General features: G+C 32.3%; 5 protein-coding genes across 5 annotated transcripts; 3 read left to right on the top strand and 2 right to left on the bottom strand.

Annotated features, from left to right (window-relative positions):
- The first annotated feature begins 29,530 nt into the window (after window positions 1–29,530).
- Window positions 29,531–45,205, top strand: LOC139489874 (low-density lipoprotein receptor-related protein 6-like). The gene is made up of 6 exons (XM_071276722.1): window positions 29,531–29,625; window positions 35,368–35,493; window positions 39,001–39,175; window positions 41,863–42,075; window positions 42,619–42,740; window positions 44,432–45,205. Exons 2-6 carry the CDS (start codon window positions 35,421–35,423, stop codon window positions 44,728–44,730), a joined length of 882 nt encoding a protein of 293 aa, XP_071132823.1. The 5' UTR covers window positions 29,531–29,625; window positions 35,368–35,420; the 3' UTR covers window positions 44,731–45,205.
- A 4,340-nt stretch (window positions 45,206–49,545) lies between these two features.
- LOC139489865 (uncharacterized) lies at window positions 49,546–66,236 on the bottom strand. The gene is made up of 6 exons (XM_071276712.1): window positions 65,952–66,236; window positions 61,718–61,965; window positions 58,922–59,486; window positions 57,488–57,657; window positions 56,139–56,356; window positions 49,546–50,431 (listed from the first exon to the last, which is right to left on the bottom strand). Exons 2-6 carry the CDS (start codon window positions 61,928–61,930, stop codon window positions 50,251–50,253), a joined length of 1,347 nt encoding a protein of 448 aa, XP_071132813.1. The 5' UTR covers window positions 61,931–61,965; window positions 65,952–66,236; the 3' UTR covers window positions 49,546–50,250.
- A 1,135-nt stretch (window positions 66,237–67,371) lies between these two features.
- Window positions 67,372–75,566, bottom strand: LOC139489857 (uncharacterized). The gene is made up of 5 exons (XM_071276705.1): window positions 75,318–75,566; window positions 73,666–74,230; window positions 71,442–71,611; window positions 69,519–69,736; window positions 67,372–67,928 (listed from the first exon to the last, which is right to left on the bottom strand). The coding sequence occupies exons 1-5, from the start codon at window positions 75,534–75,536 to the stop codon at window positions 67,748–67,750; spliced, it is 1,353 nt and encodes a 450-aa protein (XP_071132806.1). The 5' UTR covers window positions 75,537–75,566; the 3' UTR covers window positions 67,372–67,747.
- An 18,370-nt stretch (window positions 75,567–93,936) lies between these two features.
- Window positions 93,937–94,809, top strand: LOC139483026 (uncharacterized). The gene has a single exon (XM_071267082.1). It carries the CDS (start codon window positions 93,937–93,939, stop codon window positions 94,807–94,809), a length of 873 nt encoding a protein of 290 aa, XP_071123183.1.
- Window positions 94,810–102,497: 7,688 nt separating this feature from the next.
- LOC139489848 (polypeptide N-acetylgalactosaminyltransferase 5-like) lies at window positions 102,498–129,737 on the top strand. Its single transcript, XM_071276697.1, has 11 exons — window positions 102,498–102,841; window positions 107,327–107,483; window positions 107,986–108,152; window positions 108,535–108,699; window positions 111,958–112,180; window positions 118,076–118,193; window positions 121,569–121,751; window positions 122,491–122,625; window positions 125,476–125,559; window positions 126,255–126,380; window positions 127,330–129,737. Exons 1-11 carry the CDS (start codon window positions 102,565–102,567, stop codon window positions 127,447–127,449), a joined length of 1,755 nt encoding a protein of 584 aa, XP_071132798.1. The 5' UTR covers window positions 102,498–102,564; the 3' UTR covers window positions 127,450–129,737.
- Window positions 129,738–132,729: the final 2,992 nt, after the last annotated feature.

Raw genomic sequence — 132,729 nt, 5'->3', positions numbered from 1 at the left:
TTCGGAGCATGCTATTACCTTGTTTAATTCGTTCCATCACTCGCTTATAATTCGCTTATAATACGTGTACCATACGTTGCACCTTTTAAAACATGATTTTCAATTGTTTTGTTGTCTCTGGTGGTAGATTTGGGTTCTTAGAGGTGATATAACTCTATAAGCGCATATGTACCCGTTCCAGCGCTCGGATAATACCCTGTTAAATATTCGTTACTTATTCGCTTTTGATACGTTTGTTGTACGTTGCACCTTTCAGAAAAGGATTTTCATTTGTGTTCATATCTCTGGTGGTAATAATGTGTTCTTATAGATGAAATACCCCTATTAGCGCTTATGTACCCGTTCCAGCGCTCGGATAATACCCTGTTACTTCTACGTTCCTTATTCGCTTTTAATGCGCGGGGTAAGTATATGTTGCACCTTGAAATAAATCGTTTTTTAATTGTGTTCATGTCTCTGGTGGTAGCAATGTGTTCTTAAAGTTGAAATGACCATACTAGAGCGCATGTACCCGTTCCAGCGCTCGGTTAATACCCTGTTACCTATTCGTTACCTATTCACTTATAATACGTTTGTTGTACGTTGCACCTTTTAGAAAAGGATTTTCAATTGTGTCCATGTCTCTGGTGGTAACAATGTGTTCTTAGAGATTAAATGACCCTATTAGCATGCATGTACCCGTTCCAGCGCTCGGTTAATACCCTGTTACCTATTCGTTACCTATTCGTTACTTATTCGTTTTAAATATGTTTGTTGTATGTTGCACCTTTTAGAAAAGGATTTTCAATTGTGTTCATATCTCTGGTGGTAATAATGTGTTCTTATAGATGAAATACCCCTATTAGCGCATATGTACCCGTTCCAGCGCTCGGATAATAACCGGTTACTTATTCGTTCCTTATTCGCTTTTAATGCGCAGGGTATACGTTGCACCTTGAAATAGTGCTGAAATGACCCTATTAGTGCGCATGTACCCGTTCCAGCGCTCGATTAATACCCTGTTACATATTCGTTACCTATCCGTTTCCTATTCACTTATAATACGTTTGTTGTACGTTGCACCTTTTAGAAAAGGATTTCAATTGTGTCCATGTCTCTGGTGGTAACAATGTATTCTTAAAGATGAAATGACCCTATTAGCGCGCATGTACCCGTTCCAGCACTCGGTTAGTGCCCTGTTACCTATTCGTTACCTAATCGTTACCTATTCGATACCTATTCGTTACCTATTCACTTATAATACGTTTGTTGTACGTTGCACCTTTTAGTAAAGGATTTTCAATTGTGTTCATATATCTGGTGGTAATAATGTGTTCTTATAGATGAAACACCCCTATTAGCGCATATGTACTCTTTCCAGCGCTCGGATAATACCCTGTTACTTATTCGTTCCTTATTCGCTTTTAATGCGCGCGGTATACGTTGCACCTTAAAATAAATCGTTGTTTAATTGTGTTTATGTCTCTGGTGGTAACAATGTGTTCTTAGAGATGAAATTACCCTATTAGCGCGCATATAGCCATTCCAGCGCTCGGTTAATACCCTGTTACATATTCGTTACCTATTCGTTACCTATTCACTTATAATACGTTTGTTGTACGTTGCACCTTTTAGAAAAGGATTTTCAATTGTGTCCATGTCTCTGGTGGTAACAATGTATTCTTAAAGATGAAATGACCCTATTAGCGCGCATGTACCCGTTCCAGCACTCGGTTAGTGCCCTGTTACCTATTCATTACCTAATCGTTTCATATTCGATACCTATTCGTTACCTATTCACTTATAATACGTTTGTTGTACGTTGCACCTTTTAGTAAAGGATTTTCAATTGTGTTCATATATCTGGTGGTAATAATGTGTTCTTATAGATGAAACACCCCTATTAGCGCATATGTACTCTTTCCAGCGCTCGGATAATACCCTGTTACTTATTCGTTCCTTATTCGCTTTTAATGCGCGGGGTATACGTTGCACCTTAAAATAAATCGTTGTTTAATTGTGTTTATGTCTCTGGTGGTAACAATGTGTTCTTAGAGATGAAATGACCCTATTAGCGCGCATATACCCATTCCAGCGCTCGGTTAATACCCTGTTACCTATTCGTTACCTATTCACTTATGATACGTTTGTTGTACGTTGCACATTTTAGAAAAGGATTTTCAATTGTGTTCATGTCTCTGGTGGTAACAATGTGTTCTTAGAGATGAAATGACCCTATTAGTGCGCATGTACCCGTTCCAGCGCTAGGTTAATACCCTGCTACCTATTCGTTACCTATTCACTTATAATACGTTTTTTGTACGTTGCACCTTTTAGAAAAAGATTTTCAATTGTGTTCATGTCTCTGGTGGTAACAATGTGTTCTTAGAGATAAAATGACCCTATTAGCGCGAATGTACCCGTTCCAGCGCTCGGTTAATACCCTGTTACCTATTCGTTACCTATTCACTTATGATACGTTTGTTGTACGTTGCACCTTTTAGAAAAGGATTTTCAATTGTGTCCATGTCTCTGTTGGTAACAATGTGTTCTTAGAGATGAAATGACCCTATTAGCGTGCATGTACCCGTTTCAGCGCTTGGTTACTACCCTGTTACCTATTCGTTACCTATTCGTAACCTATTCGCTTTTAATATGTTTGTTGTACGTTGCACCTTTTAGAAAAAGATTTTCAATTGTGTTCATATCTCTGGTGGTAATAATGTGTTTTTAGAGATGAAATACCCCTATTAGCGCATATGTACCCGTTCCAGCGCTCGGATAATACCCGGTTACTTATTCGTTCCTTATTCGCTTTTAATGCGCAGGGTATACGTTGCACCTTGAAATACATCGTTTTTTAATTGTGTTCATGTCTCTGGTGGTAACTATGTATTCTTAGTGATGAAATGACCCTATTAGCGCGCATGTACCCGTTCCAGCGCTCGGTTAATACCCTGTCACCTATTCGTTACCTATTCGTTACTTATTGACTTATAAAACGTTTGTTCTACGTTGCACCTTTTAGAAAAGGATTTTCAATTGTGTCCATGTCTCTGGTGGTAACAATGTGTTCTTAGAGATGAAATGACCCTTTAAGCGCGCATGTACCCGTTCCAGCGCTCGGTAAATACCCTGTTACCTATTCGTTTCCTATTCACTTATAAAACGTTTGTTGTACGTTGCACCTTTTCGAAAAGGATTTTCAATTGTGTCCATGTCTCTGGTGGTAACAATGTGTTCTTAGAGATGAAATGACCCTATTAGCGTGCATGTACCCGTTTCAGCGCTCGGTTAATACCCTGTTACCTATTCGTTATCAATTCGTTACTTATTCGTTTTTAATACGTTTGTTGTACGTTGCACCATTAAGAAAAAGATTTTCATTTGTATTCATATCTCTGGTGGTAATAATGTTTTCTTATAGATGAAATACCCCTGTTAACGCGTTTGTACCCGTTCCAGCGCTCGGATAATACCCTGTTACTTATTCGTTCCTTATTCACTTTTAATGCACAGGCTATACGTTGCACCTTGAAATAAATCGTTTTTTAATTGTGTTCATGTCTCTGGTGGTAACAATGTGTTCTTAGAGATGAAATTACCCTTTTAGCGCGCATGTACCCGTTCCAGCACTCGGTTAATACCCTGATACCTATTCGTTACCTATTCGTTTCCTATTCACTTATACTACGTTTGCTGTACGTTGCACCTTTTAGAAAAGGATTTTAAATTGTGTCCATGTCTCTGGTGGTAACAATGTGTTCTTAGAGATGAAATGACCCTGTGAGCGTGCATGTACCCGTTCCAGCGCTCGGTTAATACCCTGTTACCTATTCGTTTCCAATTCGTTACCTATTCACTTATAAAACGTTTGTTGTACGTTGCACCTTTTAGAAAAGGATTTTCAATTGTGTTTATGTCTCTGGTGGTAACAATGTGTTCAGAGATAAAATGACCCTATTAGCGTGCATGTACCCGTTCCAGCGCTCGGTTAATACCCTGTTACTTATTTGTTACCTTTTAGTTACTTATTCCCTATTCCCTATGAGTTACCTATTCGATATTTATTCTTTATTCCCTATTCGTTACCTATTCGTTATTTATTCCTTATTCGTTACTTATTCGATTTTTGATATCCTCACCCTTTTTAATTTTTATCGAGCCTGCAACTTTTGTTGTAGAAAGCTTGACATAGGGATAGTGATCCGGCGGCGGCTACGGCGGCTACGGCGGCGTCAGCTAACTTTTTTAAAACTTTATATTTTAGAAGGTGAAAGAACTGGATGCTTCATACTTTGTATATGGATGCCTCATGTTACGAAGTTTCTGTCAGTCACATGTCAAATGTCCTTGACCTCATTTTCATGGTTCAGTGACCACTTAAAAAAAAAGTCAAGATTTTTTGTAATGTTGAATTCTCTCTTATTTTAAGTAATATGATAGTTATATTTGGTATGTGCGTACCTTGTAAGGTCGTCATGCCCGTCAGATAGTTTTCACTTAACCTCGACCTCATTTCATGGATCAGTGAACAAGGTTAAGTTTTGGTGGTCAAGTCCATATCTCAGATACATGTACTATAAGCAATAGGGCAAGTATATTCGGTGTATGGAAGGACTGTAAGGTGTCCATGTTCAACTTGCAGGTGTCATCTGACCTTGACCTCATTTTCATGGTTCAGTGGTTACAGTTAAGTTTTTGTGTTTTTGGTCTCTTTTTCTTATACTTTACACAATAGATCTACAATATTTGTTGTATGGAATGATTGTAAGGTGTACATGTCTAGCGTGCAGATGTCATCTGACCTTGACCTCATTTTCATGGTTGAGTGGTCAAAGTTAAGTTTTTGAGTTTTGGTCTTTTTATCTAATACTATATGCTATACGTCAACTATATTTGGTGTATGGAAATATTATATGATCTGTATGTCAGTCGCGCAGGTTTTATTTGACCTCGACCTCATTTTCACGGTTCATTGCTCAGTGTAAAGTTTTTGTGTTTTGGTCTATTTTTCTTAAACTATAAGTAAAAGGTCAACTATATTTGTTGTATGAAAGCATTGTTAGCTGTACATGTCTGCCTGGCATGTTTCATCTGACCTTGACCTCATTTTCATGGTTCATTGGTCTTTGTTATCTTGGTTAATGTTAAATTATGTGACAGTTGTTATAAAGCTTTATACTTAAGACTATCAACATAATATCAATGATTAGTAAAGAAGGCGAGACATTTCAGCGTGTACACTCTTGTTTATATTCTTATCTCTTGTTATAGATCTAAATTTGTTGAGGTAAAATGACCTTTTTATGACCTATTTATATGTGTTTGTACTCAACCGATCCTGTTGCTTTATGTTAGATACTTATTTGATTTTTATACGTTCTACCTTTTAAATGTTTTATATTCGTATGTTTGAAGATCTGGTTCTTGGTTCGAAGAGGTGAAATCACCTTTTAGCGCTTGTTTAAAAATGAACATTTTAGAAAATGATTTTCAATTGTGTTCTTGTCTCTGGCGGTACCTATGTGTTCTTAGAGATGAAATAACCCTATTACCGTGTATGTACCCGTTCCAGCGCTCGGTTTATACCCTGTAACTTTTTCGTTCCTTAATCGCTTTTAATACGCGTGGTATACGTTGCACCTTGAAATAAAACGGTTATCGACTGCTTTCATGTCTCTGGTGGTAATTATGTGTTCTCTGAGTTGAAAAAAACCTATTAGCACATATGTACCCATTTCACCGCTACACTGATACCCTGTTACTTATTCGTTCCTTATTCGCGTTTAAAACGTGTTTTATGCGTTGCACTTTTAAAAAGAAATATTTTTGTGTCTCTGGTGGTAACTGTCGGTTCTTAGAGGTGAAATAACCCTAATAGAACATATGTACCCGTTTCAGCGCTCGACTGATACCCTATTACTTATTCGTTCCTTATTCGCTTTTAATACGCGTGGTATACGTTGCACCTTTGAATAAATCGATTATCTATTGCTTTCATGTCTCATGCGGTAATTGTGTCTTCTCTGAAGTGAAAAAACCCTATTAGCGCATATGTACCCGTTTTAGTGCAACACTGATACCCTGTTACTTATTCGTTTCTTATTCGCTTATAAAACGTGTTGTAGTGGTTAGTGCATCGGACTTCTAACACAATGGTTCCTGGTTCAATTCCCGTTCGGGATGAAAATTTCAGGAACTCAATTTTCGGCTCTCCCTTGACACCATTTGCGAGTAAACGATGATAGTCCGTCGGAAGGGGACAATAAATGGCTGACCCGTGTTAAGAGAGAGCCATATCTCTTGCACGTTAAAGACATCCTTGTATATTTCGAAAAAGAGTAGGCTGATGCCATTACAAGGCAGCACTCGCACCCGCAAAGTGGAAAGGGATAAATATAAGTTGCAAAACTTGTTTCCCAATCCACTATAAATAAATATGTTTAAATTAAAAAATAAAACGTGTGTTATGCGTTGCACTTTAAAAAAAAAAATATGTTTGTGTCTCTGGTGGTTACCGTCGGTTTTTAGAAGTGAAATAACCCTAATAGAACATATGTAACCGTTTCAGCGCTCGACTGATACCCTGTTACTTATTCGTTTCTATTCGCTTTTAATACGCGTGGTATACGTTGCACCTTGAAATAAATCGATTATCGATTGCTTTCACGTCTCTGGTGGTAATTATATGTTCTCTGAGTTGAAAAAATCCTATTAGCGCATATGTACCCATTTCACCGCTACACTGATACCCTGTTACTTATTCGTTCCTTATTCGCTTTAAAACGTGTGTTATGCGTTGCACTTTAAAAAGAAATATTTTTGTGTCTCTGGTGGTAACTGTCAGTTCTTAGAGGTGAAATAACCTTAATCGAACATATGTACCCGTTTCAGCGCTCGACTGATACCCTGTTACTTATTCGTTCCTTATTCGCTTTAAATACGCGTGCTATGCGTTGCACCTTGAAATAAGAAGTAACAAATGAGTAACAAGGTATTAGCCGAGCGCTGGAACGGGTACATACGCGCTAAAAGGGTTATTTCATTTCTAAGAACACATTGTTACCACCAGAGACATGAACACAAATGAAAATCTTTTTCTGAAAGGTGCAACGTACAACAAACGTATTATAAGCGAATAAGTAACGAATAGGTAACGAATAGGTAACAGGGTATTAACCGAGAGCTGGAACGGGTACATGCGCGCTAATAGGGTCATTTCATCTCTAAGAACACATTGTTACCACCAGAGACATGAACACATTATAAAACAATTTATTTCAAGGTACAACGTATACCCTGCGCATTAAAAGCGAATAAGTAACGAATAGGTAACGATAGGGAATAGGGAATAAGTAACGAATAAGTAACGAATAGGGAATAAGTAACGAATAGGTAACGAATAGGGAATAGGGAATAGGTAACGAATAGGGAATATGGAATAGGTAACGAATAGGGAATATGGAATAGGTAACGAATAGGTAACGAATTGGGAATAGGGAATAGGTAACGAATAGGTAACGAATAGGGAATAGGGAATAGGTAACGAATAGGGAATAAGGAATAGGTAACGAATATGGAATAGGCAACGAATAGGTAACGAATAGGGAATAGGGAATAAGTAACCAACTTGACGTCCATAAAATCATACTAGTACAAATAATGTTGAAACCTTGATAAAACCATGAAGGTAATGTTAAAATCTTAATAAAACACAGTTCTAATATAAATCAACGTTAAAACCTTGTTAAAACACAGTTCTAATATAAATCAACGTTAAAACCTTGTTAAAACACAGTTCTGTTATATGCGCCAATGCAATTTGTCCGTATCTCTAATTGTGAATTGAAAGTTTTTCTTTACATGAATTTATAAATGACATTTCGTCATGGATCTAATCTGTTTCAAGCTTGTTATTCATTGCAGATTGTACACTACTAATATCTTTTTTGTATGTCTATTTCAGAGCTGTAGGTTTGATGAGGTGACATGCAGTTTTTTTAATTTTTTTTAAAGAAAAGCACGTATCCTCAGCTTTTGGATCGTCAGCGTTTTGTAGAGAAAATGAACGCAATTGTGTTTACCTATGTTAAAAAAAACCTGATAAAGATAAACTCTATTATCTCTATTTTACGAAATTTTCCATTGATCTTGCTGACTGATAATTTTCTTTCTCAGCGGAGTCGAGTGATATGACAAATTATCGCTGAGGGTGCACGTGTTCGTTGTCAATGACACTAACAATGTCGTCATAGGTAAAACAGCAATAAACAGATTATCAATCTATAATTCTCACATCTGAATGCTTCAGATATACATTTTTAAATAGCATTTGTTTACCATTTGCACGTCCATTGCTTGTCAACTCAACATTCTGCTAAAAGAGGGACGAAAGATACAAGAGGGACATTCAAACTCATAAATCGAAAATAAACTGAAAAAGTTATAGTTAATAAAGAAAAATAGAAACAGCCAACAAAAGTACAGAAAACACAACATAGAAAAATATAGACTAAGCAAAAGGAACCCCATAACAACACCTTGGGGTGGGTGTGTGGTCGCGGATGCTCCAGACGAGTAGGCAGATCCTGCTCCACATGTGGCAAGCTTTGCCATTTCGCCTGTATTCCTGCACTAGTAACGTTCATCAAGCGTCTTAGCGATCGTCATTGTGCAGGATAAACTAGAAATAGTTTTTGATTTGTAAGTACTTAATCACAATTCCCTAATGGCAGCAGTGCTGATTGTCAATTTTGAGAATTTAATTTACCGAATAATTCGTGCAAAGCAGCATTATAGTTTCCCAACCACTTGCTCAACATTGGAACGAAAATGACAATGCCCCTAAACGCACAAAAGATGTTCACTAAAACCAGAGTTTTTGACGGAAATACACCGAACTAGAAAGTTGTCTATCCTTTCCCCCTTTTACACTGTTTATTTAAATTATAATCCTGGTACCTTTGATAACTATTTAATGTGACATCACCGATTGGGACTTATGAAGGAATTGTACTAACCACCATCAGTAGGACATGCACTTACAATGGAGCAGGATCTGATAATGTTTCTGATTGTTGAGTGCGTTTTGCCAAATCTTTTGTGTTTTTTATAAAATGTTTTTTTGAATTGTTTGTATTTTTGTCGTCTATTACACTTTTGCCATGGTGTGGTCAATTCTTTTTCAACTTGGTATCATCCGCCTTTGTCCCCATATAGAAAACAATAAATGATTATTAAACATTGTTTTAGCTTAGAATTTGTTCGGTTTTATGCTAGTAATATCTGTTTCCGGTCTGTGCTTTCGTTCGAAGCGCCTAATGGTAAATTTTTGGTCATGCTATTTGATGAATTTGGAAGACAAATTAATTGTAATGCCAAATTAGAGCTTTGACGGTTTTTTCACGGTCCACTGAACGTAGAAAATGATAGTTGTTTTCCACTTATAGTTGATATGTTTACCTCAGTTTTAGTTTGTAACCCGGATTTGTTTTCTCTCAATCGACTTATGACTTACGAACAGCGATATACTACTGTTGTGTTTATTTATAGTGCGAATGGGACGTACCTTTACTATGGACACGTTCTTGTTTGTCTTTTTTTTTGTAGTTAACTCTTTGTTAGTATAACATATTCAAGCCATTTAATCTATAACTGCATGTTTAATATTATCATGATGTCGATTTTAAGTACGTGTAGGAAAAGCGTTGAACAATTATTTGTTCAGATTTAATCATTGTTTGCTCACTGACTTCGTACCTTATTTGACCTTTTTATCTATTTATTTTTCATTCGAGTGCCACTGTTGTGTCCCGGTATAACAATGGATTACTCCACGATTACAGAGAATTTAGTCAAATTTTAGATTCAAAGTGGTATATGATTAATCACTGCATATGCTTGTATTTATTTTTCGTGTAAAATGTTTTTAAAACGACTACCAGTTACTCGACTTTTTAAATAAATAAATGGAAGCGTCTAGTTTTCAACCTAGTATTTTCTTATTCTACTTTAACATTCAATATTTGTTATCTTTAATCACCACAACAAGTTTCTAAAGACCCGATGATACTCTCAAATGAAGTCAAAGAAGAGCCGAAATTACAGTCTCTGAAATGTTCTCCCCGGACAGTGATTCGAACCAGAAATCTTTGTGTTCGTAGTCGGAGAGTGAAAATCAAAATAATGTGTTCTCTCCTTCTAAAACTCAACTTCTTGCTAACCGAATACGCCTAGCCAGATAATATTAGTGTTGAGTTATCTCCAAGTTCATTTTTGTTTTGTTGAACGTATATGAGGATAATATTTAGAAATTAGAATGCTCTGCAATATTTATATTGTTCACAAAACATATACTGAGCCAAAAAAGTTTTGCAACAAAATTATAAAATTTTATATAATTACAATTAAAATCATAACAACTTATAATTTTGATAATAATGAAATGGAATTATGACATGTCAGAAGCAACATTCATGTTTGTCACTCACATTCACAAATAATTTATTTGTATGGTGAGCAGTAGGGTCAAAATGCTGAATTTAGTATAGTGTTATTAAAAAAAATCTCGTCCATGCTCAACGTGCATCAATGACGGATTGGCAAGCACTTTAGTAGCTGTCCTTAGTTACTGCACTACTCTTGTGACCAGAATGAACTTGACACGTGTTGACGTAAAGCACATTAAATCGAGCCGCGACGTCAGCAATTACTGACTCCTGCATCAACCATTCAAGAGCTTTTTGACAGTCATTTTCGGGGATGCCTGGTTGACGCCCCATGCACTATTTTCTAACGTTTATGTGTTTTTCGTACCAATGGTGTGTGTCCGGCTGAACGTAAGTCGGGTTGTTGTCTGTTTGACACATTCCACATTTCCATTCTCAATAATATTTATATTTAAAATTTTGATAACAACGATATATTCAATAAGCTGAATAGCTTTCATTACGGAAAGAGAAAGACTTGACTTTAGTCGGGTTGTTGTCTCTTTGACACATTCCACATTTCCATTCTCAATAATATTTATATTTTAAATTTTGATCATAACGATATATTCAATAAGCTGAATAGCTTTCATTACGGAAAGAGAAATACTTGGCCAAATTGTCTCACTGACGTGAGTTAAGTACAAGTTGAGTCCCGCATACTATTAAAACAAACAAGGACAATATATTTTTTTTGGCAATCTTTATTTACGTCACACATATCAATTTACAATAATAAATTATTTGTTTGAATATTTAAATAAAACGTAAATTTGTGACATGCAGGCATAACCACATCTCATCTAATGCATATAAAAGTCACTCAGGCTGCGTATGTATACACAATTATCTTTAACTTGTGTTTTTTTTATATATATATAAATCAACAAGTCACTTAATACAAGTAATACAAGTATAAATGAGAGACGTTGTTGAGGCTGCATGCAATCATAGTTACTTGAGATAAGTTCTGTCATAACCAAAAACTCTGTAATCATCAGAAAATAAATTAAAAATCAAATCCTGACTCTTTGTATTGTTGTAATATGTTAAGAGTTTATTTTTTGAGTTTGTAGCATGTGGTTGGTATATATGTTTACTTGACGTGATCCAATTCTCAACTTTTTCATTCCAAGCTCCAATCCTTTTTAAAAGTTTTTCTGTGAAAGAAGCTATGTCGCAGAATTTTCCAACCATCATTTGTTTATATAAATATTCCGGAGCTCTTAACTGCTTGCTCCAGTGTCCGTCATTACAATGCTTTATAATTTCTAGAAACTCATTAAATGACAATGAACGATTAATTTTACACACTTCGTTCATCACATCTCTGTGTTGACCTTTGTCTAAATATGACGATAATATTCGTTCTCTAGGCTCTCTCACAAAAGCAGCTTTCACCCATTGCTCGTTACTCATTATTTCCATTATTTTACAATTACTAAACATGTCTAAAGTCTTTAGTCCACTTCTGGGATCGTGCAATATTGTTCTGTTAATACCTTGGATGAATTGTAATATCCTTTTCCAATAAGTACACGCTGATTTTTCGCTCCAAAAAAATATCAATTTGTATTTTGAAACAACAATTGCGTACTTTCCGTTTTGTTTTAATTGTCTTGCAATATGTCTGTTTAGCTTATTCTCAATACAAGTATTGTCTGATAGTGTTAACTGATCTTTTAGTGTTTGATTTGTTGACCGAATATCGGACAGATGTCGCGTCTGTGGTAAGAAATTTCGATTGAATAACTCCTTCGTTGTTCGCATGACTGATTGACCCTGTGACCATTGTAACAATGTTCGGTTATAGCGCTCTTTGGAGAACTTTTCTATCACAAGATAAAGCCCTGTTATTGTCATGGCTATTGTTAACACCTTTCCAATTCTCCAACCCATTACTGTTATCCGGATTTGTTTTTACTGTGGTTCCAATACTAAAACCCTGATCTGAACAGATCTCATGGAATAGTTTTACCGTTTCTAACTTTTAATGGAGTCAGATGTTGATCAGTGGTTGCCAGGTTCTCAATGATTCCCTAGAAAAAGTTATAAAATATAGAATGAATATTTAATCAATTAAAACATTATATATAAACCACTCTTAAAAAAAAGGAAGTTTATTTTTTTATTTATACATATGCACCATGAATAAACAAGTTGTTTACATGCGTGAAAATGTGTAAATCTGTTGAACAAAATTAAAATTAAAATAATCAACATTTCATCCTCAGTTTTAGTGGGGTTCGTGTTGCTCAGTCTTTAGTTTTCTCTGTTGTGTGCTGTGTACTATTGTTTATCTGTTGGTCTTATTTTTTTTAATTTTTGTTGCAATAGTCAGTTTAATTTCAACTTATTAGTTTTTAGTTCCTTTGGTATCTTGGCCTCTCTTTTGTCTAGTCTTCTCGTTGAATTTATTTTTGGTGAGAACATTAAAATGATAAATTCATATATTGATAAAGTTTTCTGACAGAAATTTGAATTTGTTATGGCCAAATAGGATGATTTCGGGAACTCACTTTCGTAATAATCCTCAAGTGAGAACAACGACGTCATCCAGATAGTATTCATTTATAAACGTCCTTTCTAAAAGTTTTCTATTAGTAGCAAACAATATAAAAAAAATAAGATGTGGTATGAATATCATTGCCTATGTGACAACTCTCCACAAGAGACCAAGATGATACAGCAATTAACAACTATATGTCACCGTACGGCCTTCAACAATGTGCAAAGCCCATACCGCATAGTTAGCTATTAAAGGCCCCGAAATGACAATGCAAAACAATTCTAACGAGAAAAAATACGGCCTTATTTATGTACAAAAAATGAACAAAAAACAAATATGTAACACATAAACAAACGACAACCACTGCATTTTATTTAAATGATGTCAACATTTAAGAGAATTTATATTTTAAAAGTTAGATTAAGCTATATTTGCACGACATCAATAAAAATGACATTAAATATGTTTATTTTTACATTCATAGTGATTAGAGATAAAAATTATAACAGGTATTTCTGCTCTGAGCAAAATTCTTTCCAAGAAATTATTCTGTAGAACTTGTTTTCAACTGTAGTACTCCAAGAATTGTCTACCAGAAAGACACGAAGAACAAATAATTCCCTGGTCTCTACATGTACATAATTTAACATCAATTTAACTGAAGCTACTTTTTTCCTTTTAAGTCATGGTCATCATAAGAGTTGAACGTTTTTATGAAAATTTTAGTGTTTTCTTCCACTCTTTTCGCATGGTTCCTGTACTGACTCGTGGTAAACATTAGTGTGAAATAAGTTTTTAAGATTCATATGCAGGTTGAATTTCATTTGTGACCCCCAAAAAATGTATTTAGGGTTTCCTCCTTTTTGAAAAATAGGGTTCCCCATTTCCATTCTCAAATGTATTATGGTAGGTAAATAAGATTTTAACTTATTAAGAGGCAAATATAGGAAAGTGTTCTAATAGTGTATTCCTACCACCTGTGTATTTTGCCAGTTCCGAAAAAAAAATGCTACGCTAGGTTACTTTTTCAATGCTTAGTGAAAATCATCCTTTGTTCATTTGTGTGTCACCGGGGAAACTGGGTGACTTTTAGGTTATGTAAAGAAGAGCCTGACTGAATGGCCTCTCGTTACTGAAACTGTGATGCACCTGATCACACAACGAACGAATGCTCTGAATAGCAAGGATAACTCTTAGACTTAAACTACTGGTGGAAACTAGCTACTGAGACTCTGGAACTAGCGATTAATAAACCAATAATTCAGCATGGAATACTAATACTTTTATTAACTTGTATATCAAAGCATGTTGATATAAAGTCCTTGATATGAAATGTATATAGAAACGAAAGTATAAAGTAAATAAAAAACACTGAAAATGAAAGTCTTAATATCAAAATTGAGAATTTCATATCGAAGTACAAAATAATAAACTGAAGCTGCTTTTTCCCGGGTCACATTTGTATCCGAAACACTCGTCAAATATCTTTAAAGAGGGACTATAAAAATGGACATGAGTGTTTTGGGTTGTAAAAAAAAGTTTTAAAAAATATCAAAATCAGCATTTAAAAACAAATGTTCATGTACAAATTTTTTCACAATTGTAATTTATCTTGGTAAAATTATATACAAATAAAAAAGGATAATTTCTGTAATCTGCATTTGGCTTAAGTTATTTTCAAGGATAGAAAAGAATGACGTTTACCAAATGGGAAAAAAATACCCAGTGCTTAAAAAAAGTAATTTATAATAAACAAAATTTACCTCTTGTGTTCGATATGTTTCACTTCCATTTACATGATTTCTCTTAAGAAAATCTAAACGCCGGAATAAAGGTAAACTTTCACTTTCCTCCAATGAAATTGTACGATTTCGTGTGATTTAATTATAAGGAATGAATCTAGATAATTTTTTAAAATAATATAAACACTCATGTTCATTTTTTTATAGTCCCTCTTTAAAGATATTTGACGAGTGTTTCGGATACAAATGTGACCCGGGGAAAAGCAGCTTCAGTTTATTATTTTGGACTTCGATATGAAATTCTCAATTTTGATATTAAGACTTTAATTTTCAGTGTTTTTTATTTACTTTATACTTTCGTTTCTATATACATTTCATATCAAGGACTTTATATCAACATGCTTTGATATACAAGTTAATAAAAGTATTAGTATTCCATGCTGAATTATTGGTTTATTCATCGCTAGTTCCAGAGTATCAGTAGTTAGTTTCCACCAGTAGTTTAAGTCTAAGAGTTATCCTTGCTATTCAGAGCATTCGTTCGTTGTGTGATCAGGTGCATCCAGTTTCAGTAACGAGAGGCCATTCATTCAGGCTCTTCTTTACATAACCTAAAAGTCACCCAGTTTCCCCGGTGACATACAAATGAACAAAGGATGATTTTCACTAAGCATTGAAAAAGTAACCTAGCGTAGCATTTTTTTTCGGAACTGGCAAAATACACAGGTGGTAGGAATACACTATTAGAAGACTTTGCTATATTTGCCTCTTAATAAGGTAAAATCTTATTTACCTACCATAATACATTTGAGAATGGAAATGAGGAACCCTATTTTTCAAAAAGGAGGAAACCCTAAACACAATTTTGTTTGGTCACAAATGGAATTCAACCTGCATATGAATCCTAAAAACTTATTTCACAATAATGTTTACCACGAGTCAGTACAGGAACCATGCCAAAAGAGTGGAAGAAAACACTAAAATGTTCATAAAAACGTTCAACTCTTATGATGACCATGACTTAAAAGGAAAAAAGTAGCTTCACTTGAATTGATGTTAAATTATGTACATGTAGAGACCAGGGAATTATTTGTTCTTCATGTCTCTCTGGTAGAAAATACTTGGAGTATTTCAGTTGAAAACAAGTTCTACAGAATAATTTCTAGGAAAGAATTTTGCTCAGGGCATAAATACCTGTTTTTATCTCCAATCATCACTATGGATGTAAAAATAAATATATCTTAATGTCATTTTTATTGATGTCGTGCAAATATCATTGAAATAAAATGCAGTGGTTGTCGTTTGTTTATGTGTTACATATTTGTTTTTTGTTCATTTATTGTACATAGATAAGGCCGTATTTTTTCTCGTTAGAATTGTTTTGCATTGTCATTCCGGGGCCTTTTAGAGCTAACTATGCGGTATGGGCTTTGTACATTGTTGAAGGCCGTACGGTGACATATAGTTGTTAATTGCTGTGTCATTTTGGTCTCTTGTGGAGAGTTGTCACATCGGCAATGATAATTATACCACATCTTATTTTTTTTTATATTGTTTGCTACTAATAGAAAACTCTTAAAAGGATGTTTATAAATGAATACTATCTGGATGACGTCGTTGTTCTCACTTGAGGATTATGATGAAAGTGAGTTCCTGAAATCATCCTATTTGGCCATAGCAAATTCAAATTTCTGTCAGAAAACTTTATCAATATATAAATTTAACGTTTAAATGTTCCCACCAAAAAAAAAATTCAACGAGAAGACTAGACAAAAGAGAGGCCAAGATACCAAAGGAACTAAAAACTAATAAGTTGAAATTAAACTGACTATTGCAACAAAAATATAAAAAAAAATAAGACCAACAGATAAACAATAGTACACAGCACACCACAGAGAAAACTAAAGACTGAGCAACACGAACCCCACTAAAACTGAGGATGAAATTTTGATTATTTTAATTTTAATTTTAGTCAACAGTTAACACAGTTTAACGCATTTTAACAGTTTGTTTATTCCTGATGCATATGTATAAATAAAAAAATAAACTTCCTTTTATTTAAGAGTGTTTTATATATAATGTTTTATCATTCTATATTTTATAACTTTTTCTAGGGAATCATTGAGAAATTGGCAACCACTGATCAACATCTGACGCCATTAAAAGTTAGAAGCGGTAAAACTATTCCATGAGATCTGTTCAGATCAGGAACAGGGTTTTAGTATTGGAACTAAATTTTAAAAAAACGGATAAAGTAATGGGTTGGAGAACTGGAAAGGTGTTATGCCCGCGTCACACTGTCCCGATTTTTATATACGATGGACACCCGAATGCGAAAATTGTAAGTTCGTACGAAGTTGGTCCCGATCTAGTTAAAATACCAAAAAGTGACCGACGCAAGTACGATGAATAACGAAGTCTATACGATGGTGCCGAAATTCTATACGATAGCAAAAGATGGACATACGAAGGTTAACCGAAGACGGGTATTTAAGCTTCATATCTCAGCCGAAGCATACACGATGGATCACGAAGGCTACACGATGGATTACGAAGGCTACACGATGGATGACGATGATGGCGCGATGGCCATACGATGTCTAAAAGATACGAACAGAATTTCGACAACATATCGTTTCTGTACAAGTCTGCCATGCATGGCGGGAAATCGATCTTTTTGTCTAATTCTTATAAAACTTAGTTTGTTATCCCCTCGCCTACTACATGTAAGTTGCGTGTAGATAAAATTGTTATGGACACTCTAGAACCAAAATGCTCAAAACTTGGTTTGGTGTTGCTCGTTAAGAATATCTTAAGCGCTATTGACTTTTAAGTTCAAAGGTCAAGGTCACAGTGGCAGTTGTAATACAAGGCAATATCACCCTTGTGGACACTCTAAAACCAATATGCTTCAAAAGATTTTAACCACATTTGGTATATTGTTCCTCCTTGTAACGATCTGACATTTTTTACGTTCAAGGCCAAAAGTCAAGGTCATGCAGATGGACTTGTTTTTTCTCCTTGATATAGCATAATACACAGGAAATTGGTTGCTCATTTTTTTACCTGCTGGTTCAAAAGACAATATTAAAGGTATTTCCAGTTCCTGAATGTTTTGGTTGATTTCTAAAAAAAATAGTTTATGTATCAAATATCCATATTCAATTTACCATTTTCTGCTTGTGTCATATGTAAATATAGTGTCCATATTTGTCCCCAATATGTTACATACGAGGGGATGCCACGCTCGGCATTGCCTTGTTTGAACTGTAAAATGTGTGCACTAGTCTGAATAATCACCCATAATTATGCCCATGTTTACTGATCTATCTTAAAGGTAAGGTAATGGGTTCGTTGATCCCTTTTATTCAAAAAGAGCGTTTTCCAGGATAATATCATAATAATATAGACAAAAGTAAGGATGTGGGGAAAGCAACAAATGCGGCAAAATATGACATATAGAAAACAAAATGGTTATGGAGTAAACATTCGTGTGACAACAACTCAGACGATACATAAAAAATCAGAATAATGAAGAAAAAGTTGGTTTCCCTATATACATGTACCTGCAGTGTTGGTGTACGAGGCGCGTTTATGATTTTCATTATGTTACTTGATATAAAAAAAATTGACAAAAAATAATATTTTACTTGTAAAAGTAAATCCTGAGCCTGTAATAGCTGCTCTTTTTGTTCCATTTCAATTAATAGAAACAACGCTGTCGCCTTTCTTGTTCTCATATAATCATATGATATGAGCTCCATGTTTTGTGAACGTCTTTCTTAACTGTCGTATTAGACTGACCAGTGCATATTGTGCATGGCACTTTAAATGTATTTTAGCGCGAAAATTAACTTACATTTAGCTGGATTTATTGCCGTCGTAGTTCCATCTTGTCGCCTTCGTACTTTTATTCGATGGCAACACAACGGGATTACGAGGTCTTCACGAAGTCGTGTTGCCATCGTAAGACCTTCTGATATCTTCGTGATTTATTCGTGTAGACATCGTAATGTCAAAACTGCCCGATTGAAACGATGGAAACACGAATGCAATACGATGTGCAAAGATGCATTCCCGGTGACATTACGATGGTGAGGATGGTGATACAAACTCAATACGAACCCTCAACATCGGACGCACCTTCGGGGATTTTTTAACATGTTAAAAAATTTAGAACCCTTCCCGAAGTTGTCCCCGAAGGCTAGAAAAAGTGGCCGATGGTTCTACGATGGTTAAAGATGGCACTACGAATAGCCCGATCTGGATACAATCAGTCCCGATATTGAAAATTTCCATTATCGTGTTGCCATCGGCGTAAAAATCGGGACAGTGTGACGCGGGCATTATCAATAGCCATGACAATAACAGGGATTTATCTTGTGATAAAGAAGTTTCCCAAAGAGCGCTATAACCGAAAATTGTTACAATGGTCACAGGGTCAATCAATCATGCGAACAACGAAGGAGTCATTCAATCGAAATTGCTTACCACGGACTCGGCATCTGTCCGATATTCGGTCAACAAATCAAACACTAAAAGATCAGTTAACATTATCAGACAATACTTGTATTGAGAATAAACAGACATATTGCAAGACAATTAAAACAAAACGGAAAGTACACAATTGTTGTTTCAAATTACCAATTGATATTTTTTGGAGCGAAAAATCAGCGTGTACTTATTGGGAAAAGATATTACAATTCATCCAAGGTATTAACAGAACAATATTGCATGATCCAATAAATGGCTTAAAGACAGGCGGACAACTGAGCAAGCAGCTAAGAGCTCCGGAATATTTATATAAACAAATGATGGTTGGAAAATTGTCCGATATATCTTCTTTCACAGAACGACTTTTAAAAAGGATTTGAGCATGGAATGAAAAAGTTAAGAATTGGATCACATCTAGTAAACATATGCTGTTGTCTACTCTATGGTCGGGTTGTTGTCTCTTTGGCATATTCCCCATTTACATTCTCAATTTTATATATACCAACCACATGCTACGAACTAACAAAAACCCAAACTCTTAACATTTTACAATAATACAAAGAGCCAGGATTTGATTTTTAATTTATTTTTTAATGATGACAGAGTTTTTGGTTATGACAGAACTTATCTTAAGTAACTATGATTATGTGCAGCCTCAACAACGTCTCTGATTTATACTTTTATTACTTATATAAATGTATGTTAAAAGAAAGATACACAGCCTGAGTGACTTTAACATGCATTAGATGACAGGTGTGTCATCACTGCAAGTCACAAAATTTTGTTTTATTTGAATAATTTTTATAGGATTTACATATTAGGGAATACGTTGATATGTTTGGTCGAGAGGACTTCCGGTAGTTGATCTTGACGTCACGTTGGTTATTTTTCGATAGACGACGTTGACCGAACTTCTTTTCGTAACCAATATAAACCAGATGGTGGCGATAATAACAACGACGTTGAAATCTATATATATATATATACAACTCGTCTAAACATCAACCCAACAATGTGATTTCAAATATTTTGGCCACGAGCATCACTGAAGAGACATGTTTTGTCGAAATGCGCATCTGGTGCAACAAAATTGGTACCGTTGATTTTATTACTACCACTGGGTCGATGCCTCTGCTGGTGGACTATTAGTCCCCGAGGGTATCACCAGCCCAGTAGCCAGTACTTCGGTACTGGCATGAAAATACGGATTTTTTTGTGTTATTAAATTTGCTGTTACAAAATATTAGAAATTATTATAAATTAAGGAATGTATCTCCCTCATGCAAAGCTCTGATTCCTTTCTAGAATTTGACCATACTTTTTGGACCTTTTGGATTATAGCTCTTCATCCTTTATATAAGCTTTGGATTTCAAATATTTTGGCCACGAGCATCACTGAAGAGACATGTTTTGTCGAAATGCGCATCTGGTGCAACAAAATTGGTACCGTTGATTTTATTACTACCACTGGGTCGATGCCTCTGCTGGTGGACTATTAGTCCCCGAGGGTATCACCAGCCCAGTAGCCAGTACTTCGGTACTGGCATGAAAATACGGATTTTTTTGTGTTATTAAATTTGCTGTTACAAAATATTAGAAATTATTATAAATTAAGGAATGTATCTCCCTCATGCAAAGCTCTGATTCCTTTCTAGAATTTGACCATACTTTTTGGACCTTTTGGATTATAGCTCTTCATCCTTTATATAAGCTTTGGATTTCAAATATTTTGGCCACGAGCATCACTGAAGAGACATGTTTTGTCGAAATGCGCATCTGGTGCAACAAAATTGGTACCGTTGATTTTATTAGATCTGTAAATTTGCTTTCGCAAATTTTTGGTTCTTCCCTCGCCGGGATTCGAACCCATGCTACTGTGATATCGTGTCACCAAATCGCCTGCACTGCAGCCGTCCCGCTAGACCACACGACCACCTGGGCTCTCAAAAAAAGAGCTTTCGTTGGCCGTGTGTTACCTTTCCTCGTCAGTTTTAATCTAGCGGCGTACTACAGTACATGATATATAAGGCATGAAGATGTTATTGTTACAGATCAGCTAAATTATCTATAGTAAAGGATCCTACAAATTAATGTAATATACAGTCACAGAAAATAATTATATTTATAAGTACGTCTGAGTCAGTGACAACCCTACAACAGATGTATCCATCGGATCGCCATCAATGATGGTGATACATGGCTGTGTACATAATGTATATACAACTCGTCTAAACATCAACCCAACAATGTTAGATCTGTAAATTTGCTTTTGCAAATTTTTGGTTCTTCCCTCGCCGGGATTCGAACCCATGCTTCTGTGATATCGTGACACCAAATCGCCTGCACTGCAGCCGTCCCGCTAGACCACACGACCACCTGGGCTCTCAAAAAAAGAGCTTTCGCTGGCCGTGTGTTACCTTTCCACGTCAGTTTTAATCTAGCGGCGTACTGCAGTACATGATATATAAGGCATGAAGATGTTATTGTTACAGATCAGCTAAATTATCTATAGTAAAGGATCCTACAAATTAATGTAAGATACAGTCACAGGATATATATTTATATATCCCTGCAAGTTAATCGTTAAATAAAATAATACACAAAAACGTTCGTTTGAATGATAATAAGAGTTTTTGCAGTTTAATTTTTATCAGATAGCAAATTTCATTGAGTACATATTTTTGCGTTAATTAACAAATAGATTCATGCGCCAGTCATATTCAATGACATAAATATACAATTTACGTGTAATAGAGGTAACGAGTGTGAACAAATATATTCCCTCTATCCAATTTAAAAGAATTATAAGAATTAAAGGCCTTTTTAAAGGAATTTATTGCAACCTTTTTCAACATTTGATCCTCAGAGCTGTACAACTTTGTACCCTTTTTTTTACTTTCGGACTTTTATATCTGGTCGTCACTGGTAAGTCTTGTGTTGACGAGGCGCGGTTTTGACGTATTGAATTTTAAACCCTTGAACCCTTTTAAATGCCTTTTGTTATCTATAATTCATGTGTTTCTTTGCCTAATACGTTCTCCTATTTATTTGTATTGACGTCCTGTATTATTATGTTGTCATTTTAATGTTATATTTAACAATGTCATTAAAGTGCAAGTTTTGGCATGCCACAAAACCAGGTTCAACCCACCATTTTTTTCTTTAAAAATGTCCTGTACCAAGTCAGGAAAATGGCAATTGTTATATCATAGTTGGTTTCTGTGTGTGTAACATTTCAACGTTGTGTTTCCGTTGTGTCGTTTGTTTTCTCCTATATTTGAGTGTGAATTCACATTAGTATAAGACGTGTCACGGTACTTTTCTATCCCAAATTCATGTATTTGGTTTTGATGTTATATTGATTATTCTCATCGGATTTTTTCAAATGCTTAGTCCGTTGCTGTGTGTGTTACATTTTAATGTTGTGTCGTTGTTCTCCTCTTATATTTAATGCGTTTCCCTCAGTTTTAGTTTGTTACCCCGATTTTGTTTTTTGTCCATAGATTTACGAGTTTTGAACAGCGGTATACTACTGTTGTATTTATTTATTGGTGTATGGACTTTTATGATATGTTTGTGAGTGACTTAGTCCAGTTTATACACCAATAAATTCCTTTAAAAAGGCGTTTAATCCTATAATATTCAATCAACTAATTTATTATGGAAAGTACAACGAATTCCACTTTTGACGTTTAAACTTTTCCAAAAAATATAGTTTGTCAAACATTTTGTGAACATACCCCCCTAATGTTACCTTTAAAAGTATATATGTTTATTTGTGGGGCAGATTTTTTCCCCCACCTTTGCTATTCTTTGTCATTTATTCAATTGACATGATATAAGTTGATGTAATTTCGTATTAATTATGTATTATCATTTCTTATTAAATATGAACTTTGATGTCAAATGTTTTATTTGCAACATGTATTTTTTTGTATTTTATGATTTTTATATAAATGAACTTTTTTGTCATGTTGAATGTCTTAAAGTACATAACAGCTATGTTTGCCTATTCTCCAGGACCCAGCACATCGTGTTTCTGCAGTAGAGAATAGGACAAACTCTACAATATTCCGTGGCTCATATGAAAAAAGTGAAATCACAAAAATACTGAACTCAGAGGAAAATCAATTCGGAAAGTCCATAATCACATGGCAAAATCAAATAACAAAACGCATCAAAAACGAATGGACAAGAACTGTCATATTCCTGACTTGGTACAGGCATTTTCAAATGTAGAAAATGGTGGATTGAACCTGGTTTTATAGCTAGCTAAACCTCTCACTTGTATGACAGTCGCATCAAATTCCATTATATAGTTACCGATGCGTGAACAAAACAAACAGACATAATAGGTAAAAATGTCAAAAATAGGGGTACAGCAGTCAACATTGTGTTATCATCTTAATCACTATAGAAACAACAAATGTAACGAAGAAGCACAAAAAGGCATACATCAAATTAACATCCTCATTTTGATTATATTATACGATTATATTTGTCTATGTAAAATGCACCCATCAAGGAAGGAGGGTATGGGTACTGGTGTAAAATTGCGCGTTTGAAATTCGCACAGGTAGACATGAAATAATTTTGTCGTTCAAAGTATGACGGGATGCATAAATACAGTCACGCAAAATAGATATAACAAACACTGACTTAGCAGTTAAAGTAATAATAATAAATAAAATAATAGTGTGGTTCAAAGTATGACGTGATACATAAGTACAGAGTCACGTAAAATGTATATCACAAAAAAAGTTGGTTAACAGTAAAAGTAATATTAATGAATAAAATAATTTTGTCATTCAAAGTATGACAAGATACATAGGTACAGAGTCACATCATAAAATAATTTTGTCATTCAAAGTATGACAAGATACATAGGTACAGAGTCATATCATAAAATAATTTTGTCGTTCAAAGTATGATGGGATACATAAGCACAGAGTTACGTCAAAAGGATATCTCTAAAAACAGACAACAGTAAAAGTAATATTAATAAAGACAAATAAAAGAATAATATAACACGTAATTAAGATTAATTAGATGAAGGGCGGGTGCTTCTTCAGGAGTCCTGACCTAATCCTTCATGTTGCACTAAGTTTTGACTACCTAACTAGTTAGTATATCTTTTAAGTTCAGATGTCTACTATACGTAACTATTGGTGATTTGGGAATTAGCTCCCTACATTTCGCATTGCGAAGTATTTTTTTTATAATGTTAACGCAAAACTTTATTTATATTTCCTAACATAAAGTGATATTTAGTTACAAATAATAGTGGTATCTGTTTGTTGGATTCGTGTTTAAAGCGGAGTAACTCTGACCATTCAATATTGAGAGCCGATTCACAGTTTCGATGTATTTCATGCTCCTTATATCCCCTTTGCTTAAGAAGGCCTTTGCATTTACAGATTGTATCTTTTAAATTCTCCGTGTTGTTGTTGTTTCGGTGGTGGCTGATAGCTCTCATTTTTATAAACCCAGAGAAGACTGTTAGGTTATGCATAGACATCCTATCTTAATATTGAACTGTATTTTTCGATTTGATGTAGCTCTTTATATCAATCATACTGGCGCATATCTTCTTTACAAAGTATCGGTCATTAAATCCAAAATAATTGTTTTTCAACACGGTGGCTACTAACGATTTAATTGTTCCACAGCTAGGTAATTTTATCGGATAATCTTCTTTTACTGCACTGCAATAAGCCCGTCCAACAAAATGAATGAATGCATTGAACTCCATGTTGGTATACATCCTGGTGCAGTCAAAAGAGATTAAAAGGCAATTCCTATCAGGCATTCCCACTATCTTTAATGTAACAGGTCTGTCTTTTAACTATATGTATCAATAAGTAATCAATTAATTTGCTAACCCTTTCGGTGACATCGAGAAACATTGAGAAATAATTGGTCTGCAAGGGGACAATTCATTTACTGCCATCGTTTGTATTTATATCCATTGAATAACTTAGTTGGTAAAGTTTAGGAAGGAGAAAAGACGACCCAATCTTGGTCCCTCTTTCGATGGATGAGCTACGGAGAAAATTAAGAGTTATCCAATCAATCTCACCATTGTCAAACATACTGCTAATTTGTGTTTGTATATTATTTCTAATCAGTAATATATATGTTCTTGTATCTCCGTGAAATGGATAGAGTTTAACTGCATTAACACTTCTTTAATGCGATACTAGAATCTTTAAAGTATATGTTGTGGCAAATGAAACAAAAACACGGATGAATTCTGAAGCAGCACGCATCACAAACATAAGCACCAGTGATATCCCTTCATTTGAATTTGTTGTTTTAAAAGTAAGGTGCTTCTTTTAAGTGATTAAGTAAAGGACGTTAATACTGCTATGGACGATTTTTAGACAAAAGTTAATTCTATCTACTCAGTATTGTAGCAGATGATGAACATCTGATACCTCATCCAGAATTTTGGTCCCAAGGTATTTACATATAGTAGTAACCAAAGTTACCATTAGAACAACTTGCCAGTGAATATTCTATAAACTCAACTTATGATCTTGATTTGATTGATTATTTCTTATGCAGCAAAAATACTGCAATCTGATTGGTTAATAACCCCGGTGTAAATAACACCCCACCCTTGTTCAGCCCGGGATAAATAAAATTTTGCCAAAAAAATTCAAAAAATAAAGTTTTGCCCAAAAAAAAAAAAAAATTCAAAAAAAAAAAAAATATAATATTAAATGTCGAACAAAAAAAAAGAAAAATTTGAGCACAAAAATAGGGATTTATTTTTTCCCCCCGAAAATTCAAAAGAACACAAAATTTTTCTGAATTTTCCCAAAAATAAAGAAAAAAAGCATTCGACAATGCGCAGCAACATTTACATTGAAAAAATGTTACACTGGAACTTTTTCATTATCATTTTTCAATTTTACATCCTGGTTTAAAAATGAGTAAGGGAAAATAAATTCGTTATCTTGGTGTAATCAGGGGTGTACGGAATTTTACACCGGCTGCGCCTCAGGGTGTATGAATTTTCAACAACGGTGTAAAATTCTGTACTCCGCTGAATACTCCAAGAAACTTATATTATGATTATTTCTCCATTGCAAAAGGAACTGTTGAGCATAATCCTGGATAACTTAACTGGAATACCATTTATCATATCCAAAGACATTAAGCCGTCTACATCTTTAATTAAGAATAAAAGCGACAGAATTACCGGTATTGAAGTAAATATACCAAACAGTTAAAAATAGCATGTGTTCTCTCTATACTTACCTGCAGTAACTCAACCGTACAAGTATTTCATTGAAGAAGTAGATATGCTGTTCAAATTGTCGTCCGTCTAAGTAGAATTTGGTTCTGTATTTTAAATGAAAGACTTCAATTCGATAACTGACGGTCCGAGGTGAAAAATATGTGGTCATTTTTATAAATTTCCTGTTTACAAAACTTTGAATTATTCGAAAAACTAAGGATTTTCTTGTCCCAGGCATAGATTACCTTAGCCGTATTTGGCACAACTTTTTGGAATTTTGGATCCTCAATGCTCTTCAACTTTGTACTTGTTTGGCTTTATAACTATTTTGATATGAGCGACACTTATGAGTCTTATGTAGACGAAACGTGCGTCTGGCGTACTAAAGTATAATCCTGGTACCTTTGATAACTCTGGAGACCGCTTACTATCTGTATTACATGCAAGGTTGCGAAACCATTGTAGCACTCTTCAATCTGATTTGTTTAATGCAAACTTAGTACAAGATGCCAATTGTTTATGTGGCTTCATCAATGAAGATGCTAAACATTATTTATTATATTGTAACAATTTTTCATCACAAAGGATTTTAATGATAAATGAAATCAATGTTTTTGCTGTCAATATTACAGTTGAGTTATTGCTCGCTGGTGATGAGTCTTTGGGTTATGAAGAAAATGATATTGTTTTTCTATCTGTACAAAAGTATATAAAAAGTACCAAGCGTTTTTCTCACATTTGACAACCTTATTCTGTAACAGATCTTACTAGAACATGATCAATGTATGTATGCTCTTTTGGGTACGATAATCGAATGATCTTTATGATTGACTTTTGTATTCTGAAACGTTTCAATGGATTTAAGTAAAAAACAAAATTGATACTTACAATTACGTGTATATTTATTCCGTTTTTCTGTTAATCCGTAACTATAAACTATGAGTGTGTAATTTACATTTAAACAAATTCATACACACATGACTTACGTCACTTGTCATGTACACTAACATATTTAATTTACACAGTTCGGTGTGTTTGCATTTGTTTGTTCTGAAAATAGGCGCATTCGATTGGTTATATTAAATGGTAAATGTCCATTGATTCGATTCTTAAACTTTATATGTAATTTATTTTTATATCTTCATGCTTAAATAATAATTGGTTAAAGTCATTTTTATGTAATGTTCATTCATGTGTATATTTATGTATATATTGGAGAAGACGTTACTAAGTTGAAAAACTTGTGTCTAATCCATTTGTCTCTTTTTGGAACAATAAAATATGTTTAAACTAAACTTTGATAACTATTTGTTATGTTTTGATAATCTATCAATATGATATTGCGTGTACTTTCAGAGATTATCTTTTTTAGCTAGCTTTAAAAATTATAATGCATGTGTTGCCGGATAATTATCTTTTTTTCGGACGTTATAAGGATTTATCAATTGCGGTGCCGAATTATGTCATCTTTTTAACTCTTATCTGGTCTGAAATTCTATTTTTGAAAGAATGCATGATCAACCTCCAAAAGTTGTACAAAATCAAAACATATGATATAGACAAAACATACTTCTGCTCTGTCTTTTTCGTACTTGCAAGTTATTGGATAGTAAAAAAGGTATTTGAATCAAACCTTCTGAAATTTGCATTTACGTTATTTCATACATACACAAAATGTATAATTTGGTGTATATAGGAAACTTGAAATATTCTGTTCACTACTATACTTGTGAAAAACTTTTGGCAAAAGAAATCTTCAAGAGTTGTCTCTTTGGCAATCATACCACTTCTTTTTTTTATATCAAATTATTTAAATCGAGCCAACTTACATAGTTATGGACGACTTCGTATATTTTATGATCGCCAAAAAAATGCCCAAAATTCATTCTTCAAAAAAAAAGAATAAATCGCAAGAATATATATATATGGAAACACTTATTTTGTTATTATTTAATGATATCAGCTATAAACAATATTTACCTAAAAATGAAACTGTTGTATGTGATGGTATACAAATTATTTAAAACAAATTCCTTAAAAGCTTTGTGAACAGACATTTTAATTTTATGTATCGAAATGTTTAACAAGTGATTATTTAAATCCCCACTTGAAGGTCTCCGATAAACTGAGTGAGCATAAATTCATTGCCAATGACAAACAAGTTATAGGTAAAATTTTCAGTTCAATTAAACAAACGTTCTACCGTCGACCACACTGTTATGAATTTGATTCTATTATTATTCTTTCTTTATTTCATTCTTTGTACCAATGTGTATAAAGTGGTTTTAAAGAATAAAATAGTCTTGTCTTGTCTGCCAAGTTATATCTTATCTTTATTTACAATTTGATAAATGAACTTGAATCTAGCAACACAGGAGTATTATTATTGAAAACCTTAGTATTTTAAAAATTCAAAGTGTTGTTAATAGTTAATATTTTATTATGAACATATTAATGATAACTCAAGTCAACACAAAAGTGCTGACTACTGGGCTGTTTATACAACAGATGTTTAAATTTTTAGTTATATCTAACTTTCATTTACTTAAGATCGACGTAACCCTGTGAGCATGACTGTTTCCAACTATTTAAGAATAAAAAAAAATCACAATATGAAATTCTCTGTATGAAATTCCGTTAATTTATAATCTAAACGTTAAATCGACATTTGTTTTCTGGATGTTTTATGTTTACCAGTAATGGGTTTAGCATGCAAATTTATAAGAATAGTGGATTCGGAAACGGTATAAGTAATCAACATGAGTCTAACGTCGTTCGTTGATTATTGTTGAAAAATTCGCTACTTCTTAAATACATCATGTAAAACACTTACGTCTCATGAAACACAAAGGAAAATTACAAGTCTTACTAACATACTGAGATTAACTTTCCTGTCGAATAAACACAACATGAAATAAAAGTTAAAAACAAAACAACTAAACATTTAAACATGAATATGTTGTGTAACTTATGTAGATATTTATGCAGGCCAAAATGACAGTTTCAGGTCTATTAAAACTGTGCAAAAAGAAAATCCATGGCAAATTACTGAAGTGGATCATTGTTTGTCATATAATACATCCTGTCAATACCTAGTTTTAAAACCTATTATTATCAATAGTGAAATATTTCACGTGATGAGTACTTAAGTTGCATAAAGTCTCGGTAAGTAATATACATATAAAGATACATTTTGGTTAGAGTTAACCCAGTTATTTTTTTGTTTGTCATTTATTCCATATCAAGCACTGTCAATATCATTTTCTTTATCTGTCTTTAAATGGTATATTTCAGTTAAAATGTTGAATAAGAGGAATGGGAAACATTTTTAACGTACTGATGGTTTCACCTGTTGAAAAATTGATACATTTTTTTCTCTATCGATTTTGATTAAGGAAACTAACTTAAAGCATAATGGTTTCATTCTTTATATATGTCATTTAGTATAAATGAAGGGAATCAGTATGGCACCTCCCTCTAACTCCACGCTTAACGACATGCAGAATCCATGTTTTATTATCAGAAATAACATTTGTTGATTTAGTTTGCAAAATGTAGATCAACCCATTGTTTGACTTTTGAACCTAGATCCACCATGAAAGGAATTCATTAAGCATTCTTCATTGTCTAGTATCCTGGTTATTTCGTTTGGTGTTCTTGTTCGTTGATGAATTTGAAACACATATATTACACATAATATGGTATAAACAGTTAAACCTGGTATTTATCACATCAAATTTTGACGATAACCATATTACATGGTAATGCAATCATATGAATTGAATTTAATAAACTTTTTGTCTTATTTGTGCCTTTTTCCCAAATCTCCGCTTTTGGTTCAAATAAGAAAAAATATTAATTATGATAAATTTAGATACTCGTTGTAATCAGAGTCAAATATTATACATTCCAAGTATTGTCACTTAGTTTAACATTTACATCAACTACAACATGTACAATGAACCAATGTAATTATCATGTCTCTAGACAGTCAATTCATTCATACATTCGTATTAAGGTCACGGTGGGTATGGTTGTCCTGCGAGAGAACGTTCTGTGCTGGTGATTTGGTCCTGTCAGGTGCTGGTGGGTCCTGATTCTGTGCTGGTGGGGTTGTTTACATTGTATCAGAACTGCAATGAAAAACGACTGTTTTGTTGCTTAATTTTTCTCTGATGCGTCATAAGTACCATGCAAAGTATATTACAACAATATTATATTGCAAAAGTCGTGCAAGTTCGTTAAACGGAATTGTCCTGACGTTGTGCTGGTGATAAGAAAAACGGTCCTGGTTCTGTGCTCATATGTCCTGGTTCTGTGCCTTTATATTTTAGTTAAAAGTGACATATATTCAAGATCATTGATGCTGTACTGTTATTGACTAATTAACTGTTGTCTGCTTTCTTGAAATTGACATTGTTGTGAATCTGTTTACTGTTATTATGAGAGAAAAAATACCCCTATTTTTTAATAATTTTTTTTAAATTAACTGTAATCTTATTTATTGCCCTGTTAATGGAACCCTTCTTGCCCCCTTTTAAGATAAGAAAATATGTTTACGATTTTCGGGATTACAATTATTTTGCAAGATCACCAAAATACGTTGTAATTTATACAATACTTATATAAAGTAGATGATGTGGTATGTTTGTTGTCAGTGGACAAATTTCCATAAGAAACCAAAGGAAATATGTGTTAACAACCACAACCATACGTCATCGTACGACCTTCAACAATAACCCATAAAATAAAAATGTAAAAGGTTTTGCATAAAAATGGAGAGCAAAAATATAGAACAAAGGACTTTCTGAGCGTTTGAATCATATGTCTTTCTTTAGCAGCTTAAAACACATTTTTTGGTGAACAATTTAGTGCTGACTATAAGAATGACAATAGTATTGCGGGTTTGTTTGTTTGGGTTTTTTTTTGGGGGGGGGGATAAGTTAGAGCGAGGTTACAGTGAAAGTTTTAAGCTTGGAATAGTTTCCCGTAAGATTTAAAAGTTGTATTTTAAAAGAAAAATGTATCTTATAGCTATTAAGAATCACTTGCTGTATCTGTAAGATTTTTTCAACATATTTTTTTTGTCTGAACGGTTATCAGGTATTTTTTTTTTCGAAAGTTCGATAGAACACTAAAAAAAAATTCACTATTTTATGAAAGGGCAGACTAGAATATGTCAATTTCAAAATTTAAAATATCTCGTAGCTTCATACTACCAATTGAGTATAAAACAAGTATATAAGTTTAAAAAAGAATTTCTTGGATTAAACACCTACATTTAACTTTAAAAGGTCATAACAGTTTAAAACAAAACAATACAAATCTACACACACAAAAAACTGGCATAATTTTAACTGGTTATCAACCCGAATCGCTATAAGATCATATTATTTATATAAGCTCACCTGTGTCAATGGGTCGTGTGAGGTTCATGTATTGTCTTGGCGTCCGCAATTACAAAAAGATCTTTTCTGAAATTACTTCACCAAATGTTACCAAATGATTTTTCAAGAGTGAATCTAGGAAAAACAATATTCATCAACAAACACGACCACTGTCTGTTAAAATGTATTCGAGTTTTTAGTTACAGCCGATTCCATTGTAGGCAAATGTAATATCTTTGGTTAGCTTGCTTGTTAGCTAAACCGAGAAGTCATTGTTAGGTAAGGTATACTACCCTCCTTTCGAAGTAACCTAGTCCTACAGACAGAAAGATGTGTCATTTGTCGGACTAGTCTACTCTTAAAGTAGGGTAGTTAACAATGACTTTTCTGTTCAGCAAGCAAGATAACCAAAGATATTCCCTTTGTCTACACACTAATTGAAATCGGCTTTAATATTGCAAAAGTGCAAGCAATTAGGGCAAAACTTACCGAGTAAAAAAAAATCAAAAGGCCAATGTCTATCTACCTTGCACATTTCAGAAAATTCAGATCAGATAACGAAACTGGGTCCAGCAACATTTATAAGCAATTTAAGATTTTGACCCTCACAGTTTCCATTCACCACAAATATTCTCGTTACAACGAATCATGTTAAATACAAAAATACCAGTTGCAGCCTTTTGTTTATCTATTAATATATGTATACGGATAAAGTTATGAAAGGCAGCAGGGTCACCAGGGTGAGGAGTCCATGTCATTTGAAATAAATGCTAAGCATAGATCTAGAAAGCGACAGATAATCATGACATTAAAAAAACTCTATTCTTTTCGACTTTTTTCGAACACATTGACACATAAAATGAATTAGTATGAAATTCAAAACAGTGTAGCTGTGGCCATTGATTGACCCATCAAAATCATCCATTGACTGGGACAATTTACGTGAACGTTTGTCTGTAACAACCACTGTTCATGACGTACCTACGATAGACATTTAAACTGTGGGGTCAACAAAGGTTTCTTAACGCCTTTAATTATAAAATAATTCGAAAAATTAATCAGGAATAACCTTTGTGTTTTGATTTATATTATTGATATAAATCAAAATATCGTGTTATTTCTGATTAATTTTTCGAATTACTTTATTTAGGTGTTGAGAACCTTTGGTGACCCCATAGTTTAAGTGTCTTTAAAAAGTACATAGTGAGCATTGGTCGTTACATACAAACGTTCACCTAAATTGTCCCAGTCAATGAATGATTTTAATGTGTCAATCAATGGCCACAGCTACACTGTTTTGAATTTCATACTATATAGTATTGTGGAATTTTTAACTTGTGTTCAATTCATTGGTTACACCTTTTACTAGGATAACAATCCTGTCATGTATGAGCTGGGTAAAATATTTCAGAAAAGAAGATGGAAATGTGAAAGTTTCCGTGCGTCAGGTGCAACAGCATACGAAAAGCTAACATTCCTCGTCAGGGTGGAAGCTAAAAGGTCCACGAAAATTTAACTTAAAACCTTTATTCGTTCCAACAAAGTTATTGAGATTTTGTTGAGGATTTAACCATCTACGACAACAAGAATTTTTTTTTAGAATTTACAGCTCTTCTATAAATATATGCAAAGCAAACCATTGATCAAATTGCTTGCTATGATTGTTTGGATGTTTGTAAACGACAGGTAAGTAGTCTGTTTACTATATACTAGAATTTGTTTGGACAATAAACATTAACTTCAATTCCTGTCAGTTTGTATTTGTCCAATCAAATCCCAGTATGTATTGAAACTCCGCCTACCTATTGTTTGAAAACATCCAAGCAACACAGCAAGCAAGTCAATCAAAGTTTTTTTTGCATGCTTTTATAGAAGAGCTGTACTATATAATGCAAAGAAGCGTTTAAGTCTTTCGCCAAAAAATACTATCAATTTCTTTTTGTCCTGTGTAAGCTTCCATACCATTTCCTTCCATTCATGATCATTAAATTGAACTGTAAAATATTTCTTGGTACCTTCTTAATTCCTTAAGTCTTATGTAAACATAATTATGACAATAACTGCTGTGAGCACAAGATTCACTGCACACTTTTAAAGTTCTGCTTCATCAAACATTAAAATGTGAACTTAAGTTTTGAACCTTTTTTAATCGACACGATTGGGATTTTTGTATATGAGAACATGGTTTATCTATTATAGTTGAAAATGCGTCTTTGAACTAGCTTTCAGTACCTGCGCGCATTCGTTGTTCAATAATGTGTGTCTTTGTGTTCTTATTTTATGTGATAAATTGTTGTGTTGGTACACCACTGTAACAATGAAAGAGGAAATGAGGAGGGTTGGCTGGGTGGAAGTGGGGAGGGGTATGCGGAGCGCTAACAAACATGTCTATGCGGCATGGGCTTTGATCATTGTTGAAGCATCAATGTAAGGGGCATTTGATATCTTAACAAAACTATTCTTATTTTAGATACTATATATTGTTATCTGATATTGGACGAAAGATGTTGCCCTTTTATGTAATTATGTAATACAAGTTACGATCATTTGAAAACACATATTAAACAGCCAAATGGATGCACAAGAGCTAAAATAGGAGTCATAGATCCTATTGACAACAATTATCTGCCCAATTTTATTGATTTTGTAACATTTGTTTCAAATATGACCAACTTCTTATCCAAAATCACCAGCACCGTATCAGGACCCACCAGCACAATGACAGGACCCACCAGCACAGTATCAGGACATGAATAAATTGAGAAAATACTAAATTTTAATAAATTGCAATGTTTTTTTCACAAAATAGTTTTGTCGTGTGCATTGCGGTATAGAAAGCGGACTCTGTGAGCATTTTAGTTTTATTTTTTCAGTTCTAGATTTTCTGAAAATGAGCATTTTTGTGTTACGCTTACTGAAACAGTTTAGAGGGTCAACTTTTTAATGGTTTACATATGAACCCATAAGAAACAAAATTGAAAAATCTCAACTGTTTTCTTCCATTTTTTATGAGTGAAAACGTCAAAAATCATCATTTTCGTCTTTGTTTACATTTTTTCATTGATCACCAGCACCCGTCAGGACCGAATCACCAGCACAGAACGTTCTCTCGCAGGACAACCATACCCACCGTGAAGGTGATGGTTTAAAATATACAAAGGCATGCGTAAAAAGTTCATTGTAAATCATAGAATTCAATTTCATATTGACAAAAATGAAGGTGAAACTTCTTTTTAAAAGTTATTTGATACAGAATACAAGTTTCAAACAATGATACACATTTTTTATCTGTTTGCAAAGAAACATTGTCCAATAAAATTTGAATGGTAAAGTCTCAAGGTGTAATAAATTTTGTGTTTTGATTAGGGACTCTTCGTTTTGAGTTTTCTGCCGAGTTTGGTGTTATATGATGATTACTTTTTATTGTAGTGTTACTTTTAACATATATTTGATATAAATGCAGTTCGCTTATATCAACAAAATAAAGACAAATAATGTACATGTTTTTATTATATTCCAGATGTTTTCACTTCACAGAAAGATAGGTTAATTTGGCGAGTAAATGCATTTCCAATGATCACCAACATGAAATGGTATAAGTTAATTTTGAATGCATTGATGATTATTGTCTGCCTTATAAATGAAGGTGAGATATGTACATTACAATTTAATAAATCACTAGTTACGCGTTTAATAGAGATTTTCAATAAAATGACATGCGTACGTAACTCGAAGTACGGACGTAATGGGACGGGTTATTGCCAACTATCAAATTTGATTGAATACGTCGCTGAAGTTTTAAAAAAGTATTTCAAGACTTTTAAAATCACACACTGGAATGTTCGTCCATATAAAATAATTTTTTCATTAGGAAAAATGATAGAAATATTGCATTTTTAGTTATCACGTGGTTTTCCAGATTCCTGCCTTTTTTACTGACATTATATCACTTATTAACAAACGTATCCCATACCTGTCATATATACCATTCAAATTATCTTTCGTGGTTTTGATCATGACAATTATATTTTTTAAATACTTTGCAGATGAACGCCTCATTATACATTTTTTCTGTCTTTCTTTATATTTTATCTATCTTTTTATTATATATGTTGCGGGGAAAGTATTAGGACAATTTCAGAAATATCAACAGCAGAATTTGTCAAAATCTCTCTTTATAAAGGTTTAAAATTCAGATATAACTATTGCTAACATTTAATTTATAAATAAAAATATTTTTCATTTATTTTAAAAATGTATTGATAAAGAAATCCCTACATGTATATATGTTAGTATTTTTTTTAATTAAGGTGTGTTCGATTAGGGATTGTTCTGTATTAATTTTTTTAACTAGAATGCTATCGGAGTTCAAATATAAAGATATTTCAAGGGAATATATTTAATATACCTTGATTTGAACCTACTTAGAGTATTTTATCCATTTTATTGATAACAAACTAAAAGTGGGTCACCAAATTCATTTTAATGAGTAAATAATTAACGAAAATGTGTAAGGTAAGTAACATTAAACAAATAGCATAATATTGTGTTGCCTGATTCAGACCCAAAATGCATCATAAAATGTAAAAGGTAGATACAGATATCTTTTTAAGTAACAGACAAAGAAACATGCAGATCCGAAAAAGAGGTCATAACTGAAACTGTAGTACTCTTCTACCTTGTTTAATATAAGCAAGACTTAGTAGTTCTCCAAGTTATCATCATCCATATATGTTGACAAAAGTTAAACGTAAAAAGTTTAGAGACATAGTGGATTTTAAACTTAGTATTACCAAATCTGTAAAAAAAAAAAAAGCATTGTACAGGAGGTCATACATACTTTTTTTTTTATCAGGAACCTATATGAATTCTAATACCTTACCGAATATTGAGAATAAAGCCTTTAACCAGAAATTTCATTGAAATATATTGATTAAATGCGCACTAGAAATATTTTTTCATTATAGAATTCCTCAAATTTTTTCATAGACAATATCTTTTTTGCCATTGTGTGACCTATTAAGCGTATGATTACCGACACTAATTTTTCGATTCATATTTTCATTTAACCGTCCACTCCCTACTAGCTTTGACGTCTTTAAACCAAGGTGAGGCTTTAACTGCCAGAATTCAAATCATTTGCCTCACCAGAAATACAAAGTTACGCTACTGTCGATTGATTGACAGTTGGTTGCTTAACGTCCAGTGGCAAATTTTTCAACATAATTAACGTGTAGAGAGCGTGAAATTATATCTAAAAGAGGCATCTGACTTAAAGTCCCCATTCTGACCGGACGGGACTGCGTTCTTGTACATCCCACACATCTAAACGGGTTCCCCACTTTGGCAATTGTTTAACTGCTGATCGGAAAAATACCAATAGTGACCATATTTCTATTCCCTTGTTAACCTTTGATAGGTTACTGTCGAGACGTGGCGACCAAAGAGACAGTTATGAATCTGGAAGATATACATATACATGAATAAATAAAGGCAACAGTAGTATACCGCTGTTCAAAACTCATAAATCCATGGACAAAAAACAAAATCGGGATAACAAACTAAAACCGAGGGAAACGCATTAAATATAAGAGGAGAACAACGACATAACACTAAAATGTAACGCATATAGACAAAATCCCACGAGAATAACAAATATGAACGCTTATTAATCAGAACATTTGCAACACGAATGTGTGGCCTTGAGACACCTTGCCCCTTCACATAACAATATTTCAAATTTCAGTGTCAAACTCATAGTTGGTATATAATTTTAAAGGTAATATATTTTAAACAAAATGGAAGAACGGACGGATGCACACACCAGTAAATATAATATTCCCATGCTATCATCAGTTGGTCATACAACTAAAAAGATCATCTTACTTAACAAAAATTCAATTAAAAAGTCCATACATGTCCGTTTTGCATACGTATTTGTATAATTAAACGCAAAATATTTTAGAAAAAACAATTTAAGAACATTGACGTTATATTACTCCTACGTTTCTACGGGCTATTGCTAAAATCCATGCATCACAATAATCAAAGACAAGATATAAACAAATTTACTGATTCGGTAAAGTGTAATCATATTTTTTCCTGCAAAAGTACCTTGAAATAAATTAGAGAAGTATGATAAAAAAAGGACGAAGAGGCAAGTCGTGTACACCTTTTACATTCCGGTGTGTTTGAAATTCTTTTCTTAATCTTATAATTTAAAAATGCGAATATGCATAATGTTACGCTTCAGATTCAATTATTTTTATTTGTTCAATCTTAATTTTGATTTATAAGCTTTAAGAACTCATCGTTTGACAGATAAATATATGGTTCAAGTGAAATGACGAAGTAATGATCGGTGTATTTTATTACCGGTAACTGAACTAATTGATCCCTTTAAGGTTGTTGTCAATGAAATCACCCAAAATTTAATAACAAAATACATTTAGAATTAAAATAGACGTTTTTGCTAATTTTTAAATAACATATATTCCAACAAAGTATGTATTCAACTAGCCAAGACTTCATGCAAATCTATGCTTCCCTCCGTCGCCCTTTACTCCAATAGGCCGAGATACGGTCAGATAGGTCGGTTATGTCGAGTAATGTTATTTTATTGGAAATTTCTACTACTACAACCTCTACAGTAACTATCAAAATAAGTGTGAACAATTTATAGAAAACTTGAAGTCTAGTTTAAATTTTGATGTGACAATCATAGTAATTATCGTAACGCATTGCATACACCTAGAATATGTGATTGTTCAGCAGCGATGTACTCAGTTTCTTAAAAAAGAAAATTTTATGTATAATCAGAGACGTATATATGTCTTTGGTATAACACATGCAGTGACACGGCCAGTTGATAATGTGAATGATTAAATATCAACGTTTATAGTTGTATTAATGTTAAAAAAGATAACCATATATTTTGTACATGTGTTAATTTATATCTAGGGTATGTGGTAAATATTTGTAGTTGAATAATAAAGTAATGAGCTATCGTAAAGAAAAAACTTTGACAAAATCTGCCATTATTTTTATTGCGTAAAATAGAAACAGTTTGTTAATAAAAAAAAAAAAAAAAACTAAGAGTGAAGACCACTTGAAAATCAATATCTTGAATCTTTCAATTTATTTTACATTCCAGGATTCCCAAACAAGCTTATATTTTCGATCACGAGTGCAATCAAGGAAATAAACCTTGACACTGAAGAAATATCAGATATTTTGACTGATATAGAGAGTAACGTGCATTCTATGGATTACGATTATACAAATAAATATATGTATTTTGCTAGAGAAGATAAAGATGACATATCAAGGTATGTCTACAGATTTAAGATTTTGTCATTGAAATCAGTTGGGTTCGTGTTGCTCAGTCTTTAGTTATCCATAATGTATTTTGTATATACTATTGTTTGTCTTTGGGTCTTTTCCCTCTTTCGTTGTCGTGTCGTTGTCAGTCTATGTTCGACTGCTGGGTTTGAATGACCTTCTGGTATCTTTCGCCTCCCTTAAACTATTCCGAATAATTTGAGGTCGCTGATATGAATTCGGAAAAAAACTCAACCAATCTTTGGATACATAAATAACACCGACCTTTTAAGACCCAAATGTTGCTAAGAAGCATGTCCTACCTCACTGATATGTTGATATGTACGCAGATAAAGCCAAAACAACATCGTGTGTGTGTAGCTATAGGTCATATTACATCATCTGCTTGATAAAGGAATAATTAGATATAAGTAATTCATTTGGAACAAAATATACCCCATGTATTTGTATAGTATATTCTTTCCAAAACGTAAGAAGAAAAAGAAGAAACCACTATCATTATCAAAGATGCTTGATTGACAATAAATGCCTTACGATTGGAGAGCATGTTTTTCAACGAACAAATGGCATTCCGAAAGGAATCCACTGTGCTCTTCTTTTTCCCGACTTGTGTCGTTAATCATATAATGCAAACTTCGTACAGGGACTTCATATGAAGAATGAAAAAATATCACATAATCATTTTAACGAAACTCTTTCCAGATAAATGATATCGTCTCACTAAGAATTTTACGGACGCCATCATGAGTTGACTGACCGTTATATAGTGTATCTATCACATGTAACGAAGGACTATTCCAATTCACAATCTCGAGGTTTTTCTTCGAATATGACAACAACAAATAAGACTTATTATTTGTACTCACACGAGTAATACGAAGGGACCACAGTGGGAGCATGATCTGCCAACCTGCCAGACCACCTGTAATTGATCTTATTTTATTGTAGGATTTATGTTGCTCTGACATTAGTTTTCTATGTTGTATTTAAATAGTTATCAAAAGTACCAGGATTATAATTTAGTACGCCAGACGCGCGTTTCGTCTACATAAGATTCATCAGTGACGCTCATATCAAAATAGTTATAAAGCCAAACAATACAAAGTTGAAGAGCATAAAGGATCCAAAATTCCAAAAAGTTGTGCCAAATACGGCAAGGTAATCTTTTCCTGGGACAAGAAAATCCTTAGTTTTTTTCGAAAATTTCAAAGTTTTGTATCAGGAAATTTATAAAAACGATCACATTATTGATATTCATGTCAACACCGAAGTGCTGACTACTGGGCTGGTGATACCCTCGGGGACGAAACGTCCACCAACAGTGGCATCGACCCAGTGGTGGAAATAGTTATCAAAAGTACCAGGATTATAATTTAGTACGCCAGACGCGCGTTTCGTCTACATAAGACTCATCAGTGACACTCATATCAAAATAGTTAAACACTGTCGTTTATCTTTTTTGTAGTCTTCAGCTTATAGTCATGGATTTACAATCGCTTTCAATTTCCATCTTCCTTATAATAAATTCTTATTTTACATTTATAAATTTATCAAATTACCCAGACCTTAAATTGTTCCAAAACATAAAATAAAAATAATAGTTTGTTCTTACTATATTCCAGGTTGATTATTTGAAAAAGTATATTTTTGTAATAAAAAATGGTAGAATTCAACGTGTTTTTTCCCTACCAATGGTGTGGTAAACAATAAATGAAACTCTTGTAAAAAGATATTCATTTTTTCGAATTGAAAATAATTCGTCTCTTATTATTTCAATTTTCTTTGTGTACGATTCATTTACATTGAAAGAATCAACATTATATCCAATAAAATGCGTATAATCATTCTCGATTTCATACACCATGCATCATACACCTTCACCGAACTTCATTAGACAATTACACCATACATTATAAGGCCATTCACTTTTTAATTGGAAGTTTTCACCATCCAAGGACTGTAAACATAATAACATACAAAATTGTATGAAATGTTGCTAAATAGTGTTGAATCGAATGCAAGGCAAGTAGTACTGAATTAACAACGCGAAATATCTAAAAAAAAAAATAGAGTTACAGTCTTAGCATATCTTTTACTCTTCCGGGGCACCTGATGTCATCCCCAGTTTTTAGTGGGGTTCGTGTTGATTAGTCTTTAGTTGTCTATGTTGTGTCTTCTGTACTATTATTTGTTTTTTTGTCTTTTTATTTTGAGCCAGGGCGTTGTCAGTATATTTTCAAGCTATGAGTTTAAAGGTACTCTCTGGGACCTTTAGTCCTTCTTTTAAAGTTATCATGTTTAAGATTCATTTTTTTTTCAGATAAAATGAACTGTTTAAATGTAAAATAAAAGTCATTTACAAATTTAACTTTATCATTGAAATCGAAGGTTGGCGTTTGATTCAAGTAAATAAAATGTGGTATTACTATTCTCCGCTTTCTAAGGGGCGTAGTTATTATTAAATCATCACCACGTAGATCTTATCAAGGTATTTGATTTTTTTTTGCTATATCTGGAAGCCAGGGTACATATATCTATGACTTTTCCCTCTAAGTTCTTACCCTGTATGCTAGAAACTTAACTATTCTTTATTTTCAGACATTTTATTCTTTACTAAATATCTTAATTCCTATAGAAATGTTTTCGATAAATCAATACTAAATTTTATTTGAAGATTTCGTTATCCAGAAAATCCAGGTAACAGCTACACAAAAGTGACCGATGCAGATAACCCGATAAGTGTGGCCATTGATCCTGTCTACAATCATGTTTATTGGACAGAACGGAATACGGGGAAAATACATCGTTGTGATTTTGATGGTACAAATAAAAGAGAAATACTGAATGATGGTAAAGTGTATGCACTCGCATTAGATCATAGGAAAAGGTTTGTACTTGTTTGGCTTTATAGACGAAACGCGAGTCTGGCGTAATAAATTATAATCCTGGTACCTTTGATAACTATTGTATCTATTAAGAAGCAGATTGTGTACCCCTACACGACATTATCTTAAAAAATATATTAAACTGAATCGAAAAGTTATGCAGAGAAAAAAAAGAATATTACTGTTTGATAATATATGTAGACAGTGGACATTCAGTAAAAACATTAGATTGCAAAAGAACGTGACGTTAATGGCACTGTTTTCACGTAATTATGCTGTGTAATTCATACCTTATTCATACGTAAAAGGAGCCAGCTGAACGACGCCTCCGGGTGCGGGAATTTCTCGCTGCGTTGAAGACCTATTGGTGACATTCTGCTGTTGTCTGTTCTATGGTCGGGTTGTTGTCTCTTTGACTCATTCCCAATTTCCATTCTCAATTTTATAAAAACTTTTAAAAATTATCCAATATGGATAATTCATACCACATACTATTTTATGATTATGCGCTCAAGTTCTATTTATTGTGTTATTTTCGAATTCAGGTGGCTGTATTACAGTACAAATGATATCATTAATAAATCAATTAAACGATCAAGATTAGATGGTTCTGACAATCAAACATTAGCGAATGTTCATCCACAACTTGTTACTGGTTTAAGTATAGGTATGTTATCCCAATTATGTCAATATAAATGAATGTTTCGCAACTGTCTTACAAGTAGCAGGTTAAACTAGCTTTACAACTAGATCAAATCCACCATTGTTTACATAAGGAAATGCCTGTACCAAGTCAGGACTATGAAAGTTGATTCATATGTTTTATGTGTTTGAGCTTTTAATAATACTATTTGATAATAATAAAAACGAAATAATGAGGTTCGGTTGAGAACAAAACTTTGTGACAAAAGGGTTGATTTTAGTCTCTAAATTGTACAATTTACATTAAAATTAAATTAAAGACAATGCTCAATTTCTATGGTTTGTCCTGGGACATTTTTCATAGACTCTCACAATAGAAGATACATTTTGCTTCACTTCTATTATTTTAGTAATAACTGTAACGTTACTATGTGCAGGTTCAAATTAATATCCAAAAAATAAAAGAAAATAAGGATTGAAATTGATCAACACAAAGCTGAGAGGTGAGAGGCAGGATAGAGAAGATTAAAACATCTCGAGAGAATATTATCAAGCTCAGCTTTTCCTTAGTTGACAATAATTTCTCGGGTAATAATATCACCCTCTTATATTTGTGTTATTTATATTTAATGCTAGCAGTTTCCCCAGAAAACACAATCGAAAGTGTCGCAGCTTCTCCCCGTCCCCTTTTACTGCAATATACCTTTTTTTAATAAGGTATTGCTGGGATAAACAAACTTTATTGTATTATCATTCAAAGTTGAATTACAGTCTAAATCAAATCAATTTAGAAGGTTAAATTTAAATAATCCAGGCTTGACCTGTCATTATATTTATGAGATCAAAGAGAATTATCCTCTTCACACGACTGTCCGTTCAAAATGTGAACTATTTGTAAATGATGGACTATGTTTAGAAGCAGCCATATAGTATGTCATGTATTTTCGATAGAATATATGTTCTTGAATTTTTATAAATAAGTCCGTCAGTTTAACTTTTTTTTAGATGTATCAAATGTATCATATCGGGTCCTCTATTACCAACTATACGGTATGCTCTTGTCTCATTATGAAAGGTGGCCTTTAATTGCATAAATCTATTGCGTTTGAAATATTGAAAAATTTGTTATTTACAACATTTTGGAAGCCCAACGACGGTATGTTTTTAAATTAAAATCCTACAACTATTAAAAAATATAGTTTTTATTTGAAAGACCTTCGATAGAACTATATGCATTTCAATCTATGTAGTGTCTAGGACCGGTTTATATACACATCTCTTTGAAACTGAAACTAACAGATTAATGTGTCGTAAACCTGTTCTAAACTATTAGAATAATATGCCGTAAATCTGTTCTAAACTATCAAAATTATTTCGAGGTTAGCAACCTCAAAATCTGGCCTACAGTTAATATATTCAAATGTATTCTAGGGTACAAATGTCTGAATATGGTCTAGAGAAGAGCAGCTCTAAATGACCGCCAAATGTTAAGTGAGGTTGAAGTTTATCTAATCCATATTAGAAATGGAAAGATCATTGAAAGAAGTTTTTCGAAAACAACATTAAAGAAATACTTAACCCCAAGATTTCTTTACAGTCAATTATTTGTTATATTAGAGATACATAAGATACCCAGAACGTTCGTTTAATCTTGTCTAAAAATGTCTTCAAAGATCTAAGCAAGGATATCGTTTTCCATACAAATTTGTATTTAAGATTTCAAAGAAGACAGACTTGTTTGGATGGAACATGGCAACGGTGATTTAAAATCTTCCAATTTTGACGGAATAGATGTAATCAAAATATTCAGCACGAATACGATAAAGGCAAATGGAGAAATTTCTGTACATGGTAGCACGACATACTGTGCAAATGATCGTAACATATTAAGCGTCGAAGTATTAGCAAAAACAACAGCAAAAGTAATTCATACAGATTCAGGAAGAGTTTTGGGTGTATTTTATTATAAAGAAAAAGGTAAGGTAATACACGACGAATCTTTGTGTATTCAATAAAAAATACAAACTGGATCACAATAAATCTACCATGGATACCAGAAATGAAATTTGAACACCAAACGTGCGTTTCGTGTTCAAAATATTCATCAGTGACGCCCGAATAAAAAAAATTTACAGGCCAAAATATAAGAAGAGTATTGAAAATTGGATGGACAAAGTACTTAATTTTAATTTTGCATCGAAAAAATAACACAATTAGATTATATGATATAAAAACTGGTAAGGTGTGGTATGATTTTAAAAAGTGGAAGCAAACAGTCATGACCACTCTAGGACTTTCAACAGAGTAATCTTCATACCATATAATCGGCTATAAACGGCCCCGACATCAAACATGTGAAACAATGTACACTGTCTATTCGAATACTTCACAAAAGTTTATAACTTTGCATTAACCAAGTGATTTGAAACACAAGAAATAAAACTATTAGATGGTTGATGTTTTCTTATTTGAATATAGGCGTTTATTAGACATAGTCTTGTAATATAATTTTTGTCTCCCTTTTGTTAAATGTATTTGTACTGCTGTTTCTTTCTGGTTTTCGATAACTAAAACTAACCAAAGTTGTTGAGGTTTTACATGTTTGACCAGAAACTGAAACTCGTTACCTAATGATTTAAAGTTGTAATTCATTATATATAATCGTGACGATGTTTTATTTTTTCAAATTTGGGTGGTTAAGGTTTTACAGACATACAGACATACTAAGTATATGTCAAACGGTAAACATGTACCATTCTCAACAATTTGTATTACAACACACACTATTAATCAAACTAACCGTATGCTAATGTATCTCATAGTGACGGTAACTAATCAATGAATTCGGTAATGGCTATTCTTTATATATATTTTTCTTTTATATCATAAACGTATATATTTTACTGTAATAAATGGATGCTTTATGAAATTTGTATTTTTATCTAGTGAGATAAATACAGAATACATTTTTAAACGAATTTTAAAATTCATTTAAAGCTATCATTCTAATAATACATTAGAATAACTATAGGTCAAAGTACGGCCTTTAACACGGAGCGTTGGTTCACACCGAACTGGAAGCTATAGAGAGACTCAAATAACTAATGTAAAATCATTCAAATTCAAACATCTAATCTATATTATAAACGAGAAACGAGAAAAAATCATGAGCCACAACAACAAATGACAAACACTGAACAACATGATCCTGAATTAGGACAGGTGCATAAAAGTTCAGTAGGTTAAAACGTTTTACAAGCGCCAACCTTCCCTCTAACCTGAGCGAGAAGTGTAATAATTTAACATAAAACACACATTCAACACATTGATTGTAATAGTTGACTTTCCTAGCAACATTTGACTTAAGACATCATGTTAATGTGTATGTAGTTGTTTTCAGTTCTCTTCTGTTTCCTCCTATTTACTCTGAGTAGCTATATAATTTACATAATCGATGGGAAATCACACGGCGAATAACTTTTTTTAAATTTAATGGTGAGTAAAATTATTTTAAGCAATTTATACAAAGGAGAATGATAAGAGTTAAAAGTAAATAAATATCAAATGAATTGATAAATTGTCATTATTTGATGTTTATTCAGGAAAAGAATAATCAACAATTATCTAAAAAAATATGCTATTCAAGGTATGTCAGATCTTTTAAATGGGAGCATTTTTGTAACGGACAAAAAAAAAACTCATGGAGTCCTAAGCCAGTTAATAAAAGTCACTAAGTGCGAGGAAGAAGTTCAGGGATAGCATTATCCCTATATCCCTATCTTTCCTTCAGGTTGTACAAATATAAGGAGATGTTTTATATCACGTGAAGATATTTTCAACGTAGACGTAGCTATAAAAGTCGACGTCACGTAAACAAATAAAATAGTTGGAGAGACGTAGCTATAACATTCGACGTCAAGTAAACGAGTAAAATAGTTTGAGATGCGTTCCGATCCTATAATCGATATGTAAAAGAGTAAACTAGTTACTTGTATAGATATAAGAAGATGTGGTATGAGTGCAAATGAGACAACTCTCAATCCAACTCACAATTTATAAAAGCAGTTATTTCTTTATTTTAACTGTTTGGGAATTGTTCGATGCAATTGTACCGTCCTACACGTTTATTACAGTTACATCAGTTTTGAGTTGATCTCATTTTACAATTTTACATGTATATGAAAACATAAACGTGACCCTGTATCAGTCTAGTTTAGCTTACTTGTAATACATTGTTGTAAAACATTTATGTATTTTCGCATTTATTTTTTCATTTGATTTGTTATCTTTTCAGATATTGAAATTCTTATGATATTGTCTGTGAGTGGAGTAGAGCTTCTTTAAGATAATCTCTTTTCTTATTTATAAAAGAATGGCGAAAGATACCAAATGGATGTTCAAACTCTTTAAGTCGAAAACAAACTAACAATGCCCTTGCAGGGCAAACAACGAGAAACGTCTAAAATACATACAGCGGTAAACAAAACACAAGTTAGAAGACTAAGGCCGTGTTCACACCAAACGATGTGTACAGTAAACATGTTTACATTTGGTTTAATGTAATATACACCAGTTTCACATTAAATTTGTTCACATCTATACACCTTGTTTAGCTACCTGTACATAAGTTTTGTTCACACTTGTAAACTATATGTCATTTAAATGTTTATTACGTAGAACAGACTTCAAATTTTCGAACAAGTTTTCTAACAGTTAGGGAACGAACATTTGACTTTAAAAAAAAGGGGGGTTGATTTTTCCACAATTTGATAAAAAAAAAATCGGGTCATACAGATGATTAGAATGAACAAATATCCTGAATCCATGTTTCCCCATACATTATAGTGTCAAATATTGAATTAATACCATCGAAAAAAAAGAAGATATAAACCTTCGCACGAGAACTCAGACTCAGAACCCTCCCCCCCCCTTTTTGGAGTAAAGTGGTTGGTCCTTTAAGAAAGTCATTTTGTATGATTTGCAGTAGTTTAAAGATGTCTCGATTACGCAGTAAAAACGTAGGCTGTATCAGCGTGCTTACAGATGTAGAACAATTGGGTTTTTTTTATTATTATTTCTAACTGTATTTTAACGAATCTGAGATACTACACACACAAACAATTAACCTCGCCCTTTTTCAGTAATGCATTTATGAGTAAATCGTTGTAAAGACCAGTGGCAAATATTTCTGTCAGTGTGTACGTTCAGTCGATTCGGGAAGACCTTTTCAAATGAATTATGTGTTCGGCAATGATGATGGATGAGTCTTGTCTGTCTTGATAATTGGGCTAATAAGGCTGCGTAAAGTGTTTTTATAACAAATAAATATATCAAGTTTAGACAAATATTTCTGTAAAGAACTTTATTAATAAGTGTTATAAGTATCAATTTTATATAAAAATCGTTTCTTTTTTAAATATACATGGGAAAATTGAAGTTCTGAATGCCTAGTTTTGTGTACACTTAACCTACACAAGGCCTGCATCGACTATCGACTGCATGTAGACAAAACATGATTTAAACTACATGTAAACATTGAGTTTTATCGATGGGAACGTAATTATGTTTAGTTTACGTGTGAGTTACACTAACACAACACTGAGTTTAGGTCAATGAGAACACGGCCTAAGTCATATTCTAAATCTACACTAGTGGAATCTCCAGTGCCCAGGTTAGCAATTCGTATTTCACATGTGGCACCCGTCGTTTTAACCATGCTAAAACAAACCCGGTGATAAAGAACAAATAACATAACTGCCATATACAGAAATCATGTTCATCCTTTTGTTATTATGAAAATAATAAAGAACGTGTAAAAAAATAACCTACTTTAAAATCTAGTTGTTTCTTGATTATTATTTATAACTGTTGATGTAAATGTTCTTTGGTTTTGTGAGTCTTTGGCAGTGTTCACACCAAACGCCGTGTACAGTGAACATGTTTACATTTGGTTTAATGGAATGTACACTAGTTTCACATTAAATTTGTCCACATCTATACATCTTGTTTAGCTACCTGTACATTAGATTTGTTCACACTTGTAAACTATATGTCATTTGAATGTTCATTACGTTGAACCGAATTCAAATTTTCGAACAACTTTTCTAACAGTTAGGGAACGACCATTCGACTTTTAAAAAAAAAGGGGGGATGGATTTTTTCACAATTTGATTGAAAAAAAATCGGGTCATACAGATGATTAGAATGAACAAAAAACGTTTCTGCATACATTATAGTGTTAAATATTGAATTGGTACCATCGAACAAAAAACTAAATATAAACTTTCGCACGAGAAAAAATTCTGACTAAGAACCCCACTCCCCCCTTTTTTTTTAAGTAAAGTAGTTGCTCCCTTAATAAAGTCAATTTGGATGATTTGCAGTAGTTTAAAGATGTCTCGATTACGCAGTAAAACGTAGGCTGCATCAGCGTGCTTACAGACGAAGAGAAAGAATTGCGATGTTAACGATCACTACATGTCTATCTTTTCTGTTTATTTCAAATGGTATTTTTTCTCCAAGGAGTATTTGGCAAAGGGAAGGGTAATGTTTTTTATTTTTTATTTCTAATTGTATTTTAACGGATCTGATATACTACACACACAAACAATTAACCTCACCCTTTTTCAGTAATGCATTTATGAGTGAATCGTTGTTTGAGTAAAGACCAATGGCAAATATTTCTGTCAGTGTGTACGTCCAGTCGATTCGGGGAGACCTTTTCAAATGAATTATGTGTTCGGCAATAATGATGGATGAGTCTTGATAAGGGTTTAATAAAGCTTCGTATAGTATTTTTATAACAAATAAATATATCAAGTTAAGGCAACTATCTCTGTAAAGAACTTTATTAATAAGTGTCATGAGTATCAATTTTATATAAAAATCGTTTCTTTTTTAAATATACATGGAAAAATTAAAGTTCTGAATGCCTAGTTTTGTGACCACTTAACCTACACAAGACCTACATCGACTATCGACTGCATGTAGACAAAACATGATTTAAACTACATGTAAACATTGAGTTTTATCAATGGGGACGTAATTATGTTTAGTTTAAGTGTGAGTTACACTAACACAACACCGAGTTTAGGTCAATGTGAACACGGCCTAAGTTTACTCCTTGGTTTTGATTGTTATTGTCTAGTAATAATTTATAAATCAACCAGGAAAAATCCAGCCCGAGATTGTTTCCTTATTTAAAAACGGAAACGATATCATGTGTTTTTAAATACATATTATTATTTTTTTTTATCGTATTCATTACCTCCTGACATTCAGTTGTGATTTTTTTATTTCTATTGCCATACATGTAACATCATTACAGAAGGGAATTAATCGCAAATGTACTTTGAATCACATTGCTCGCATAGTCTGTTATCTCTGTGCTTTTTTTCGATCTGTCAAATTCAATTCAAAATTATTGAATTTTGATATAACGATGGTAAATAAAAAAGAATATTTTCCACATTATGTTCATATATTGTTTTTTGATATCAAAACAGTTTCAGTTCAATTCATAAAAATGTTATTAATCAAGCTGATATTCCACATCTTCTTTTAACGGCAACTACTTTGTCATATAATTCAAACATTATATTCATCATTTTAGTATCACCATGTTTGGCAAATGTCATACATACATCCGTAGTATTTCCTGAGTTCTTACATTTTCTGTAGTGATACAGTATGACATTGTGTGATCGAAGCATAATCCTGTAACAGAAAAAAAATTCTTACAATTTAGAGAAATGAGAATGAATAATTGTAATGGAAATTGTATTTTCAATTTTAATTTTAAGGGCAACAAAACGACACAAAGACAATGAAAACTAGATGTGATATACGATTTTTTTCTACAATATGTATAGGCTTATTGACAATAGATATAATAAACAAGTCATTTCATTTTGTATTTTGATAATTAACATTCCATATAAAATATCAAATCGTTCGGATTTGTTGTGTTTTTGTCTGTTTGATAGTCATGCTATTCTCAGACTCCCTGAAACCATCTATAATACTAAAATTACGAGGTCCAATTTGTCAGCCGTCATCACGTAAAAACGACGAATCACAGAATTCAACTTTATATATAACTAATATAGTACAAAGGTGTAGATTAAAAATTACACCACTACAGGCTCTTTTGTTTTCCACGTAATTGATATTGCCAATAATGAAAAAGTTCCGGGTCGAGTCCGCTACCGATACCAATAGTATATTCACCTGTTACCTATTACCTTATCTGTACGTTCCGCATCTGACAGGCGCACCACCAAACGTTGTATTCAGGATTAATATGCTATATACACGGGTCATAACGACAGGGTTGACACTACTAAATTGTCAAATTGTTACCTATTGTAGTATTTTAATCAGTTAGACTTTCTAAGATAACAATACGAATACTAAAAATCTGGACAAAAATAAGGCGTATAGGTACAGTTTTCAATTTGTTAGAGGGCATGACGTAAAACAGCGAGGCAAAGATTCAACTTTACTTATAACTTATATAGGACAATGCTGTTGATTAAAAAATACTCCATTCCAGGACCTTTTGTTTTCTAAATAATTAATATTACCAATAATTGATAAGTTCCAGTTCGACGGGTTCAAACAGAAAGACTTGAAAGCAGAGAAAAACTGTGTATCTTATAATCGGCAAGACTTTATCAGATGACAATACTAATACTAAAATAAGGCTTGCGCATAGTTATATACTTTAATTCAATCACGGGTGTGTTCTAGTCCCTTTGAAAATTTAAGGACGCCATCACGATTTGTCGCCCGTAACATAATATATCTTTCAAAGATGACGATGGATGTGGTTATATATGAAAGCCAGAGTGCAATTTAATCCTTTTTAAAATAGCTAAAGACTAAAAAGCCTTCAAAGTTGGTTTTTGTTTTTAAAAAAGCACCACAATTGGGTAATGTATGTTTTGTGGACTGATTTCTGTTTCACAGTCCGAATATTAATAGTCACACCAGAAATTATCATAGGTTTTTTTTCAACCTCTTTATCGAAATAACTCTGTGATTCAATTTAACTAACAAGTTACATAAATGTCAATAGTTTCAAAAAAGACACCGCTGAAAGTCCAGTTTAAACCAAGTTTTAGTGGGAATAGGAACATTGTCATGCCCCGGTTTGTAATATTTTATGGTAGACATGGATACAAAAAAAATAATGTTTCACCGTTTTAACCGTTGAAATTCAAAACATTATACGATACTGACTACATGCATATGGACATGTATGACATAAACAATTATCTATGAAAGGTATGAAAAGCAGATGATTGAACCCTTTTAAACATATTTTCTACCTGTGATACCTTTATGTTTCTATGATGTGATTGCAATGCGGTAGTCAGTTTATATTTATGTATGATTTTTAATGTCCCTTAAGCATCTATTGCCTCTCTTTTACCTCTTCCCGCCATATTGAGAGTCTGATCAGACCAAAAAAGACTGAGAAGTGACGCTCGAATAAATAAAGGCCAAATCTTAAAACCATTAAGTACATGGAGCAGACATTTTGATTTCGGAAATATTCTTCACTTCAAATTAATGGCACAAAGAAGAACAACAAGACAGAAAATGGTGGTTTTTGAGTGAGGACGTCATTTATCTTAATGGGAAATCATCTTTCTGAAATATTTTCTTTTGTTTTTCATTATTTATGGTTCTATAAAAATTCTGTCTTATATGAGTCCAATAACGGATTGGTCAGCAGTAAGAATTTACAATTGGTTACAAATTGAATACCAGCAATCTGTTAAACAGTCAACCCACCAAACTCAACAAATTTGTTGTAAAACATATGTCCATCATTTTGATGAAATTATCGTTGATGGGAGGGTATTTATATCATGCTTTACGTTTGAGGGTATTTCTTTTTCGAACAAGAAGTAATTGTAACAGGATGCTGTTACGAAGTCTCCCAAACAAAGCTCCCATATTCATTTGATTTGTTTAATTGTCCAATACAAGAATAAATATGGTTAAGGGGTGGGGATCTTGACCGTTTACAAGTTTTCAAACAAGAGGGGGTGGGGTGACCCCCTAAGGACTTCCTTTTTTTCCATTTAATTTGTTTTATTATCCCCTACAAGTATATATATGGTTTAGGAGTTGGGATCTGGACAGTTTACAAGTAAATAGCACATTCTCAAATTTAATGGGGTGGGGTGACCCCCAGGGACTTCCCTTAAATTTCATTTGATTTGTTTTATTGTCCCCTACAAGAATTTATATGGTTTTGGGGTGGGGATCTGGAACGTTTACAAGATAATAGCACATTCTCAAATTGAACGGGGTGGGGGTGACCCCCAGGGACTTCCCTTTTACAACATTAAATTTGTTTTATCGTCCCATTCAATAATATATATGGTTTAGGGGTGGGGATTTGGACCATTTACAAGATAATAGTATATTCTCAAATTTAAGGGGGTGGGATGACCCCCAGGGATTCCCCCTTTATTTCATGTGATTTGTTTTATTGTCCTATGATCATTTCTGAAGACTGTGTGTGTTTATCACTTAAAGTTTTCAAGTTATATTCATTTGAAAATTTTCGAAAATAAAATCCCATAGGGTTCTATAGTAAACCCCTCCCTTCTTTCGGCCCCCCAAAATACCCCTTAATAGACCCCAATGCACAAACGAACGACTGATGGCTCCCCTAGACATATTAGTCTAACATTTTATGAAACCCTAAGTAAATCTGACAAGTGGTTTTTGAGAAACGCTGCGGACAAGTTCATTTTTTTTAAAGTGGCGGAAGAAAAAGAAAAAGAAAAAGAAGAAGAATAATAAAAATTAAAAACCAATTGTTCAGAGAACAATTGAAGGTCTTTCCATCAAAACAATGTATTTTGATATGAAAAGTTGTGAAACTAAGTTTAAAATGTCATTTCAATCGTCAAATGATAGCTCCTAGTAAGCTGATTCCAAAAATATATTGTTTTTATACATTTTTTTTTAAATAAGGGAGATAATTTGTTACTTCCGGTTTGAAAAATGTTACTTACGATTATATTTGAATATTTACTTGACACTGATTCCAAAAATATCTGGTTCTATATACTTTTATATTAATAAAGTACAAGAAATAGCTACTTCCGGTTTACAAAAGGTCACTTCCGGTGTTTTTTTTTCAAGGTTTAATGGTTTGATACCTTTTTCTAAAAGTTTTAAAGCTTTATCATGTATACATATAGAATAAAATCAAAGGTCAAAATCTAGAACGTCAAATTAAGCTATGACCTTGAGATCAATTTCAAGGTCATAAACCAAGGACCTCAAATCAAAAGACCATAGGTCTTAATTATATTTAGTTAATGAGTTATATCACCAAACGCGTATTTTTAAATACAAGAGGGGATAAAACTCCCTTTTACGTTCAACGTACCCTTGCAATCAAAATTTACGTGTAACGACATGTCGCAACAAACAATTTAGGTAAAATAATTTGTCATTATCTTATACAGTTTCTGGAAATAAGAGAGAATAAGCCAAATTCAAAAATTAGAATATGACCTTGACCTTTGACCTTGACCTAATTTTTTTTTTTTTGGACCAAGGACCTCATATCAAAAGATCCTAGGTCTCTAGCACTTATGGTTTACAAGATAGAAATGCATATCACTTATAACAAATGCATAAGGGGAAATAACTCTCATATGGAGCGTTCATATTGCTTCGTTCAAAATAGGACAAATCATGCTGAGGATATAACGAGCAATTTTGTAAAATAAATTTGTCATAATATTTTACGGTTGCGAAGGAGTTGCGATAACAAGGAAAACAGTGTTTGGGAAGATAACTCCTACAAAGAAAAGTATTCGTTTACGCAGGGTAAATTTCAAAAGCGCATAAACTGTTGGATATCATATACCAAATATCTGTGCGACATATTGCCAAACAAATGTTTATCGCAAGAACAAAATTAGGCGGAAGAAAAAAAAAAAATAATCAGAAGAAAAACAATAGGTCTTTCCACAGAAAAGTGGAAAGACCTAATAATAAGAACTGAGCAAAAACAATAAGTCTCCAAACTTTGTTAGGGAGACTCAAAAACTTTGTTTGGGAGACTTAATTACTTACGTTGACTTGTTGTTTACATACTTTGTTATATTGTTTTTATTGGATATGTTCCGGACCATATGAGTATTTGGACCATACGCGTATGGTCGGACCGTATATGTATAAAACTCGTTTGGGTATTAACGGCCCGGACCATATGAATATTTGAACCATATAGGTATATTTTTCTTAAATTACATTATAAAAGTTTAAAAAATACAAAAACATTAACATTATCAATAATAAAACAATCATGGTTACATGACAATGTATTATTTTTATCGCTAATTACATTCTTGCATGTAGGCTTGGGGTGACATTTACTTCCACACGGTAGCATAGCATTTGCATTTGCAAGTTTTCGTTGGGCACGATCCTTTTCATTTACACCTTTTGTTTGCGAGCTAGCCTTTTTGCAGTTGCGTACAGTAATATCGAGGTCTTGAGCCATTCCGATATGTCTTAAGTGTTTTTCAGAAGCTCTAGATCTCAAATATCGTTATATGACTGCAAAACACCATATTCACATTACAACTGAACTATGTTCCAGTGACTTCTTGTGTAACAGTTCATTAAGAAATTTTTGGAAATTTTTTAAGTCGACATATTGCCATTCACTCGTAATAACAAATCGGTTATGACCATCGGTAATGGCCATCGGTCTAAAATGTGTTTATCATAGTTCTGACAAGTAAGTAAAATTAACTTTGTGAAACTTCTAATTTTTATTTATCTAATCTTTTTTATTATAATATCATAATAGAATTACCTATATGATAGCGTCTTTTTGATGAACGGTCATTTCCTATGAAGAGTTTAGAAGTATTAAAAGTAAATTGTAACAGAGTGTAAATTACCCCGACAAAATGAGTATAATTATATCCATTTGGTCATGACCATACGCGTATGGTCCAATTACTCATATGGTCCGGAACAGATCTATTTCTCATACAACATCTCTACGTTTTTCCCATTCACTGCATTTATCATATGAGTTTCAATAAAACACCTATTTAAGATGTAGAACTATTATATATTAAACAGTGCACTTATATACCAAACAAACTAAATGAAAAGCAAATACAATTTAACAAATACAAACTCATCAAATATATCAGAATTTTTAATTTAAAACACCAGATGCCCTTTATCTACAGTGCTCCGTTCAAATCAGTTGAAAGGTAAACTTTATCCGAAATTCCGAATTCGTGCCAAATACAGAAAAAGCAATACATGCCTGTGGAAAAGAAAAACCTTAGTGTATCGAGTAATTTAGAAACAGAAGATATACAGACCATGAACATATCAATGAAAGTTTAATCATAGATACCTTCGATATCCTTTAATTGGCCACACCACATGGGTATCCACGGTTGCAGTTCTATTAGGCATATAAATAGTCTTGAATCGATTGAAAATTGGCTTTGATCCTCGAATATATTTACTTGTTAGTAGAGGTTCGACTCCTGAAACTCCCCAATCTGTTATGAAGAATGAAACTCTCAGGGTGAAAGCAGCAGCATCTGGAAAAGCTGGTAACAACTCTGACTAAAGACAAATATATATTAAATTTAAAAAATCACAATTAGTTCCAATATCGCTTGAAATGAATAGTCTTTTCGTTGTCGATGTTATTCATATTTTCATTTTCAAAAATTGAATCAAATATCCATGAAAATATTAACAAGTGTAGCGCATCAACCATTTCCGGGTCGTATTATTTCAACAATTAATTGATGGATTTATTTTCAGGGTAAGACATTTGTGTATCTTACTACAATAATCATTTTAAATGCGAATCAACCATACTAGCTCTACGTCTAAATGTCTCAAATATCAGTATTTGCTAATAATATAGTTGTTATCCATTCATTTTCTGTGTTTGACCTTTTGATTTTGTCATTTGATTCAGGTCTTTCCGTTTTGAATTTTCCTAGGAGCTCAGTATTTTTGTGATTTTACTTTTTATTTCATCCGGCCACTGATCAAATCCACAACCCTTTACACTAGAGATGGGTGTTACTGCAATATCAAGGAAGCATTACGGGTACCACTTGTAGATCAGTTACTGCTTTACCTTCTTAAAAATATATTTCATCCACAGCTTTTTGGGGAATTCATATGTTGAAATCTGTGTTTCTGTGTAGTTATTTTGGAGTGATCATTTCTTTTCCGATTCATATTTATTTTATCATGGTTTTCCTTATCTATTTTGATTTTCAAAATATCCTTAAAATTATTTTTTTTGTCCTACTTTTTGTTCAAGTCATACCCTTTTAAAATTGTGTAAAAATTAAATCTAAAAACAACATGACTTACCACTGGATATTTTGCTTGTCAGGAGCAACATGTATACGTAGTGGAACACGAAAAACTCCAAAAAATTAGAACATACATCCATTTCAATAATATTTGAGAAAAATAACAATACACAACATAAAGGCACTTGTATTCAAAGTCTCTGAATATCAAATGTTAAAAGCTAAAGGTAACATATGTACACTTATATACCGTCGGAGTACATGCTGGGAATAAAATAAAAGGTTCAGGCATCAGAACAGAAGAAACGAAAGCCATTTAAACAGAGTAGGAAAACTACAGCCTATACAAGGCTATGTCTTTTTAAACGCCTTATGTATGGTATTTTGCATATATCTATACCAATTTGAAATTCTTTACCTTAAACATTTCTGTGTATCTTGAGAAGTTTTTATGGACAATGTACTCGTCTAAATCTACAACAGCCACAAAACCGAATCCTTTTAAAATTTCTTTGCATGAATACACTGCGACCTGTTCATCGTGGGTACTTTGATGGTAATTCCATTTATGTGGTTCAAAATTGCGATCTAAAAAAGATTGAAACCTTATCTTTTTACACGCTAGACATATATGTCAAACACATTGTGTTTGAATGATAACGATATCATATTACGCATACCAGCACTATCATTCAATTGTCGGAAATGAAAAGTACTCATAAGCTTGATATTTCCCTGACAATTAGATATTATTAGTGTGATTATCATGATATTATCAGTGCAGTCAGTACTCCCCTTAATTAGTTCTATTTGTATTGAAAATCAACATTTATCAAATGAAATCTAAATGGAGAAAAGAATTCCTTCTAACGAGAGGGATTGTTAGTATTCCTAAGCGTATTGCATGTATTGCTCGGTGTTTGTCTTTATTACATTGGCTACAGGTATAGGGGTATATTTAGTCTGTCCCAAGTCAGGAGCCTCTTGTATTTGTGAGTCTTTTTATGATTTTTTAGTTTTAGTTCTTTTATATGTTTAGGAGTTTAGTATGGCGTCCATTTTCACTGAGGTAGTACACATTTTTGTTAAGGGGCCAGCTGATGATCCCCTCCGGAGATTTCTAGGGTTTTCTCGATGTTTGAAAAAGACATAAAATACAATTTTGAAGTGCTCGAAGTAAATGGAATTTAATTTTAAAAGATACTAGACTTATAATGAGATACGCAATACGTGCGTTTCGTCTACATAAGACTCATCAGTGACATTTAGATCAAAAGATTTAGAAAGCCAAAACAAGTACAAAGTGCAAAACTATTAGCGAACGCATTGGTATATATCAATACCGTAAGATGGGGACATATGCACTTCTTCTAATAAAAAAACCCAGCAATGATTGGTTAAAAAGAATCATCGCTTTGGTCGTAAAGGTTGAGCTTTCTCAAACTGAAATGCCTAAAGGAAAGTTTTGATAAATATTTGATACTTTTTTCATGTAAAACTTAAACTAAATATTGAAAGTACTTTTTTTTAAATGAAATAATGATAAATAATGTTTTCCATTTTGTACTTTAAGGATGTTATGATCTGCTATATTCCAAAGCACTCTTGATCACCATTGCTTATATGATGTCCATATTGCACAGTATTTAGGTTTCTGTGTTGGTTTTGTTGCTAATGGATTGTCTTTTAAGAGTGTTTTAGTCATCGTGTTTGGCTTTAACCTATGCTGATTGTATTTTTGACATCTCCCGCACTTGTTTAGGTATGAAGTTAGACATAGATAGTTTTTTTTCTTTACCTCTTTTGAACTTGATCTGTGATTAAATTATATACGTTACTTTAGGATACATACCAATATTACCAGGCAATTTACATGGAAATGAAATAAGTATGGCAATGCCTTCTCTCTCATAATATTTAAATACTGCATATGCATCTTCATTTACTTGTTGTAGCGCTATCAGTACTGTATCTACACCCATCATTTTTTGATATTCGAACCATTCAATAAGATGCAGTGGATTTAAATAGTTATAAGCTATTTTAGCACATATTGCAAATTTGTTTTCTTTGACCGGTGCGTATAATACCGGCTGACGAATATGAGAAGAATTACAAAATTCCTTTTTTCCTACCAATTGAATATGTTTCATCGGGGAACTTATATTATGTACAAAACATTGATACTGTCTTGCTTTAAGACTGACAACCCTTCTCTTTTGAGGGTACGTTTCTTTCACAACAGCCTTTACACGATGAAATGACAATTTCGCATCTCCGTAAATACAACAGTCGAAATTGGAACGCACAGAACCGTCGAGAACATTTAGAACTACAAATTCTATCAGATCCGAATCTCTTTTCCCTTGTGTTACAGCAGAAATGATATGCACAGCTTCAGAACAAGAATCGATATTCTGAAAAGAAATGAGAAGGCTTTTACAAAAACAAATATTATAGTACATAATTTATAGAAATATGATAAAACAGCTCTAATTTACCAATTAAAAACACCTGACTGCATATTTTTGCTATTACTTTTACTAATATTTTTCCTGGATACATCGATTCAAAAGTCTCTTTCTGAATGCTTACAGACAACCAAATAATAATTAGAATAACGCTACGTTCTTATTCTATAGGTAAATAAGAGTTATATAATTACGCAAATAAATCAATGCGATGTTTTTTTATTCTCAATTCACAATTATTTTACCTGACGACCATCGTTGGCAAAGAGCTGTTCTTGACGGTTTTGAAGTTTTTTTCACGTAGTTTTTAGATATGCAAATTGTCAACAAGAAAAGATACTCAACCAGCCTTACTAACCTATTTTCTACTTACACGGTATTATTAAATGATATGAGCAAATAAGCCCTAATACGGATAAATCGGCATGTGCAATACTGAAAACGTTCCACTGTGCATATAAATCAAGTTTTAATATCTCTCTTTGAACAGGGCCAATACGGGGAAAAACAGGGCCAATACAGAAAAAAGCGGGAAAAAAGCCGTATTAGCCCTAGGGCTAATACAGGACGTTCACTTCCGGTTTTCAATTTTCTTACGGTATTACTTAACTTTGGAAGTATCGTTATGCATAAAAACATTTGTATAATATTTTTAAATTAAAATCATAAAATAAACAGGTTTAATGATGTGCAATGTTTTGTAACGTTTTAAAGTTTTGAAACGAAAAAAACAGGGCCAAAACAGAAAAAAGCGAGGAAAAAGCCGTATTGGCCCATGGGCTAATACGGGACGTTCACTTCCGGTTTTTAATTTTCTTATAATCATTTAATAAAAGTGTTATGAACTGGCTGTTTCTGTATTGGCACTGGTATAGATTCTCGGTCAGCTGTATTTGCCCTTGACCCTACGGGTCTCGAGGCCAATACAGCAAACCTTGAATCTTTACCAGTGCCAATACAGAAATAGCCAGTTAATAATATAGTATTAATGAATGGGTGTTTTTATAATGGCCCTGTTATATGTCCAAGGTCTGTAATAATGGTCGAGGAAGTCTGTAATGGCCCGAGGCAACGACGAGGGCTATTACAGACATCCGAGGCCATTATTACTGACCGAGGACATATAACAGGGCCATTATAAAAACACCCATTTCTTAATACATGTATTAACCAACTGAACAAAAGTGTATGTGTTGCTGCTAACTTGATGTACTGTCTTACTCTTTTAATGACAGTTTAGTTTGAACAAAATAAGTTGTACTTCACCATTATAAAGCTTTAAATATACAAAATATTCAAGATATTAAGTTGAAAAAGATATGTGTTAAAAAACAGGATGAACAGTGATCCCTTTGTATGGTTCTTTAATGTTGGTTGCTGATTACCTAATTAAATAAAATACAAAAAGGTATTATACTCTTTACAACTTAGGTTTTTTTAACTTTATCAAAAACCCTAACAGGGCTTAATACAGACAAACTGGGCATTAATACAGGGCCATTACAGAAAAACAGAGCCATTACAGAAAAAACAGGGCCATTACAGAAAAACAGGGCCATTACAGAAAAAACAGGGCCATTACAGAAAAAAACAGGGCTAATACAGAAAATAAAAGGACAACATTACATGACAGAAAAACAGGACAAAATAAAAGCAAGAACATGCAGGACAGAGATATACACAAATAGACAATACAATAATACATTTCGACATGTTAATAGTTATCAAAGGTACCAGACTTATAATATAAAACGCCAGACGTGCGTTTACTCGTCATAAGACTCATCATCGACGCTCAGATCAAAATAGTCCGAAAGCCAAACAAGTATGAAGTTAAAAAGCATGAAATTCCAAAAAGTCGTGCCAAAAACTAAGGTTTTCTATGCCTGGAATAAGAAAATTCTTAGTATTAAGAATAATTCATACTTTTGTAAACAGTAACCTGTACTAACAATCGGGTTTTTTATTTGGTTATACCTTATTTTATAGATATGAATGATTGAGAACATATTTCATAAAAGAGATGAGCGAAAGATACCAGAGGGACAGTCATTAAATCCTACTTTTCCGCCCAAAGTAAAATCTTTTGTTTGAAATTTTGAGTATACTTCAGGAAGTCTTCGGTATCGAGTGTGAATAATCAACGTATTCGTTAAAGATAATGTCTTGTAATATACCTTTGGTGGTTTTTGAAAAAATAGTCCTGGATGTCCAACACGTGAAGTCTTGCAGAGCTCACCACACATAGTTTGTACCCTTTCTATTTCGTTTATAGGATTCAGTTTTTGTTTAGTTTTGTTCATCAATGTGTTCGTTTTTAGGATAAAAAGAAGAGATATAAACATCAATAGAAAAATCACTTTTCTATATTTTGAATATCTGGTCTTCATTTGGTTCTAGTTATATTTGAATAGCAGCTTGTTCTCTGAAAATAAATATAGATAATTTACTGTGCGTATTGCTATTATTTAAACCTTTCCAAGGCAGAATAGTCAACTCAATCACGCACGAACAAACTAAGGTGCAGTCGACTTTCTGTTTTCTATGAAATTATTGGCCATTTTTATGTTTTTTTGTCTCCCCGGATCAGCCGTTCAAATTGATTGTTTTAAAATTTCAAATTTTTATCTTTCTGTGGATTGTTTTTGGCGGAACTTATACGTATGCACTTAAAACATCCACTTGTATTTGTATCCACCATAGTCGACTGTTTTATGAATATTTGTGTATTATTTAATAGTTTTGAAATATCTCGAATATATTGCTATAACCTAATTTTTGTCATTTTTACCTATTGTGTCTGTTTGTTTTGCTCACCCATGGTTGCCATTGCAATTTATAATGGAATTCTATGCAACTGTCTTACTAGTGAGAGGTTTCTCTAGCTATTAAACCAGGGTCAATCCACCATGTTCTACATAAGGAAATGCATGTCCGAAGTTAGTAATATAACAGCTGTTTCACAATTCGTTCGATGTATTTGTACATGTGTATATTACTGTTGCCTTTATTTGAGCTTTTGGTTTTGCCATTTAATAAGGGACTTTCTGTTTTAAATTTTTCTTGGAGTTCCTTTTTGTTTTGTTATTCTACTCCTCCAAATTGATTGTTTTCGATCCGGTTGCATGTTGAAAAAACGTGTATAGTTATAATCAAACTTGACCGAGTGGTCTAAGTAGTTACTACTGTAATCACTAGCCAGTCAACACTGAGGTTGTGAGTTCGAACCCCGTTTGTGCGGGTGCATTCGACTCCAATCTTAATTGACTAGGATTGTCAGTTGGTTTTCGCCGGGCACTCCGGCCTCCTCCACCAATAAAAACTGACCGCCACGAAATAGCCTAAATGCGGTGCTTATAAGTGTCTTTGAAACACCAAAAATCAAATCAAATCAAATCATATGACATAATCAAAATTTGATTTTTTTCCTGAATCGCCATTTTGGAGAAGTAAAAGGTTGATTTTGTTATTTGACTTACCAGGCATACCGCAACGCCAAGTCTTTATTGTATCGTAGTGACGTATTTAACCAAAAATAACAAAATTAAGTTGTTCGTAAATCAGAATTTAAAAAGCAAAGTGTGCACACAAACTTTTAAAATGGCGGTAAAATGGGAAGTAAATCTTGCTCAAATGTTGCCAAGCATAACATTACTTCTAGTATATGAGAAAATGCTCATTCCATGATCAATTATGCTGTTGCATTGAAACAGCTCATGCCTCTTTGTACTTTCTTGTCGATCTAGTAACTACCACTGATTATTCATCAGCAGTTTTTGTTCTCTTTAATTATGTTGATTGTTTAAGTCCATCTTCTTTTCTTACAAAATTGCAAGCAGAAAAAATAAACTTAGTTTTAAAATGGCATATCTACTTAAATGCATATATAAATATTTAAAAATATCAACCACAAGTATGCATATATATGAATATATAGATAATTATGAGTTAATTACTAGTAACATATTACAACGGATTGATAATTTGGGATAAAAGAATTGAAACAGTATAATATATACCTTTTGATTTTCGAAGCTAAACGCACCTTTTTTTATACCTTGAGATTATACTATTTAAATGTTATGTATTTCTTTGAGAAAAAAAACACAATCTTTATGTCCTTATTTGTGAGTTTCATATCAAATTACATTTAAATGGAAATGTCATCATCAATGTTGTCAAGATGAAAATATCTAATTCAACGATTCACAATGAACCATTTACGAAAGTCTTTGTGTTTTAAAACCCACGAATGTTTGAATGAATTGAATATTTACCTAATAATTGAATATTTACCTAATAATTGAATGTGTACTCTAAGTGATAATATGTGGAATGTCTAATTACAGTCTAAGTAGAGCTTTCTTACAAATTGACGAAAGGTACGTATGCTTGACGAATCATACGTAAGACTCGTTTTAGGGATCCTTTATTTTTACATATTTAAATAATAGTCGTGGAACTTCGGACAATTATCGTGCAACGACACTTATTAAATTGGATTTTTCTTGAGATATATTTAGAATTTCGGGACGTACGGTAGGTTAGAATCTGATTATTGATACCACCAGGTCGGAGGAGATAACATTACAAAATATTCTAAATATAGAGTAGTCAGACAAAAAAAAAATGACTAAACCACCCCACTCTTAAATATTACAATGTTGCACTCACAGGCACTTGTTTCTGTCAATATGGGGTTTACTATCCATACCCAGTACAAAAAAAAACACAAGGTAGCTAACGGAAATTTTCAATGTGTTCGCTTCAACCAATATTTTTTTAATTTCCCTTGATTTTTTCACAAATAAAAGTACACCAGTCTGTCGGTAATTGATGTATCTTTACAATGAAACAACTTTCACGTACCTTGAGAATACCCCTCAAACAGTATAACACACTTGAGATGACAATTATTGACCTTTTTCCAGACCATTGAATTTGTAAGGACTTAACTTCCGGTAAACTTAGGAAGTTAATATAACTGTGCAATCCCATTGGTTTAATTCATCTGGTTACCTGTTTATTTATACTAGTTACCAGTAGCCAGAAAAATGTGACCAATGGGATTCAAAAAATTTCAAAATGCTCCAAAATTGATGAAACTTTACAACAATGTTATACAACTTATAAGATGGCACTCAAAAGTATGAATTATTCTAAATGATAAGGATGTCCTTATCCCAGGCAGAAAATCCTAGCCGTATTGGGCACAACTTTTTTAAACTTTAGGTCCTCGGTGCTCTTCAACTTTGTACTTGTTTTGGCTTTCGAACTTTTTTCATCCTGTCACTGGTTGGTCTTGTGTGGACGAAACGCACGTCTTGCGTATTAAATTTTAAACCTGGTACCTTTTTTTAGCTATTATTCGTGTGTTTTTCTGTTATATAGGTTCTCTCATTTATTTGTATTGTAGCCTTGTCATGTTATGTTGTCATTTTAATGTTATATTTAACATTGCCATAAAAGCGGGAGGTTTGGTATGCCACAAAACCAGGTTCAACCCACCATTTTTTTCTTAAAATGTCCTGTACCAAGTCAGGAAAATGGCCATTGTTATATAATAGTTCGTTTCTGTGTGTCTTACATTTTAATTTTGTGTTTCTGTTGTGTCGTTGTTCTCCTCTTATATTTGATGCGGTTCCCTAAATTTTAGTTTGTAACCCGGATTTTTTTTATCGATTTATGAGTTTCGAACAGCGGTATACTACTGTTGCCTTTATTTAAGGTAGATAGGGTGTCTTCCTCCATTTGGATTTGGAAATACCAGAAAACAAGGTCTAGATCTTTAATAAAATGTGCAAATATTTAGAGTAGTAGGTAACTCATGTGTAAGAACTTCCACTTCGATATAGAAAATGACATGTTTTATCATATTTATGGTTGTATTTTACAAAAAACAGAAAACTTATGTTTGATAATTTTTTTCCAACTTTACCAAATAAGGGGAGGCAACTCAAATGCAAGGGCAGATAATTCAGATAAGGTACTTTTACACTGGATTGTGTTAGGAATTTACCTATTTTAAAATGTAGCAACAAAACGGGTCCGGTGACCCCATTGTTTCTTTTTCTTAATGAAATACTTTTAAAGCCACATTCTCATATGTTATTTCAAAATTCTATGGTGTAGATTATGCTTTATTGCAGAAAATTGGGTTTTCCATGCATAATCTAATCAAAATTTGTCAATTTTGAACACCGTGTAGCGTGAAAATAAGCCCGGTGACCCATTCTTTTTTTTATTATTTTTTTAAAAGCACGATATAAACTACATTTTGGCAAATTATTAAAAAATTCTATGGATTATAATTTAGACACCCCTTAATCCTGACTGGTTAATTAGTTAACACATGTTAATCTAATATTAATTTCTGTACTAGTAATCAACCATACTGTATAAACCACTTACCCAGTTTACGATTATATGATGTCTATAATCTTTATATAAATACTCCCCACTAACGGCAAATTCATATGATTTAATTATTTTAAAGTTTGGAATTCGCACTCGTTCAATCCTTGTGTCCTTGAATATTTGTACCTAATCCATCTTTTTAGAATTAATCATATTAGAGAGAAAGAACAAAAAAGAAAACAAATGATACACGTGCTAGTAATCCATTAAACAGCGTGCTTTTTTATACTGATCTGGTATGATTTACGTTTGAGTTATTAAGTGTAGATGGGTGCATTTAAATTGAATGAATTGATCATGTATCTATTTCAACTGTATTTAAATAAGATGTTATCATTGAAATATGCCATTTGATACTGTTTGAAATGTAGAATATAATCGGGGCCCCAAAAGACTGCTTTCCTCGGTTGCTTTTTGATATTGTATAAACAGAGGAATTTGAATACTAGTAAAGTGATTTATCAATTTAATGGGGGAAAAATAAATTGCAACAGATTCGCATTAATATTTTGCAATAAATATGATGTTGTAAGGTAAATAAGATTTAGATGACAAACCGAAACTGTATTCTGTCTTCGTACTATTGTCAGCAGATTGTCAATTCCAAAGGATTGCTGCAGATGTACGGTTTTTGCTTTCAATTCACGCGAGTACTTTTTGGTTTGTTTATACTTCGACATGTGAAATCCGGGTAACAAATATCTACCAAAGAAGTATAAAAAAAAACCGGAATATACAATCTGGTATACTGTATATCATTTCCCATTTTAAAGTAACCTTTTCTTAGATTCTACTAGTTTTTTGCTCATTGTTGAAGGCCGTATGGTAACTTACAGTTGTTAATTTCTGTGTTATTTGGTCGCATTTGAAGAGTTGTCTCAATTATTCAACGTAAATGAATCAGTAAAATTAATTAAAACATGTGAAAGTTGTACTCGAAAAGGCTGTGAAAGATTTCCTTTTCTAGAAGTTTCAAAACGCTGAACATCATTTAAAATTTTCATAATATTAAGTAAAAAATAAGATACAAATGTATTGTATGCATAACGATATGTCCAAAATTATGTTAGCTTATTCGTCCAACAATTAAAACTGAATGTGAACCATGGGCTAATATGATTTTTTTCGGGATTGGGCAATGGCCCTGTCCGAAAAGCAATATAAACTCCTGATTTATATAGACAGTGCAACGTCATCAGTATTGCACATGATTTTATATCACAAAATAATCTTAAAGAGTAAGTCCTCTAAGAAAATGAAGAGACGTTTTGACTCAGATTTAGTTTTCAAAGTATTTTATCTACATACCTTTGCAAGGAGTCATACTGCTTTAGTGGCAGTGTCATGCATGCATAAAATTACTTTCAATTCTTATTATTACGTGTCAAATATGGAAATAAATAGCTGAAATCCATGGATTAATATTCATAGCGGTTTTATTAATACAATATCTATATTTTTCAAACGAAAAAACTTCACTCTTCAAGGTTTTTGGGGTACGCACAACCCGGTCAATAGATAAATCCTCAAAAAACGATATCAAAATTAAAGATTCATGAAGTCGTATATTCCACTTCCTTCAATGTTTTCAGTCCTGCGAATTTAGTAAACCACAACCTGCTTATCATCCTTATATAAGTTTCATAATAAGTTGTTGTTTTAGAACACATGCAGCATAAACTTTAATCTCCAATTCTTTTCTTGTCTACATTGCAGTTTTTCATAAAATCTTTATTTTTGTTTGACCTCAAATACTTGTAATTCAGTTCAATTCACGAATATGCTATTTATCAAGCAGATATTCCACATCTTCTTTTAACGGCAACTACTTTATCATATAATTCAAACATTATCTTCATCATTTTAGTATCACTATGTTTGGAAAATGACATACATACATCCGTAGTATTGCCTGAGCTCTTACATTTTCTGTAGTGATACAGTATGACATTGTGTGATCGAAGCATAATCCTGTAACAGAAAAAAAATTGTTCTAAATTACAAAAAAAAATTTAAAGAAAAGTTGTAATGGAAATTGTATGATTTTTTATAATGTACGCCAGAAGCATAAAGTGTGTGGGTAAACAGCACAAAGACAAATAGTACAGTAAAAAAAACTACACAAAAACCTTCAAAACTAGAGGTTTATATACCACCAGAGAAAATTCTGCATAATTTAGGTATATTCCATATTGTAATGAACGTGTAGCAATGCAATTATTCAGCAAGAGTTATAAATATCATTAAATTCGTCAAATTTCATTTCAAGTAAATCTAAAATATATTGTAGAATTGGTTTGATTGTCAATGAAACAACCATCCACCAATTGAAAGTAAATATAGACAACTGTACGCACTTGACTGTACGGGCTTCAAGATAAGATAAATATGCTCATCATAGATATATAGTTTCCACAACTGCAACAAATGTATTACGATATTTTTCCACTCGAGTCAGTTAAATTTTACTTTTTAAATAATTAAAATTTAACTGTCGAGAGTGGAGATATCGAAATGCACGAGTTACAGTGGTAGAATCTGTTTCTCTAATGATTTTTATCCTTCCTTTTCAAGGAAAGTTGTGTACTTTTGATGTGACGTCATCAGACATGGTCGCCTTTTTTCATGATAAGAAAATTAAGAAGAAAACAACAAAATTTAACGTCACAATTAAATTATAACCAATCATTTGCTGAGAACAGATTTTTCATATTGGTATTAATCTTAGTATTCATCGTTGAAATCATTCGAAAATAAACATTAAAGAGCATTTCAGTAGTTGTGATAACATATTGATATAAAACTCAGAAAGTTACCCTTCAATTTATATTCACAAATTAAAATAATAATTATATACTGAATACTACGCTAACCACTTTAAAACAAAATAAACTTAATGATTTGTTTAAGTTTTGATCAGTCTTTTGTTCTCTTTGTTGTGTTTTGTGTACTGTGTCTTTCTGTTGGTCCTATTCTGTTTTAGCCATGGAGTTCGACTTATGAGTTTGAATGTCCCTTTGAAATCTTTCACCTCTCATTTAATGAAATGCAAATCCAGTTTAACCTTCCGCATTTACGAATACAAACTCATCAACTATTCCAGGGTTTTAATCTAAAGCAATTGATGTGCGTTTATCTACGTAAAAACTATCAATGGCACTCGAATCAAATCAGTTGTAATGCAAAATCAAATACGTATTACTATATTATTGAAAAAGAATTTAATAATAAATTTGAAAATGTTGTGCTAAATACATCGTATGCCATATATGCCTGGGGAAATAAAAACCTAATTGTATCGAGTAATTAGCAACTAGAAATGTACAAAAAAAATGCATATATCACTGAGATGTAGTTTCGATACAAATGTCCTGACATATATAATAGTGCTACCCATATGTACACAACATTCGTGATATGTGATAAATTGCCATGGACATAACTAGCTATCACAAACCAACAATACAAGGACATAAACACTTTAGTATCTCTCACAGCTCTCAACAATGCGTTTAAGTTTTATACTAAAAAAACAAACCTTTACTGTAAAATGATAAATACCTTCGATATCCTTTCATTGGCCACACCTGATGTGTATCCATGGTAGCACTTCTGTTAGGCAAATATATATTTTTATATCGACTGAAAATTGGCTTTGATCTTCTTATGTATTTACTGGTCATAAGAGGTTCGACTCCTGAAACTCCCCAATCTGTTATGAAGAATGATACTCTCAGGGTAAAAGCAGCAGCATTTGGAAAAGCTGGTAACAACTCTGACTAAAGACAATTATATATTGAGATAACAAGAATGACAATAAATTACTCACAGAGGTCGAAATTAAGAATCTTGCTATTCTTGCTTTGTTTTCAGAAATTACATCAAATATCTATAGAAATGTGAACATGTTTTGTGTGGCGCATCGAACATATTCGGTGTTAACGTCAAATCGTCGTTTAAATAAATGTACCGTCATAGACATTATAGAATGTGTTTACTTCTTCTAAATAACTTGATCGGTATACTTTGTAGAGTAAGACATTCATCTATCTTACAGTGATTTATCTTGTTTAATGCGATTCTAGATGTCGCAACTTAACGACAAAACAGCAAATATTAGTATTTTGTTTAAATATAAGTATGTTTTAAGCGACCGCAGCTTACCACAATATTTTACGCTAGAGATCGGTATTTACCGCGATATTAATACTTTATTTGGTCTTTTTATTTACTAGCGTCACTGATGAGTCTATTGTAGACGAAACGCGCGTCTGGCGCAGATACAAAATTTTAATCCTGGTATCTATGATGAGTTTTTTTTAGATGGTTAAATTCGGAAATTCAACTATAAAACACTTTCTATGGATAAAGATAGCCGCAGGACTATTTCTTTTCTAGTAAATGAAATGTTCTTCCTGTTATTTCTATCAATATCCTTCTTTCTTGTCCCCGATTTTGACATCACCGAGTCACGTGATTTTCAGGATTCACCTCCATCCGGTCCGTCCATTTAAAAAGCAAAGATGAAGACAATTAAAGATGAGAAGCCATTTTTCAGATAGGGATTAAACAAGAAAAATCAAATTTCGGTACGGTCAACTTTTCTGTCAGCTTTGAAATCTTAGTTTCTTTATAATTTCTTAATGTTTTAAGAGGGATTATAGAAGAAAAAACCGTGATTAAACCACACGCTGCGTACTGTTAACTGGTTTTTTTTTAATTATTTTTATCAAATGAACACTGCACGACTTTCCATGTACTGTGTTCTCATTAATGTATTTGTAATAATTATATTTTATCGTTTGATTTTATTGAAAATGAAAGGCGGGATGATTTAACATGGAGTTTTACCTTTTGAACGGTAAGTATAAGAGTTCTTACCTACAGCGTGTGTGGAATTAAAAATTAGGCCACACCAATTTAATTTCTTGTTCTACTGATTTTTTGACTCCAAAATTTTGAGCGAGCTTGAAAAGTAAAGGCGAGCGATTATAATTTTTTTTTGTAAACATAAAATAGTAGGTTTTGACAATATTAAAGCTTGATTTATCACTTGTACTTTGACATTTCTTTAATTTCTGAAGTATTTTTTCCCTGTTCACCAAGAAATAATTAAATCTGGTCTATGTATTTTATTATTATTATGAAAGTAGGTATTTCCGCTGTTATAAATTTATATCAGAGCAATCCCGCTTTGGATAAATAGGTTTCATGCTGAAACAAATATTCTCACAGATATTTACAAAGTGTGGTGGGGTGCTTTTATGTTTAAAATCGTTATATACAGGTTAGACTGATTTTAAAAACAAATGTTGGTATCTTTTTATAATATTTACAAAACAAACGGTGCGGGAAATGGACATGATTACATTTCCGGATGCGGGAAGCGGGAATATAAAAAAAATAAAAAAATTCTGTTTTGAAAAAAATAGGTGCGGGCGGGTCCGTCGAACAAGGAATCAAATTGGTGTGGTCTAAAATTACCTTAAGAATGTCTGTGTATTTTGAGAAATTTCCATTGACAATGTACTCGTCTAAATCTACAACAGCCACAAAACCGAATCCTTGTAAAATTTCTTTGCATGAATACACTGCGACCTGTTCATCGTGAGTACTTTGATGGTAATGCCATTTATCTGGTGCGAAACTGCGGTCTAAAAAAGATTGAAACCTCGTCGAATTGATGGCCATAATATTTGTTAAACATATTGTGTTTGAATGGTAATTATTTTATAACACGTACATCAACAATATACGTCAACTGTCATAAATGTAGGTCATATTGAGACCATGCAATCATAAACCTGATTCCCCACACGACAATTTGATAATATCAGTGTAAATATTGCCGATACTGTAGTCAGTACTTCCCTTCCGCTCTGTTTGTATTTAAAATCAACAGTTACCATACATAAATGGCGAAAAAGACACTTAAAACTTTTGATTAAAACACTAATACTATACAATCATTCAGATATTCTGATACATGGTATCTTATTATTATCATTTGAAAAGAAAAGTCTTATATACATCGCTTATTATGCCATTGAATTCATCCAAAGTTTTACTGTACTAGAAAAACAAAGGATATATGGTATCAAGTCATGACACAAAACCAGTTTATGCTCAGCACAAAAAAAAACCAAAAAGCAAAGGAATAGCACTTTAGTTGCTGTTCATTTTCTGAAAGTTACAGTGGGGTCTTCAACATGAAGCACAAAAAAAATACAATTTTACCTCACTGCAAATTTAAGAAAGCCCCTAACGAGTGGAATTGTGTACACGTGTATTTGTAGATAAAAAGACTAACTATATAATTTTATTCTTTGCAAGCTATACAAGTAGCAAAATATAAAAAAAAAATAGATCATTAGTATGAACGCGAATTTATTGCAGCATTAATTAAATACGTTTTAGTTCATGAATATTTTGTAATCTTATTTTTGATTTGTTATCAACTGCTTGAAATATTCAACCTTTGATTAATAAAGTGTCTTTGTAAACATGCAAGAATGAATGTTGTTAAAGTGTGACTTCCTGCGTGATAAATGCGTAGCTTTAACTACTTATTATGACAATTTAAAAGAAAAATCTGCATTACTCAAAATAACTTTTTTCAACCACTACATTATTGGCAGCTCTGTCGATCGGTATCACGTAAACCACAAGTCCTCTACGTCGATTTTCCTTGACATGGGCGTTTAAGCGTCATTTTATAATTGCGATTGTGTTCAAAATAAAATTACAATATAAATACCTGTTTGCAATTAGAGTCAGATTTTTTTCATCAGCTTTTAACTGTTAACATCATTTTGTACAAAAGGTCAAAAGAGTGGTTTTATTAACATGACGACATGCATGTACATGTGAAATAGACCCGTTTGGAATTGATCTTGAAATATGTTGGAGTATACGTTATGTTATGACCATAGGGATCATAAGAAACTTCACAGGCTAATGTTTAAGCAGCCTTATTGTCTATACTATTGATTAATGTAACGACTGAAACTAGTTGGTACAAGATTTTGTATTTGTATACGAAGCCATAAGGGTTGTTGTTTATCAAAATAGGGATGTATACATTTAAAAAAACAGAATCGTTAAATGTACAATTACAAAAACTGTTGTATTTCCGTCTTGGATGTGTTGAATTTATTTGCATGTTTGTTTAAATTGTTTGATAATTTTTTTTGTATGTGATATATAGATTCAAACTATTGTCATATTAACCTGTTATGTCTGTTTGGGTTTTTAACTCAGTTTTGTCAATATAGTTAAACTATAAACAATAGTCATTCAATTGGGAGCTAGCTTTTTAACAAGGTCCAGTTCAACATCTGCTTCGGAAAATATCTGTGGCATGTCATAAAGATTTATAATTTTTTTTTTTTTAATGAAATAATGTTTGCAAAAGCGTATTAAGGATCTGTTTAACATTCTGAAGCACTAATAATCTCCGTCGCTTATTTGACGGTTATATCACTCAGTAGTTTAAAGTTTCTTTGTAGTTGTCATTACATCATTGATTGTGTTTTATATAATTTAGATATTTTGTTTGTCCTTATAGAGGGTTATTTTTGTGATCTTGTTTCGCTTCGGACTATGAATTTTGATTGTCTCTTTGGAATCTCCCTTTTTACGAGTAAGGTTTTTGATCAGTGATTTATATGTGACTAATGTGTATAATTTTTCAATCTTAAATACATACCAATATTGCCAGGCAATTTACATGGAAATGAAATTAGTATGGCTATGCCTTCTCTCTCATAATATTTAAATACTGCATATGCATCTTCATTTATTTGTTGTAGCGCTATCAGTACTGTATCTACACCCATCATTTTCTGATATTCGAACCATTCAATAAGATACAATGGATTCAGATAGTTATAAGCTACTTTCGCACATATTGCAAATTTGTTTTCCTTCACTGGTGCGTATGACACCGGCTGACGAATATGAGAAGAATTACATAATTCCTTTTTTCCTACCAATTGAATATACTTCATCTGGAATTTTATGTTGTGTACAAAACATTGATACTGCCTTGCTTTCAGATCGGCAAATTTTCTGTTTTCACGGTATGTTTCTTTCACAACAGCTTTAACGCGATAAACTGATAATTTCTCATCTCCGTAAATACAGCAGTCGAAATTAGTACGTTTGGAACCATCGAGAACATTTAGAACTACAAATTCTATCTGACTCAAATGTCTTTTTGCTTGTGCTACAGCAGAAACGATATGCACATTTTCCGAGCAAGATTCAATATTCTGAAAAGAAACAATAAGATTATTACAAAGATATATATTTTAATAAATAATTATGAAAAGGGTTATGATACTGGTGCAGTTAACCAATTATAAACTTCCAAAATTATTATCTTGTCTATTGACTGTTACAATATACCTCTCATGTAAATCTATATGTACCGTAACCTATCTGCAATCACTATTTCGTTTTCACTGTGTTAAAATTGCAATGAAAAACATCCTCCAGAGCCTTTATTTCTATTCTGATGCATACCAAACGAATTAATACATTTCAAAGTCAAAATAGAATGAATTGAAATTCAACGAAAAATGCTGTTGGTGCATTAAGGTCATTCCAAACATGACGTCAACGAAAGAAAACACTAAAGGTGCAGGTTATTCGGTAATGCCAACCCTGTGAATTCGGATAAAATTGCATTGACAATGAGTTCTTAGGTAGGTGTTGTTTATTTTTTTTATTCTAATGTATTATTCGCACATTTACTGAATTCAGCAAGACAAAATTGTGGCTCCTTAGCAATGAAATGTCGACTGTGGATTAGAAGATGACATGTGAGAACAAATATAAATTAAAAATGTTGAACATGTTTTAGTAATTACTTGCTTTTTTACTTTTTAATTTGATCTACATGGACGCAACAAATAATGTTTAAACATTTGCTTATAAAGAAACACAATCGTTTATTGCACATAATTCATTAGGATATAAAGTACGAAAGTATTGGTATAAATAAGTGTAAAATGTTACATAACCATCTATTCAGTGTACAAGTTGAAGCAGATATCCGAAACATGTGATATACGTATATGTATTTGCCCGAAAGTCAGAGGTTCTCTCTTGCACTTTTGGCTTCCTTTGTTAATTGAACAAAGTGTTGAAAATATGATAAATTCGAACATTCAATCCATACTTGTTTTGGGTTTTGCCATATTTCCTAGCTAGACATGACTTATTCAAAAATATTTCAGTGAATCCTACTGTTTCCGTAATAAATCTTTAATTCAAATTTTGAGCATATTTCTAGGAGCATGTGAGGTCCATGGTTCGAATCAACATACTCGTTCTGAATAATAACTTGCAATTTACCTTTCCTGTTGTTTTGTGAAAAAATAGTCCTGAATGTCCAACACGTGATGTCTTGCAGAGCTCGCCACACATAATTTGGATCTTTTCTATTTCGTTCATATGATTCACTTGTTGTTTATTATCGTTCATTATTGTTGTTTGTTTTATTATAAAGAAAAGAAATATAAACATCGACAGCAATAGAACTTTTCTATATTTTGAATATCTGGGACTCATCATTTGGTTCACAATTGAATTATAAAAGCAGTCTGGTCTCTGAAAATATAAAATTATTCAAGAATTGAATGCTTCTTTTTGTAAATTTATTGGGGTGTAAAAGCGTTGACCGAAGTACATTTTGTATGAAGCGCGGAAGCGCTTCATTCTAAAAATGTACGCACGGTCAACGCTTTTACAACCCTATAAAGTTACAAAAAGAAGCTTTCAATTCTTATAATTACATTTTTTAGCTATGATCATGAAAACACGAATTTTATATATTTTATTATTTAATTCACCTGTGCACTTTATTGTTGGAGCACGTGTTATCATGAATGAAAAGTTGTATTGAGCAATGCAACTGCTTACGGAATAACACGTGATGTGCAGTTAGCCAATCAGAATAAAATATTATAATGAAACATACATATAATGTAATTATAAAGAAATACAAGAATGAGTAACAAAAAAATGAGTTAATATTATATAAATAACATTATGTAAACTTATTCGACTACGAATGTGTACTACCATATGTGAAAAGACAACGTACAGAAGGTGAACATATTCTTTATTAAATTCATATGTAAAGCCAACACAATAATTAAGATAAAGCCCACATAATTATAAAATAAAAGTAAAATATGGCGACAAACTATCAGGTAGTACTTTGTATGAAAATGAATTTACAATGTAAAAACACATCTACCAAAATAATGCATGTGCCAGAAATTTAGACAGTTTTAACCAAATTATGAAGATGAAAAGGTTCTTTGTTATCTATCTATCATGGATTAAAGGGTTTACCAAGTAAAATATTTGTACCAATTATTCTACAAAAACAAACTTGTTTTATGGACGGAACACAATTATCTTTCATACTAAAATCTTAACAAAGTGATAAGCATTCAAAACATATAGCATTCGGCGAAAAAGAACACTACCAAAAGATATGTAAACTCAGCACGTAAACAAAAAATTTTCCAACAAGAACCCAATCCCAAAACCGTTGATGATCTCATGTGTTCCGGAAGGGTTAGAAAATTGATTTTAAAATTTGTCGCTCATCATATCAGAGGCGAATTTAGGGGGCAGAGGTCGCAGACCCCTACCCTATGGAGTTTCATATATGGTAAATGCATTGTCTATTTACCTGACCCATCCCAAACGTATCATAGTATGGCTCTCATTTTTATCAAAATCCTGGAATCATGTCTGACTGTTCCAATACAAATTGATTCATAAAATCATAGAGAGCATTACAAATAATATATTTGAGACAGTTACTTACACTTTTTTCGTATAGTTTTTGGACATTTTAATAGTATGTTGCAAAAACTCATCACACATTACAAGATATTGAGAATTGTTCTGTGTGAATTGTCTAGTTTTGTTTTTCTCAAGGAAAATATAAGCGATTTTGACGCTTTTCATTTATCATGTTTACGCTTGGTATTGCAATGTGTTGTTTAAAAGTTATAACGCGTCGCATTTGTTAAAATATTTCCTTTGTTTTCAAATCAATTTTTTTACATGCATAGTTTGTCATCACACAAAATTCTCCCTAATTTTTATTCAAGGGATTACTTTTTATATATATATTCATTTAGTGTTCAATGTCTCGATGTAATAGAATTAGCCGTTTCCTTAATGTTTATAATAAAGTTGAGTTGTTTTTATAGAAGGGATTTCTATTTTATCTATTTCTGCACAATTATTTTGTCTGTTGATATAAAAATATAAAGAATCATTCGTAAAAAGTAGTTTAACATAAGCATACTTTTGTGTTTCTTTACAAGTTTAGGAACTCCGTAAGTAGATACCCGTGTCTTCACTTTTAGGTGTTAGTTCTGTAGTTGGTTGCAGTATTCATGTATTATATGATGTTCTGTCTTCTGAATTGAAGTAATAATGTTCTCTTTTGTATTTATATTTATATATTATTAGCTCGCGTCTTATATAACAAATTTCTAAAATTCGAAAGTAATCATACCACTTCTCATCATTCACTCTATTACATCATTCCAACTCTCACTCTAGCTCAAATACTCGATGACATCCTCGATTTAGCTCAAACTTTAGCTCATCACAGTCTCTCAACTCTCACACACATCGTTCTTACTCCCTCACATACTGCCTCTCAATCTCACAGCATCGCTCTAGCTCAAACACAACCTCTCTTTCGCTCAAAATCCCACTTACTCAAAACAGTCTCTCACATTCACACTCTCACAGTCTTACACTCTTACAGTCTCTCTCTCACACACTATCACAAACAGTAAACAATCGTACAATACTCGGCTTTCATCATCGGACAATTTTATTGTCCCTAAATCAAATACAGAATTATACAAATCAAGTTTTTCTTTTAGTGGTCCAAAAGTGTGGAATTCACTGTCCAGTGAAATTAAAAAATCAAAAAGTATATCTGCATTCAAAAACTCTTACAAGTCATTTTATTTTTAAAAGTGTTGAATTTATAAGTTAAGCCACAATGTATACCATAGTTGTTTTTGTTGTTGTTGTTATATTACTTTATATACGTCTATTGTTTACATGTGTGTAATAGTAGATTATTTATTTTTTTATTCATATTGTTAACATTGTATATGTAGAGAGCCTTATTGAAAATTGGTTTAATCCAAATGAGCTACTCTCTTTAAATAAAGATATTATTATTATTATTATTATTATTATCTTTCTCACTCTCGCTCATACACTCCCTTTCTCGCTCTCCCTCTCCTGCACTATCTCTCTCGCTCTCACACAGTATCTATCTCACACTATCTCTCTCACTCGCTATCACTCTCACTCTCTCTCTCTTCCTCACTCTCTCTCTCTCTTCTTCGCTCGCACTCTCATTCTCTCTCTCTTCCTCACTCTCACTCTCTTCTTCGCTCGCACTCTCATTCTCTCACTTTCTCGCTCTTCTCTTTCTCACTCTCTCTCGCTCTCATTCTCACTCTTACTCTCACTTTCACTCTCACTCACGCTCTCACTCTCTTTCTCGCTCACACTTTCACTGTCACTCTCTTTCTCGCTCACACTTTCACTGTCACTCTCACTCTCGTTCTCACACTCTCTCTCGCTACCACAGGGAAGGAAAGGAGTAGGAAGAAGTTAAAAAAGGAAGGAAAGGTGACAGTGAAAGAAAGAGACTTGGAGAGAGTGAGGGTTAGGAAAAAAATGTTAGTAGTAATGACCGAAATATAGGAGAGAAAGAGAAAGAGAGAAAGTCCCTTTTCAGATATATTTCTCTGGTTGGCTCTGTAAAGTAAAGCCAACATAGAAAATACACCATTTCTTAAGTGCATGGCTACAGCAATGACTTCTACAACGTCAGGGCTATGTAAATCACAATCCAACGAAGAGGACACCACGCCTACCAACATCTGGAAAAGGCGGCACTCAATCCTTCAGTATACTTCATTAGGATTGAGCACAACACAAATATCATTCATTGCAGTCAAACATTTTTATTTCAAAAGAAGTAATATACCATGTGGTATCTAAAAAAATTATTCCTTGCATTTAAAATTTTAAAAAGGATGGCATTGTTATTTTTTTATTTTTTTTATTTTGGTATTTGATCCTTCTATTCAATTTTTCTGTTTAATTAAATATAAAATGCTTTATTTTTGGAGAATTTCTAAATTTTATGAATGAGCATATTCAAGGGTAGTAACTTCGATGATTTTATATTTATAACTCAAATGAACAAAACACGTGTTTACCAAAATGTTCACGTGTAGTCAGCGAAGTAAAAATTAAGACACACACTTATATATCGGAAAAAATAAATACATAAGAATTTTTCATACCATAATGCACTACATGGAGAAATAATTTAAATCAAAATTACATAGAATTTAAAAGAAAATACATTTGTACATGTATCAATAAATAATCTAAGAAAAAGCATGTTATAAATCATGTCAGTATAGAAGCACTTTTTACTGGTGAATTGAATATTGTCTCTATTATCAGGAATATAACAATTGTTTTTCCCTCCATCAGTTGATTGATTACGTTTGATTTTTTCAGTTGTCATGTATCCTTTCAAAATTAACCTTTATTAGAACTCGGTTTTGGAATCCCGCTAACATGTATAACCCCGCCCCATTTTGTATGTATGTGCCTGTCGCAATTCAGGAGCCTGTAATTCAGTGGTTTTCGTTTGTTGATTTGTTACATATTTGTTTTCCGGGTTTTTTTTTTTACATAATCCTCTGAGGTCTCTAGCTTGCTTGAATGCTACCACCGTAATGGATCTCACACTAATATCAAGGCATATAACCAAAACGAATTAGACTGTTAGTTTTCTCGTTTGAATTGTTTAACATTTATCATTTCGGGACCTTTTATAGCTAATTATGCGGTATGGGTTTCGCTCATAGTTGAAGGCCGTACGGTGGCCTATAGCTGTTTAGTTCATTGTCGTTTGGTCTATTGTGGAAGTTGTCTTATTGGCAATCATACTACATCTTTCTTTTTATATTAGTAGCGTATGCTATTTAGAAATAGTCAGTACTGAAAAACGACTGAAAAGTAAAATCACAAAAATACTGAACTCCGAGAAAAATTCAAAACGAAAAGTCCCTAATCAAATAGCAAAATCAAATGATAAAACACATCAAACGAATCGACAACATTTGTCATACTCTTGACTTGGAACAGGCATTTTCAAATGTAGAAAATGGTGGATTGAACCTGGTTTTATAGCGCTAAACCTTGTATGACAGTCGCGTCAAATTCCGTTATATTTACAACGATGAGTGAACAAAACATACATATTAGGTAAAATAGCAAACATATGGGTACAGTAGTCATCATTGTGTCACAATCTCAAAACAAACAAATATTCAGAACGAAAAACGACTGAAATTTCAATACGGAAAACTTTTTTCTCTCCATTACTGAAAACATACATATACCGCCTGTCCCAAGTCAGGAGCCTCTGGCCTTTGTTAGTCTTGTATGATTTTTTATTTTTGTTTCTTGTGTATAATTCGGAGTTGAGTATGATGTCCATTATCACTGTACTAGTATACATATTTTTTAAGGGGCCAGCTGAAGGACGCCTACGGGTGCGGGAGTTTTTCGATACATTGAAGACCCATTAATGACCTTCGGCTGTTGTCTGTTCTATGGTCGGGTTTTTGTCGCTTTGACACATTCCCCATTTCCTTTCTCAATTTTATACAATTACTGAATACATATGAGTAAGAAATGAACTGATTGATAACTTTTTATACAGTGCTGTATTTGTAATAGCATTTAAAGTACATGTGAACCCTGTATAAATTCCTTTAACATACTTGACAAAAAAAATAAACTTGATTACAGATAATCCTTGTAATATTAAATAAATAAGATAATCCTTGTACAAGTAATATTAAATAAAACAATCCATGTTTGTTTCGGTTAACATATGCACCTTAAGGTTGTATCACAATCATGTGTTATCCAAGTAAAAAATTCAAAATGAGGTCGTTGGAACAGTTATTAAGCAAGAAATAGTAAACGTGTTGTTCTCATTTTTTATAATAGTTTTTTTTTTTTTTTTTTCATTATCCAAGTAAAACGTCGTTAACTATTTGAAGGACGGCTATTTGTATTTGGTTAAAAGTGTTCATTGTTTAAATCTAAAGGGATGTTTTAAGTAGTAAACAGTTTCGTCTTATTGACAAAACTAAAAATTACACATACTTCTTATGTAATATATCTGTTCCCACAGATATACAATTATCTATGTTTTGTTCAATGAGAACAATGAAGACACACGTCAATAACCCAGTCCCTGATAAGAATAATTGTAAAAATGAGAAATATACCAAACAAATTCGCTAAATATATATCTTGGGAAAAATATTACGAAAGAGAAACATGCGAAATATATGGATTATTTTCTGTTTGTCTGTGAAACGGAAATGTTAGTTAACATCAATAAAAATCTAAACAATAAACACATTTAAGGTTCAATTGAAAACACCTTTATTGTTTAGGGCGCTGAATAATTCCCAATTCTTTTCTTACCCAAAAAAACTAGACATCCCTATAACGTTGTGTTTGTTTTGATTGATTGATTGATTGATTGATGTTAAATGTCACTCTCAACACAATTGTGCCATTTCGTGGCGGACAGTTTTTATTGGTAGAGGAAGACGAAGAGGCCGGAGAGAACCACTGATATTTGGTATAAAAAAAATGCAATCCTAGTCAATACAGTTTGTGCAGAGTGCACTTGCCCAGTGCAGTATTCTAACACACAACTCCAGTGTTGATTTGCTAGTGATACAGTAGTTGGGGACTTAAACACCTCGGACACCGTTTTTATTTTGACACTGCCAATTATTGTATTAACCTTTTCAGAAAATGTAAAGCATAATTTGAAACCACGCTCTTTTTCTGAAAAGAATTGTTCACGATATAGTGTACAATGTCGGACGGGATATCTGTTTACTCTTAATTTGGAAATCTAGCTCGTAGAAGCACTTTATCATTTTGCCGATTAGGGCAATGAATTCACGATTTCACCTCTAACTTCCGATTATAATTAAGAATTGAATGCTCTTTTTTGTAAATTTATTGGGGTGTAAAAGCGTTGACCGAAGTACATTTTGTATGAAGCGCGGAAGCGCTTCATACTTAAAATGTGCGCACGGTCAACGCTTTTACAACCCTATAAAGTTACAAAAAAAAGCATTCAATACTTATAATTACATTTTTACCTATAAGATCATGAAAACACGCCTTTTGTCAAGTTTTTATTTCATTTACCTGTGCACTTTATTGTGGGACTTCGTGTCACCATGAATGAGAAGTTTTAATGAGTGATACAACTGCTTAAGGAATAACACATGATGTGCCGTTAGCCAATCAGAATAACGTATAGTAATGAAAGATACATCTAATGTAATTATATTGGTATAAAATTTAACAGTAATGATGCGCTTTTTAACTTGTAAATTAAAGATACCTTTTCATAAACACGCAGCTAGGTATTTCAGTCAATGCAACCTTGACAATTACCAGTGTATAACATCAACAATACAATATTCTCAATAGACAAGTTTCTAATTTTGCATGTCATGGCCTATTATAACCGACTATACGGTATGGGTTGTTTCTCGTTGTTGAAGGCCGTACGGATGCCTTTAGCTGCCGAAATCCACTTCAATTGAACTTTAGTAGATATTTTCTCATTGACAATTATACCACATCTCCTTGTTGATGCCATTATTTAATATTCCTAGTCAATTTGTACAACTAGTACATTTCTTTTTTCTCCCTTTTTCTTTAATAAGTTTTCTATAAATATAATTAAATGATATTAGAGTATAAACAAAACAGTTTAATACCGTTAAGATATCTCCAATACAACTCTACAAGCTTTTAAATAATAACCTTTTAATTCACATTTTGTTCCAAATTTTAAGGGGGTCATGTGTGTGTGTGAACAATACCACTTTATAATAATATTATTGAAATTGTTAAATGATATTTTGCCCACTCTCTCTTAACATTTATTGTCCCCTTCCGAAGGACAATCACCATACTCGCAAATGGTGTCAAGGGAAAGACGAAATTTCAGTCCTAGAAATTTTCTCCCCGGAACGGTGATCGAATCAGGAAATTTTGTGTCAGAAATCCGATGCGCTAAACACTACACTACGACTCTCCACATTCTACTGAACTATTTTGGTAATGTTTCACAAAGTTTTTGAGTCGTTAATATACCGCAGTCCCACTTGGCCACGATCGCACTACGATCTGTGAAAAACATGTAAAATTTGACGATCGTAGTGCGATCATGTAGATCGCAGTAAGGTCGTATCACGGTCGTGTGCTGAGGTCTTCAACATCGTGATGAGCGAGGCCAACTTTGAACATGTTTAAAACAATCGTGATGTGGTCATGGCGAAATCAGGTCGTAGTAGAAGCGTAGTGAGAGCACACTAAGGTCGTGGTAAGATCGCAAATGTTGCTATATCATGGGTGCGAGAGCGTAGCGAAAGCGTGATTCTATTCAGAGAAACTGTGCTACGTATACGATCTCATAGCGATGTTATTAAGACCTTCACGTTATCACCGCGACCCTAACATGCTTACATTACGACTATACCACGTTTCCACCACGCTGTTTAAGACCATAGTACGATTCTAGCACGCCCAAGTAGTCCTCATCACGCTCTTCTTACGACCTGAAAACGTTCATACTACGACCATCATTCTCAATGTCATTTTCACATAAAATATATTAAATCTCTCAAGGTTTTGTTTTATTTTAGATCGCGGTGAGCGTGGCGCAATCGTGGTCTAGTGGGACTGGGACTTTAAAATGATAAATAACAATATTTTCATTTCATTTTACATGTAACATTCATATGACATTATACAATTTATACAAAATCAGGAGATGTGGTATGAGGGCCAATTAGATTACTATCCACCAAAGTTCCTTCCGACATGACAAATTGTTAGATATTTCAAACGAGAAAATTACGACATGAAAAATGACAAACATATGAAACTGAAATACAGGCTCCGGATTTTGGGATAGGGATTTAAAGAATGTGGCGGGTTAAACATTATTTGTGGATGTGAACGTGATGGTATTAAAAGCACACAAAAAAAGAATAAATTGTGGAAATATGTTACAATTGGTTAAACTCAAAGAACGGTACATTGCACGAAAAACAACAAATATGAAAAAAAATATAAACAAAGAACCTATATAAGAGTAGCATCTATAAAAACATGTCTTAAATAAAACAACTGATAAAGGAAATAGGAAATACCCAAATTTAACAAAGTGTTCTTCTGATTGCACAATGGTTAATAAAATATATAGTAAAAGAATTAAAAATTATAAATTTAACTTACAACAAATAGTAGTATCCGTGATAAAGATAGAGATGTTATTTGATAATCTTTTATTAAGTTTTGTAAAGACCAGGTTTTACCTGTATTTCAGAAATCACATATTTTGCATAGTTAATCAATTATCGCTTTGTTAGAAAATATATTTGTTTGTGGAGGAAGTTAATGGAATTACGATACGGAATGAGATTGTTAAAATGTACAACTGCTAGCAACTCTGATCATGCAAGCATGTTTTAATTAAGAAATAATTGATGCAAGCCATGCTTTATTGTAGTTTTAACATGGGACGGCATTATATTCGTGATTATTTTTGCCCGAGCGATAATGAGGTCTAAGATAACACGAATATAATGCCTACTCATGTTAAAACTACAATAAAGTAGTAGCTTGCATCAATTATTTCGATTCTGATTAGGGCTATTAAGGTTATTTCTATATCTGATGTGTATAGGTGTAGCCCGTTTGTAAAGGCTCTTCCATGAACCTCCCTTTTTCGTTGATAAACAAGCAAACGACTGGCAATGTGATTTTTCAGAGGGAGGAGTTTGAACAGCCAACATGAAAGGTTGTCGTATCTCGGTCAAATATGTCAATTTCCAAATGCAACACATTACAGTCATAATAAATGAATAAGTAACAACATGTGCATCATTTAAGAGTTTTAAATTAATGATATATAAAATGCATGACAATTTGATAAAACTCATTATTCTGCAGTAGTCAATATACGCATGTGCAAACACATTTTATTGGATTTAGAGCATGGGTTTAGCGAAAGAAGTACGTCATATTAGAATTTTCTGTAGAAAAAATGCAAATGTAAATATTATTTTTACTAAAAATATGCACATCCGGATGACAAACAGCTGCTTGAGATAAAAACAGGTGAAAAGGTACCATTAGCAGAAACCCCACTTAGTGTAATCGTTCGAGGTTTATTTAACTTTATAAAAAAGTCAGATAGAAAGAATGATTTATTAATATAATTAGTAGTCATATTTCGTTTCATTTTTAAAAAAAATCACGTTCAACATAGATCCACATATTTTCTTTTATGGAGGGATAAAGCATACTTTGTTAAAAAAAAACACCAATATGTGTCCAAAATATTCTCTGAAGTATTTGCCTTATTGACAATTTCTTTGTAACGGTTGAGAACGTGCATATAATAAAGAATCGGCATTTTATACTATGGATACCAACTGTGTTCCAATTCTAGTCGACATTATTTATACAAAGAATACTTCACACATGAGCGTATGGCCTATATATAAAATTTAGTCCTGGTATCTATGATGAGTTTACTTACAACCACTGGGTCGATGCCACTGCTGGTGGAGATTTATTTCCCCAAGGGTATCACAAGCCCAGTAGTCAGCACTTTTTGTGCTGACATGAATTATCATTGATATTGTTATATTTATAAATTAACTGTTTACAAAATTTTGAATTTTTTGAAATACTAAGGCTTTTCTACCTCAGGCATAGATTACCTTAGCTGTATTTGGCAACACTTTTAGGAATTTTGGATCTCAATGCTCTTCAACTTTGTACTTTATTTGGTTGTGAAAATTTCCATTTCTATGCAGCAGCTTTGCAGCACCATCTTCATATGGAGAATATATCTCCCAAAATATATGTCAAAATCAGTACTAAAACAGTACTGTCAAAATCAGTACTGAATTTATAGAATTAGTAAATGTACCGTTTTTGTATAATAATAAACAGTACTGAATAAACAGAAAGTATAACATTGCCAGTTTTTTGTCTTGCCGAACAGTACTGATATATACGAGGATAGAAATGTATCAAAAAAACGTGAGTCAATTCTCACAACATTCAAGAGCAAGATGATTTCATTAATAGAGGATTGCTGCTCAGCAGTAAGCTACCGAACCAAATGTTCCAAGTGGAAGAATCGAAAGGTATACGGACGAATTGTTAACAATTATGATATATCTGTGTCACTATGGATCAAGGATATGTTTCAATTGTAGTAACTACAATCCCCTTCTCTATTCCTTGATGTAATATATCGGAATGACAGAATGAGTCTCATTACCGAAATGTTCTTATCGTGAATAACAAGACAGGATACCACTAATTCTTAAGGTTGTGCTTACCTTTCCGGACCACCTTAGGTCATCCCGTTTTGTTGCTGTGTCGGTGTTGCCCATTTCTATGTGTTCTATCTATTGATATATATATTTTTTTTCGATTTTTCATTTATCTTTTCTTTTCATATTTTTGTCAATTTCTTTAATGAACTTACGAACTGTTACAGTTACACAACTTTCCTAGTTTAGGGCAGATGAAGGGTTTGGCACAATAAGATATGTTTAAAACCGACATATTCTGTATGTGCCTCTCCCAAAGACAGAAGCCTCTAATCAATTGTTGTTATATGTTGCTGTATATAAATCAAGCCGTCACTTTCCTCGTTTGAATTGCTTTACATTTGTTTTTTCTGTGCTTTTAACAATTTACTTTGCGGTACTAGATTTACGTATGGTGGTCTATATAATTGTTTATTTTAACGTCTTTTTGTTTCTTATAGAGAGTTGTCCCATTGGTTATTATAACACATTTTATTTTTATATGATATATATAAAAGTCAGTTGATCTTTAGATTAGTTATATAAAAGAATAATTTAATTTTGGATGTAACGCGTCTTCTGATTGGCTGACGTTATTTTGTTATGGGCCCATAGACATAATTTAGTCATGTGACCGTGACGTCATCAACGTTTTTTATGGTTTTCTACGGTTTAAAATGGAATTTAGAATTAAATTATAAGAAATGACTGTAATATTTTTTCTGTCTATTCGAAATAACATAAAAAATGTGGTGCACACTGTTAAATAACCCGCTACGCGCGTTATTCAGTGTGCACTAAATTTTTTATGTTATTTCTTCATAGACAGAAAAAATATTACAGTCATTCCTTAAATATATATGTTTGAATAACCCTTTTGACACAATTACTCTCAAGTAACTTGACAGACCTGAAGGAACGCACATGTAAAGGTTTTTTTTATTTCATGTCCCAAGTCAGGAGCCTGTAATGCAGTGGTTGTCGTTTGTTTATGTGTTACATATTTGTTTTTCGTTCATTTTTTTTTATATAAATAAGGCTGTTAGTTTTCTCGTTTGCATTGTTTTACATTGTCATTTCGGGACCTTTTGAGCTTTGCTCATTGTTGAAGGCCGTAAGGTGTTCTATAGTTGTTAATTTCTGTGTCATTTTCGTCTCTTGCAAACAGTTGTCTTATTTTCAATCTACCACAACTTCTTTTTTATATGTAGCCCACGTACAAAAATAGTTTTTGTTTTTCGCTGAAGAGCAAATATTGACCAGATGAGATTAAAAACAAAATATCGGGATCATTGTTTTAGAGTATATTTTGTTTGTCATTAATAAGGATCGTTGTTTAGCTGCATGTTTCAAAAGACAAAAGTAAAAAAGAAAAATGATTTATTCGTTATTACAAAATAAAAATAAAAAATAGATAAAACTCATTGCTAAATTATACAAACAAAAGACATTCATTATGCCACAAATATGTAAATATAAAAACTAATACTCAATCGAATAGTTCACTATCCTAGATAATTTGCGACAAAGAAGGCATCATTGCGAAACATTAAAAAAAAACCTAAAACATTTCAAAATAAGGAGTATTTTGTATATAAACAATAACTACTTGAAATCTTATTAATACAACCTATACAATTTTTCTCTCTAGAAAACCGAAATCAAATAAACAAAATCTCTCATTTAATATAAGCTTGAATGCTCGAAAATTTCTTAGGAACACCGTCAATATCCTTCTATCATAGGGAACATCGTATTACGTGCGCAAGTAAAAACATCGTACGTAAAGTCAAACTATTGGCATAAATTGAGCCAAAGGGACCTAAGTAATTGCATTACGTTTGGCACTGGTGTTTTTCTTTTTATATTCCCTAATTTTACTCTTTGAATTAATATGGGATAAAATATCACGAATTAACTTTATTTTAGAAAAGTTCTAAGTTAGAATTAAACAAAATAATAGATAGTTTGGGATTCAAAACGTCAATTACTTTATCCATGTCCGACAACTTTTTATTTATCGGTGCATGATCATAACTACTGATATAATTTTTGTAAGCGTGTTACGACTTCTAACTGTAGAGAAATGTGAAATTACATATCACCACTTCTTTATTTAATTTTAATAAAAGATAAAGTACATATGCACGGGACAATGGAGAGATAATAAAAACAGATACTATAGAAACTTTAAGTTTCATAAACGATAAATACAACCCCATTCATCATGTGCATACTGAACTTGCATATGTCGCAACAAAGTAAAACTATATAAACTATACGTATAAAAACCAGTGGTTTTATAAAAAAAAATAGATGTTGCTTCTGCTGTATGCTTACATTCTTTCTCAGAGGATGTAAGCGGCAAGCCGATAAGTTGTAAAGAGTTTGTTGTGATGAAAAAACATTAATATGTAACACTATGAATAGCAAGAGCAGTAAAAGGAAAGCAAATGCAAGTAACGGAAATGTGTCTAGTGAAACTGAACTTAAAAAGCCGTCAAAAAAACAACAAAAGAAGTCTAAAATCATAAATAAAGAAACTATCGGTCTTGTACTGAACGAGTCGAGTGCACCTAAAACAATGACAAATGTAAACAATTCAAATACAAGTGCAAGTGGTCTATCGCATCAAAATATATTGCAATACAATCCAGACTCCAGTTATTTATCAATTGTGAACCAATCATTACCATATGCACAACAAATGCAATCGTTTCAGCCGTTTCAACAAACACCACATCAACAAATGGTTCAACCCCCTTTTGTTCTACTCCAAATATGGTGCATCCTCCGCCAAATTCTTCTCCTTCCATGATGTCACAGAGACCAGTGTGGGTTGATGAATTATTCACAAATATGCGTCATATCGAAACAAGGTTAGATAAACTTGATCAAATCGGTATATTGGTGATCTCAATGAATATGAAAGTTATACAAGTAGAGCAAGAAACAAAATCACTTAGTGAAAGACTTGCAGCTGTTGAAATCTCAACATAATATGTGACCAATATGAAGACCAGAAAACCAAATGTAACGAACTAAAATCAAGTGTCATCAACATAGAAAAAACTATAAATACCCAACATTCAGATGTCTCGAGCGTTGAAAAACAAATGTCAGCACAGAAAAAAGAAATTGAACAATCATTTGAAAAAATGAAAAACTTAAATGAAAAAATGAGAGAAGATCTCTTAGATACACAAATAAAATCAAATATTGAGAACTTAGTTTTTTATAACATTCCTGAAAAAGATGATGAAGATTGTCTAGAAGAATCCTTGATATTCTGTGAAAAAAACTTAAAAATGCCAAATATGCGCGAATCCATCCAGAGACTGAAAACCAATAGAATGGGTAACAAAGGTGAGAGAATCCGTCCAATTCTGGTCAAATTTGGTAGTTTGAAACAGCGTGAGGAAGTGAGAAAATGGTAAAAACCTAAAAGACACCAATTTTGGAATTTCAGAACAATTGCCAAGTGAAATACAAAAACGAAGAAAAACTCTACTACCCGAACTTAAAAAACTGCGCGATGAAGGTCATAAAGCTTATTTTGTGAGAGACAAGATACATGTTGGTGGCAAAGAATACAAAAAATAGCAGCACACTAGAGGGCAATTTAATAACATTAGATGTCTCAGTTGGAACGTTCGTGGTTTATATTCATGTTTTGATGATAACGACTTCCTAAATATGATCAATGAATATGATTTAATTTTTTTATGTGAAACTTGGTTGAGTGATAGCGAAAGGCTTGATATCTCAAATTCCGAAATTTTAACAAGCTTTTCTAGAAAAACGAATATTGGAGTTAGAAGGGAAGGTGGTATTTCTGTTTACTGTAAACCATCTATTTATAACGGTATCATTGTAGAAAAAATATTAACAAATGGTATTGTTTTAGTGAAACTAAAAAAAAGATTGTTTTCATATGCAAGATGACATGTTTATATGTTTTGTTTATATTCCACATGAAAGATCGTCATTTTATTCAATAAATGATTGTGACTTTTTTAATTGTAAAGGTAGTGTGTTTGTATGCGGCGATTTTAATAGTCGCACTGGTTTAATTAATGATATTTTACCTTCTGATAATCTAGATAGGTACCTTGATGTTATGTGGCATGATGATGTTCCCAATTTCCCTACTCGTTGTTCGTTGGATACTATTGCTAACCGATTTGGCAAATTGCTTGTACAAGTGTGCTATAGCACCGGCCTAACAATTTGCAATGGAAGACTTGGAAATGATCGAGATGGAAAATTTACTTTTCGTTCACCTAATGGTCGCAGTTTAATTGACTATATGTTAGCTTCACCAAATGATTATGATAAAATTTCAAACTTTGGCATTCTTAATATTAATGAATTTTCAGACCACTCACCCCTTGTGTTTGAAGTTGGTATCAAAACTGTTACAGAAGAAAATTTGCCAAAAGTATCCAGCTTTATAAAATGGAAAAAAGATAAAGTGGAAGAATATAAAACTAAGTTGAACTTGCACAAGAACGTTATGACGGAGATTGTTGAAAATCTACAACAAGTTGGTGCTGCAAACTCGGCGGTAAAGTCATTAACGGATATTATTTATAATTGTGCGTTTGAGGTTTTCGGTAGTTCAAGATTGACCCATGAAAAGGAATTTAATCAGACAGTAAAACATAATGAGTGGTTTAACCAGAGATGTAAATTTGAGAAAGCTCAGTTTAATTCAGTTCGTAATACTTTTTTACGTAATGGAAGTGAAGCAAACAACCAATTATATATACAGGCACGAACAAAATATAACAAGACTAAACGTTCTGCAAAATTTCAATATAAAAAATCGAAAGGTATTGAATTGTGCAAACTGGCAAAAACGGAACCAAAAGCATTTTGGTCAAAAATTAGACAAAAAACTAAATCATCGTGTAAAGTTGATGCGGACAGTATGTACAAGCACTTTAAAGCCGTTTTCGAAATTAAAGACGCACTTAAAAAAACCTTCGAATGGGTAAAAGTCCAGGATTCGATAAAATCATAGGAGAAATGTTCATGTCCGATTCCGAACTTTTTGTGCCTATTTTACTGACGCTTTTTAAGGGCATACGATACAGTTACAGGGAATGTAATGACGTTGCTAACGTAAAATGTTATTTTCGCGACGTCAAACTCTGACATATCGGGAAAAGATGCATTTTTCGACTGATTTTTATCATTCAAACTGATTTAATTTGAAAACGAGTGCATGGACCCCTATTTTTTAAAACAGCAATTTGTTTCATTTTGCAAGGAGATTATTTGACCAAAATTTTATAAAACTGTAAATAACGCAATTTTTTTTATTTTGAGAAACATGCATAAAAAAATGACGTTTTTTCCTCTATTCATGAACATTTGATAAATATAGAGTTATTTCGGTATAAAAATTGCATAATTTTTAATGATACTTATAAAATACAGAAATTAACGATTATTTAACAAAAACCATTTTGTGTTTATCTTTTAAAACAAAAAAGTTATGTCTTTCTTTCGAAAAAGAAAATACGGACACAAATCTGAATTTTTAGCAAATATACAAAATTTCGAACTCATTTTACTCAAAAAGTAGCACATGTAGGTATATTTTTTATTACATATTTGATTTAATGAGGTAAAAAATAGCCTATATGCAAATTTTCATCAACTTGTAAATACAGGTTCAATACTGTATCGTATGCCCTTAACTTTCTGTTCGACACTGGTTATTACCCTGAAAATTAGAGTGATGGAATTGTTATTTCTGTGCCGTAAAAAGGGGACCTGTCAAACCCAAATAATTATAGACCAATCATACTTGTCAGTATATTTTCAAAACTTTTTACTTATATTTTGAACAAACGTCTTATAACATGGGCTGAAGAGAACGAAAAGCTATTAGCAAACCAATTTGGATTCCGACCGAATAAATCAACAATTAATGCAATTTTCGTGTTTCATGGTATTATTTCTCATACTTTACACAATAAAGAAAAACTATTCTGTACAAAGACCCATCGAAACAACATCTGATAAACAAATTTAATAATACTTTTAGATATTTGGATGATATTTTGGCTCTCAATAATGACGACTTCAGTATGTATATTAATGAAATTTATCCTGTTGAACTTACTTTAAATAAAGCTAATACTAACAATGACCACTGCCCTTTTCTCGATCTTGAGATTTATATCACTAATGGAAAGCTGAATACTAAAATTTATGATAAAAGGGATGATTTTTCATTTCCTATCGTTAATTATCCGTTTTTAGATGGTGACGTTCCCTTGTCACCATCTTACGGTGTTTATATATCTCAACTTGTACGATTCGCTCGTGTATGTAACAATGTTTTAGATTTTAACGAGAGAAATTTATGTATTACTGAAAAATTATTACACCAGGGTTTTCGATATCACAAACTAGTCAAAACATTTACTAAATTTTATCATCGGTATAAAGACATCATTCGTAAATATAGCTCTACATGCAGACTTCTAATACGTTCAGGTATTTCACATCCAATTTTTTATGGAAATATTCTTTATAAAGCATAAATGTGTCAGTATTCACCTCAGAAACTTACAAAACCTTTGAATAGACTTATTAAGAAGGGATATAATTACGATACTGTTGTCAAGTCATTAAAGATTGCATATTTTGGCGTTAATATTGAGTCACTGATAAGGTCTTTGCATCGGAACTAAACACATTTATTCTAAAAACAGTTGTTGGCATGACACGGGTTATGTTCTTCTCATATATGTTATGATGGTATGATACGAAACCCCTAACGGGAAGGATTGTGCCTGATGTTCATATGATGAAATCATAATCTTTCAGTCAGTTTAATTGAAGTCTGGAGCTGGCATGTCAGTTAACTGCTAGTAGTCTGTTGTTATTTATGTATTATTGTCATTTTGTTTATTTTCTTTGGTTACATCTTCTGACATCAGACTCGGACTTCTCTTGAACTGAATTTTAATGTGCGTATTGTTATGCGTTTACTTTTCTACATTGGTTAGAGGTATAGGGGGAGGGTTGAGATCTCACAAACATGTTTAACCCCGCCGCATTTTTGCGCCTGTCCCAAGTCAGGAGCCTCTGGCCTTTGTTAGTCTTGTATTATTTTAATTTTAGTTTCTTGTGTACAATTTGGAAATTAGTATGGCGTTCATTATCACTGGACTAGTATATATTTGTTTAGGGGCCAGCTGAAGGACGCCTCCAGGTGCGGGAATTTCTCGCTACATTGAAGACCTGTTGGTGACCCTCTGCTGTTGTTTTTTATTTGGTCGGGTTTTTGTCTCTTTGACACATTCCCCATTTCCATTCTCAATTTTATTTGTTGATTTCTGTAAAGCGTTTGACAATGTAGACAGACGAATATTATGGTATAGCTTTATAACTCTGGAATAAGTAGCAAAACAAATACTATGATAAAGTCGATATATGCAACTGTGCGCCTCCATGTGAAAACTGATGGAGAATTTTCGGAAGTGTTTGAAAATATTTTTGGCGTAAAACAAGGTGAGCCTTTATCACCTCTAATTTTTATATTTTTCATTAATGACATTGCTGGGGAGCTTGAAACAAATAACAACGACGACTTTGTTAGTGTGAATGGTATTTTGATTCATCTGCTACTTTTTGCTGACGATACAGTTTTATTCGGTAAAACACCAGAGGCACTGCAGCTACTTCTTGATAAACTTCTAAAATATTGTTCAAAATGGAACATTGAAGTGAACAAAGATAAAACTGAAATAATTGTATTCCGTAATGGATGGCAACAAGTCAATCACAGTTGGTATTATGTTAAGCACGAGCTCAAAGTTATGAACTCTTTTGTTTACCTAGGGAACTTATTTCACTATAACGGAAAATTTCAGCAAACACAAAAGAGATTATCCCAGCAAGCTAATAAAGGTCTTGCGTCACTCTTTAATTTATTTAAGATGTTGTACACATCAACTCAACAGAAATGTGAAATGTTCGATAGTCTTGTTGGATCTATCCTATGCTATGGTTCTGAGATATGGGGGTTTCATCATGCCAATGACATTGAACAGGTTCATAATAAATTTTGTAGATTTGTACTTAAAGTTGGTAAAAATTCACCTATATGTGCTGTTATCGGTGAACTTGGACATTTGCCAATGCATATTATTAGAAAACAAAGAATACTTAAATATTGGTTGAAAATTGTTACCAAGAAACCTCCTATTGTATTTGATGTATATAAAATGTTAGTTAATGATGCTGAGAATGGTAAAACAACTGGGCGTCAAATGTTCGTACCTTGTTAAATGATCTTGGTTATAATTTTTTATGGAATAACCAAGAAAATGTATTTTTTTCATATGATGTTTTGAAACTACGCCTCTATGATCAGTTTATACAAAGCTGGCGTTGTAGTATGTTGGATTGTGAAAAATTAGATATTTTGAAAATGTTCAAAATTGACTTTTGTTTGGAAAAATATTTACTTCTTGATGTCAATGTTAACATTGAAACTGGTAGATATAATAATGTGCCTCGTAATGAAAGACTATGTCAATGTTGCAATATGAAAGCTATTGAAAATGAATATCATTTTGTAATGATTTTTCCAGCCTATAGACATCTGCGTTTAAGATTTTTGTCTAAATATTATTGTTCTTGGCCTAATATGTCAAAATGTTTATCACTTATTCAAACATGTTCAAGAACTTTAGTATTAAAACTTTGTTGTTTTTTAAATGAAAACTGGAAACTACGGTCACAACTGATAAACTAGATTATATATTATGGTACTATTTGTTCAATATGTTTTTGTTATTATTTTGCTTTCTGTTTTCATTATATATTATGTCGCTTACTATATTATATATGTTGTTGATGCTATAGCGTTATATTATATGCTGATTTTCAATAAACTTATTACAATTGTCCTGAAGCTATTTTTATATGTCAAAATATTCCATTCAGTATTTTATTTTCTTCTAATCTATAAAATTTGCGAAGTTTAGACTATTTAAAATTGAGGTAATTTTAATTGCAAATTCAGACTCAAACTTTAGTTTCCTCTTCATAGTAGTGATAAGAATTATCCCATAATATTTTAAGCATGTAATATTTAATAAAACTAATTAGTGATAAAAATTTCGGAACCAAAATATGAAAAAAACCTTAAGAAATCAATGGAAAAAGAAGGAAGTAAATATCTTCAATTTCAACACGGAACTCAATCACTTGCCTTCCGTCACATTTTGTGTATTAGTCAATAATTTGCACTCAAATGATATATGAAATTACTACCTTTTTCGCTATTATATAAACATATTTTCAATTAAAGTGCACTGATATATGCCACATACTTTGTTTGTATATGTTTATATTCTATGTTTTTTCGTTATAAAACATCAAATATACTTTGTCAGAAAAGTCTTATTGTAAAATCAAAATAATTGACGGATAGTTTCAGTAAATATTCCGTGATATGTCAAGTCCTTTGCAACTTGCTCCATTAAGTTCAAAGAAAAGACACAAGTCGTTACATTTTATGCAGTGCATAATATGCAAAAAAAAAACTCGATTGAAATTTTGAGTCAATTTACCAGTTTAGGGAAGTCGATTTTTGTATCTGCATTGCAAAAAGATTGGATGAGGTGAACATCAAGCTGTTTCATGCAATAGCTGTTAATTTGAAGAACTCCGTGCAGGCAGTTTATCATCGTTCATGCTACAAAACTTACACAAGTAAACATATTTGTTCCCCCTTTTAGAGCGAGGAAGCTTCTAGTCTAAGATTTAATGACGACATACAATTATCTGACTGTTGTCCCTCAGTTTTGGTTATTTGTACACGTTCTAGAATGCAGCCGTTAAACTGGAGCTCTTGTATATTTTGTTGCAACAAAACATTTCAGAAAGATAAAAAAATACTCAAGTTTGAATCAGATGAGCGTATTAAAAATGTTTTATCCGTGTCAGATAAAGTTAAAGTTGAAATAGTTTCCCGTGGAAGCAGATATCTCAAAACACAATACTGCTTTTAGTAATTTTATTTTGGCTATTGACAACGATTTAATGGCCATTCCTCATGACACCGTTACTCGATAAATATAGATCATTTCTTCCGGCTGATTCTAATTTAAAATATTCTACATGTAAAATGCAGTCTAAACTAATTTATTTCTATAGAAATTCAGTTGTCAAACAACTTCAACAAGTTCAAGGCAAATATAACATACTATTTAGTAGCAAAATAACTATTTAAGATGCCATATAAGCTTCTAGTCAATTGAAAACTGACCTCAAAATCTCAATGTCAACTGTTATAGACACAACTAACGGACAGTTATTTTATTCCGCTGCAAGTTTACTTAGAAAAGACATCGAAACTCTAAAGAAGACTATCCAACTTCGGATGAATTGTCTCTTTCTTCTTAATTCAGCCAATGCCTTCGTATTTATTGCAATTCATTCTATGGTTACTCAATGAAAATGAATACAGCCAAGACTATTCTCAGGAAATGGCACCAGAGAAATTGTGGAAATGCTAAGCAATTGTTGAGGCAATCGTTTTTGTTTTACTCCTTTTCATTTAGGATTGGCTTTACAAATGTACCATGAGTTTGGTTCAAAAGACCTTGTTGAAACATTGAATTCCAATGGATTTTATGCTACTTAAAGTAAAGTGCGACGCTATCTAATGTGTTGCCAACCATGAAATTGAGCGAATTCAAGATAGTGTGTACGTCTCGTATAATGTTTCCCCAGCATCTTTGCAGACAAGCATATGGATGTCATCACACCTTCCTAAACCCCCTTTTAGATCTCTTTTAAAATCTTGGATGAATTGATAGGGATGGTTTGAAGCTGGTATTTTTTTAGGAACTAATGTCTTCAGACTTCCTACAATACCTTGTCTGTACTTGTAAAGAAAAACTCAAAATAACGTGTTTGCTTTGAGCAGAACCTTTCATGTGCAGACCTGTGGCCATGAGTGAAATGTGTAGAAATATTAAAACATGTCTTGTGACGGTTGATGGAAATGAAGATGATGGAGATAACGGTTGATTTGGTATAAAGCTTGTTGCACTGGTACACACGGTTCCAGTCCCAAGGTTAGGGGAGTGTTGGTGTGCCCTTAAAAAAGTTAAACACCGCCAATATCTCTATGTGTCTGTTTCAAGTCACGAGACGGTAATGCAGTGTTTGTCGTTTGTTTCTATATACTATATTTTGGTTTTTTTTTCTTATTTATTTTGTACATTAATCAGGTCGTTAGATTTTTTGTTTGTTTTACATTATTCATTTCGGGAATTGAAGACTATATATGCAGTATGAATTTTACTCATTGTTGAAGCCCGTACGGGACCTATAGTTGTTTTATGTCTCATTTGGTCTCATTTGGAGAGTTGTCTCATTTCAAATCATATCACATCTTCTTTTTTTTTATATGGAATACTTTTGAAGTTTGGGGTACGTTGCAAGGGATAAAAGGAGGGATATAGTTACAAAACCTATAATGTAATAGATATTAACCAGAGTTAAATACACAACAAAAAATAATACTATGGTTGCAGTAATAATTGTGAAAAAAAAACCAAAAGCAACGAGTAGTCTATAAAAAAAACCTGAAGTATCCGCAAATTCAATTTGAGGTCAAATTTGACTGTAGTGTTCTATGGCTTTGGTTTGATGACTCACCCACTATGATAGTTTAAAAAATAATTTTAAGGTATTGTCCTGCATGACACTAGATTTTACCTGAAATTGGTATTTTTCATAAGGTTGAGGTGCTCTAAACATTTTATTGGCTGAAAACTTGATTTTTGAAGTTTTGTTTATAAAACGTCGTTTAAGGATTTTTTTGATAAAAAAAAATCTCAATGATCAAGGTTTATGTATAAAAATAAACACTACTAAAGCCAAAACAGTATCATTTGTATAAAGGTAGAGTTTAGAAATAGAAAAAAATGTCAAAATTGAAACCCTCCCAAACTTTCACAGATTTTTACATATGACCTTTGACCTCAATTTAAAAAAAAATGTGACCATATCAAGTCCTGGCGAGAGGCATATATTATAGTACAAGATTTCCTCTTTCCAATGATAGATTTTGTTTTTTTTCCTCAAATTTTTTTTCCTCAAATTTATTTTCCTCAAAATTTGTTTTCCTCAAAAATGTTTTTTCCTCAAAAATGTTTTCACCTAAATTTTTTTCCGTGTCCTTATTCGGTTTCTATTTCCTTATTCGATTTTCATTTCCTTATTCGGTTTCTTTTTCCTTATTCGATTTCATTATTGGAATTTCATTTCCTTATTCGGTTTCTATTTCCCCATTCGATTTCTTTTTCCTTATTCGGTTTCTATACCCTTATTCGATTTTCATTTTCAAAAATGAACTAAACAGTAAAGGTTAATAATTTACAAACTTTAATCAAAGAAACAGTATACACGTAAGATGATAAACAATGTCGGTACGTAGAAATTATAGAATATACTTCAAGATCATTATTTATTATTTCTGAATTTGATATGGAATATTCATGGTAACGTTATGCGCAATATGTGAGCTTATAACATTAGAAGTGGATTCTAGATCGATCACATGTCTTGAAGTACAAAGTCATAAAGACATCAGCAAACACTGTCCTCTGACGTTTTCCAAATTTGGTACAATCACATTAACATATACAGAGGTTCTTTTCTTTCTATTTTAAAAACAACCGAAGTGACAAAAAGCTTATATCGGTTTATCTTCTCATATATTTATGATGGTATGATACTAACCCATAACAAGAGGGATTGTGCTTGATATTCATACGATGAAGACATTATCTTTCAATCAGTTTAATTGAGGTCTGGCGCTGGCATGTCAGTAACTGCTGGTAGTCCTTTGTTAATTTCTGTATCATTGTCAATTTGTTTAATTTCTTTAGATGCCTATTCTAACATTGGGACTCGGACTTCTTTAAAAATGAGTTCTACTGTGCGTATGTGTTTTTTTCTACATTGGCTAGAGGTATAGGGTAGAGGGTTGAGATCTAAAACAAATATGTTAAACCCCGCCGCATTTTTGCGCCTGTCCCAAGTCAGGAGCCTCTGGCCTTTGTAGTCATATAATTTTTTATTTTAGTTTTTTTTATAGATGTTTCGGAGTGTAATAAGACGAACTGAACTAGTACACATTTTTTATTCGGGGCAAGCGGAAGCAGGTCTCCCGATGCGGGATTCACTCGCTGTATTGCAGACCCATTGGTGGCCTTCGGCTGTTTTCCGCTTTTTAGTCGTGTTGTTGTCTCTTTGACACATTATCCATTCCCCTTCTCAATTTTATATAAAAAATACTGTGAAATACATCAACAAGATGATGACACTGAAAATGATAACTATCAAGGAATTGCCCTTGTCTTATGTTGTGAATAAGTAGTACATTACATAGATGCAGATATTAAATCCTCATATCAGAAAGATGATCTGTTTCTTTCAGATCAAGGATTTGTATATGTGAGATGGGGAAGATAGCAGTGTTCTGCCTTTAACACTGAATCAGTATACACAAGTACTTTAAAATTATAATGCATTGATTTTAAAACTTATCTGCCCGAATAAACCAGTTATGTTTAAACCTTGGTACTTGTTCAAAATATCAAATCATTTTTATTCATTCTTTATGATCTCTCTTTTATAGTTTGAATATAGTATAGCTTATGTCTGGTTCCTTTCAATTATTATAAATTTGATTACTGATTAAAGGTACTTGTTTTTTTTCTTCAGTAAAACTTCACTATATTGAGGAAACAAGAGGTAATAAATAACCAAGGCGGTCTTGTTTGCTATACATTACAACACTTTTTACAAATCACTTCACAACATGAAAATCTCTTTGTTATGTGTCATTCTAAATGACAAATTATATTTTGTTTAATACTTAACGAAAAAACGTTTTTAACAATCGTTTGGAATTATGCCGTTATTTAACTAGCCGTTGACATCATAATCCCGAAAGTCTCCTTTCATCTCATGGAGAGAGGAAATAAGGCATAAAGCAAAAAATATTATGAGACTGTAATCCAGTAAGAATAATAGTCCTAGATGCAAAGTCAAAGTCATCAAATGGTAAATAAAGGTACATGTTTATTGCTTTCTATTCCATATCCATATCTGTTCCCCACTTCTTGTATATTCAGATTTTTTTTAATTGATTGTTCTTTTTGTCAAACACAACCCAGAATCTTTATGTTGAATTTGATTGTCCTACTATTGATAAATCAAAATATAATTCAGAGTTTCTTTAAAAAAAACGTATTTGTTCTACTTTACACCATCACACATTTAAATTTTGCAAATAATGATAATAGTCTAGTAACTTTCATTCGTTACTTCTTATTTTTGTTAACATCACTTAGTACATGTATTATAACTGCAAAGATAGTTGTGAATGTTTACTTCGAATGACTTTAATTTATTTAATTAAGTTTTAAAATAGAGATCATGTCATGAAGGGAAGAAGAAGCAATACATATGTGGTCTGACTGTTTAGACCATGGCATTAAACCATGAAGTAAATATAGGTGAAAATACTGTAAAAATATATCAACAATTTAACAATCACACAAGTATACAAGGATAATAATCTCCTTATTCGTCTATCGAAAAGATAACTCTTTTTGTCAGCTAATCTTTTCTTCTTGTCCAAATAAAGACATGAAAATGGAAACCAAGGATGCGAGTTCATTTGCAGAATATCTAACTCAAGATTTGTGAAAAAGGTTATTTATTCCTTATATCATAAAGCATTATATAACTGACAGTGATGGACAATTATGTCATCAAACAAAACTGAATAAATGACAACAATTGCAAAGGTGGTGAATAAATACCGCCACTTATCAATAAACAAATTACAAAACATAAACAAACAATTATATACAATCAACATAGATATGATAGAATAATAATACTCAAAACTTAATAAAGAGGGTGTAGGTGGGTGGGAAATTGAAAATCCTTACTTTTCTGGCAAAACAAAAATAGCGTCTAGTAGCATTCAGTGCAATTGGGATAATGCGGGCACAACTTGACGCCTGTTGAAAGTTAGCATGCACTTTAACCTCATTGGTCAATTAAAATATTTGTTGCCAATAATAACTAGTATTGACCCTGATCATGCTATGACCATGCTGACCTTGACTGCCTTTAATCGAAAACTTGCATAATTCCTAGACAAAGACTATGGAAATTTTCGGTTTCTTATTACACCATTGATAAGAAATAAAACCTACACGAGTTGAAACAGTAGCCAATAAAGCTAATATTAAGTGTATAAAAATTTACGGCCAAAAATGTTTTTATCAGAATAAAACTTATTTTTTGTCAGCTAAACTTTTCTTCTTGTCTAAATAAAGACAAGAAAATGGAAACCAAGGATGCGAGTTCATTTGCAGAACATCTAACTCAAGATTTGAAAAAAAGGTTATTATTCAGAATATCATAAAGCATTATATAACTGACAGTAATGGACAATTATGTCATCAAACAAAACTGAATAAATGACAACAATTGCAAAAATAAATACCGCCATGATCCCCAAGTCGCTGAGTTGGGGAGACCGCCACCCGAGACATCCTTGGAGACTACTTTTTATGACAAAACGAAAAATTCAGAAAAATGAAATATCCTTCAACTCAAAATATTAGTGTAAATAACAAAATTAGGCAGAGCAAGCCCTGTTGGCCTCTACCGTAATCTGTTTGGCCAGTAGAAATGCCAATGTAAATCAAACCCTTTTGACCTTTACATTCCTATGTCATACTGTTTGAAGTTCAACCTATTACCAAACTGAAATGTGTAAGGTACGCAGAGTGTTACAATATAATCAAAGACAATAGTTATATATAAAAATTAAAAAAAAATGAAAAATACAATCTTTTTAAGTTCAAATACTTTGATAGAATCAATATAAATGTTTTAACTAGTTCAATCTGTTACAGGGTAATACGACTCATGTTTTTCGAATTACGAATATATGATTTTGCTTACTTTTAAACAATAATTATCAATATATAAGAATGAAAATGTGTTTATGTATTGCCACGAAGAAATATAAATATTTGACTTGGAAACTTTTCCTTGTATGGCTAATTGTGCTATCATTAGTACAAACTGTATACATATTAGAGTTACAGAGGTATGTAGAACGCAAGAAATGTCACATCGAACAATTAGACATAAATATAGAAAGGAGTAGTAACATTTCTGGATTAGGAAATCAGCTAGATTATCGTAAAAGAAAGACGACAATAGACAACCATGTTCCCAAGGAGATGATACGACCATATGGACCAGGTATGAATTATGTGCATCTTTTGTTTTGTTGTTGGCTAAACAAAGGACAGATTTCACAGAATACGTCATGTATATGGACGTTTGACGTAATGTGTAGTTGTAAGTTACAGTTACTTATCTTTTATTATAAAGAGTTTAAGTTTGCTCCTTTATTTGATGCATGTCTGTGATGTATGTTTACACAGTTTTAACTGCTGTGCCTTATGGTCATATTTACCTACTATGTCTGTTTTTGTCAATCATCCGATATTGTCAATATAACGTAACTATAAAAAAAAATGTCATATACGTTGTATGTTTGGCTAGCTATAAAACCAGGTTTAATGTACAATTTTGTTATGGAAAATGTCTATAACAAGTCAAAAATATGGTATTTGTTTGTCATGTGTTCTGTCGATTAATTTGATTTTGTCAGATTTAGGTTTTTAGACTTGCTTTCACTTAATTAACCTTGCAGTTTGTTATTTTTGTTAAACTTATTTTTCATTGATACACTTGCATGAAATGATGACAATCGAGATCATTTATAATGGGGTTTTTTTGCAGCATTTTTGTATTGAATAATGTAATGAATATTTTCGAATCCTTAAAAACGATAATAAGGTCGAAGAGATTACATTTTGTATGTATGCTTGGACATTAATGTTCTTTCATTACCTTAACGGCCGGGTTTATCAAAAGTGTTCCTTGACCGGATTGCATGTCTATTAAGTTTTATAACATCTAACCAAGTTGTCGCCTTTGTTTTAAAAATGTTTAAATTTCCTAAAATGGATTGTTATGGTGTATTTATTTAGCTGTTCATTTATATAAATGAAAGAGAAGTTGAAAGTTTGAAGTTGAAACGCGCGTCTGGAGCAAATACAAAATTTCCATCCTGGTATATATAATGAGTTTTTTTAGAATTAACTATTAACATATCTCTGAATTAATTTTTTTTAATAAATAGGCTTTTCTACCTCAGAAATAGATTACCTGAGCTGTGTTTGGCAAAAATTCTAGGATTTGTTTGTCCTCAATGTTCTTCCACTTCGTAATTTATTTTGCCGTTTTAACTCTTCTTTTTTATAAACGCGTCACTGGTAAGTCTTTTGTAGACTAAACACGCGTTGGCGCAAATACAAAATGTCAATCTTGTTATCTACAATGGTTTATTGATGTTGATTGTTTTAGTATCTAGTCGATACACAGTTCAATATGCTTCCTCTTGTATAATTTAGCCCATGTGTTAACCTTAAGAAGTCTTTCCACTTTCTCATTGTTTCTCTGCAACAAAAAGTATTAAAGCAATCAAATATTTGATATAATATATAAAAGCCCTATTTTAAACTGCATAAAGAAAATGTACGAAACAGTGAGAGAAACATATTAAATACTTAGTACAAGTTGTACTAAGCATAAAAATAAAAAAAATATATGATTTGTTTGGCAGAATGAAGCTCTAACAACAACATCAAAAACAGATTGGCTAAGGTAAGCATAGAGTCTAAAAATTACAGAGACGTTTCAACACTGTACAAATACATGCTAAGTTTGTGTGCTAGATAAAAGAACGTTTGAATTTTCTTGTTATGTTCGATTCCAGTTTCAATCAAACGAAACTCTAGCTCTATCTATAATTCAACAGTCTGCTTAAATAGTCCTTATCTAAATACTTTTAAACTACTTAAAACTGCATAAGGTTTTAAATTGTAGTATACTTTCATTCCAAATCGGTCATTGCAGTTCATTATCAATTTATTTCTACAAAATATTTGTAGCAATTTAACCACAAACAAGTAATAGTCTGAAATGGCATATATCTGTTCTTGACTGTACTGATTTTCATTCGACAAATCTGAACTTGGTCTAAATTTTACTCGATATTAATTGACCCAAATATTAATCGTACTCAACTGTACTGATTTGTTCTTAATTGACCCTTATCTTTGCCATTAAAAATAGTCAGAACTACTACTCGATATGTCTGAAACAGTCTTATCACATGTACAGAAGTTATCGTTTGTTTATGAAATTTAAACGTGTTTCTCGTTTCTCATTTTTTTTGTATAGATAAGACCGTTGGTTTTCCCGTTTGAATGGGTTTACACTAGTAATTTTGGGGCCCTTTACAGCTTGTTGTTCTGTGTGAGCCAATGCTCCGTGTTGAAGGCCGTACATTGACCTATAATGGTTTACTTTTATAAATAGTTATTTGGATGGAGAGTTGTCTCATTGGCTCTCATATCACATCTTCCTATATCTATTAAAAAATTCTCGACCTTTACTTGGAACTATTTTGTTTCACTGTGAACCATACTTGACCGAATAACATTACCTTTGTTTAATTTTAATTGTTTGAAAGACTTTTTTTATAGCTAACATGACAACAGCTTCAATAAAGTAAAGATACATAAAAACAGATTTTTACATCCTTACATGATTATCAGATTTATCAAATCGAGAAAATTTTGTCTTATTCTAAAGTCTGAGTCCTTTTTATCTGCAAACGTCATCTGTATTGAGCTTAATAACACCTCTTTGTATGACATGATGTTTTTTAAAACAAAAATGTACTTATAGGTGTTTGAACATACAACAGCTGTATAACTATCTTTTAATTGAGGTTTACATGAGTCAACACAATCACTGAAATTCTAAACTTTATATCTTAAATAAGTCTATACTTATTATAGTTTGGCATATTTATATTAATATTTTACATAAAGAGATAAAACAATTTAAGAAATTAATAAAATTGTTTTACTGATTAAGATTAGTTTGAGAAAAACAGGATTTTCTTTTTACCAGTAAAACACACCTGTACTGGGATAATAGGCCTTAATATATCCCCATTAGAGGTTTAGTATCATACCATCATAAATAATAGCAAAAGTAGTATACCACTGTTTAAAAGTCATAAATCGATTGAGAGAAAACAAATCCGGGTTACAAACTAAAATTGAGGTAATATAAAATATATATATGAGAAAAACATAACCCGTATCATGCCAACAACTGGTTTTAGAATAAATGTTTTTATTTCCTACGCAAATACCATATGAGTGAATCAATATTTATATCAAAATATGCAATCCTTAATCATTTGACACCAGTATCGTAACTATGTCCTTTCCGAATAAGTATGTTTAAAGGTTTCGTTAGCTTTTGAGGTAAATGACGACATTTTTGTGCTTTATAAAAAATATTACATAAAATATTGGATGTGAAATACCTCAACGTATGAGATGTCTGCATGTTGAATAAAATTTACGAATGATTTCCTTGTACCGATGATAAAATTTAGTAAAAGTGTAGACTAGTGTGTGATATCCCTGGTATAATAATGTTTCAGTAATACACAGATTTCTTTCGTTGAAATCAAATACGTTGTTAAATACACGAGCGAATCGAACACGAACAAGTTGAGATATATAAACACCATAAGATCGAGACAAGGTAACGTCAACCTCTACAAATGAATAATTAACAATAGGAAATAAAAAAATCATCTCCTTTATCATATAAATTTTGGTTTTTAGCTATCCGTTTAAGATACAGATATCAAGATCCAGGAAAGGGCATCTTTGTTAATTGTTAGTATTCGCTTTATTTAAAGTCAGTTCGGTAGGATAAATCTCTTTAGTGTACATACTAAAGTCGTTATTATTGGGAGCCAATAAATCGTCTTAATATTTTAAAGTGTTATTAAATTATTGAGTCAGCTATGTTGTTTCGCTTTGTCTTTGTGGATTTTAGTCATAAATTGTAACTCATAACAATACAGAAATAAGTCTGTAATAAGTGGTGCACAGTTATTTTCCACGGAAATTCCGATTACCTGACGATATACGGAATCTCCAAAGCGAACAAAAATGTTATCTAATAAATATACAAAGGTAGTTATAGAAATAAAGCAGATTCAACTGACATAGTTCTTTTGTTTGTTGTTACTAAAAAATGAATTAAAAAAGTGTTAACATATAAATTCGCATTCCGACTGTTTTCTTAATAAGATTATAACATGTATAAGGCAAAGTGGTATATAGGGTAAGAAATCTAAACTTTTAACAGATTCGAAATCACCAATATAAGCATGCAATGTATCAATAAATTCGAACGAATTTTTTACACTCCAAAAGTAGTTGATTTCGCTATTTTCAAAGGCCTTATTTGGACAATTTATTACAATTTTTGTTGTTGCACCAAGTGTATAAGAAAGAAGAATAGATAGTTTAGTAGTGGAACAATGGCTTGAAGAAATCTATATTTGTAAGGAGTTTTGTGCAGCTTTGAAAGCCAGTATATATTTGGAACTTAATTGTATTTGGGTGCTGCTTGTATGCTGCGTATATGCTGCTTAAATGCTTATAGAATATTGATTAATAATAGTTTTATCGGTAAAATGATAAATTCGGTTACACTTTAATGACCTTCTTGAACAACAACATAGATTGATCATTGACATGTTTACATTAAGATCATATGTTTCCTGTATTGTTTCAGGTGAGATGGGGAATGGAGTCAGAATAAATTTGACATTGTTATCACCAAAGGATAAAAAAATATACGACGAAGGTATAAAGAAACACCGTATGAATCTATACGTATCTGATCTAATCTCTGTGCACAGAACTTTAGACCCAAACATAGTCGATCCCAGGTAATTATGTGTTTTAAATGGAAAGATTCTTGAGCTAAAAATCGATGTCTTGTGATTCCTGTCTCCTGGTAACCGCTTTTAATTTCCAACTTTTACATTTGAGTTTTGAGTTTTGGGGATCTAGTCACAAAAAGAGACGTATCTATTGTAAAATTCTAAATTGTTCTGAGAAGATATTTAGTTAAGTCTCAGAATGTTGTACCATTTATAGCATGCATAACTACATGAAGACTAACAACTATTTCTTTAAAATTAGATGTGATATGATTTCTAATGAGACAACTCCCCACAAGAGACCAAATGACAAAGAAACTAACAACTATAAGTTATCGTACCTTTACAACATAGTCAGAATGCCCTGAAATGACAAACGTAAAACATTTCAAACAAGAAACCTTACGGTCTCATGTATGTTCAAAATAATAATGTCTACAATCATACTAGAAAATCAAACCGAAGAGGTTGGCTTATTAGATAACACATGTCCAAATATGTTTGTCAGGTGTAAAAGTATAACTTATAACGAGAACTTGGATCCATGTACAGTGATAATACCATTTCGAGATGAAGCTTGGAGCTTACTGATCAGAACTGTACATAGTGTTTTAGACAGAACCCCTCATACTATTTTGGAAGAAATTGTGCTAGTGGATGACGGATCATTAGAAGGTAGGTAGAAAATCACATATTTTGTGTTTGGAAATGACGAAAACTGCTAACGGTTATAGGCTTTAAATGTTTGTGCACAAATTTACCATCTTTTGCAATTGAAAGTAAAACTATTTAGCCTTTCTTATATTAAGTTATTATTATTTCTTATTATCTGAAATTCATTAGAGAAACAGATTCCAATACCAAATCTCGTGTAATACGATATTTATCCACTCTCGACAATTACATTTTAAATATTTAAAACGCTCGGCGAGCCTCTCGTTTTAAATTTGAAAATTTAATGTCTCGAGTGGATAAATACCGTATCACATTCGATGCAGTGGTAGAATCTATATTTATCCGTATAATTGTAGTGAACTAATATCATTTTATTTTACAGATGATTTGAAATACAGGCTTGATTTATATGTTTCATACCTTCCTAAAGTAAGAATAATGCGTTTGCACAAAAGCCTAGGAAAAATGGCTGCATGCCAGAAAGCAGTTGACTTAGTGAAAACAACACATTTTGCCCTTCTGGACTCTCATTCTGAAGTATATGAAGGTAACCAAATGTTATCAATGAATTACTTTTAAATATATATAAGAAGTATAAGTAGATGATGTATTAGTGTCAATGAGACAACTGTACATCCAAGTTACAATTTTTAAAATTAAAATACGGCCATTCGAACAGGAAAATCAACGGTCTAATCAACACAAAAAAAGAGAAACGATGAACACTTATGAACCACATCAACAAACGACAACCACTGAACTATAGGTCCCGGACTTATGACAGGTGCAAACAAATACAGCAGGTTTATATGGCATATTCACCAGTACATAAAATATACATCGATATGCGTTTGAAAAACATTTGATTTAACAATTTCAAATTACTAAATCGGACAATACCAATTATTTGTGTTCAGCTTTCGTTCAATATTGTATAGTAAATAACTATTTATAAATTGTGCTTATGTTACTACGTTTATGATATTGAATCATTTTCTTATCTAATGAAATAGGGTAGCATGCGTTTTTGATTTGCTAAAACTTATCGATATATATTTTATGTGACTTTGTTGTTTTCTTAAATGATAAATGATAACAAATAAAAATATGAACATCATTTAGCACAAACTAAATGTATTCTTTGTCTATCTTAATAAACAAAATTCAACTTGATTCTGTCATTTGTTCTCCTTCGAAATTCTTTTAAAATCAATCAATTCGGACAAAACAGACGATCCTGTCATCCTACACGAACCATGACATTGTTGCGAAGTACAGCAGCGGACAGTCTATTTCTTAACCTGTCGAAAAAATAGAATTCAGGAGAATTTTGATCTTGCTTTCAGTATACACAATATATCTGCGAGAATATTTTTATCCTAATCTTAATCTTTAGTTTTCTATGTTGTGCCATGTGTACTATTGTTTGTCTGTTTGTCTTTTTCATTTTTAGCAATGGCGTTGTCAGTTATTTTTTATTTATGAAATTGACTGCCCTCTGGTATCTTTCGTCCCTCTTTTGATGCGGTGCTATTCAGTGTTGTTTTACTTATAGCGATTTCTGCTACCTCATGGACCAGTATCATAGGTTACAACACATTATTTTGTTTAATGATTAACAGCCCGACGTTTTCAGTGGCCTTCTATATGTTTTATTATTTATTAATAGACCTTTTCAACAACTCTCGACACCGACTTATGACACCTACAGTTTACAGATAAAATGGAGGGCTCGTCTTAAAGAAAAAACCGTCTGATTATCATTACGACATCTAAATTCGGTTTGGCGGTTATATTTATCTACAAATATTTCTCTATCATACAATATTCTTATTACATGTATTTTCACGACATTTCACGTTGAATTGATTAAAAAACTACTGCGATCATTCCGCATCCTGATCAGTTTTCTCTTCAACTTTATGATTATGCCGCATGCCAATAAGAATAAATGTGTATCTGTAATAGTTTTTCTGAGAATTTCTGAAACATTATTACTGGACTGTCTGTTATCACACTTGTTAACACGGTCGAGACTTTTTTAACGATCTAAACCTTACCCGATGTTCATATTTAATTTTGGGAGGGATGAAAGCATATTGATTTCAAAGGTCGAAGGAAAAGATCAAGATACCTTGTTAAAATTGGTGTATTTCCTTCTTGAAAATAAGGGGAGCTGTATCAACATTTAAGCAGTACATACCTGTGTATGGAATTTATAATTCAACATACTAGTTACTATATAGCTTTGTCATTGTAAATTCATTTTGGATAGTGCTAAGCAGGGGTTGGGAGTGCAATGACTTATTTTTCCTTCATTTAATTATATGGTCGTCCTCGCGAACTAATTGTCCAATATAATTGACCGTGTACAGAATAAAAACCAGACGTTGTCCTTTTTATCGTAGAGCCATTCCCCTGTTCTCCAAAATGACATCCGAGTTTCTTGCAAGAAGCGGGAAGGCTTAGCAACAGCGTTTAATGGGGACGTGTTGATCAAGTATCGTTAGTTTTACATGTTACACTGGCATTGCTATATTTTATTTTATTGTCATAAATGTTTCGCTTTTTTTTCCCTGACAAATCTTTGCCGATTTTATAATCGTTTATTTTTTTTCGTACTAATGATTCTTTTTAACTTTCGTCTGTTCTCTGACCATGCATAAGGGAGTTTTTTTTATATAATAAGTAAAACCCCGTCGCATGTTTTGTGCGCCTGAACCATGTCCTGAAACTGTTGATACTGTGTACGGCCTTCAAAGGGTGGAAAGTATGCTTTGTCATCATATTTGATTCCTTTTTAGTCGATCAGAGATCGCTGTTTTTTGGGGTTTTTTTATCTTGGTTTTTTTTCACCGTACAGAAAATGAGTTGATCTTTGTTTTTCCTTCTAAATTTAAAAATCCATTCCATTTTACACTGTTGGAAAGTTATATCATTGTCAATCAAAAAAATTTCAAGCATTACATCTCTAATAGTGATGTAGAGTATTATTTTCAATTTTTATTTTTGAGACGACCCCTCAAATCTTACCTGTTGTAGTCGAGCTCAACTGTAGGTGTAGACAATTGTTGAAAAGGTCTAATACGACACTGGGGAGTATAATGACGAAGAAGCGCGTGTCATCCTGATGTATCAAATTATAGGCCTTGAATATTTAGTGAGTTTTTATTAATTTTCTTATCGAGTGTATAAGGGGCTGGTTGAGAGGTAATATAATACATTGTTTAACCCAACCATATGTTGTTTTTTTTGTTTTGTTCCATGTCCTGAACCAAGACAGTAATTGTTTGTAGTTATAGCGCTTAGTTAAATTTCGTCCCATAGTGAGTTTATTTTGAGCAGAAGTTTTATATTTTCTGAACTAATAATAATTAAGAGATTGCCAAAATTGAACAGCAAACCGCCGCTTAACGTTTTTTTTAAGGGGAATATTTTTTTTCTAATGGGTACCTATTTTTGTGGATAGAGGAAAACTTGCATGTTCGCCTATAAAAAAATGTAATTCATAGATCATTAAAATTCGTTGTTCGCATTTACCCACAACACCCACGAACATTAGTATCCAACGAATAATAATGATTCCACTGTATCGAAACCCGTATTATGCTTTATGTTTTGCAACCGACCTCAATGAACATTTTCAAAATCATTATGATAAAAAAAAATGTTATTCTAAAGTTATGTGTGATGTGCGGTTGTTTAAAAAGTTTTAAAAAAATATGGTTTATTCAGTTACAGTTTATCTTTATTTTTTCATGTTATATTGTCAATACATAAACAAATATCTATTTATATTTTAAAGGCTGGCTACAACCGTTACTCCAAAGATTGACAGAAAATCCAAAATTATTAGTCACACCCATGGTTGGTAATATCTATTCAAGCACGTTAGAGTACTTCTATTATTATCCAAAGGACTTATACAAAGACTTTAAGGCTATGACGTTCGATTTCTTTTTGTATCAACAGTGGTCACCGTTTAAGAAAGAATATATTAAAACATTAAAGCCAACAGAACCTATAAGGTATGTAGTATAAGTGTTTAAGCTGATACGAAAATAATAAAATCACAAAATACCGAACGACGAGAATATTTCAAAATGGAAAGTCAAACACATCAACCGAATGGTTAACAATTGTCATATTTCTGAGTTAATACAGGAATCATACTAGAAATCGGTAACACAATTAAATTTTGACAGAGGAAAAAACGATAAATTATTGATTTTACCTACAAATGCAGTATTCTCGAAAAATACGTAGAAACTGCTTCTCAATTCGGGGCACACCAGTTTACTCCTGGATTTTCGTTGTGTTTGTGTTGTTGTGTGTTTAGTTTTCTGTGAAGTATTTTGTGGACTGTTGAATGTCGTATTGTAAATTTTCTGATGAACATTGTATGGCTATTTATTTTATAAATCCATTGAGACGATATAAACCAAGGAAAACAAAAACCTGAGGGAAAAACAAAAACTCAAAAAAAGAAGCGAGATCGGCTGTAGAGTCTCCTTCTATGCATGCATCACCATCATTCGAATCCACACTCGTGCAGGAAAAAAATGTCACAATCCTAAAAAGGCCATAATCAGTAAACTTAATAGCCAGATTACTTTTCCTGGAAACAGAAGATTTAACACCAGTAAAACAAGTCGATAGTGTGTTGTAACACCAAATCATGATGATCGTGAATATTATGTAGTGTCGATTTCAGCGGTCTTTCTCTATCCCCTGTTGGGACAGTTTTTGTACATGTAATGTAGCACATCCCTATGAATGAATCCACATAGTGTACACATGCACGAACGTAAATATACCAGAGGGACAGTCAAACTCATAAATCGAAAATAAACTGACAACACCATGGCTAAGAATGGAAAAAGACAAACAGACAAACAATAGTACACATGAATGACACAACATAGAAAACTAAAGAATAAGCAACACAGTAACTCAATATTGTTGTCTGTCAGATTTCTTTTCGTGTGGATAGAGGCTGTAGACAAGAAGAACCTTTGTATCCTAACCTTTTCATGCTATTTGCAGAAACACATTGGCATTTTAGTCAGAAATAGTAATAATATTAAAGATATTACGATAGATGATACAGAGTTTATATTGTCTCAATATGCCGATGACACATCACTTATATTATATGGATCTCCTTCCTCTTTAGATGCATCCCTCCGTATCTTACAATTATATGCTAAAACAAATGTTATATGGATAGGAAGTAATAAATATAGTCAAGATAAAATATGCGTAAAGTGGGGATTGACTTGGGGTTCCAGTACCTTCAAATTATTGGGTATCACTTTTTGTGTTGATTTGAATAGAATTTTAAATCTAAATTATGCTCCTCGAATTCAAGAAAAAGAAAGTATAATACAATAATGATCAAAACAGTCGCTTACTCAATTTGGTAAAATAACTATTGTAAAATCTTTAATTATATCAAAATTGAATCATCTGTTCTTATCCATCCTAAGTCCAGATGAAAATTTACTACAACAACTCAATAGTAAAATTTATGCTTTCATTTGGGATGGTAAACCCGACAAAGTAAATCGGGAGTTATTATGTCAAGAATACTGCAGAGTTGATTTAAAAATGATTACTTTGAGAAATTTTATACAGGGGATAAAATTGACATGGTTTAAATTCAAATTCAAAGTGGATCAAATTATTTACTGCTACACAAAATATAAATTTTACAGAGTTGGATTATTTTGGAACAACTAAAAAAATAGAGAATGTTTTTTGGAAAGAAGTTATTTGTGCCTGGAAAAAATATGTCTAGACTACGACATCCTCGCTATTTTCAGGAAGTCATATCTACATCTATATGGAATAATGAGAACATCAAAATTGATAACGTCAGTGTTTATTATAGAAGTTGGACACAAAACGGAGTATGGACTGTGAATGACCTTCTAGATGAACATGGAAATATATTGTCTTATCAAAATTTTGAACAGCTATATTCCTGTAAATCCACATTTTACAATTTTATGGTATTAAAGTAGCATTAAAAGTAGCATTAAAAAATGGTTACAATCTATGGGAATCAACACTGAAAGGGAAAAAAACAACAAGCTTTTTTACCTTTTAATATTAACATTTTTTTCAAGTCAAATAAAGGTTTAAAAGACATGTATAATATTGTAACGCCGCCTCCCTGGTGCTAGGGCGGGCCACCAGAGAACACAGGGTCACAAAGAGTAAAAGGATCTATAAAGTGTAAGGTTCGACGTCAACTGTTTACTGTCGGACCAAAACACGTTACAGAAAGGGAAAACGTATACTCGTATTTATATATAATTCTCAGTTATGAAATAAAATATCTGAATAAAATAAAGTTTCATATTTTATTAATATCAAAATTAATCCACGCCGCGGAGAGAATTGGTCTTGCAGGATCCGTCACTGGTCTGGTCAGGTTCCCGGTTAAGGTTGATCTTACATAGACACACACAACTAGTACATGTATATACTTCAACAGTCAAGTAACAAGGTTGTCACTTATTTTGTATCTTTCTATAATCTTAATTAAAGGATTAAAACACCCTTCTACATTATAAAACTAAGAAGACAATAACTTAGTATAGCACATTAAATGACATATTAAAATATCAAAACCGCCAACAGAACTCCTAATGTGCACCTTCAATAACACTGTCACCGTCATCGGCAACTGTATTTAGCACCGTCACCGGCACCGACAATCTTAAATTAAAACAAAGTTAACTTTCAACGCTAGTCTGTATTTCTCAAACATATTCCAGTTTCTATTTAAGTTTGTCACTTCCAAATCATGTCAATCCAACAATCCCTCGTTTCTGTTGTTGCTTTTGTATTTATACTTTCGACTGACCAATGGCAGAGCTTGTTACATATTGTTTACCAATAAGAAACTATGGATCACACAAGGGAAATTCCCGTAATGTTGATATTGTTTCACATAGTTTGTAAACATGAATGATCATGAATTGATCTTTTTTATAAAGATGGGTTTTGACTTTTAATTTATTAGAAGATCGTTAGAACAGTCTTATTTGAGTTTATAGTATAATAAGGTAACTACCGCGAAAATACGGAATCAGTACGTGAAATAAAACTTCTTACACAAACTAACATACAGAAATCTGTCGTATAATGGAAACAACAGCCAAAATAACAAATTACAAATCTTACATTACTTGCAACATTAAACATCTCATTAACATCTATCGTTTATCCTAAATAATTTCAAGAAACTATTCAGACATAGGTTTACTATAAAAAAAAAAGGGGGGGGGGGGGGAAGCCGGCATTACAATATTTTAAATCAAGGTGCGATACTAGTTGTAATAGCAGCGGAGCGAAATGGGAGTGTATATTAAGTGTAAACGTTGTGGGGGATTTGAAAACAATCCATAATAGTCATCAAAGGTACCAGGATTATAATTTAGTACGCCAAACGCGCGTTTCGTCTTCATAACCCTCATCAGTGACGCTCATATCAAAATATGTATAAAGCCAAACAAGTAAAAAGTTGAAGAGCATTGAGGATCCAAAATTCCAAAAAGTTGTGTTCATTATTGATATTCATGTCAACACCGAAGTGTTGACTACTGGGCTGGTGATACTCTCGGGGACAAAACGTCCACCCTCAGTGGCATCGATTCAGTGGTGTAAATAGTTATCAAAGGTACCAGGATTATAATTTAGTCACCGATGAGTCTTTTGTAGACGAAACGCGCGTCTGGCGTATATACTAGTATTTAATTTAGTCCTGGTAACTATGATGAGTTTATTTAGTACGCCAGACGCGCGTTTCGTCTTCATAAGACTCATCAGTGACGCTCATATCAAAATATGTATATAGCCAAACTGTGTCACTAAAATTTCAAAAAAAATACCAAGAACTGTTGGTTTCAATACCAAATTTTTCACCGTATTTTAGGTACTAATACTTTACTTTTAAAAATGAACCTTGTTCAGTGTAATTTATGTACATTTTGCAAGGAAGAACCAGAAAGCATAGAGCACTTATTGTGGAGCTGTCATATTGTAGCAAACGTTTTGCATCATCTGAATGCCTGGATTATTTTGAAACAACACATATTGAAATTCCACTAAATGTGGATATAGTTATGTTTGGTTTTATGATAACTATAAACTAAATTTTATATAAAAAAAATAGAGTCATTTTAATATTAAAGTATTTCATATACAGATCTTAGATGCAAGAGAGAGGAAAAACCTCACATAGAGGGACTTAAAAACTATATCAAAGAAAATTTTATTTTAGAAAAGCATATTTCCTAAAAAAAAATATGAGTGTGAAAGATTATAACATGTACTGGAACCCCTGGGATAAAGTCATTAATTAATTTGATAGTGAATTATTATTCATAAATGTGCTTGAAATGTTATTTCCATAATCACTATACATTTTTTTGTGAAAATGTTATACTCCGTCCATATATATATATATATATATATATATATATATATATATATATATATATATATATATATATATATATATATATATTATCTGTAACAATAACATCTTCATGCCTTATATATCATGTACTGTAGTACGCCGCTAGATTAAACTGACGTGGAAAGGTAACATAAGGCCACCGAAAGCTCTTTTTTGAGAGCCCAGGTGGTCGTGTGGTCTAGCGGGACGGCTGCAGTGCAGGCGATTTGGTGTCACGGTATCACAGTAGCATGGGTTCGAATCCCGGCGAGGGAAGAACCAAAAATTTGCGAAAGCAAATTTACAGATCTAACATTGTTGGGTTGATGTTTAGACGAGTTGTATATACATTATGTACACAGCCATGTATCACCATCATTGATGGCGATCCGATGGATACATCTGTTGTAGGGTTGTCACTGACTCAGACGTACTTATGAATATAATTATTTTCTGTGACTGTATCTTACATTAATTTGTAGGATCCTTTACTATAGATAATTTAGCTGATCTGTAACAATAACATCTTCATGCCTTATATATCATGTACTGTAGTACGCCGCTAGATTAAAACTGACGTGGAAAGGTAACATATGGCCACCGAAAGCTCTTTTTTTGAGAGCCCAGGTGGTCGTGTGGTCTAGCGGGACGGCTGCAGTGCAGGCGATTTGGTGTCACGATATCACAGTAGCATGGGTTCGAATCCCGGCGAGGGAAGAACCAAAAATTTGCGAAAGCAAATTTACAGATCTAACATTGTTGGGTTGATGTTTAGACGATTTATATATATATATATATATATATATATATATATATATATATATATTAAAAATTAAATACACAAAAAGAGTTTTAAAATCAGCATTGTCTAGCGCTTTCATCCATCTTGGGACTTTTCAAGACTATGAACGTCGTTATATATATTGTATTCCGTTATATTATGTCGTATTATTGTTACTATTTTTGTTTACTCTTATTTGCTTGATTATGCTTATTTTTCTCGCTTGCTTTATTGTGTGCCACTATAGATCTTTTATGTAAATGCCTGTTAATCCATGATGATTGAGAAAGAGGTTTTGCTACTGCTGAGTAATAGTAAGATGACCATGGGATAGTTGAAAACAACATATCTGTCACCGATTATAGTTTAAAATCGTCCAGTTGTGTCAATATCCAAGAAAAGGAATCAATATATAAAGCCGACCTTCTATGTTTAATTTCAATACACTAATATCTTAATATCATGTTAACTTTGATTTATATGATTATAAACTTTTCGGTAATCTTAAACGATTATTATCTGGTTTTGAGTCATGTGGATTAAAAGATTAGGTTGATTTCCTTTTAAAAGGAGGCATAATGATTTTTGGTGTTTCGAGAAAGAGAATATTGAACATGAGACTAGTAATAATATTTTGTTGTTCTTGCTTTAAATGTTTATTTTATTTGGAAGAATTCCTGGACATCAGGGAAACGCATTTGCAGTAAACACAAATTTCTTCATGCAATTAGGAGGGTTCGACCCAGGGATGAAAGTTTGGGGAGCCATACAGATGGAACTCATGTTTAAGGTAAATGTATGCAATCTTATTATTATATTCTACGAATCAATACGTTTTGTGGTTGGTAGGTGTATACTCTTATTGGTATTTTATGGATTCCAAGTTTGCTCTCATTCTTGTCGACATTTTTTTAACGTATCTAGTAAAGTATCTTGCGAAGGATTTTTTTAAACGAAAAGTATATAATATTATCCTATGAAATCACCATTATGCTTTTATTTCTAAAAAAAATCGCTTTTTGTAACTTGGTGCATCAATATGACTGACGGATACTACCGATACAAACGAGCAACGATGTACTATTGCCTTCAGGATGTAGTCTAAAGTATGTGGTTTGACTTCAGTTAAACAGTTCAGGGGAAAAAATCACTGATTCTGAATTATTTCATAATTATATATAATATATATATATATATATGTCTGATATTTTCTCGTTTTACCATTAATACCTTTCTCACAACCCTGTAATAAATCAGTCTTTAATTGATAGATAAGTCGTAATGGAAAAAAATGATAAACAGAAAATGTCATGTGATATGTGATTTGTAAGACTTTACAGAATATGAGAGAATATAATGACCCTCCCCCCTAAAAACATTATTCCAAAAGTTTGACCCCCCAAAAAAAAATCCCCAGTTGTGTTGAGGTAATGATTACCAGCTACATAGTAACCGGCTTTGAGAAATTCTGAGTATAACAAGCAGGTTTTCTTTTGTTTTTTTGTTTCTCAAAAAGGAATATCTGACATGTGCATGTAGAAAAATAGAAAAAAAAATATACAGAAAATTGTATGTTCCAATTTATAAATTTATTTTACTGCAACCTATAATTCTACAAATTTTATCAGTATACCGGTAGATTAACTTTCAATACTGACTGTTATTTTAATCCCAATCACATGCCCTTGTATCTTATTTTTTTAACCTTTGTATCTTAAAATATCTAGTTATGAAGGGGGGTTCAGAATTCCAATGTACAAATGATTTAGGAAGTGCAAATAAATAACACTGATAATATGGTGCTTGTCCTTTCTTGATTAAATATGTAAATGATTTATTTGAGATAAAGAAATATACAACCAAGCCAGGAACCTCTGGCCTTTCTTTATTTTGTACAGATGTATTTTTTAAGAGTTTAGTGTGTTATCATTTTTCTCTGAACAAGTACACATTTTTGTTTAGGGACCCCAGCTGAATATATTTGTTCTTTTTCCAAATCATATAGTGTATTGTTTAATCTGTGTAAATGCCATGATGCCCATCAAGTATATTTTTTTTTATTAAGGTATGAAATATGGAAAGGAAAGAATAACGGAGAATGGGTAACATTTATAGAAAAATGGACCAAAAAAAAGAAAAAAAAAAGAACAGAGAACACTTGTGTTCAAATATAAAGAAAAGGAGAAAAGAGCCAAAAAACCTAAAGAATAGAGAAATATTACCTTAAAAATTAAAGAACACAAAAGAGAAATACCTAATATCGAGATCATCTTTTATTCTTATTCGATATATTTGTAATAATTTCATAAAAACGTATACTTATTACCACGTGACGGACATATAACTAACATGCATCCTTGCTTTCATCAAAATCACACTCCCATTTCATCTCAAGAATCACATCAAAATGATTTAAACATTATCATGACTATAGAAAGTTAATTATGCATGTCTAGAAACCTTTCCAACTCACTGTTTCCGTGGTCAAAACTAGGGAGAAATGTTTCATACAGTTGTTAATCTATTGATTGTAAATTTACACAACTGTGATAAGGAGTGATCAGATTCACTGCCCTTGAGAAATTAGGCACACCCTGCTGGTGCATTACAGTTTACACTATCAAAGATTTAATAAAAAAAAAAAAACATTATTTCACTGATCGCACACTCACTTCAATTTTGTCAACAATTGTATTACTAGTCAGACATAAAAACCTTTATTGTGTGACCCCTCCCCGCCTAGTTAAAATATTTTTTCTATGGTAACCGCCCTCAGTAGAATGATATTTTTGGCAATGACCCTCCCCTTTTTTAAATGCACTGACCCCCTCAGCTGATAAATAATGACTGTTCCCTTATAGGGATGGTAAATCCAGGTTTTTATTCTTTAAAACCCATATTTTGATAATGATAAAGAGCTGGATATTCAATGCCTCTTATTTATAAGACGTGTGGTCTGACGTTTCCTTCTGGCATATCTCCATTGTCCTTTGCCTGGTTAAGGGACTTATCATTATTTACCTGGGAGGGGGGGGCTGGTCATTTTGAATTCAAACATATAAAATTTTCTTGATCATAATATTTCACTATTTTTATTTGATCCCCCCTACAAAAACATTTAAAAAATCTGATCCCCCCTCTATTAAACATGTCAAAATTGTAACATGCAAAATATTTATTATATCATGAGGCAAACATTAAATATTCTCAGTGGATTGAGTCCAAAAACAATTTTCGAGGGAACATTGCCTTGAAATAGGGCTCTTCCATGAATTTTAAGAGGTAGGCAGCAAAGCTTTTTCGGACTCTTTTTTTCTAATTTCCGATATTGAGCTATTGAAGAAAACTTTTTCTAAAGTAGTTCTGTAAAAATAAACCTTTTGATACAGAAACAACACATTATTTACTAAGTGGGATATCTATTACCCGCAGTATATGTTCCTCTCTTGGACGCTGCTTGAAACTTAAGTTTTACAGTAGGCCTTATTGAAACCTCCATAAGGTTTATATGGATTGGTTATTCGTTCATACTTACTCATTTATTGACACATTTCATTCAGAAATTTATGTGTGATAGAAACCCCAAAATTTTGAATTGTTAGCCTAAAAAATACAGATTTTGAGGGAATGAGAGTTATCAATTAACTCAAAGGGATCTTAAAATAAATAAAAACGGTACGATGATTAGTGATGTTCAAACTACTTATTTCTTTGTGCAAAAAATATTGATCCCCCCATTTTGAATTTATAATAAAATTTGAACCCCCCTATTCCACATACAGGAAAAAACTTGATCCCCCCTGTATTTTGACCAGCCTCCCTCCCAGATAAATAATGATAAGTCCCTAAATTGTACAAACAAAAACGCGTTGTGTGCGGTGACTGCTAGATGTATATTTCACGATGTTTTTTTTATCATTGAAACAATCTCCCAACAACATCGTTTCTATGTTCCTGGCTTTGATCATTACCTTTAAAACTCAATTTAACTTTAATGAATAAATATTATACACATATTTTCATTGGACCTTAACTTGAAAAAAAGTAATTGTTTTGTTTGATAATTGGTAAAATTTAATATTTCATTTATGTTCATAAAAAGGGAATTTGACTATTTTTTATTTAACCCTGTATATTTTAAAATATCACAATTGTTATTTATCAGTATGTAATGTGTGGTGGTGATATGGAATCTCTTCCCTGTTCACATGTTGGACATCTCTACAGGACTTCAATGAAATGGAGCAAAGAGATAGCTGAATTTAAGACTTCAAACCAGTACAGAGTAGCAGAAGTATGGATGGATGAATATAAGCATTTGTTATTTGAAAGAGATGGTAACTATACTGTAAGTATGGCAAAAAAACAGCTAAATTACAATGCAGTTTGCCTAAATTGCCATGTTTTTTGTTTTTTGCCAGTTTTTGCCATGGCGTTGTCAGTTTGTATTAGATTTATGAGTTTGACTGTCCCTTTGGTATCTTTCGTCCCTCTCTTTTTTCCCCTACTTTATGTTAAATAACTGTCCATATACTCTTTAATATTGTTAATAGAAAATAATTCAAACATCAGTTATCAAATTCGTTAAATTTGAAGATTCTCTTATGACACCTTAACGACTGCGTTAGCTTAACGACCCTTTTGAACGACCGTGCCCTGTTGTTAATCGGGTTTTTTTTCGGGTTTCCTGGCACATTTCAATTGTATATAAAATCTTACGTATCAATTATATGTGTTAACTGTTAAGTGATATTTTTTTTCGGTTGAATTTGTTTCCAGCACACAGCCCATTGTTTGTTGAAAATCACGTCTTTCGAATGCAACAACGATCTTGTTGTTGTCAGTATAGGAGCATTCTGTGTTTGAACCAGAGCGGTTTAGGCAGCATTATGCATACTGGATCATGATCGGAATAATAAAGGTGGACAGGAGTTAAATAGAATTCATAGAAAAACATCAATCATTTTTACTGTCGTATACTTCCCTTTTATAGATTACTTATCTTAATGTTAAAAACTCTCAATCTCCAGTAGTATGTAATCCAGGTCATATATACATATACTATTAACATATAAACTTTTTTTCAGTTTCAAACTGGAGATGTTTCCGAGAGGAAAAAGATAAGAAAAAGGAACAAATGCAAATCGTTTAAATATTTTCTTGATCATATACAAGAAATAGTACATTTTTACATACCAGATAATCTTAAGGCATCTGGTGCAGTAAGTATTTTTTTCTAATACAAATGACTGACATTGCATTACACAATTACAAATAAAAAACCTCTTGTATTGCACATCTTAAAATGATTAAACATAAGGATTTTCTTATCCCAGGCATAGATTACCTTAGACGTATTTTGCACAACTTTTTGGAATTTTATCCTTAATGCTCTTCAACTTTGTACTTGTTTGGCTTTATAAATATTTTAATATGAGCGTCACTGATTTGTCTTGCGTACTAAATTGAATGGATGATAATCAATTTTCTCTCATGTCCGCAGTTTTCTTTTTTTCCCTTATGCATACCTGTTTTATTGATATTCAAACATTGTCTGAATTCTATTATAGGATATGGGATGTTCTTATTTTTCTTTGCTTTTCTTTATTCCAAAATTAAAATGCAAAGATAATTGTTATCGAATTAAACGCTTTATTCCTCATGATATTACTGTATAACTATTCTCTTGCTTTCTAAGACAGATCATAAATGGCAATTTGTTAGTCTGTATGTTTATTTGTTTGTATTTCAATTCTACTGGTGTAACACTATCTGTCTGTTTTGTTCACGCATCGTTGTAAAAATAACGGAATTTGATGCGACTGTCATACAAATGAGAGGTTTAGCGCTATAAAACCAGGTTCAATCCATCAATTTTTACATTTGCAAATGCCTGTACCAAGTCAGGAATATGACAGTTGTTGTCCATTCATTTGGTGTGTTTTATCTTTTAATTTTGTTATTTGATTAGGGACTTTCCGTTTTGAATTTTCCTCGGAGTTCAGTATTTTGGTGATTTTTCTTTCTGCTTATAATAAACCACATTTTTTTATATGACAACGCCATGGTAAAAACGAACGACCACAAATAGGCAAATAAGGTTCACAAAACACTGCATAGAAAGATAAAGACTAAGCAATACAACCCGACCACCTAAAACCTTTGGATAATTTCGGGTGTTCCGGCAGTGTAAGCATGTCCTGCTGTACTTGTGGCACCCGTCGTGTTAAACATGTTAGGAACAAATTCGGCGATATCACATAACATTTTCATTAAATAAAATATCGTATAAAACTTCATTGTCCTTTACCACAACGTCGAGATCTAGTAAAAATAGGTTTTCTTCCTCAGGAATTTAGTAAAACGGGTATTTAATGCCCGGCTATTTAGAGTTAATAAGATTATGAGCATAATTTTTATCTCTTTTTAAGACTAAATATAATTATTAAAATAAAGGTTACTTTATTGCAGGCATGGGACAAATTACATTACCATGTAATGCATTATATTACAATTACTTTGACATACCATGCATTAAATTACAATTACAATTAGTTTTGCAAAGTAATGCAATGAATTACACATTACATTTGTAAATTGTATTATAAGTTCGAATAGAAAGATCAAACATTTTGAAAAAAAATCGAAGACACAAATTTAAAGATTCTAGCGTATTCTGTAACTGTTCCATGAATTGAATTTAAGTAAACATGTAAGCAGACTATTCAACTCGGCTATAACATTTTTAATTGTTTAAATTTATTAATGTTGACTTTTCTTTATACATTTTGTAAATATACTTTTTGGTTTTTGAATTTCAATAAAAATATTTAATTAATGAGAATTTCTTACCTAATTTTATAATAAACATAGAGCTTAATTAATGAACATTTATCAAAATGGTGAAAATATTGATTGTAAAACAAACTAATTAGTGTTTTATAACAAACTTCAATAATAATTTACATATTCAAGCCAATGTAGACTTTGATCTTATGACAACAGTATAGCTATGCTTTTCAAATATCAACTTTTTATTCAGGAAAATTTATGAAATAAAACGAAATAAAGAACATATTCAAATGATTTATATATACTAGTTAATCAAGAAATCTTAAATTCTGCTTTAGTTAAGAACAATAATATTTTAAAGATGTAGTTTGCGAAAAAAAAGTAATGGCGTAAAGTAATGCATTATATTACTATTAAATGTAATGCAAAAATTGCTGCATTACACATTACATGCAATTAATTGGAAAAATGTAATGCATGATTACTTGGGAAAATGTAATGCATTACCATGCATTACCCCATGCCTGCTTTATGGGTTGATTTAAAATACATATATAAGTAAGGGATGAATGTAGTTGTAAAATTTGATAGATGCTTTCTGTGCTTCATTGTTAAATTTTTGTTTGTTTTTGTGTTAATTGAGATTGTGACACAGTGATGACTTCTGTACGCCTATTTTGACAATTGTACTTTTTACGTTTGTTTTGTTCATGCATTGTGATAAATATAATGGAATTTGATACGACTGTCATACAAATGAGAGGTTTGGCGCTATAAAACCAGGTTCAATCCACCATTTTCTATATTTGAATTTGCCTGTACCAAGTCAGGAATATGACAGTTGTTGTCCATTCGTTCGATGGTTTTCGTAATTAGATTTTGCCATTTGATTAGAAACTTTCCGTGCTGAATTTTCATCGGAGTATTTTTGTTAGTTTACTGTTTACTTTAATATTGTTTACTGTTTACAATCAATACGTTCAGTAATTTAGGGCGATGTACATTTATTCAAACATTTGTAACAAGAATGAAATATTGCCGGTTTTTATATAAATGCGGTGAAATTGAGACTAGTATGGAGAATTGTCTCATTGGCACTCATACTACATCTTCTTAAATCTATATATCAAAGTACAATGGTCGAAAAGAGATAGTTTATTCAACTAGCATTTATGAACAAAAATAAGAACCAAAAATTAATATGAAGGAATGACAGGTCCTTTAAATTCTAAAACAAAGTTTCAAAAAGGTCTTTATCCAATTGAATATTAACATTGTAGATTATAAGACCTGGACAGAAAACCTGCTTGAGTATTCATAGGAAAATTGTCCTCGATAAATGCTATTGGAGAGGAAATGAACAGGTAAGGCTACGGTTAAGAATGTTGACAACCATTTTTTGAATTAATTCAAAGAAGTAAAACTATTATTTATCTTACATCCTTTATATGTACATTTTCACAAACTTATGAGCATAAGGATTATTTTTTCAAAAAAAAAGCGAATGCACAGATTTGTATTTTTGAAAATGTAATAAGATATGAAAGCTCTAATTTTTGGGGGTCTTCGAATGTAAATCAATTTATTTAAACAGCATGGGATATATAAAAAATAGTAGAACTCTTCAAATATTCTTATTGACGGTTCCTTACTCACTCTTGTAGGACGACAAGTTATGAAAATCGAGAGCACAGTCATCCAATCGGCGACATTTCGTAACAATCAACATGACATACTATACATTAGTTCTATCACCTACTTTGCATTCATTATTTTTTTGGAATACTCATTTTCGTGGATTTCGTAAGTATACGTTACCACGAATTTAAATGTTCAGCTGAATACAACTTTTCCATAGGTTTATATCCAGACTTAGGTATAAAATTGAAATCAAATAGTAACGAAAATGCAATCGTTTCTTCCTCTGTGAAAGTCGGTACTAACGAAAATAAATGCATGCAATATAACTTATGTGATTTTTTTTTTGTTCAGTAATTTGTATAAAAGTTTTTTAAATATATGTTCATAGGTATATTTAAAGCATATCTGTTACATTTAGTTTTGGGAATGGTCAGCGGATAAAGAAATACGACACGGAGTTGACTGTTTGGTATCAAAAGGAAAGGATGGTGTTGGAAATGAGAAATGTAGTTTCAATAAAATTGTTCAATGGGAATATCGACAGGTAAATCAAGCTTTCAACAAATTATTTCAACATATTGTGTTCTATTTTAGTAGAAAGATGTCAAACATTACAGTAAATTTTTGCACACAAAAAACGCATGCATAGATATAAGAAGATGTGGTACGAGTGCCAATGAGACAATTTGTAAAAGTTTACTATTATTGATCAAAGTACGGTCTTCAACACGGATTTTGGCTCACATCGAACAGCAAGCTATAGAGGGCCCCAGAAATTACTAGACTAGTGTAAAACCATCAAACTGGAAAACCAACGGTCTAATCTATATAAAAAAAACTATAAACGAGAAACACTTATAAATGAACCACATCAACAAACGACAACCACTGAACCATGCATTTCTTTGTGATAAAACAAATGTATATGCTTGTCTTCGGTGCCTGTTAAAGAAGGCATTACATGATTGAAATGTCTATAAGAAAAAATGAAAAAAAAATCACGATGTTAATATTTACAAGATCCAAAACGCAGTCATTTCGTTCACATATTAATATAAAATCTTGGATAAAATACATTATATCCGATATTTCGGCATTTTTTCTCTGATCTTTTTCTGAAACTGTGTTATAAAGAGATGCTGAGTGAGCATACAAAATAAAACCATGCAAAAGTATATAAATAACCAAAGTCCATATCTCTTGGCTACACTAATAAGCAGCCAATCACAGTTTTAACTGTTTTTTTTTTGTAATAATCTCAAGATGAACTAATAGCTTTTCACCATGATGCGAGAGAAAAAGGAAATAACAACTGTAAGTTACTAGACTACAAGATTCAATAGAAATTGTAGTCTCAGGGGCTAATAATAATGAGAAATAACGATTGTGACAATGATCATTATAAGCAAAGTTTAAATGTGTGAAAATAGAAAGTGCTTTCTGTCTAAACAAAAAGGATTACTTTGAATGACATTTTAATTTGTCAATTTTAGGACAATCAGATACAACATAAAGTTTCTGGGCTGTGTTTGACAGTTTATAACAACAAATTAAAACTTTCTGAATGTACCGGAAGTGGAGATCAGATATGGATATGGAATAGAAAGAAATAAACAGAACATGTATATCCAATTTTATAAATATTCTTTGACTTTGAATTGATTTAAGAAATTTATTTGCAAATTTAATAATAATAAAAAAAAGTCATGACAGTCAAGTAGATTTTTGTAGATAGGGTCAATTTCATGGAACATATTGACGATATAACATTTCAATATGAGCTTTATTATATTTGATATACTAACTATTTTGAATTTCATTCTAATAAACTTTGTTACGTGAGATGGCTTTTAAATTTAAGTTGGAAAAGACACTTCCAATAAGGTTACTTAATTAGAGCATTATTTCCAATAAAAATATTGTCTGTAAGATAATAAGACTTTTTAAAATAGCTATAAGCCAGGAGCCTGTTGTTTGTTGGTGTGGTTCATAAGTATTTCCCGTTTCCCGTTTTTGTATATAGATAAGAACGTTGGTGTTCCTGTTTGAATGGTTTTACACTTGTCATTTTAGGGCCCTTTAAAGGTTGCTCTTCAATGTGAGCCAAGACTCCGTGTTAAAGGCTGTACTTTGACCTATCTTGATTTACTTTTACAAACTTTGACTTTGATGGAGAGTTGTCTCATTGGCACGCATAACACATCTTGTTATATCTAATAAGACACTGAGAATATATCAGACTACAAGTCTCTACATAGTTGGCAATAGCGGTATTAACAAGTCCTAAAAAATATAATGGCTATCTTAAGAATTATACCTATGACTTCGTCAAATTATAAAACGTCGCCAGTGCCTGAGCAGAAAGTTGATGAAGCAGGGTTATATCATCGAACGTCTCGTTTTTATTTTAACACATGAAGAAGTTCATCGGAAAGATCATGTACCAAGTCTTCGTTGATAAATATTCCGTATCCACTTCACAAATACTACACGATGGTCATGAGATATAGATAATAGGCACTGACGTTGTTGATCATCTTAACTACGATTCACAGTGTTCTTTTATTTTTGTCTTTGTAAATTATCATTTTTACTGTTTAGTCTATTTTTGATGATATCCATTTGACGTTGATCGGTACTATTACATCCCGTCACTCTGTTATTATGCTAATTATACATTTTGTATTCTTGTCTTTCGTTTTTGCTATGTGCCATTTTCTTTTTCTTTGTTGGCATTTTTTTTTTTAAAGTGATTAAGATTATAACACATTTTGACTGTTGTACTCATATTTCTTAATATTTTTACCCATTGTGTCCGTTCATTTTGTTCACACATTGTTGTCAATGTAATGAAATTGTATAGGACTGTCGTACTAACGAAAGGATTAACTTACTTAAAACCAGGTTAAATTCATCATTTTCTTCATACTAAAATAACTGTAGTATATGTAAGGTATAATATTGACAGTTGTTATCCATTCGATTGATGAGCTTTTGTTTTTGCCATTTGATTAGAGACTCCGTTTTGAACTTTCTTCGAAGTTCAGTTATCTTACTTTAAACACCTTAGAACTGATCAAAGTAATTAACAGAATAGTAAAAAGGTATGTCGGTTTCGCTGACAAAGCGAATCAATTATGATAAATGGAATACTTAGACTATATTACTCAAGAGGTAAGTTTGAGGTTATGTCTGACATTTTGCACTTCAGAAGGATTTCGAAAAATGATTGCAGGGATTTTTACCTTCGAGGCGAGTGTTATCCTCTTTATTTTCTTTTTTTTTAAATGCTGCAATGCTATGGTAAATATTCTAGAGGGAACGTTTCAGATTCCATTTGAAATTCTTACCGTAAAAATCCTTGTTTTAACAGTTTTGTAAAAATTGAGATCAGAAACGTAGTGTTTTGAACCACATCATAGGCTTTATTAAGCAAATTTTTCAGAATTTTTGTGCTGTGTTTTATAAATGAATATGTGTACATGTATATGATATTTCAGTTTTGTGTTTCTATGTTCGTTATGATAATTGAATTGTAAATTTGAAAAAATAAACTTCTATACTTAAAGTAATGTTTTTTTGAATCATGTAACATTTGCTACAACTGTAACTGTAGCTTCCCATTTTTTTCAACTGTGCGTGTAAGTTCAGCTTTTTATAAAGACAGATCCAGACGAAATTTAAAAATAAGTTTATGCTTATATTAGAGTCAGTTGGCATGCATCACATACGTTCTTTGGGAGTAGATTCTTTAAATTAACGCATGTAGCAATCTGTGCACCATTTTACCTTCAATATTCCTATTAAGTTTTAAATGATTTGCATATATGCACTCTTATGCGGTTAAGACGACATTTGTATTTGATTTTATTAGTTTTGTAGAATTAAATGATTATTTGATTGATTGAGTTTTGTTGGCCGAACGTCCAGTTTAAAATGTTTTCATGCAAGTCTAATTTAAAAAAAAAATACTTTTTTAATTCGACACAATGCATACAACAACAAATGTTATCTAGAGGGATTATTTTAGAACTTTTTTGTTTCCATTCAAATAACAGTACATTGCCAGCTCATCTGCATGTTTGACGTAAGAATTGTCCATTATATTAACAACGATTTTAAAAGAGAGTCTCCAGAAATACTGTGAAACTCTCAACTCGCGTAGTGGTATAAACCATTGTGGATTTTACCAAATCTAAAAAGAAAATAATGCATAATTCTTAATCTCGATCTTTCTCTGAAATTATTTTTATCTGAACCCTGCATACCACCATTTCCCATGTAAAATTGAAAAATCATCAAACAGAAATAATCCACAATGCTTTCCAACATAAAAATGATAGCAAAAAGTAAAATGACAAAAATACTGAACTCAATAAAAGAAAAATCCCTGATCGCAAAATCAAAAGCTCAAACACTTCAAACGAATGGATACCAACTGTTATATTCCTGACTTGGTACAAGCGTTTTCTTATGTAAAAAATGGTGGATTAAACCTGGTTTTAAAGTAAGTAGCTAAACCTCTCACTTGTATGACAGTCGTGTCAAATCCCATTATATTGACAACGATGTGTGAACAAAACAAACAAATATAATAGGTTAAAATGTCAAAAATTAGGGGTACAGTAGTCAACATTTTGTTTTAATCTTAATCACACGAAAAACAAACAAAAATGTAAAAAAGAAGCACAAAATGGCATTACAATGTAGATCAAGCATATTTATAGCAAAAAATTAAAGACAAGAATACACAAATTTACCATAGTACAATAACACAATGACGGGATGTATAAGTACAGAGCCACGTCTTATATATGTATCAAATAAATATATAAAAGGCACATAGACAAAGCACATTAGCTAAAATGAAAAACAAGAATACACAAATGTTTAACAATAGCACAACAACAGGATGTATAAGTACAGAGCCACGTCATAAGTATCAAAGAGACACCAAAAGGCATATAGACAAAGCACATTGGCAAAAATGAAAGTCAAGAATACGAGAATTATCATAAAACATAACACATTGACAGCGGATATCAATAATAACAGACTAAACAGCATTATAATATTGATAAAGACAAATAAAAGAATAATATAACACGTTATTAAGATGATAAGCAACGCCTGTACCTAGAATCCATATTTCAAGACCATCGTGTACTATTTGTGAACGAATACGGAATATTTATCAACCAGGTCTTGGTACCTTCCGCGATGAAGTTTTTGTTAGAAAAATGACGAGACGTTCTTTGACATACCCCTGGTTCATCAACTTTCTGCTCCTACACTGGTGATGTGTTACAAAGTCTTAGGCCGTGTTCACACCAAACGCCGTGTAGAGTAAACATGTTTACAATTAGTTTAGTGTAGTGTACACTGGTTTCACATTACATTTGTTCACATCTATACACCTTGTTTAGCTACCTGTACATAAGATTTGTTCCCACTTGTAAACTATATGTCATTTAAATGTTCATTACGTAGAACTGAATTCAAAATTTTTGAAATTTTTTTCTAGCGGTAAGAGAACAACTATTTGACTTCAAAAGAGGGGTGGGGGGTGGGAATGGAAATATTCCGATCCCCAATTTGATAGAAGAAAAAAAAAGGTCATACAGATAATAAAAAAAATTATTCTGAATCAAGAGTTTCCCCATACATTATAGTGTTAAATATTGAAAAAAAAAGTGTTTGATCACCAGCATCGAAAAAAAGGAATAAAAACGTACGTAAGTTAAGTGGTTGCTACTTTATGAAAGCCATTTTTATAATTTGCAGTAGTTTGAATATCACTAGAGATGTCTCGATAACGCATTAGAAAACGTTAGCTGCAACAGCGTGCTTACAGCCGGAAAAAAAAGGATTGAGATATTATGGATCACTACATTTTTATCTTTTCTGTTAGTTTCAAATGGTTTTTCTTCTCCAAGGAATATTTGGTAAAGGATTAGGGTAACGTTTTTTTTATTTATTTTACGTGTTATTTAACGGAACTGAGATACTAGACAAACAGATCATTTACCTCACATTTTTTTTAGTCATGCATTTATGCGTGAATCGTTTTTTGAGTAAAGACCAGTGGCGAATATTTCTGTGTACGTCAAGTCGATTCGGGAAGACCTTTTCAAATGAATTAGGCAGCAACTATTTACTTAAATTTTTGTGGAGGGGGAGGGTGACGTGAGCTTTTGATTTTTTTTAGGACAAATTTTGGTGACAAGTCGAAATCAATTTTAGCATTATATATAGTGGCAGCTGAGGGTGAAACAAACATTTTTTTTCAGGGCCAAAAACTGGAAACATTTTTTGTTTCCAAAACAAAATCCATAGCTCACCACCCCCACCCCCTTGCCTTTATGTTTTATACTCGACTATAATAGCTCCCCCCCCCCCCGAAAATCAATTGATTGCTGCCTTATGGGTTCGGCAATGATGCTGCTTTGAGTCTTGATTAGGGGTTAATAAAGTACGTTAATTTTTTTTAACCAAAAAAAAATCTGTAAAATTTAGACAACTAATAATTATCAAAAATATCAATTTTACTCAAAAATAGTTTCCTCCTTAAATATTTACACGATAAAACTAATGTCCTAAATGCAGTTTTGTGTACACTTAACCTACACATGGCCTACATTGACTATCGACTGTGTGTAGGTAAAACATGATTTAAACTACATGTAAACATTGAGTTTTATCAATGGGAACGCAATTGTGTTTAGTTTACGTGTGAGTTACACAAACACAACACCGAATGTAGGTCAATGTGAACACGGTCTTAGTAGAGCTTTCTTACAAATTGACGAAAGGTACGTATGCTTGACGAATCATACGTAAGCCATTGACTCGTTTTAGGGATCCTTTATTTTGACACATTTATATGATAGTCT

Source organism: Mytilus edulis, chromosome 1 (genome assembly GCF_963676685.1).
Source record: "Mytilus edulis chromosome 1, xbMytEdul2.2, whole genome shotgun sequence".
Classification (NCBI taxonomy): Eukaryota; Metazoa; Mollusca; class Bivalvia; order Mytilida; family Mytilidae; genus Mytilus; species Mytilus edulis.
This window is presented reverse-complemented; position numbering and strand designations above follow the sequence as displayed.

What these genes read in the sequence shown, in the direction of transcription:
- LOC139489874 (XM_071276722.1), top strand. Translation starts at nt 35,421, where the DNA reads ATGATCACCAACATGAAATGGTATAAGTTAATTTTGAATGCATTGATG. An exon ending in GATAAAGATGACATATCAAG is followed by an intron (nt 39,176 to 41,862) that starts GTATGTCTACAG and finishes TTTTATTTGAAG; the next exon opens with ATTTCGTTATCCAGAAAATC. An exon ending in GCATTAGATCATAGGAAAAG is followed by an intron (nt 42,076 to 42,618) that starts GTTTGTACTTGT and finishes TTTCGAATTCAG; the next exon opens with GTGGCTGTATTACAGTACAA.
- LOC139489865 (XM_071276712.1), bottom strand. Translation starts at nt 61,930, where the DNA reads ATGAAGACCAGATATTCAAAATATAGAAAAGTGATTTTTCTATTGATG. An exon ending in GATACACAGAAATGTTTAAG is followed by an intron (nt 56,357 to 57,487) that starts GTAAAGAATTTC and finishes ATTTGTCTTTAG; the next exon opens with TCAGAGTTGTTACCAGCTTT. An exon ending in CCAATTAAAGGATATCGAAG is followed by an intron (nt 50,432 to 56,138) that starts GTATCTATGATT and finishes TTTCTGTTACAG; the next exon opens with GATTATGCTTCGATCACACA.
- LOC139489857 (XM_071276705.1), bottom strand. Translation starts at nt 75,536, where the DNA reads ATGATGAGTCCCAGATATTCAAAATATAGAAAAGTTCTATTGCTGTCG. An exon ending in TTCACAAAACAACAGGAAAG is followed by an intron (nt 74,231 to 75,317) that starts GTAAATTGCAAG and finishes GTTTCTTTTCAG; the next exon opens with AATATTGAATCTTGCTCGGA. An exon ending in AATACACAGACATTCTTAAG is followed by an intron (nt 69,737 to 71,441) that starts GTAATTTTAGAC and finishes AATTGTCTTTAG; the next exon opens with TCAGAGTTGTTACCAGCTTT.
- LOC139483026 (XM_071267082.1), top strand. Translation starts at nt 93,937, where the DNA reads ATGATAAAGTCGATATATGCAACTGTGCGCCTCCATGTGAAAACTGAT.
- LOC139489848 (XM_071276697.1), top strand. Translation starts at nt 102,565, where the DNA reads ATGAAAATGTGTTTATGTATTGCCACGAAGAAATATAAATATTTGACT. An exon ending in GGATGACGGATCATTAGAAG is followed by an intron (nt 108,153 to 108,534) that starts GTAGGTAGAAAA and finishes TTTATTTTACAG; the next exon opens with ATGATTTGAAATACAGGCTT. An exon ending in AGATGGAACTCATGTTTAAG is followed by an intron (nt 118,194 to 121,568) that starts GTAAATGTATGC and finishes GTTATTTATCAG; the next exon opens with TATGTAATGTGTGGTGGTGA.